The sequence below is a fragment of the Solanum lycopersicum genome, chromosome 12 (assembly GCF_036512215.1).
Source record: "Solanum lycopersicum chromosome 12, SLM_r2.1".
In the NCBI taxonomy this organism is placed as follows: domain Eukaryota; kingdom Viridiplantae; phylum Streptophyta; class Magnoliopsida; order Solanales; family Solanaceae; genus Solanum; species Solanum lycopersicum.
In genome coordinates, this window is record NC_090811.1 from 5,325,333 (window position 1) to 5,447,673 (window position 122,341).

General features: G+C 32.7%; 11 protein-coding genes across 15 annotated transcripts; 5 read left to right on the forward strand and 6 right to left on the reverse strand.

The window, feature by feature from the left end:
* Positions 1–7,558: 7,558 nt before the first annotated feature.
* On the forward strand, positions 7,559–10,989 carry LOC109119168 (transcriptional corepressor LEUNIG-like). Its single transcript, XM_019211480.3, has 9 exons — positions 7,559–7,815; positions 7,904–8,056; positions 8,429–8,495; positions 8,623–8,732; positions 8,833–8,979; positions 9,251–9,406; positions 10,026–10,142; positions 10,224–10,421; positions 10,555–10,989. Exons 1-9 carry the CDS (start codon positions 7,690–7,692, stop codon positions 10,702–10,704), a joined length of 1,224 nt encoding a protein of 407 aa, XP_019067025.2. The 5' UTR covers positions 7,559–7,689; the 3' UTR covers positions 10,705–10,989.
* A 1,106-nt stretch (positions 10,990–12,095) lies between these two features.
* LOC101252958 (sec1 family domain-containing protein MIP3) lies at positions 12,096–21,516 on the reverse strand. Its single transcript, XM_004251820.5, has 7 exons — positions 21,168–21,516; positions 18,946–19,089; positions 18,117–18,266; positions 15,818–16,324; positions 13,213–14,751; positions 13,070–13,138; positions 12,096–12,403 (listed from the first exon to the last, which is right to left on the reverse strand). The coding sequence occupies exons 1-7, from the start codon at positions 21,213–21,215 to the stop codon at positions 12,275–12,277; spliced, it is 2,586 nt and encodes an 861-aa protein (XP_004251868.2). The 5' UTR covers positions 21,216–21,516; the 3' UTR covers positions 12,096–12,274.
* Positions 21,517–22,282: 766 nt separating this feature from the next.
* LOC101253258 (uncharacterized) lies at positions 22,283–27,061 on the reverse strand. Its single transcript, XM_004251821.5, has 4 exons — positions 26,775–27,061; positions 24,088–25,117; positions 23,122–23,960; positions 22,283–22,613 (listed from the first exon to the last, which is right to left on the reverse strand). The coding sequence occupies exons 2-3, from the start codon at positions 25,090–25,092 to the stop codon at positions 23,133–23,135; spliced, it is 1,833 nt and encodes a 610-aa protein (XP_004251869.1). The 5' UTR covers positions 25,093–25,117; positions 26,775–27,061; the 3' UTR covers positions 22,283–22,613; positions 23,122–23,132.
* An 11,819-nt stretch (positions 27,062–38,880) lies between these two features.
* On the forward strand, positions 38,881–60,970 carry LOC101263087 (serine/threonine-protein kinase EDR1). Its single transcript, XM_010315599.4, has 17 exons — positions 38,881–39,040; positions 41,795–42,183; positions 44,934–45,137; positions 46,763–46,954; positions 47,116–47,372; positions 47,636–47,755; positions 47,894–47,983; positions 49,225–49,320; positions 54,490–54,567; positions 55,325–55,444; positions 56,877–57,100; positions 58,659–58,782; positions 58,868–58,887; positions 59,016–59,172; positions 59,252–59,540; positions 59,650–59,722; positions 60,705–60,970. The coding sequence occupies exons 2-17, from the start codon at positions 42,058–42,060 to the stop codon at positions 60,785–60,787; spliced, it is 2,253 nt and encodes a 750-aa protein (XP_010313901.1). The 5' UTR covers positions 38,881–39,040; positions 41,795–42,057; the 3' UTR covers positions 60,788–60,970.
* A 1,131-nt stretch (positions 60,971–62,101) lies between these two features.
* LOC101253561 (uncharacterized) lies at positions 62,102–72,359 on the forward strand. The gene is made up of 10 exons (XM_004251822.5): positions 62,102–62,822; positions 64,929–65,006; positions 65,684–65,725; positions 65,812–65,917; positions 68,525–68,589; positions 70,083–70,121; positions 70,199–70,303; positions 70,408–70,495; positions 70,769–70,815; positions 71,998–72,359. The coding sequence occupies exons 1-10, from the start codon at positions 62,274–62,276 to the stop codon at positions 72,073–72,075; spliced, it is 1,197 nt and encodes a 398-aa protein (XP_004251870.1). The 5' UTR covers positions 62,102–62,273; the 3' UTR covers positions 72,076–72,359.
* Positions 72,360–76,618: 4,259 nt separating this feature from the next.
* On the forward strand, positions 76,619–79,301 carry LOC101263382 (putative pentatricopeptide repeat-containing protein At3g15200). The gene is made up of 2 exons (XM_019211703.3): positions 76,619–78,371; positions 78,787–79,301. The coding sequence occupies exon 1, from the start codon at positions 76,800–76,802 to the stop codon at positions 78,264–78,266; it is 1,467 nt and encodes a 488-aa protein (XP_019067248.1). The 5' UTR covers positions 76,619–76,799; the 3' UTR covers positions 78,267–78,371; positions 78,787–79,301.
* Positions 79,302–81,083: 1,782 nt separating this feature from the next.
* On the reverse strand, positions 81,084–88,495 carry LOC101254168 (uncharacterized). Of its 5 annotated transcripts, none has more exons than XR_002026461.3 (4): positions 88,283–88,495; positions 86,588–87,047; positions 84,405–84,510; positions 81,084–81,621 (listed from the first exon to the last, which is right to left on the reverse strand). XR_002026461.3 is itself a non-coding variant. In XM_019211643.3 (3 exons), the coding sequence occupies exon 2, from the start codon at positions 87,022–87,024 to the stop codon at positions 86,614–86,616; it is 411 nt and encodes a 136-aa protein (XP_019067188.1). In that variant the 5' UTR covers positions 87,025–87,047; positions 88,283–88,495; the 3' UTR covers positions 81,084–81,621; positions 86,588–86,613. The 5 variants fall into 5 exon arrangements, 2 of the variants coding, with proteins under 2 accessions (XP_019067188.1, XP_019067189.1); XR_002026462.3 differs by having other exon boundaries at positions 84,405–84,538; XR_002026460.3 differs by having other exon boundaries at positions 84,405–84,578.
* On the forward strand, positions 81,339–84,203 carry LOC101253864 (UDP-glucose flavonoid 3-O-glucosyltransferase 6). The gene is made up of 3 exons (XM_004251823.3): positions 81,339–81,681; positions 82,340–83,031; positions 83,524–84,203. The coding sequence occupies exons 1-3, from the start codon at positions 81,339–81,341 to the stop codon at positions 83,938–83,940; spliced, it is 1,452 nt and encodes a 483-aa protein (XP_004251871.1). The 3' UTR covers positions 83,941–84,203.
* A 2,073-nt stretch (positions 88,496–90,568) lies between the features above and the next one.
* On the reverse strand, positions 90,569–92,464 carry LOC101254764 (uncharacterized). The gene has a single exon (XM_004251826.2). The coding sequence runs from the start codon at positions 92,462–92,464 to the stop codon at positions 90,569–90,571; it is 1,896 nt and encodes a 631-aa protein (XP_004251874.1).
* A 3,658-nt stretch (positions 92,465–96,122) lies between these two features.
* On the reverse strand, positions 96,123–103,074 carry LOC101255066 (uncharacterized). Its single transcript, XM_004251827.5, has 7 exons — positions 102,671–103,074; positions 101,015–101,242; positions 100,625–100,698; positions 98,950–99,109; positions 98,683–98,802; positions 98,464–98,572; positions 96,123–96,745 (listed from the first exon to the last, which is right to left on the reverse strand). Exons 1-7 carry the CDS (start codon positions 102,986–102,988, stop codon positions 96,564–96,566), a joined length of 1,191 nt encoding a protein of 396 aa, XP_004251875.1. The 5' UTR covers positions 102,989–103,074; the 3' UTR covers positions 96,123–96,563.
* A 2,435-nt stretch (positions 103,075–105,509) lies between these two features.
* Positions 105,510–110,669, reverse strand: LOC101255368 (uncharacterized). Its single transcript, XM_004251828.5, has 9 exons — positions 110,391–110,669; positions 110,241–110,313; positions 110,093–110,171; positions 108,696–108,780; positions 108,111–108,219; positions 106,813–106,901; positions 106,675–106,739; positions 106,481–106,559; positions 105,510–106,233 (listed from the first exon to the last, which is right to left on the reverse strand). The coding sequence occupies exons 1-9, from the start codon at positions 110,457–110,459 to the stop codon at positions 106,081–106,083; spliced, it is 801 nt and encodes a 266-aa protein (XP_004251876.1). The 5' UTR covers positions 110,460–110,669; the 3' UTR covers positions 105,510–106,080.
* Between the last annotated feature and the right edge of the window lie 11,672 nt (positions 110,670–122,341).

Here is a 122,341-nt window from a genome sequence, read left to right on the forward strand (position 1 = left end):
ACCCCATTTTGTTGAGGTGAATACACACAAGAACTCTGATGTATAACTCCACATTCCTTGAACAGACTAGATACTTGAGAGTTAACAAACTCAGTTCCATTATCTGTCCTAACATACTTAACATTGACTCCAAATTGTGTTTTCACCATACTTAAGAAATCTTTCAGAACTATAAGACCATCAGACTTAGTATGTAACAAAGAAATCCAAGTATATCTAGATTTATCATCCACCAATGTAAGAAAATATCTCTTGCCATCATGATTAGAAACTCTGTAAGGACCCCAAACATCTCCATGTACAATATCAAATGAAGAAGCAGAAGTAGTAACACTAACAGGAATGGAAGTCTAGATTGTTTTGCAAGAGGACATACAGTACAAGGATGATCTTCCAAAGATACAGAAGGTAAACATTTTATTCTACTGAGTACTTTAAGAGGAGCATGACCAAGTCTCTTATGCCAAAGATCACACAGAGAATTACAACTAGCAGTAGTCACCTTAGATTTGTCTACATTAGGAACTTCAGTAGTAGAATTATGAGCCTGAAAACCACCAACGTCAGTTGAAGTACACAATCCAGTCTGAAGCAGATATAAACCTTGATCTTCTCTACCAATCCCCAAGACCTTCCCATTTGAGAGATCCTGAAAGACACAGAAGTCAGGAAAAAATATCACAGCACACTTCAGTTGCTTGGTTAACTGAGATACAGATAGTAGATTGTATTTGAATTCCGGAATAAACAACACATCATTTACAGTCTTATCTGTAAATACTAAGGATTCACAAATATGACTAATAGATACTTGACTTCCTGTAGGAAGATTAACATGCATATTACTCTTATATTAACCGAAACGGCAAAATCGATGGAACAACAGCGATTTCCTCAACTGGACATATCGCTACCTAGACAGCGATTTTCAATTTTTTTAATCTTTTTTTAGAAAATAGCAGCCTAGGCCACGATTTCCATTTTTTTAAAAAAAAATTAAAGAAAATCGCTGCCTAGGTAGCGATTTTCAAATAAAAAATTAAAATCTCTGTCTAGGCACTGATTTTCTAAAAGATTTTTTAAAAAAAATGATTTTCCATTTTTTTTACATCAATTTTCATTTTTAAAAAAATTAAGAAAATCGTAGGAAAAACAAGTTTCATTGATTTTCAAATATTTTTTTAAAATTCAAATATATAGCTTATAAGAAAATATGCATTGTTTTAAAAAAATTAAGAATAAGTAAGGTAACAAAAATATTTTCTTTCTAAAAAAAGATATTATATTGAATATAAATTTAAATAATGTTTGAGTTGAAATAGAATTCTAACTTTTTAACCTCTTTTATTTATACTTCCACAATGTCATATAATGTTAATCTTCATATTTTTTCATCACCGATCATTAGCTTCATTGGTGAGTTTACTACCTTCTTCATATTCTTTATTTTATTATAAATTTTCTTTAAATTTTTCTAATTTTTTTTTTAAAAAATTGAAAATTGCTGCCTAGGTAGCGATTTGAATTTTTTTACAAAGAAAATCACATTTTGTAAAATCGCTGCAGTAGCACCGATTTTGCTTTTTCCGGTGGAAGAAATCGCTGTTGTTCCAGCGATTTTGCCGTTTTGGTTAATATAAAATTTTATATATCGTTTTGAATTTTTTGTTAATATTTTATACCCTTTAGGCTCCGAACTCTCATATACGTGGTGGGATAAGTTATTTGTAGCCAATTGAACATCCTTCCTTGGGGAAAAAATAGCATATATACAAGTAGTTTGATTAAATAACATATTCTGGACATTCTTAACATAACAAGTTGATATTTCTAAACACCTTTTAAGAAATATCTGGCTCCGACACTATCTCAGGACAGCTAATCTCATGTGATAACTTGTCCCAACTAAACAATGAGTCTTTTTAAGTATTAGGATCTTCTTTTGTGTTGTATATACAGGAACTATTGAACAAACATTTGAACAACAATGGCCACCTAATGTAACAATGCATACTCAAGAGGAACAATTGACTTTACCTATGGAAGCAATTGATTATTACTATGGTAATGAGCTCACACATGCTCTTAGAGATTTCGTTCCTGGTTACATCGAAGGTGGAACCGATGCATCAGTAAGTTGAATATAATACTCATTTTTTTTAAGTATATAAAGTGACAAATTATAACATATGTTTATTTTTGTTCTATTTTTGGATATAGGTGTTTGTTGATACAAATCAAATAAATTCATGGAATGTATTAGGAGAACAACAAACAATGGATTCTCCTGAAAGAAGTTTGAGAAGACAAGGAAAACAACCTATGGTGGAGACTGGAAGAAAGAGCAAATCTCCATTGAGTTCTCTTGGATTAGTAAGATTTTAGAAAAATATTTTCTAGAGAAATATTTTTTTTAATTTTTGGTTAATTTTAATTTTTTAAAAAATATTTTTTGAAAAAAACCTACTTTATTCTAATTTAAGAAATATGACTTCTATACAGTTTGAAAAAAAATATTTAAAACTTTTCTTAAATTAGAAAAATATTTTCCAGAGAAATGTATTTTTAAACTTTTTTTTTGGTTAATTTTAATTTTTTAAAAAATATTTTTCAAATAAACCTACTTCTTCTAATTTAAGAAATATGACTGACTTCTGTAACGTATGGAAAAAAATATTTGAACTTTTCTTAAATACGAAAAATATTTTCTAGAGAAACATAGGAATATTATCTTCATACCAAACACACATAAACGAAGAAAAGAAATAAGAAGAATTAATTTTGTATGAGTGGATAATATGGATATGTATTGGATTTAACCATATATAATATGAGTTAAAATTAGATATTTCATTCATTTTCACGCGATACATTATCAATCTGATCCTTATATATCTGAATCGATTTATTATATGCATCATATTTTTTAAGAATGGACTTTCCTTTCTTATTTTTTCTTGTCTTTCTATATAATAATCTTCAAATACTTTATTCTTTGTGTAGGTTGGGAAAGAAATTGGAGGTCAAAGTAATCCAATGGTTGTATCGACGCAAAAAGATAAACCAAAAGGTATGTAAAAAAAAAATAAAAAATATATATATATATATATATATATATATATATATATATTACATAATTTTGTTATGGTCAATATTCACCTAGATATGTTGTTTATTTATGTTGAGGAAATAAATTTATGATGAGAATCATCATTAATGGAGATTTGAGAAGAGAAAGAAAAACTTTCATTCATCGTGTGTGACTTTACATTCAAGATATGTACATATATATACAAGTAAAGAAGTTGTAACTAGAAGATTCTTCCTAACTGAATTCTAACTAACTTCTACAACTAACTAACTAACTTTTATTTACTCATCACTCCCCCTCAAGCTTAGAATAGGAAAATATATTTTTCATTCCAAGCTTGTGAATAAAAGCTTCATGCTGAGGTTTACATAGTCCTTTTGTGAGTAAGTCTGTTGGCTGATCTTTAGTGTTTATGTAGTGTGTTTGTATTAGTCCTTCCACAATCTTTTCTCTAACAAAGTCACAATCTATATCGAAATGTTTAGTTCTCTCATGAAAAATAGGATGAGCTGCTATCTGAATTGCAGCTTTGCTGTCACAAAACAACCTTATAGGCAGCTTGATTTCTGTTTCCAATTCCTTGAATAAGCCTTTCAGCCAAACTATTTCTACAACTGTAGTAGCCATACTCCTGAATTTTGCCTCTGCAGAGCTTCTGGATACAGTGTTTTGCTTCTTAGCTTTCCATGATATTGCAGCATTCCCAAACTTCACTACATATCCAGTTACAGACCTTCTAGACTCCACACATGCAGCCCAATCTGAGTCACAATATGTTGTTAATTCTAAACTTTTACTACTTGGCATAAACAAACCAACTCCTGCTGTTCCTTTGATATATTTCACTACTCGAATAACAGCTTCCATGTGAGATGTTTTAGGTGAATGTATAAACTGACTTAACACTTGAACCACAAAGGCTATATCTGGCCTGGTCATAGTTAAATATAACAACCTCCCTATAAGCCTTTGATATTTTCCAAAGTCATCTAACAATGTATCTTCTGTATTACTAACTTTGCTTGTACATTCATCAAATTCAGTAGAAGTTAACTTGTGGTTGGATTCTAGAGGAGTAGAAGCAGGTCTGCACCCTGTTAGTCCTAGTTCATATACAAGTCCTAAAGCATATTTTCTCTGATTCATGAGAATACCATCATTAGTTCTAGAGAACTCAATTCCAAGAAAGTATTTTAGCTCACCAAGATCTTCATCTTGAACCTGTGTTGTAGATCTTTCCTGACTTGCTGTATATGCTGCAAATTACTGCTAGTTACTAATAGATCATCAACATATACCAGAATTACAAGCAACTCCTTTCCTACCTTCTTTGTAAACAAGGAATAATCATAATGAGACTGTGTAAATCCCATATTACTCAATGCTTGAGTTAGTTTTAGATTCCACTGCATTGGTGCTTGCTTCAAGCCATACAAAGATTTATGTAATTTGCAAACCATAGACTTCTCCCCCTGGGTTGCAAAACCATCTGGAACCTGCATATACACCTCTTCCAGAAGATCCCCTTGAAGAAAGGCATTATGAACATCCATTTGAAATACAAACCAACCATTAGAAGCAACTAAGGCCACAACTGACCTCACAGTTACCATCTTAGCTACTGGTGAGAAGGTCTCAGTGTAATCTAGACCTTCTTGCTGACTATACCCTTTGGCCACTAGCCTGGCCTTATATCTTTCAACAGCCCCTGATGCATGGTATTTCACTTTATACACCCACTTGCAACCAATAGAAGTCTTATCATGTGGAAGAGGAACAATAGTCCAAGTACAATTATCTTCTAGAGCAGTAATTTCATTTAGCATGGCTTTAACCCAATGAGGATCCAAACATGCTTCTTTATATGTCTTAGGTTCAACAATTGTAGAATAAGCAGCAAGAGAAGCTCTATAAGAAGGAGACAGTCTAGAATAAGAAACATAATTGGAAAGTGGATATAGACAAACACTTTTAGTACTAGGAGTAACATAGTTATCCAACCAACTAGGAGGTTTTGAGAGTCTGGTAGATTTTCTAAGAGAAGGTTGATTTTCAGTAGATACAACTATCTCAGAAAGTGAATGAGAATCAACTAGAGATGATGTAGAGACTGAGGTATCACTTGAAGTATCTGAAGTAGTAACAGACTCAGGAAGACTAGAAGAGTCATCAAAAAAATGTAGAACAGGAAATACAGGAGAAGGAGAAGAGTGAAGATCTTTAAAAGGAAATATACCTTCTTTAAACACTGTATCTCTGCTAACAAAAAAGGAGTGAGAGCTCAGATCATATAATATATACCCCTTTTTAGATGAAGAGTAACCTAAATGTATTGCAGGAATAGCTCTGGGAGAAAATTTATCTAAATGTTTAGGAGTAGTAGCATAGCATAAGGAACCAAAGACTCTCATATGTTGAAGAGAAGGAATTTTACAAAACAATACTTCAAAAGGAACTTATTTTGTAGTACTACAGAGGGCAGTTTGTTCAGAATATATACTGCTGTAGAAACACAACAACCCCATTACTTCAAAGGAACACTTGTTTGAAACCTTAATGCCTTGGCCATATTAAGAATAGATCTATGTTTTCTCTCAACAACCCCATTTTGTTGAGGTGAATACACACAAGAACTCTGATATATAACTCCACATTCCTTGAACAGACTAGATACTTGAGAGTTAACAAACTCAGTTCCATTATCTGTCCTAACATACTTAACATTGACTCCAAATTGTGTTTTCACCATACTTAAGAAATCTTTCAGAACTATAAGACAATCAGACTTAGTATGTAACAAAGAAATCCAAGTATATCTAGATTTATCATCCACCAATGTAAGAAAATATCTCTTGCCATCATGATTAGAAACTTTGTAAGGACCCCAAACATCTCCATGTACAATATCAAATGAAGAAGCAGAAGTAGTAACACTAACAGGAAATGGAAGTCTAGATTGTTTTGCAAGAGGACATACAGTACAATGATGATCTTCCAAAGATACAGAAGATAAACATTTTATTCTACTGAGTACTTTAAGAGGAGCATGACCAAGTCTCTTATGCCAAAGATCACACAGAGAATTACAACTAGCAGTAGTCACCTTAGATTTGTCTACATTAGGAACTTCAGTAGTAGAAATATGAGCCTGAAAATCACCAATGTCAGTTGAAGTACACAATCCAGTCTGAAGCAGATATAAACCTTGATCTTCTCTACCAATCCCCAAGACCTTCCCATTTGAGAGATCCTGAAAGACACAGAAGTCAGGAAAAAATATCATAGCACACTTCAGTTGCTTGGTTAACTGAGATACAGATAGTAGATTGTATTTGAATTCCGAAATAAACAACACATCATTTACAGTCTTATCTGTAAATACTAAGGATTCACCAATATGACTAATAGATGCTTGACTTCCTGTAGGAAGATTAACATGCATATTACTCTTATATTAACCGAAACGGCAAAATCGATGGAACAACAGCGATTTCCTCCACTGGACATATAGCTACCTAGGCAGCGGTTTTCAATTTTTTTAATTTTTTTTTAGAAAATAGCTGCCTAGGCAGCGATTTTCATTTTTTAAAAAAAAAATTTTAAAGAAAATTGCTGCCTAGGTAGCGATTTTTAAATAAAAAATTAAAATCTCTTCCTAGGCACTGATTTTCTAAAAGATTTTTTAAAAAAAAATGATTTTCCATTTTTTTCTACATCAATTTTTATTTTTTTAAAAATTAAGAAAATCGTAGGAAAAACAAGTTTCATTGATTTTCAAATATTTTTTTAAAATTCAAATATATAGCTTATAAGAAAATATGCATTGTTTTAAAAAAATTAAGAATAAGTAAGGTAACAAAAATATTTTCTTTCTAAAAAAAGATATTATATTGAATGTAAATTTAAATGATGTTTGAGTTGAAATAGAATTCTAACTTTTTAACCTCTTTTATTTATACTTCCACAATGTCATATAATGTTAATCTTCATATTTTTTCATCACCGATCATTAGCTTCATTGGTGAGTTTACTACCTTCTTCATATTCTTTATTTTTATTATAAATTTTCTTTAAATTTTTTTTTCTTAGAAAATCACTACCTAGGCAGCGATTTGAATTTTTTTACAAAGAAAATCACATTTTGTAAAATCGCTGCAGTAGCACCGATTTTGCTTTTTCCGGTGGAAGAAATTGATGTTGTTCCAGCGATTTTGCCGTTTTGGTTAATATAAAATTTTATATATCGTTTTGAATTTTTTGTTAATATTTTATACCCTTTAGGCTCCGGACTCTCATATACGTGGTGGGATAAGTTATTTGTAGCCAATTGAACATCCTTCCTTGGAAAAAAAATAGCATATATACAAGTAGTTTGATTAAATAACATATTCTGGACATTCTTAACATAACAAGTTGATATTTCTAAACACCTTTTAAGAAATATCTGGCTCCGACACTGTCTCAGGATAGCTAATCTCATGTGATAACTTGTCCCAACTAAACAATGAGTCTTTTTAAGTATTAGGGTCTTCTTTTGTGTTGTATATACAGGAACTATTGAACAAACATTTGAACAACAATGGCCACCTAATGTAACAATGCATACTCAAGAGGAACAATTGACTTTACCTATGGAAGCAATTGATTATTACTATGGTAATGAGCTCACACATGCTCTTAGAGATTTCGTTCCTGGTTACATTGAAGGTGGAACCGATGCATCAGTAAGTTGAATATAATACTCATTTTTTTTAAGTATATAAAGTGACAAATTATAATATATGTTTATTTTTGTTCTATTTTTGGATATAGGTGTTTGTTGATACAAATCAAATAAATTCATGGAATGTATTAGGAGAACAACAAACAATGAATTCTCCTGAAAGAAGTTTGAGAAGACAAGGAAAACAACCTATGGTGGAGACTGGAAGAAAGAGCAAATCTCCATTGAGTTCTCTTGGATTAGTAAGATTAAGAAAAATATTTTCTAAGAAATATATTTTTTTCATTTTTTGTTAATTTTAAATTTCTGAAAAATATTTTTTGAAAAGTATTTTTTGAAAAAAACCTACTTTATTCTAATTTAAGAAATATGACTTCTATACAGTACGAAAATTTTTTTTAAAACTTTTCTTAACTTAGAAAAATAATTTCTAGAGAATATGAGTTAAAATTAGATATTTTATTTATTTTCACGTGACACATTTTCAATCTGATCCTTATATATCTGAGTCGATTTATTACATGCATCATATTTTTTGAGAATGGATTTTCCTTTCTTATTTTTTCTTGTCTCTCTATATAATAATCTTCAAACACTTTATATTCTTTGTGTAGGTTGGGAAAGAAATTGGAGGTCAAAGTAATCCAATGGTTGTATCGACGCAAAAAGATAAACCAAAAGGTATGTAACAAAAAAAATAATATGTATATATATACACACACATTATTCACCTAGATATGTTGTTTATTTATGTTGAGGAAATAAATTTATTGCCATAATATAATTGACTTCATATATTACTTTACAGGGATTTTTCTAAAAAATATTCATAACTATCATGCTACAAATATTGAGCTCTTATGTTGTCACTTTAATACACAAGGGGAGTTTTTGGCTATTGGTGGACATGACAATAGGGTTTGTTTTATTTAGTTTTATCAAAATGAGAAAACATATTCTTTAATCTCTAACTTTTTTTCGTTAATGAATTTGTAATTATTTTCTTTAATGTTTTTAGGTTATGATTATGGATTTGGGAAATAACAATTTTAGTACTGGAGAAGGTCATTTTCAGAATATTACAGATATTCGTTTTAGACCAAACTCAACGATTTTTGCTACGTCTTCTCTTGACAAAACTGTAAAAATATGGGATGCAGCTGAGGTAAAATCTCTATTTCCATAATAAAATTTTGTAATCTCTCTTGAATTAATTTTTTAAGGAGATTGAATGTGTAACTAGATACGATTTTAAATTGTGACTTTATATGGTATAGTTCGTCTTTATACGTGATTATGCTTTCGGACTAGTAAAACAAATTTCATGATTCTATAACTATGTGTTTTATTAGATTCTTCAATTTTTGTAAAAAATTTTTTTGTGTATATTACAAGCATGATATTGTACATATGTCAATCATATTATCATTATTCAGCCAACAAAGACTTATGGAAGCCTTGAAGGACATTATGGGCATGTGATGTCAGTTGATTATCATCCAACAATGGTGAATATTCTCACTTCTTGTGATCACAACAATGAGATTAGACTGTGGAATGTCAATTGGGGTGGTTCCTTGCTCACTCTTAAGGTTGGTGTCTCTATTTTCTTCCTTTTTATTTTTATCTTAGTTGTTCGTAAAATGTAAGAGATTGATATTAGGGAGTATATAAGTAAGTAGGTCTTATTAACTAGTGATGTGTTTTAAAATTGTACGAACCTAAGCTCAAAATGGAGAATATCACTAGGGGAATAAATTATTTTTGACATGTAGAGACTTCATAATTTGATAGTTAGCTGCTTTTGTTTGTTTCTATATTTGAATTTAGAGAGTTCTTAATAGACTGATTTGAAATCATTGTTGAAATTGTATCCATAAATTCTTGTATTTAATTGTAGGAAATAATTCTCTTACCATTCTTTCTTATTCATTCCAAGATTTAAAACATTAATAGTGGATTATTATGTGAAATGTACATGCAAAAAGATGTTTTAGAAAATAAAATGATTTGATAACATTCTTATTTGACTAAACAACATCTATACTATACGATTTTTGAAATACAGTAGTTTGTAAAGAATTAACTATAATCATCTGTCTCAATTTATATGATGTACTTTACTTTTTCGTCTGTCCCAATAATATCAACACATTTCTATTCATAAATTCCGTGTCAAGTTGTATTGATTCTCTCTTGGTATAAATGCAGGGAGGGAGTAAACAAGTTAGATTTCAACCTCAACTTGGGAACCTTTTGGCAAGTTCTACCCAAAATATCATAAATATTTTTGATATTGAGACTCAAACCCTTCAGAAAACATTACAAGTAAAATACTTAAATATTCTTCATTATTATTGTAACTCAAATTCATTGTATAACTTTGGTTTCATTTTCTATGATTTATAGGGACATGATGGTAACATTCTTTCAATGTGTTGGGACACAACTGGATATTACATGGCATCTGTGAGCGAAGATCGCGCACGAATTTGGTCTGTTCGTGAAGGAATTTGTGTATTTGAATTGCTTTCTGGTGTCAATAAGTTTCAATCCTGCGTTTATCATCCTGGCCATATTCTAGCGTTGGTGATTGGTACTAATAAGGTATGTTTAGTATACTTTGCATTGTTAAGTAACCAAATACAAATTTTGATACACTACAATAAATTTGAGATTGTTAGATTTCCAAATTAAGTAATTATTGTATAGTTGTTGATTTTTATTTTTATTTTTGCAGTTTTTGGAGTTGTGGAATCCAATGTGTAATAAAAACATAACTTCATCATTTTGTGCACATGAAGGTGTAATTTCTTCCTTAGCAGATTCACGAGCTAAAGGTACTATAGCTTCAGTGAGTCATGATGGATGGATGAAGATATGGTCGTAAAGAAATTCAATTTGGAGTAAAATCGATGGATCGTGTATCTGAAATTTTGAGGTTTTTTGTTTTTTCTGTCAAAATGAATTGCGTAAAAAGTCACTCTTTCGAGAAATAACTTTGGATCAAGTTGGATTGTGTATCTGATAGCCCGAGGTTCTTTTATTTTTCTGTTAAAATAAATTGCTTCAAAGTCACTCTTTGAAGAAATAACTTTGAATCGGATTGTATTGTATATCTGATAACCCGAGGTTTTTTATTTTTCTATCAAAATAATTAATTACTTCAAAGTCAGTCTTTGAAGAAATAACTTTGGATCAGATTGAATCGGTCCATAGGAGTGACTTACGATTTGTAGTATCTTTGTTTTCTTATCAAAACTATATGAATAACTTGCTCCTTTTTTGGAGGGTTGCTATGCATTGTGAAATGTGTTGTCAGTTTGAAATACAATGCTTGTTTTGATTGTTACTCATATTATATTATATCGTATTATTTAAATATATCGTTAGATAATATTGAAAAGACTCATTTTATGTAACAATCAATTTTGTCTGATTGTATCATTACCTTAACATTTTCTTTATCATGTTTGATTGGGTTAAATGTTTTGAAAAATATTTTTCAAATCAACACATTTTTCTCAAATTTAAAAAAGTATTTTCAACTTCATAATTTCATTTTTTCACCCTAATCTGGAATCCCCACCTCCAAAAAAATATAAGTTTGTTTTTAAAAAATATTTATAACTTCAAATTTTTATTTTCTCACCCCTGCCCTTGACTCCCCCGCTAGCCCCCTTACCAGCCCCTCCACCCCAAAAAAATAATTTAAGTTTGTTTTTAAAAAATATTTTAAACCTCAAATTTTTATTCATAAATCAAACAATAAAAAATCTTTTCCGAGAAATAACAACCAAACATGAGAAAACAAGTCAAAATTCTACTTGTTTTCCAAGAAAATGTTAACATTTTCATTCGCACCATATGTCTTTATTTATTAGTCAATCATTATATTTCATCTTTTAGTCTACCTTTTCTTTATAACTCTACCCCGTATTCTATTTCTTTTCGTAGATGTATCATTCGAGTTATAAATATGTAACGTCATATAATAATAAAGAACGATACAATCTAATTAAACATTATTTTCATCAAAATAATATGACACGTACCAATGAGGTTGTATTTCATATAAAGGAAGGTGACCTTATATATCTTTTTCCATTTTTTTCTCGTATTTGTTCTTCTCTCGTTTTTCCATGACTAATATTTTGTTACTGAAATTTTATATTGAGTTTTACCTAGATTTTTTTTTTAACATTGTACCTCTGATAAATGTATCTCTTCATCTTTGAAGTTATATAGGATGCAAAAGAGATAATAAAACATATTGACTCCTTTGTTGACAACCATTGTATTTCTTTTTTATTAGGAAGTATACGAAAAATATATTGAAAATCATATAAGTTCCAATGCTGTTTACATTAAGGAAAAGTTTTGTATTCTCTAAATATCAGACATTAGACAGAACTTGTCATCTTAAACTTTACATAACAAAACTAGAAAGCTACACAGCCTTACACACAACAATAATCGCCCAGCAGTAGTTCAAACATATCTTTAGGTGTAAGAAAAGTTGTTCCACCTAAAATTAATTCGACTTCAGGCCTGCTGCTCTCAGATAATGCCTCCTGAGCTTCTCGAACCTATTGATAGAACAAGCACGGACTGTTATTTCACGTAGCACCAACGAGCATACTTCAATTGAAAGAGAAAGGATTACAGTGTTTTATAGTGATGGAACAGGGAGGGACTGTTATTTCAAATAGCATCGATGTCAGGTAACTCTGTCCACCAATGCTTGGACAGATGGGAAGATCGCCTAAGTGTTTTTTTTGCCTCCGATGAGTTTAGAACCTAAGACCTCAGGGTTCTAAAACCACTTCATTGACAACTAGGTCACACTCTTGGTTTCCCATCAACGAGCTTACTAGCAGTGTTTTATAGTCTTTTTGCTTTATTAACTAATATCTTAACCCTTCGGGGTGGCCCATGGTTTAGGCTTGGGATCTCCATGTTGGAGGTCTCAAGTTCGAAACCCCTTGCCAGCGAAAGCAAGGGGTTTGCCTCTAGGTCGAGCTCGTCGCATCAGGCTTGCCTAGTGCGGGTTACCACTCCTATGTGGTTTGCGAGCTATTGCATAGGAGCGAGGGTTTTGCCCCGTGCGCACCCAAAGGGTAGCGGCTGCCAGTTTCCCTTGTCATTCAAAAAAAAAACTAATATCTTCACCGTTGTTGCATGTGTTGCAAATTCGTTAAAACAATATGAAAGCAGAAACATGAAAATTCACTAAGAGTTCAAGGAAAACAAACCTCTACACCATTTATGCCTCCCACAACAAACACGAGAATAACATCGTGATCTGCCAGACTTGGTTTTGCCTGTGCAAAAATTCCAGAATCAAATCAGCAACTTAGGCTAGCAATGAAAATATTGATATCTAATTGAATCATACCTGCCCAAGACCAAATCTCCCAAACCCGCTTTTGAATAGGCGGCCAACAGTAGATGAATGATACTCTAAGCCAGGTACTTCATGCTTATCTAACACCCTTGATAGCACTTTATAAAGCAGTCCTTTGTTTGAGTAAGGATCATCATTGAACTTACTAAGAGCCTGTGACCACTCTCTGAATGAAACATTCTTTTTAAAGCTGGACAATTTGTGAAAAAATTTGAATAGATTATCCACCCTATCACGTAGTTCTAACTTCAATTGCATGTCATCATACACTTGCTCTTTTCTTTTATCTTTTCCAGAATCTTCATCACCCCAACTACCCCAATCGTCATCATCAAAATCAATGCTTTCAGTATTAGAAAGATCTTCCTTCTTCTCTTCTGATTTTCTGTTAAAGTTGGCTTCTAGATCCTGAGTTAAACCTTTCAGAAACTTTAATTTCGCAACTGTTGGGTTCTCAATAATCGCATCAACAATTGCTTCTTTCATAAAATGTTCCTCTTGCCAAGAGAAAGGACCAACAGTCCCAGAAGATGGGAAATTCTCACCTGCCAATATATATCCAACAACTGTGAGTAGCAGAGCATCTTGTAGAGTAAGAAGCCCCCGTTGAGCATCCATTTTGTTATTACCCTGTGAACTAACTAACGCACTTTTATTTATGAGATCACTAATTTGAGCAGCAAGACTTTGGCTCGTGTCCCCAGCATTTACATTCAGTATCTTCTCAGCACTGCTAAATGCATCCCATTTAGCACTATGTGACTCATCTAGTGCAGATAGTGCTGCTGCAGCTAGCTGGATAATTCCTTTGTTTTTCGCCAGCAGTGACTGGCTTTTAGCTAATGCCTTAATCATAGTCTGCAGATCTGATTTTGAAGCATAACCAGGACGGATTTTTGCATTCAATGATACATTTTCTCGACGTAAACTTTCTTGCAGCCATTTCTTGATCAGCACGGCCCCATCTTTTGATCTTCGCTCTAGTATGGCTTCTAGGTACGGTGTTCCATGAAAATTTTCCGTAGAGACGAAAGAACCACAAAGAAGGTCACTCTGAAAATCTTGTGTGGACATTTCACCACTAGGTTTAGTGCTAAAATTCACCAACTCGTCCATCTGAGAAGTTGAGTCTCTTGAATTCCAACCACGGAGAAATGCTTCAACGCTTTCCACCAGCTGAAAGTTGTAAGAACTTGAAGTATCCTCTCTTAGGAAATTATTGAGTGGTATCTGTACGGTGAGGGGTGAACGCTGTAAGTAAGCAGGGCCTAGTTTAACCTGGCTTTGGGAGCTTTTAGCTTGACTTAAGGATGCCATCCGTTCTCTGTGAGGCAATGATGAAAACATTTGATCCACAAGTGAATCCCCATGACAGCATGGAGTAAGAAGGTCAAGAGTGCGGTCAATGAGTAATAGCCCTGCAGATCTCTTACGTCGACCAACATCATAAAGACTTGACATGTCTGTTAGAAGCTTTCCAACAGTTTTTGAAACATCACCCAGGGAAAATATCTCAAGTTTCAGGTCCATCTACAAATTGAATATATTAGCTTTCAAAATACAGGCTGAATGAGGCAAAATCTGAAAAAAAAACCCATAGATGATACGATTGCAATTCAATATATCAGTTGTTCAAAATCCATATAAGATTATCGCGATACATTTTTACTTTCTAAATGAAAATGTCCCACTATTTACCTTATTTCCTCAGAGAGCTTAACATTGTGTTTATCCTCTCCTTTTTTTGAAGAAGAAAAGGTCCAAGCTTGATCCTATAAATACTACTAGAAATTGCTCAATTTTTCCCTCCACTAGACCTTTTGTCCATTCATACCCTTGCCATTACCAAATTGTCTCATACTTTCTCTTGCCATTAACAGAGCTCCAACATGAAATTGATAGCCTCCACGTGCCCAAATTTACCTCTGAATTGACTATGGTTTAACATTACCTTCAGATTGGAGCTCTGTAGAGTCAAGGGCAAAAAATGAGACTTTCCTGATGGCAAGGCCGCGGGGGTAAGATAAGACAAAATCCGATAAGACGGAAAAGTTGCTCAATGTCGCATAATACATGGTAAATTCTCCCTTTTTATCTCAAGAACATTACTTGTATCTTTCATCTGTTATTATTAATTTAATTAATCCTGTTTACTGAAACTACATATTCTGTAGAAAGCAGGTTATTCCTTAAGGAATTTTACCTTTTTTACAACTTTATAGCTAAATGACCGTTTATCCTTAAATCTAACTGCTGTTTTTTGTTTTTATAATGGAATCCAACAACTAGTGTCTGTTATATGTGTGTGTGTTTGTGTTTTGAGAAAGTTACCAATTATATAGTACTTTTGTATAATCCAAGTAGTATTCATTCAATACATATAAATGGCCCATGCATTGCAGAGGCTTATGCCAAGACCGAGATAGCCATCCTAAACACATTGTTAATGAGAAGGTCTAATGAAATTTCACTACCATTCTGGATAACAAGGATACCAATTGATGGACATCTTTTCTATTTTCAATACACGAATCACTACAGAAGAGAACACTCAAAATCTGTAACGAAATTTTCAGAAGAGTCAAATCATGATTACCTTTGCCGCCAGATGATAAAGAAATTGAGCGGTAAGAGTTGCCCCAGGAGGGACATCCTCACCATCAGCAGTTGTCCCAGTACTTATTGAAGGTAACCCAAAGCTTATAGAGTTATCATGTTCAGCGGATAGGTACGCTTCGGCAACTGATCCTTCTGAAGGCAAGACAAAGAATCTAGGTGAAAAAGGACACAAGACCAGAGGGAAATGATGCACAGAAACTTTCAACTTTTTCCGTACATCTGTCCGGTCAATTACACTGTCTTCATATGAATTTTGTGCACTTGCAACAGAACTGAAATTAAAAGGCCCCTCTTCGCTGGTGGTTAATTGTGACCATCCTTCATCTTCAGCGGACATACTTTCCTTTACTATGCTTTCTCCGGTATGGCTAGAGTTCATCAGAAACTTTCTGGCAAGCTCCTCATAATCTTGGACAAGCAAAGATTCATATTCATGATATGCATCCGGTCCTAAAGGTGATTCAGGATATGCTGAGTGACCTGTCTGAAATAAGTGAATTTGGGCACACACTTAAAATGAGGTAAGACATTGCAGATTGATCATACAAGAAGCTATTAAGAGACAATTTCCTAAGTATGTTGGGTGGAAATGACAATGACATATTTAAGACCTAACATATACCAGTAAAATAGACAACCTCGAAGTCATTGCAGTTGGACATTAGTCCAAAAGCAATAGACTAAATTTCTTATAACAGATAAAAGTACTTTCAGTTCACAGTGCAGCCTTCTTTGATTGAGATATTAATGTTGGTGAACAGAGAGTACTTGATATGACAAGCAACTCCAGTGCCAATATTGAACTTATTTGATACATTAGCTTCATCAGGGTTTATTAACGACCTATGTACGCAACTAATAGAAAAGCGACACAGTGATTACAAAGAGACGGACCATCAATAACATGAAATAAGGTCAGAAAAAAGAGACGTTATCCTGGCTAGAAGTAATTTTCCATTATATCTGTAACTAACTTGAACACGTGTCCTTACAAATAATTTAACACTAAGTTCAGTGAAACTAAACAAATTAAGGTATAGCTGTGGTGGCCAGCAAATCTCATCTAGAATGGTGAAGCCACTCGTGGGTGAAAGAAAATAATTTCCATTGGAACTTTGCTATCCATCCAGTATTCTCAGCCGAACCCCCTAAGTGAAGGTAGTATGCTCAGTACCTTCACTTAGCAGTGCTCAGAAGCTTTCTTTTATCTTACTAAGACCAAGAGGACGAGTTAACCTTGACCACAGCACACTTCAATAACAATATGACTATCCTTTCATTCACAATCAGAGTACATAATGACAAATATATTTTGAGATAACATCTAGTAATCTCGCCTTCAATTAATTAGAACGGCATTGTTGTGTTGAGTGGGGTGTTGGTCAATTGAGAATTATCACGTTCAGACGATTAAAGTGGTTGAATTGAGGATGCTGACATGGATGTCTGACAATACTAGGAAGGATCAGATAGAAATGAAGCTATCCAGGACAAGGCGAGAGTGGCTTCAATAGAAGACAAAATGCGAGAGGCCACACTGAGATGGTTTGGGCATGTGAAGAGGAGGTGTACGGATGTCCCAATGTGAGAGGTTGGTCATGGGACATGGATGATTTCAGAAGAGGTGGATGTAGACTGAAGAAGTAATGGGGAAGGTAATTAGACAGGACATGACCCAGCTTACCGTGGATATGACGTTAGATCGGATATGAAGGACATGGATTAGGTAGAATGTTAGTGTGTAGTCCAGTGTTGTGTAGCTTATCGTATCATACGGGTAATAGTACTCTTATTCTATTACTTCTTGTACTTTCATTAATTCTTCTTCTTAACTGCTTTGGGCTGTTCCTGCTACTATTTTCTTTTTCCTTGAGTCACGGGTCAATTAGAAACAGTCTATCTACCTTGCTTGAGGTAGAGATAAGGTCTGCGTACACTCTACCCTCCCTATACCACTTTGTGAGACTTCACTGGGTATGTTGTCAGTTTTTCTTGTCAAGGAACAGGAATGAGAATCTGCAGGAAATTCCGGACGAGTTATTCTATCTTCGTAGAGTACCAACCAAGAAAGATCTGCATGCCTCTCATTTTTCCGAAAGCTTAAAATTAATTCAGATGTAATGGATGGATATATGTATATTTTCTTTTAATAAAGAATAATGTGGTTTATGTAAGCAAAACAACAGGTAATAACAACCAATATATATCAGGTATAATTATCAAATTCAATGGGTACAAAATCTCAGAGAACAATTTATCCACGGGCACAAAAGTACCTCTGAAATGCATGTAAATATAGCACAGCTGCGCAGAGTCTGAAATGCACTCAGACAACGTAAAATGTATCTATGTGCATCACTTAGAAGACGTGACGTGATAACAACAATTTTCTTTGCAGGCCCAGAAGTCGAATTCCAATCAACCACCTACAAGGAAGACATTGACGACTGGTTCAAACAAAAGGTAGATCAGAAACTGGAAAGAATCAATACAAGAGGCTCCCTTTTTGTGGGTGTGTATATATATAGAAGTTATCTTCTCTTCGTAATAAGAATTTTATGAACACTTTAACATTCTGTCCAATAATCTACTGCAGATGCTTACATGCTAGCCATGTGCATGACTCGCAGTAAGTGATATGTTCTCAATAACTATTTTCAAGGAGATATTTTTTATTAATACAAAATCAATAAATGTTTTCCCTCTTCTTTTTTTTATGCGGGGAGGGGAGGGGGGGTGAGGAGAGAATAGCGCCTACAGATTTATTTATTTTCAACTCTTAATGAGGACTTCCTTGGTTTTTTTTCAAAAGCAATTCTTAATGAGAGTTAGGAATTCTTCATGACAATTTAAACTAAATATTTACAATCATATTACATTTAAGATACATAACAATAACATGCAGTTTTCAAACACAAACTACTTCTCCTAAAGCGGAAGCATATAATGTTTCCTTTCCCAATGTGAAGTGAAGCTACTAACTACTACTTATGGAGTATGGTGCGCATCTGTGATTATGCAACTTAAACTATATCATGATATTAAATAAAAGATAATTCAAGCAACAAATTCTACCTCAACTAAGATAAGTAAAAATATTGTTACCTTATCAAGAGGAGACATTTTCTCCAAGCTGCAAATGGCATGTGCACCAAGCTCCAAAAACAGAGAGAATGCGCCAACATATTCAAAGCTTTCGGTACACCCTGCATCCAGATAAACTATGGCTTCTCTAATTTCATCTGATATCTGCAAAAAAATATAGAAAAACTTTGAAGTTGACTTATTGCTCCCAAAATTCAGGGAAAAAATCAAGTTAAAATCATTCACCATGCTGCCTTCAAAGAGAAGTTCCAGTAACTACACAAGTACAGAAGTGCCTTTCGCTTATTATATAGATTGGTACAGATGAAGGCTCGCTCACTTGGTGAGCTCCCTGCCTTGCACAGTTGAGGTGGAGAGTTCAAACCCCAACAGTAGTGATAGCATTCCCTTCCCCTTTCCTCCCCTCCCCCTCCCCCCGTGCAATAGAATAATTTTAGAAAAAAAGTACATAGGTGAGGAAAAACAGAAGAGAAATAACATAAATAATATTAAACTATTTTGCCTTCTATAAAAGTAGAGTTGACCTAGTTCTCTAACTTTCTGGATATTTTATTAGAAGAGAAGGTAACGAGACTAGATTAAATTTTCATCATAGACCAAGCTCCTTCTAGAATCTATCATTATAACAACTACGAGCTTCAACCCAAAACAAATAGGGATTGGCTATATAAATCCTCGTTGTCCATGTTGCTCCATTTAAGTTTATTGAAGTATGATGTTACATAAAAATTAGAATAAAAATAAATTAAGAAGCACTATTAATAATATTTCTTCTATAGATGACCAGACTAAGACTCCTCAAAAACATTGGACCTAAAGTAAATAGACTAGCCAGCCTAAAGTGTAACAACAGTTATACCAACTAATTGGTATCACCTATACAGATAATGTTCTTCCATATTAGTCCTATTTTTCACTAGGTCTGCATGGACCCCAAGAGATTGTGAATCTTTTGACACAATTTCCTTCCATGTAATTTAGCTCTACCTTGTTCTCACCATAATTTCACACTTATAGACCTGTGTATCCAGAGGCCAATGTAGAACATGACTAAACCACCTCAAGTGATCTATGTGTATTACTTGCACCTTCTGACAAATGTTGTCAACTTTAATCTTTTTTTATCTTGTATGATCAACCATTAATCTTATCATTTGAATCTATCTAACACTCATTATAAGGATATGTTTCTTTTCTAAATTCTATCAGAGAAGAAATGGCATTAAATGAATATGACCTTTTTGCCTTAGCTTTAAGTATACGTGACCTGGAGTTTCCTCGGAAATCAGAAAGGGAAAAAATAGGGTATCAACGTTGTTCCTTCTTAAACATAAGAAGACAATAATAATAAAATTGGAGAAAAGATTTTTTGAGTTTAGCTATTTCTACCAATATAATCTACCATCACACATTAACACGAAATTATCCTTCTTCCTCCCTTCCATTTTATTCATCACATAGTCAACCGACCAATAGAAAACCTCACAAGCATTACATAAAGTAGAAAATGTAAAATCTACATGTCATGAATTCAAAGTTCTCCCTCAATCTATTCTCCAAAGTATTATAAAATTTTCAGGCACTATTAACATCCATTTGTGTGGCTTCACAGTTGATAAGACTGGAATGAGGATCACAAAAAGAACATGGTCATAATCCCAACAAAACCAGAAATTAGGTGATTTTTCTGCATGTAAATTACCTTGTTGGTATTAGTGGGAGGATCAGGTTACCCAATTGGATAGTCGAGTGACTAAATATCAATCAATAAAACAAAATATATATTTCAAAAAAAAAGATTTTGGTGCATCATATCTGCCTATGAGAAAAGCATAAGAACTATCAGTCCGAGTACTAATGTAAAAGTTATGATGAATCTCAGAATCCTTGGGCCTAAGACAGAGCAGAATGGATATAGAAGAATCATGTAGCCAATACAATTTAGTTTGGGAGTTGAGGCAAAGCTGATATAACCAAAATATTCATAAAACAAAGAAATTTGTGATCTCTTGGTTAGACACTAGCCTGAACTCCTTAGCTACTTAGCTATCAATTCCTAAAAATCATTTCCTCCCTAAATTCTAGCGATGCGGTTCAACCTTCAAAGCAGATAAATTTTCAAATGTACAATTTGATCAGTAGTAGAACTGAGTAAACAATTTTAATACATCGAACAATGTCTGATTAACGGAAAAATACTCCGGGATTGAGAGAACACTCACTTGTCTAATGGAATCCATACAGCACTTGATCACATCAACCGTAGCCATAATTCCTCTCACGCGATGTGGCCGTGGCCAGTGCCGGAGCAAGATATATTTCCGGCGACGGAATCCCGGCGAATTTCACTTCAATCACACTGCGATGACCCGGGTCAACTGGATTGTGAAGGCAGCATAATCACGGACCCGCTGGGCTTCTAGTGGGCTCTCTCTTGTGATGTGGAAAAAAATGCTCTATTTAATAAATAGCCAAATTTAATAAAGTTTTAAAGTTTAGTCACATCAAAAATTTAATTGGTCTAAAGTTTTAAACTTTGAATATACAAGCTCGAAGTTGGATATAGTAACGGAAAATTAGACGAAAGTTCGACTTTAAAAATTGACGTATCAAACTTGAATCATTTCGTATGAATAATATATTAAAAGACTCAAAATATTAAGAGGAGATCATATCTAAATTTTGGAACTGTTTAGAGGATATTTGAACTAGTTGGGAATTGAAAAAAAAATCGAACAATGTATACTTTATTGTATCAACATTATTAGACATATATATATATATATACACACACATGTTAGAAACATATTATACATCATTTGTATACACGATTATACACTTTTTATGCAATGATACGTTATATATATATATATATCAAGAGCTTTGTTCTTGCGGGTTGTGTCATGAGATGTTTTGATGTTCAGTTAATCTGACGCGAAATCCGTGCTTGATGTTTTCTTTGGAATTTGAAAAAAAACCTGCAATGTTCGTGATCAAGTATTTTCAGTAAGATTTCCAACGAATTTATATTCCGTTTCACAAATAATCTTAGTTTATTAGACTATAGCAAGGCAGAAGAGTTTTTAGTTCACATATTCTTACAGAACTATGTATCTCAATACTTTTGCATTAAAGATAACTAAATTGCTTATAAAACATTGATAACTACACAAATGATGACACTATTAGTAATATCTTGTCTGTATAAAAAGAAAACTATGAACATGCTCAATTTATACTCAAAATGTAGATCCACATTATGATGTATCATTTGGCAATCCTTCACAAAGTAGGAGCAAGGTTACGTCCCTCTATCTTTCTCCACTTAAAGTTCGAGTTTTCGTTCAAATATCAATACATTTACCTTTCTCAGAAACAAGAAATCCCAACATGTAAGGGATTAAAGTTTTACATTGAATTTCAGGATCATCTGTACAGTAAACTCTTATTCCATCATGTAATTACAGGATATGAGTTTGCAGTTATAAAGCCATTACAACTGAAGAAAGTATAGAGTCTATACAGCAAACAATATATTATTGGACACCTTCGCGCCAATCTTACTTTTCGATATGCACAAGAAAGTATGAGAAATAAACCAGAGGAGTTCAGAAAAGCCTTTACATCTTCTGCTGAGCTTCTCCTAAATATGTCAAAGCCCCGAGTTCCTGACAGAATGGTGAAATTCTAAGCAGAGAAACTAACAAACCGGAAAAATTAAGGAACACTTACAGAATAGGCATCGAGTTCAAGAAATAAATGAAGACTGTTGAGGCTTGTGAACATAAACATGTCATGATATTTGTGTGGCTATAAAAACTTCTCATCAAGGATAAAACAGAAGTTCGACTTAAATTGTTTCTAAGTTCAGAAAGTTATTATTGGAACAGACTAAAAAAAAGTGTTGCCACATAAACTGGAATTGGGGGTGGGGGATCAGACAATCAGCATACATTCATAACTCATTCCCTTCACTCTCGTAAGAAAATGGATCTTGGACCTAACTCAATCGCAAAAAGCTAGCTCAAAAGGTGAGGATTTCCCAAATCAAATTAAAGAGACCACTCATTCCTTAAAGGGCCGCGATGTGGGACTCTTTCAGAACTCGAAAAAACGAAGGATGCGGGGAGGAGACAAATAAATAAACTTGTACATTGAAAGAAATGAAGAATTTACCTCAAAGAGTTTCACAGATGCTGTTGCTTCTTTGTCATTTTAACAATTGTTCCCCACTTGGAATCACTGGGTAGTGGCTTAGAAGACTGGTTATTAGGATTCAGTCCTGTCCCGATATAAGCCCGTGAAGATGCATTCTTTGTGGATAAAGAAGGCAAAGTGCGGCAAAGCCATGAATCTGATGGAGATTTCGGTAAAGGTGGTGGAGCAAGAAACTCTGGGTGCACTTTGCATGAGTCCTCTAACTTTTCTCTTCTCGGAATTGGCTTTCTATTTTTTTCTACACCATCACTGTCAGACTTTGCTAAGGTCGTTGTATCTTGGTAACAATCTCGAGCTTGACCCGTAGATGTCCATGCTTTCGTCTCTCTTTCATTGTTCAGTCTTTCCGCTGAACGTGGTGGATTGCAGTCAGCTTTCCTTTGAACATATGGCTTTAATGAAGTCTCAGACGAATAAAGTGAAGAATCTAAAAATGGTTTTTGTTTTATCATCTGTTCAAGTATCTCAACGTCCTTGTGTTGTAACTTGGATGGTTTTTTATCTAGAGAACATGATATCTTAACTGATGAATCCGTTTTATGCACAATATCTATGTACAGAGTTTTCTCTACAAAAGGAGTTAAAACATCTACTTCCCTGATATTGTTCTGATCAGACAAGCACTTGAGCTCAGGATTATTTTCTTTCGCGTTCGTGCTAAGCATTGTCATATTATTGTAAGGGTCATTGGCATAAGTTGAATAGGTCCTGCCCTTAACATCGTTCTTATCCTCATGTAGTTGAGTTGTTATGGATCCAACGACAGACTTTTGCTCACTTACATCAGATGTTGACCGCTGTAAAAGATAACAAGAATTATAATTATAGTTTAGTCAAAGTAAATCTAGGCAAGAGAGTTTAGCACAACGTGAGTGGATCAAGCAAAGAAATGAGTGCCAGGTAAAAAAGAATGGAAGTTCATACCTCATTTTCTGTTCCTCTAAAAGAAGTAGTAGAAAAGGATCCAGTTTGTGTTCTACTGACTGGAGAGACGGGTATTCGAGGTCTAGCACTCATTGCAGGTACAGGATTTAGAAGACGAAAAGAACTTCTCAAGCAAAAATGAGGCAACAATCCACAAATATTAGTAGATAAATTTCCACTTTCATAACAGCCATCATCACTTTCTTCCTCTTCTTCTTTATAATCATGAGCTTGGGAATGATAAAGCGTAAAACTAGGTCCGTAGCGCAACTGAGGCTGTCTGTCCCCATTTCTTATATTGTTCGTCTGTCTTCGTTGATCCACGATAGGTGTTTGCTTCTTGCGGACATAGTAAGGTGTTTCTGAAGTCTTGTCTGAAGTCATTGCCTTAGCTGCTGGCAGAAATCGACCCATCATAAAATCCTTAGTCTGCGGATTCGCTGAAGAAGTTCGAGATTGTTTTGCATTCGGCTCATCAAATTCACTTAAGCCACTTACACTACAATTTAGAAAGGATGATTCAGTTCTTGAAAGTGCATCCAAGGCATCCAAATAGGTTTCATCATCATTCTCCGATTTGATCTTTTCCTTATCGTGCATAACCTCTTTTGAGCTGTCAAAACTCTCAATCTTCTTTACATTTTCATCTGAAGAAGTGCAACTCAGCATGGCAGTTTGATATTTTCCTGTTTGATTGTAATCCTGGTTATCTCTTAACTTCCGCCCAGGTGGAAGCTTTGGTGCGGTAAGAGGTTTCTCCGTGAAATGAGTTTGTGGTCTACTCTCATCCTTTGGCCTTCCGGGGGTCTGTTCCCAGAGGAAAGGAACAGCTCCTGGCTTTACGACTAATCCTGAGTTCAGTTCTGATTTGTAATGAGGAGGATGTGTCATAGTGGGAAAGGAATTGTCGAATTTCTTTTTCTCATCTCTCTGGGAAATCATTGCTGGAGAGATTCGTCTTACTGACAGAAGAGGTTGATTAAACTTCAATTGCTTGCCCTCCATGATATGATTTGACACCGCCTTATTTCTGCACATTCAACAATCAAATTGTGAAAATCTCTTCAATGTATTACAACAACAAAACGATAATGTAACAGGGGCCAGCTGACCGATGATGTTACACCAGTGCCTTCATTTTTAACTATATATGTCCTCATAGAAATGATGTTGCGTACACTCAAAGCTTAGATAAACTCTATGTAAATAGATACGAATCAAAAAATAACGAAACCACTTCCAAAATCTCGCCACCTCTCGGCCCCTACTTGCTTATTTGCAATTACTATCAACAAAAGTCAGAAACACTTTATTGGAGAACTCTGTGGGGAAACCTTGGCTAAATAGTTCAAAGGGAAACACACTTTAGATTGATACGAGTGTCTTCAATTATGTTGCTGACGACACTCTTCAAATACACCGGAAGTAGTTCATTTTTGGAGGATCTGATACAAGGTCTGGCAAAAGAGTCCAAGCAACATACGTCGATCTTCAGAACAACTCCACTGGCCAATGACAATAAGATTGAAGAGGAAAGCAGGTGAAGAGAAACATATATTTTACAAGCCTAACTATAAAATCTTGAGGACATCATTCATTCATCAATGCGATTATGACACTTCTCATATTCGTACTATCAAGATCGACTTGATGGCGTGAACCAAGTAGATAAATCTTTTATGGTAAACTCCACCTCAAGATCGACTTGATGGCGTGAACCAAGTAGATAAATCTTTTATGGTAAACTCCACCTCGCCAAACCCCCTACATGATAATTTTGACTCGGACTTCCAACCAAGGTACTCCCTGAAGCGGAGCTAGGATTTTGAGTTCATGGGTTCTAGATTCTTGAAAAGGCAACTTACTAGATTACATATAGAGTTCATAAGTACTGAGAATACAAAGGCCTAGCCAAAATCTACATGACTTTTGGTCCAAGTTCCGAGTTACTTAGAATCAAGTATATGATCCCATTCATGTCCAATTCATTTCAAAACAAGATACTTTTGGCATTTCTTTAACATTATCATACAACTACTTTGACATTACAAATCTTTAACCAGAAACAGACTACATAATTTTCATTTGCAATATCAAGATACTTGATTTGGATATCAATTTAGAATCTAAACTTTTAACAAAAAATAATTTTGAAGTGTTTGTTTCGACTGTTTTTTTATGGAGAAAAAAAAAGTTACTATCTTTTTCAAGATTTCACACTCAGGTTTTTAAGATATTTCAAAAAGAGGTAGTATTTTTTTTTTCTAAAAAAAAAAAAAAAACCAAAGTTCAAAGCAACAATTTATAGAAAAACCCAACAAATGTTTTTAAAAAACTTTGTTGTAACTTTTCCTTTAATAGCTTGATTATTCAGAAGATTGAAACTGGAAGAAAGAATTCTTGAAATTCAACTAAAAAATTACCTTATCATTTTTTTTATTTTTTTTTGTAAAATCTTTCAAAAAGAGGATGGTACTAACCTTTTTTTGCCAAAAAAAAAATTACAAAAACTTTGTTGGAAAAAATTGAATCTTGAAGAATTCTTGAAATTCAGCTAAATAAGCCTAGGGAAAAAAAATCAAATATCCAATGGAGCAGTAATAAACATATAAATCCAACAGAAAATTCAAAAAAAAACATACAAGAACATAAATAAAAATTAAAACTGATTAAAAAACACAGTGTACCTTTAGAAAATAGATGATCTTGACTTGAAACAGTTTTTTTTCCTTTGCTGGATGATTGAATTTAAGTGTTTAAAATAACTATAAAAAAAATCAGAAAAAAAAAATAAAAAATGAGATAAGAAAGAGAAGCAGAGAGATTATTAAAGAATAAAGTTTTTTTTGGATTCTCCAATTGAACAAGTTTTGAGCTTTGCTTCAATGGAAAAAAAAATCCAAATTTTTTTAATTTTAATAAATTAATGAAGTCTTGTAGTTAGTTAAGAAGAATCAATACGTTTCTTTTGACTAGCGTTTACTTTAGTTAATATGCATTTGTTATTTGCCTCGTGATTAATAGGCTTAAATCACGTGACAATATTTATTTGACAAATTTATTACTATAATAATAATAATAATAATAATATATTTATATTATTTAAGTAGAATATATTTAAGAAATAATTTTTTTAGGCTTTAAGTCATCGATAGCCACTTAAAGTTGTCCGCAAATTTCACTTAGACACCTCTTCTTAGGATTGTTCCAATTGAACACCTAGACAACAAAATTTTTTGTCTATTAAACCCTTTTTGCTGACATAACAAAGCGTTTGTAGTACACACAAAGAAAGGAGCGTGAAAGCATAACTTGTCAGTAAAAAAAAAAGGTTTTATATCTTCTTCTTTGAGAAAGCTCATCACCATTTTTCCATGGCAAGCTGCAACCATCACCGCTCATAATTCTGCAACCATCACCACTCATAATTCTTTCTCCTTCTTTTTCGATTTTCAGCATTCTCTTTCTCCAATACACCAGTTTATTAAATCGGTTGCTATCATCCACAAGTCTATCATTGTCAAACAACCTTAGCCTTTCAAACAACCAACTACACATTCAAATTACCCACCGTAAGTTTTTCAACCATAAAAAATGTTATCTCTGCTGCCATCAAAAGCATCTAACCTTGTTCATCTATTTTGTCAATTTAAACCCAAACATAAATTAAATAAAAATCTTAAAACAAAAGAAAAACAAAAAAAAGGAAGAAGATGAAACAGAGATTCCTTTCCTTTGAAATGGGATGTTAAGCAAATTTCATTAAATAGAGATTAAAAAAAATTAAAATAACGAGCAATTAGTGATAAATCATCTTTTTACTTTACTTTAGTGTTCATTATTTCCGGCAAACTCCATTTTTTGGGGCAAGAATAATATGAATTTGAAATTATTCTTTGAAATTGTTAATTTATTTAAATTTTAAAACACAAGAAGAAAAAAGAACATCAATAAATCTAAATGAAGTTTGAGGATAAGAGTAAGATTTAAAAATGGTAGTCTATGGTGTATTTGGGGAAGGTTATGGAGAAAGAGAAGAAGGGTAATGGTGATTTTCTTTTTTCTTTTATTTCTAAAAAAAATATATAATTTTTCCTTATTATTTTTTTAGTTATTCTAGGTCCAATACCACGTGTCTTTTTTTAATTAGTTACTATGTCACATCACCAGCAAGTGTATAACACACACTCTCTTATTTCAGCTGATTGTCTATAAAGTGTTTGATAGGTAAATCTTTTTATTAGTACGGAGGTTCAATTGGAACAAGCCTAAGAAGAGGTGTTTAAGTGAAATTTGCGGATAACTTTAAGTGGCTATCGATGACTTAAGCCATTTTTTTATTTGAAAAACAACATTTTTATTTTTATCACGTAAGAGCTAAGAATAAGCGAAGTATTTTTTCTAAATAATAAGTAAAAACTCGTGAGGAGAAAAATATTGACATTGACGTATTTCAAAATAGTACATTTTTTTGTTATTTGTTTATTTTTGTTAATTTCTACTCTTCTTAATTATCAAATTATCTCGTATTTGTTAGGTTGTGGAGCTTGATTTTGTTAGGCACTATTTATTCTTCATTTATTCTCTGTAACCAAAAATACTCTGATTTATTAATATATATACTTCACCGCCGTTAAAGTTAACTCACGGGATGTTAACACGAAATATTGGTTTCTCTCTTTCTCTCTCTAGATTTTCCATCTCTTTCTCTCTAAAGTTCTTGTATTATTTATTCATCAAGTGTGTGTGTCGATTCGATCTTAACAGTATTTATTTTTGTTATTAGTGAAATTTCACCATAAAACTAAAACTTTAATGAAGTGTCTTTCGATTGAGGGGAAAAATCAATCTATTTACCCCTTATCAATATTATGGACTTAATTATATAATAAAATTTTTTAGTGAAACGTTAAATTATAACTTTTTTAAAAAAATACAAAAAAAAAATCTTTTTTTTAATTTAAAGAGGGGGGGGGGATGGGAGGAGAAGGGCCCTCATACTCACAAAAGTCATCCTAGCTAGTCATATTTAAATTTTTGTGAGTCGCCAACTTGGTCCATTTAATCATTGATGTATTAGTAATTATTACTAATATTAATCATAAATGTGTTATTCTTAGAGTTTTTTGACACTTCATATCATTCTACATGGTTTTGTATAATAAGTACACTTTTTGCCAAATAAAAAGGTCAACTTTTAATTCATTCACAAACCTCTTTATAATCATTATTCGTTATAACGATATTATATTATAATAATTTGATTTTTTAAAAAAAAATTCTTATATTGTAGATTATGCTTTTTAATAATTTATTATTTTTAAAAATAAAATTTTATTTTTTATTTGTTACTCTTGATATATCAAGAAAATATTTTATTTAAATAATTACTTATATCTTAAATTATTATTTAAGATCTAACTAAATATCAATTAATAAAGATAATATTATTAAATAATTATATTAATTAATATATTTTTAATGAATGTGTCAAATCCAAATGAATACTACATCATCTACCTACATAGTTTTATGTAATAATTAACGAGACTAAATTTAAAATTATAAGTATAAAAAAGTAGGAATATTGTCGGTGATTAAGGCATATGATTAGCCTTAAAAAAAATTGGATTTTATTCAATCTTTTTGTTTTATGGTAGAAAATATGGTTTGAATATACGTTAAATAATTTTGCTCATATGTAATAGTTTACGAATCAAATAAAAGCTATAATTAGTCCATGTAAATTAATGTGATGACTCAACTTTAAAAATATAGAGAAAAAAAAGAACTGATAAGAATATCACATGTTATAACAATATCTCAACGACTCTTATAGATTACAAATAAGGTTTTTTTTTTGAAAATAAGTTACTAATTCTAATTTTAAAAAATATTAGAAATTATAATTTTACTGTAATATATTACAACCCACCTTCTAACATAAATAATTTAATGATTTTCTATAAATTTATTCTGATTCTAGCAAATATTCAAAAATCACAACCCAATGATTTAGCAAATTTCTGATTTTATACTAATATGCCCCTTTGTTTTTAAATTACTCAGAAATCGCTTCTTTCTCGAAAGGACGAGGCTTAATCACTACGACAAAAATAACTTTTAGCGGCAATAGATAAACACATTAATAAAAAGTGTTAAAAAATTTACCAATATCAGTTAAGTGTCATTAGATTCAGTGTCTCTAAAGCCTTTAGGAATATATACAAAGAGTGTTAATTGTCGCTAAAAATACATATTTAGTGACAATTGCTAATTAATTACTGCTAAAATTCATATTTGATATAGCGAATAAAACATTTTAATTTTTTTAAATAGATATTTCAAATTAGAAAAGTACTTTTAACTTTTCTCAAAAGATCAAACATGCTAAATGATTTTAATAGCTTTGGTTTCAAATTTTAACTTTGATCTCAAACTTTCATAATGCATAAACAAGCATTTTAACTATCCAACTTTTATAAACACATGAGTCCTACATGACACAATACACGTAGGACAAAAATGACATGTAGGACATGTGTGTCTATTTGTTCAATTTTATACAAGTTTAAGCATCTACTTATGCACACCCAAAATTGAAGAGCATAAATGTAATTCGAAGTCAAGTTAAAGAGCATATTTATGTATTATGCCTATTAAATTATTAGGACCTCAAAAAAGGTATGAACACTAAATGAAAAATTAGAAAAAATGAATAATTTTATAAAATATGATAGCTTTCGAAAGTAATACATTAATTAATGTTTTGAAAGTTTTTTTTCAATGTCATTTTAATGAAAACGAAAAGGATCAGAAGTCACCAAAGAATTGACAGGTCAAGAAAATAGAAGAAAATGACTTGTGGGATAAAAAAGACATGGAACTGTATTGCCTTATAATCACACTAAATTAATACTCAATAAATAGATAATTTCATTAAGATAATATTTTTTTCGATCTCAATTTAGACTAACAGAAAAAATTATTCTACTTGATTTGATAAAAGAATAAGATAATATATTTTCAGAAGACTCCTATATAAATTATGGCATCGTTAATATTATATATTAAATAATGTTATACAAGTACAAAGATATTTAAGACAAGTTAGTGAAAGTGTGATTATTGTGTCTTGTATTTTGTTAAACTCTAAATCTAGTTGAAGTTCATTTCTAAGTTTTTTTTTATTTCATTCAAAAGTTTTAGTGTTGTCTTCATAAGTGTTTCCTTACGTGTAATTAGTTCCAAATGTATTGAATTATCTTCAACTTTATCATTAGTATTTTTTTGAATGATATCCATAATTTATTCTAAGCTCTTAATCGCTGAATATGTAACACTTTCGCGAAGGTAATCTAATAGGCCGTTGACGTCCATTTTATTGAGGCAACCGAGATTATTAATCATGATCTCAAGTTCGCGAATGATATTTTCACGAGTGGGTTAATTCAAATTATGAGATTTCATCCTCTAAACAAATTTTGTAGTGTCGAAATAGTTTGCTATCATCTTTTGCTGAACATTTGTCGTCTGAGTCGGAATCGCAAACTCGATAACATTCAAAAAATTTAATACAGGGAGCCCGAATTTTCAATAAAGGGGTTCAAAATTTGTAGAAATAGGCATATGAAATAGCCGAAATGGGTTCAACATCTACTATATACATATAAAATTATTTTAATTATGTATAAATAATATAATTTTCCGCCAAAGAAGATTCGAATGAACCCCTTTCATAGAAGGTAGTTTTGCCCCTGCTTTAAATACCTTACGATAAAATTTCTTACAATATTACATATTGTAAACTCTTATTATCCTAGTATTATAAGATTGAATCTCAAAACACTTTTTAAATTAATAAATATTAACTTATAGATTAAACAATATCCTTAAAAATAATAGTATTGTATAGTCTCAACTATATTAATCTATTGAAGTTTTACTGTATTACTAAAATAATAGTCATTTTCTTTTAATTAATGTGTATAAACTTCATTTTTGAAATAACAATAACATATGAAATTTCATAATAAATCTAAAAAAATATAATATATGCAGATCTTATTTTTGTCTAGATACGTGATACAAAAGTTGGGATAGACCCTCTGTATGACATGCAAGAACTTCTTCATGATATCTTTTGTCTCTACAAATACATTATGAGTGTATATGATTGGTACAAATGATAATATTATTCGTTATATAGTTAAATGATTATTTGTTATTGATATTCTCATTATTGTAGGTTGCACACATTTGTCATCTCTGTCTATCATGACAAAAGAATATTAGCTGATATTACTAACGATAATTTCACACCATTGTTAGACATTGATACTAGGCAATACAAAAGCAACACACCCTTATTGTTGTTATCCAAACTTTTTATATTTAATCAATATAATATGATAAGAAAGTGATTCCAATAACATTACTTTAAGATCATCAAATCGAGGGTAATAACCTTAATTAGAGATTTAGCTCTCCATCTGACTTTACTTACTTTCTTATTTACTTTTATTAATTTGTTTAACAAATCTATACTAATTATTAAAAATATAACGAATTAAATTAATACACATTTTCCTGAATTCAATTTAAATATTCAACCTACTGTTTTCCTATTAAACAAAATTGTATGCATTTTTGGACTATTATTTTCAGTGCACTTAACTTAATTAATTAGTTAGCAAAATTGAATTGTGTGGATTGTCCTTTAGATATACTCAACACTTAATTGTATTCATGTATACATATTTTCAAGGTGATAAGAATCATTTGTATAGCTATGTATCTACTAATTGGGCATTTATCATGGTGGCCTTTGGGGTGATATCTCAACTCTATAAATAGAGATATCTTTCACCTTTTGTAGAACATACTTGAATAAAAAAAGTTTTCTCCTACATCTACTTCTCTTATCTTCTTCCTTTATACTTATTCTATTATGAGTTTGATTTTATAACACCTTATCAAACACGAGTATGCTCTAAAGGTTGTAGCACTTCGCGAAAATGTTATAGTTGAAACACCTGTGAGCAGGAACATATTGGTTTGTTTTACTTTAACAATTTTATACATTGGTTTATGATTATACTAACAGTTCTTCGTTTCAGAGAAGAACCGAAGGATAGAGAAGTAAATTTTCATGTTGATTGAACTTATTAATATTTATAATGCTAGAGGTGAGAAATTCTCAACCTTATTTTGACTAAATTTGCTTTTATAATTCTTGATTTCATTTAAAGGCTCATGATTGAGTTCTATTGGTATTGACTTATATGACATTGATTGAAGGGTAAGACGATGGATTCAAGTCCCTTCGCACCAAAAAGGTAAGACATCTGGTTAAAATCCGGATGCACATACTGAAAAAATATTTAAAGATAAGACGATAGATTCAAGTTCTATCGCACCAAGGGGGTAAGACATCAATATGAGTTCTGATGCACCATGATGATAAGGATTGGGTTCAAGTCCCATAGAATTTGGCCTAACACGCCTTATATGGATAAGACATTGAGTTTGAGTCAATGCACCATATTGATGATATAATGATGACTAAGACTTTGATGAAAAGCCTTGAAATTCGTCCTATTGAATTTGTTCCATTCCTTGAAAAGAATATGATAGCAACATATGATAACTTTGAAATTCGATGTTGACTTGCTCCATTCTATCGTATGAATGTGGTAGCAGTAAATAATTAGTCTGAAAGATGACAAATGATTAAGATATAAAAAAGAGCATGAAATGACGACATTATAATAGTCATCATTGTGATAATTATAAAAGAAATAACATTATGGGTTCTTCAAATAATCCTTCAAAATGTGAAGACAATTTTTATTATCAAAATGGTATTAAATGTTATTGGACTTGTGAATATTGTCAACCCAAAAATTGACAAGTTTATAAATCCTCCATCAAAAGACAATAAGATAAAGTGATGGTACACTTGATCTTTCAAAGTGATATTAACGTGTGTCATGGAATATGACAAATTTTAAAACCATGAAAATGTACTTAATAATACAAATTTATGAAGTACATATAAATGATTAGTCCATTCCTTGAAGAGAATGTGACGTATGACGAATAACGTGAATGCTTGACCATTCTATAAGAGAATGGGTCAAGATGTGATAAATCATTATGGGTTGAATATATGCCACAATTCACTTTATGGGAGGTTTGAAAAAAAATATATATATGCCACAACTCACCTCTACGGGAGGTTTGAGAAAAATAAATAATTTTTAGTTGATAGGAATGACCAATGGTCATGTATGTTTATACGTCATAAATATTGTGGTATGTTTATTGTGAACTACCGAAAAAGTTAAAAAAAGAAATAATTCTTATCTATAAAAGTTGTGGCCATTATTGTATGACAATACAACTTTGTCATTGATTGTGTACCTATGGTACAACAAAAGTAAAGCAAGAAACATGTCTTGCCCGTAATGTTTTGACCATGACAATAATAGTATAATTTCCTCCTTTAAGGAGATGCTCGCCATAGGGATGATGTCATGTAATATGTAATAGTACACAAATTTAATAGCAAACTTTAACGAGTTGTGTTATTATTAGAGGAATAATATTGAGGTTGTAGTAAGTCTCAAAAGTAACTTTTTAAGTTTTGGATGAATTGAAAAGAAATATTGAGACTATAAATTATGAAAAGATTTAATATCTTTAAATTAATACAACTGAAGCGGGTTATAAATATTACCCATTTTTCCCTCTTCTTTGTTGCACACAAACATGGGCATGCGGATGGAATCACATACAAAAGTAAACTATAAGTGTACTAATATAAAGATTAGTTGGCATGATCGGTTGACCATTCTGATTAAAATGTGATGCAAATGTAATTGAGATTTCAGGTGACTTATATGATGAAGAAATAAAAGATTCTTCAAGAATTCTCTTGTGTTGCTTGTTCTCTTCATAAAATGATCATTGTACCAGCTAAGGTTGGGATTGTAATTCCCTGAAGTTTTTGGAAAATATAAAAAGGTGAATATGGGCTCATTTCACCTGCCATGTGGAACATTTGAAACTATATGATTGATGCATCTATGCGATGGTCACATGTGTTTTGTTGTCAACTTACAAATTGATTTTTGTAAGGTTGTTTGCTCGAAATGTTAAAATTAAGAACACAGTTCTAAACTATGAAATGATATTGATAATGCTGGTTGATTTAGCAGAAATTATATGCCTCCAATTATAGCTAAATCATGGTTATGAGAATAAAACTCCCAAATGAGATTGGGTATGAGATATTTATTTAACATGTAGCAACACATGTATGCATCAAGCCAACAAGGTTTCCCCATTAAAATTGGTTCAGGGTTAGGAACCATATAATTTTCATCTCAAATGTTGAATTTGCGATTATGATCTAATTGCTCCACCGCACACAAAGATGAATTTCCAAATAAGGTTGGGTATTTGGGATGAATGTTAGTTTTGCTAACATTAGGGGCAGGAGATGATTGACAACTGAAAATTATATATGAGGTTAATTATGAATTATCTAGATTCTCGTTAAATATATATGTGAACTGAAAGTTCAAGGGATAGTTCATTTGCATAATATTGCAAATCAATTGACAGATAAATGTACTAACCCTATGATATAATTCAGCTACAAATGCTTCAATGTGAAGTCCTTGAAGGACAGAGTTTATGATACGCCGAAGCGTAATATACCAATCGGTTTCAAATATAAAATTTCTTAAAGAAGGAGAAGAACAAATGATCAATATGGTCATGATAATGAGGCAAGTGCTATAAAAGAGCACATTGACATAACACTTTATAAAACTTCGAAAAAGGTTCAGGTACCTGAAAAATGAAAAGATCTCGATAAGTTATGCCTTGTTGGAATCGATATCAAATAAACGTAAACGTTATCTTTGATATGAGGTAGCGCTCAATGATATAAATTATGACGAGGATCTTGAATTCAAATCTATCATAGAGTGGGTTAGATAAGTGATTGACCAAGTAAAATGCATAATTCAAGTATATTTTGTTTCACTTAGAAAAGTGACGTTTTGGACTAGTAGTCCATAAATCAAGGTTTAATGTTAGTGGGGTACAACTAAATTATTGTGCGATAGTATAATCGTAAGATATCAAATACGGTTAGTGCCTTGGGACATAAAGATTTGTCGCAAAAATGCTGACATTATTGGAGATGTTTTCTCCTATGATGGATGCAATGAGGTTTGTTTTGATCTGGCAACATATGAAAAACTTGAATACATATAATGAATAATTGTCATGTCTAGCTAGACAATGAAGGTTATATGAAAATTCTTGAAGCAATCGAGGTGTTGGAAGCATATAAGAGTTTGAAAGAAACTTTTTCAATATATAAAGCTTTAAGAATTCTTATATGGATTGAAATAGTCAAAGAAGAAAAGGGTACAAAAGAATGACCCTAATTGTCCTTGTATTTTATGAAAAGGTATTGGTAAGACAAAATTTTATTTTGACCTACAGATTGATAATTTGACAAATGAAATATTTGTCTATTAGTGTATATACACAAATATGTTTTGATGCGTTTTTATATGGATAAATCACATTTATTGAGTACTCCAATGATTATGAGATCGCTTGAAATAAATTATGATTCACTTTGATCTCAAGAGAAGGATGAAGAGTTTCTTGGTGATGAAACTCCATATCTTAGTGCAATCAGGGTACTAATGCATTTTGCTTTAACAATACTCGACCAGATACTTGTTTTGCAGTAAATTTACTGGTAACATTCGATTCCTCCCAACAAAAGGACATTGAAATGGTGTTATGTATATACTTGAATATCTTTGAAGGACCATAGACATGAGTTCATTCTATTTCGAAGAATTCAAATCAAGAGCTGATTGTTACGCAGATGCATAACATTTATCTGATCCGCATAAAACACGACCTCAAACACGCTATTTATTTGCATATGGAGGTACAATAATATCCTGACGATCAATGAAGCAAATGTTGCTGTGCTGAAATAAAAGCCCTCCATGAAGCAAGTCGAGAGTGTGTCTGGTTGAGATAAACGACACACCATATTCAGAAAATGTGTGATTTTTCTTTGAAAAAAAAATATACCAACCACAATGTACGAAGATTGGAGACATCATTGCAAGAAATTAAGTGATGTTTTAATCAGGGGAGTATAATACGTGTTGCACTCTTTTTTCCTTGACCGAGGTTTTTTCCCATTGGGTTTTCCTGGTAAGATTTTTCATGAGGTAACAATAATGCGTATCAAAAGATGTATACTCTTTTTCCTTCACTAGAATTTTTTACCACTAAGTTTTTTCTAGTAAAATTTTAGCGAGACACATTATCTACGGACATCCAAGGGGAGTATTATAAATCTATTGAATTGTGTGAATTGTCCTTTAGATATACTCAAGACTTAATTGTATTCATGTATACATGTTTCCAAGGTGATAAGAATCATTTGGGTAACTATGTATCTACTAATTGAGCATTTATAATGATAGCTTTTGGGGTGATATCTCAACTCTATAAATAGAGATATCATTCACCTTTTGTAGAACATACTTGAATAAGAAATTCTTCTCCTATCTTCTTATTTTATACTTATTATGTTATGATGCATTTTTGCAGTATAATTATCAACCACTTAATTTAATTAATTTTGAAAAAACGGATAAGGGCCTAAAATACCCTCAAAGTATTCAAAATGGTACAAAATTACCTTCCATCCACCTATTGGCTCCAAAATACCCTTTCCACCCACGTATTGGGTCCAAAATACCCTTGTCATTCACCTTTTGGTTCAAAATTGACCACTTATTTAACGGTTTTATATTTAAACTATTTAAATATTTTTTAAAATATGTGGTGCTTAACTATTTGTTATAATTAAACTTATTAGTATAATTTATATGTCTATCTATTACCCATCCATTACTAATTAAATTCCTCTTAATAAACCCGTCACATTATTAATGCAAGCTACTGCCAATTGAGTGTTTTTTAAAATTATTGAAGTAAATTATCATACATTCAAGTGGCTAAATAAAAATCACCGATAAACTTAAAAGTCTGACTATGTTCATCTTAATTATTCTTAAGTCTCAATTATGTGATGTTACTTCATAGGTAACCTTTTTTTTCAAATTAATATATTAAAAGTTTTAAAACAAAGCATAATGTTTATAAAATTATATTTTTAAAAAATGCATGAATTAATTCGGGATGTATTACTTGTTTACCTTTAATCATAAATTTCTAATTCAATTTTGAAAGAAAGTGTCCTCCTAAATAAGCGGCTCAACCTAAATTAAATTGGGGTTTCGATCCAGACTCGAATAATTTTGGATGTCATTTTCAGGAATCTATAATTTCATTGTGTTTTAGTAGTGTTTATGACGATTTTGATATTATAATTAGATCATTAATTGAGTGAGGTTTAGTTAGTAATGAGTGGGTAGTGGGTTGATTTATAAATTATACTAATAAATTAAAATTATAATCAATAGTTGAACGCCAAGTATTTTAAAAAATATTTAAAGAGTTTAATTTTAAAACAATTAAAAAAGTGGTCAATTTTGAACCCAAAGGTGGATGACAAGGGTATTTTGAAGCCAGGTGGATGAAAAGGGCATTTTTGAGCCAATAAATGAATGGAGGGTAATTTTGTACTATTTTCAATACTCTAAGAATTTTTTAGGCGCTTTTCCGTTGAAAAAATCTAAATTAAATAATTAGTGATAGTACAAAAATACAAAAATACTATTCGGACTACTGTATTTACTTTCTCCGTCTTCCTTGGGCGTTTCAGTTCGCCTGGTTTGCATCACTCTATTTCTCTCTCTTCACGCTTCACTATTTGGCCATTGCTACTCTATTACCTTCACATTTTCACTTCCTTTAGATCTGCTGGGTTCCGGTAAACTCTCCGAGCACAGTTTTGTTAATTGTCTTTACTTACTTCGATTTTTTCGTAAATAGTTACATTATATGGACGCATTTCTGCATATTGTAGCTCAATTCTTCTTCAATTTTATACTCTAATCAAATTCTGGTGCTAAATGTTACTCCGTCCTCACTGATACGGTATTTGCTTCAGAGGGAGTAATATTTCCCCAATGTGATGCGGGCTAAATGCCACTCCCCTGCGCCGTACTAATTTATGTGATACTTTGTGCTTTTTTGATAGTTGAACGATAAAATTTATCTTATTTGACATTAGAAAAATTGCAACTTATAGTAGTTGGAGTATAAGTTTTGAATATCTAAATTTTAAGTTGATATAATTTAATTCAGCTTCAATTATTAGTCAAATTACTTTTAAGAAGTGAAAAATGCCACATAAATTGGATGGGAGGGAGTAATATTTGGTTTTTTTTTGTAGCTGGTTAGAATTATGCATGTATTAGTTAAGAGCATATTAGCTATGTTGGTATTAGCTGTTCCATCTTCTACCTTGCATAAGATAATACACCAATTCCCTCATAACTTATACAACTAATAGTTATGCAGATATTTAAATTGCATCAAACGTCGTATTAATTTTATACATGAATAATTTATTTCCTAATTAGCTCCTAAACTTATGCAAAAATTAGTACATGAATAAGTTGCTTCTTTACTAGCTACCGAATGGGGTCGTTTGGTTGTTGGTTAGAGTTATGCATATATTAGTAATGTAGATCTTATTTATGAGAGAATTTCTGCATTATTTTATGTAGATATTAGTTATGCGGAGTTTAACCATTTATATATTCCTTATTTTATTCTATCGTGCATAAAATAATATATAGAGTCCCTCATAACTCATATATGTATTAGTTATGCGGATTTCTAAATTGCAAACCAAGCACTGTATCAATTTTATGTATGAATAACTTACCTGTTAACCAACAATCAAACGTAGTAGTACTTATGAAGGATTTAATACCAGCATAATTCACCTACAACCAGTTACCAAATGACCCCTTAGTCTATATAATCAGTGTCTGGATTACAGCTGTATTTGTGCTGAAATTTACTGTATTGTGGAAAATGAATTGGTGTCAAGCGTTATCTTGTGAGCAGCACTTGAAGTTAGAACCTAGATGATCTTAAGTTTGGTGATGGAGGGAAATTTTGAATCAGGAAATTGATGTTCTTGCTAGGGTCCTGGAAATTGTAAAAAGCAGTGTAAAAGTAATCAAATGGGATAAAACAGTTGAGCACTGTAGTAATCTGGATGTGCCTAGCTAGAAACACGCTGGCCTGAGGGTATAGTTGATTGTTTGAGTCATTTGTTTTGGTATGGCGATTTTAAGACATTTTCTTAGTTAGGAGGGATATATTCTCATTGGTTGTGAATTTTGGTTTATAAAACTCTAAGCATGAGGGTGTTTTGTGTAGTTTCAACGTGTAAACTGGTTCGTTTGCCAATTGTTTGATCAAGTTGGTGTAGGCAATAGTACTAACTGTTAGGAGTAGCAGATAGTGAGAGTTAATCTAGGTGCATTTCACAGTTCAGTGTACATGAGATGCAATTATAGATGTCTTTTGGAAGTTGGAAGTTGATTTTTCACGGTTTTTTGGGAATTATATTCTTGAAGCACTTGAATGCAGATGCAACAGTTTAGATTGTCAAATAGAAATGATAATATAAATCCACAGTGTAATATTTTTTTTTGACTTGTCTTTTGTATATATCTAATATGAATTACTTTTTTCTCCAACACCCACAAAAGAACCTTTCTTGATACATATTATATACTTTCTCCAATTTAATGAACAGAATGTGTCAATCTTTCTTTTTCTCACGATAAATTTCCATTATCTTCTTGGCAAGAATAGATATACCTAGGTTAGATTCAAACAGATTCTTTTTCACTCTTTTAGTGTCCCTACATTTATGTTTTATCGCCACACAAAGTTTCATCGTGTGGCTCAAAGTTTTATGCCGTGATAATTCGTGCAACTTTAAACGACTTCTTTGTTCTTATAAAATAGAATCAGGGTATCTCTCTCCACTTGTCGGCTATGTTGCTCGACTCTTCAAATACAATAGTGGGTGTTTGTTACATTCTCCAAAAGCTGCCATTTTTGAAGGATCCGACACGGGTGTGGCTGCATTTTTGGAGATGACCATACCCTTCCTCATCCTCATCTCTATGACCCTCTCCCAAACTTTCATAGTGTGCTTTAGTAGCTTTATACCCCTATAGTGGTTGCAATTTTGGATATCACCTTGTTCTTGTACAACGGGATCATTATACTCCACCTCCATTCTTCCAACACTCTAGTCGTCCTGAAAATCACATTAAAAGTATAAGGTTATGGGTTTTTAATTGCTTTCTCATAGTACTGGTTAGGAAAAAGCGTGTTGAATTATGCACGTTTTGAGCTTTTGATTGCTGGAGAGCTGACAATTTAATTCTTGTAAGGACCTACTCTTCACAAGTAGTAGAGCGTCTGTTTTAGTAATCTGATACTTGAAATAGTGATTAATTCTCTTCTTTTGTTATGGCCCCTGATTTCTCTCTTATTTTTCCTATTTTCTATTTTTATTTTGGAGGGGAAGGGTGTGTCCAAGGCTTTAGTGAGTTCTTCTGCCGCGTTCCTGACTACAATAAAAGGAATTATAAATTGTCTTTCGCTGAAGAAACACATCAATTTGAGTCAACCAATTCTTACTTCGCAGGTCCATGGCATCAGCTTTGCACAGATCAAGTAGAAGAAGCTGTTAGATCATGATATTTTGTCTTAAACCATATGTGAAATTTATAAGCTCCTCTATGGGGTAGGAGCGGTACGAGATGATATTCAAATTCAATTATCTATGGACATGGAAGAGATACCAGATAAGTTGGGCTTGTAGAGCATAGATACTCCAATACTGCATGGTGGCATGCAGAATTTGCTGAAAAGTTTGGATCCGTTTCACTTGATGGCAAAGAAGAAATTATGAGGAATCAAGAATTAGCTGAAAGAGAATATAATACGTTGTCCTCTCAGACTGCTTCCCAGATTTTCTGGAAAACTGGAACACTTTCTGAACCAATACCAAATGGTTTCTACTCTGTTGTTCCTGTGAGTGCTGAAACTAATGATTTCTTTGTGTTGTTGCTTATATTGCGATATTCATTCTATTAAAAACTACTTTTGCTATCTAAGATCTGAATGAATTGAATATTAACCGCATACAGCTGATGCACTTCTAATAATAGATGTACTAATGATATGGGTTTTCTTAGAATCAGTACTTACATGCCATGAAGGATAGGATGAGAGAGAGAGAAATATTGCATTCGCAGATTTCACAGTTCTTCCACATCTATATTATTTTGTCCATTGATAAAAGGTATATTCATCTCAACCATTTTCCTGTTTTAGTTTTTAGATTTGCTTGAGGTGTAGGAAATCTTCAAATTATCTACCTCATATTTTGAGTAGCTGAGTAGGTTCTTTTATCAAGTACTTCTAGGTTATTTATTATTGTTGGATAAATCACACTGATAAAGGAAGCTTGAAGGGGTTATAAAGAGCTTGCAGTCTGACAAAATAGTTAGAACATATCATGCCATAATCCTACTCTTATAATTTTTTTTGGTAATGTTTAAGAGCTTTATATCATTTAAATTATGGTCAAATCCCAGTATCGAGAAAAAAACAACTTAGATTTTAGATTGTAGGATTTTCTTCTTAATTGGAAAAGAAATTGTCTTCATTGATTGTGAAAAGTGTTAAGTAGCTGTCATGTGTATCCATTCTGGTGATTTCATCCTTGTTTTGATTGCTGTTTACTGCCTTACTTCCTAAATCGGCAGAAATGAAAGCAAAGGAAAATCAAACTTTGAGCTCATTGGGTATTTTATCGTCACAGATGTAGTTATATAAAGGAACTCATGAATTTATAGTAATATGATTGAAGTGACAATTCCAAAACAAGCGCGTCGACACCTCCGTAGTTTCCTACAAAATGCGTTTAAACTGTTTGTTTCTATGCTGTTTCTTTGGTGACATCTGATGAACTTCAAATAGGAGTTGTTAGTTCCTGTGCTCCATTTCTCCAGTTTTTCATGTTATAGAAGGTTTGAGATGAATGATGAGATTAAAATTTCTCATGTGTTCTACTTCATAAATAGATTACTGAACTTCTCTGTAGTCTGAGAAATGGAACATGGTCCTTGTAATAAATGGATATTAACGTTTTTGTGCGTGGTGTTTGATCCATATTTTACAAATTCTAAATACCTTTGGAGGTTAATTAGAGTAGGTAAGGAGTTCAGGAAGGCTCTTAGAAAGTCAGGTTTTAGATTAAGGGTGAGATGAAATGATCATATTTTTTTTATGGAAAAGGTTCAATTACCCAGGAAGTGGATAAATATCCTCAAATACAAGGAAATGTGTGAAAGTAAGCTAAATAGATCCTGCTGTCTTTTAGAACTTTTAGGAGGAAGTTCCAATTAACATGATCGTGAGCCTTCTCGATGTCAAGTTTTCAAAATACCAAGAGTCTGCTATTTGATTCTAGAATCCACACACTCATTGGCTGTCAATGCTACATCCATGATTGTCTACCTTTAATAAAAGCCATTTGATGTCTATCCACCAGTTTATCAATCACTCTCTTGAGCCCTTCAGTGAGGAGCTTAGAGATAATTTTATACACACTCTTAGTCAGACTTATAGGGGTCTGAAATCTCACAGACTCTTAGCACCATTTTTCAAGGGAATCAAGGCAACATTCGTTGCATCGGAACTCTTTTCATAATTATCACTCCTGTGAAAGTTTCTGATAGTGTCCATCACATCCTTTTTCACAATTTCCCAGCAGTATTGGAAAAATCCCATAGAATATCCATCTGGGCGTGGAGTTTTGTCAGCAGCACACAACTTTAAGCATTCCAACACCTCTTATTTTTCAAATTCTCTATGCGACCAATCATTATCATCTTCACTGATTATCGAGCCTTCTTGAAAGTTGAATAAAGGTCTCCAGTGTACTTCTCAGAGTATAAATTCTTATAGAAATCCACAATCTCTTCCTTGATTCTATCTGGATCAGTGATGGTCTCTCCATGAGCTTCTTTGATGTCAATGTGATTAAATCTTTAACTTGATCAAAAGAACTCTTACGCTACTACTTCTATTATATTAACTTATGTTTCCTCTTTTGAGGGAAGCTGCTGCACTGGCTAGTTGCATGAATGAAAAATATTAGTTAACTTCACTATTGTAATTACTAATCTAGAGTATATATTTCTGTATGTAGTCTTCTCAAGGTCCATCAATTGCCTCAATTATAACTTGTTTGAATAATCTGGCCCTTTATATTTCCCAAGGAATATACCTAATGTCGACCTTTACATTTCTGTCAAGGACACATTTCTATGGGAGTTATCTTTCCAGTGCTCTTCCTACTTTTTAGATCTTCTAATGTGGGTGCTGCTACAAAATTATGATTTTTTTTGAGAAAGGTCTGCTATAAAATTATGATAGTGTCCCAGCCTGCATTTGGTGGACTATTCGGCTGGAAAGGAATCAAAGATGTTTTGAGAACAAGATCAGCTCTTTGGAGAAGCTGAAGCTGAATTGTTTAGCTCTTTTCTATTTTTGGTGTAAACATGAATATCCTCGTGAAGATGATGATATCCCTAGTATCTTAGAATTCTTAATGGGATCATAGGAAAACAACAACACTTTGTATTTTTGATTGTAAGCATTACTGGAATACGTCCTGAGTATTCATTTGTTTATAATACAAGTTACCTTTTCTCAAAAAACATTATAGGAAATTGCATTGCTAAAATTTTAATGTGTGCACGATTTTGGCTCAGGAGAAAAGGCTAAAGGAACGTTTTGAAGACATTCCTACATTGGATGAGCTTCATGCTTTAGAGCTTGAGGGTTTTGGAGCAGATGTTATACTTGTGGATTCCAAGAAAGACAAAAAGCTTACAATGCTAAAGCAACTGATTGTTACACTGGTGAAAGGTTTGAATGCAAGTCTTGCAGCAATGATAAAAAAGATAGCTGGATTGGTGGGTGACTATTATCCTCCCCCCCCTCCCCCCACCAAAGCCCCAACCCCCAACCCCAACATGCATATCACTTGTTCCTGGAGTCCATACTTGTTTGCCCTAGTTCTTGATAAGTTAATTAATGGTATAAGGATGACATTTAGCCCATATAAGAAGAAAAGATAAAGTGAGATTAGACAGGATTATGGGGCCTAAAATACAGTCAATTCAGATATCCAGTCTTAGTCTTTCAGAAGAATGGGTACGACTCCGCCCCTTCCGTTCAACCGTCAAAATAGGCCATTACACTAAAGTCTTTACAGTTGGAAATGATAAGACTGTGGAGCAATGTGGATACAATAATGTAACGTAGCTTATCCCAACTTATTTGGAAGTGACTCGTAGTGACATACATATTGACCTTCTCTTTTCCTGATGTGTTTGTAGCAATTGGTTTCTCTTGTAACTATTTCTTGTTTGTTTCATCTTTTACATATTGATTGGTGGCTCTATGAATTGATCTCTGATTTTGGGATATTGCATTATTGGTAGCTCTTTGAATTGATCTCCGGTTTTGGGATTTTGCATAGAGATTAGTTCTGTTTAGTTTTCCCCTTGTTTTCTTGTCATTGCAGTTCATCCCAAATTTTGTTCTTTCCTTTGAGTTCAACTATGTTATGTTTATGCTTCATGTGTTTTTGTGTTTCCTATAAAATTACAGTTACCTTTCCCTCTGATTTAACTTAGTCACCAAACCTCCTTTCTGATTCCTAAAGTTGTGTTATTTATTAAAAAGAGAAGTTCCTGATACTGTGTTGACATTCATAATATTTTATCAAAATATGTTTTGCTTTGCAAAATTCTCTTGCAACTTGCATGTTATTCTGCTGACTCCCTCAATTTTTTTGGGACAATGGTACCAGTTTTTGTATTCATTATAAACCAAAACAGTGCATAGGTTGCACTGAAACCATATTTACTAGAGAATTCGATGACTACTGTCCTGTGACTAAAGAGAATCTAAAACATCAATATCGAGGCAGTATCATTGGGATACAACTGGTTACACCAAAACATAAGGTCAAGGCACAATTCGATTTGACTTTCTCCATACTATTCAGTTTACTTTCATAGCATCTAAGATTCCTCTCCTTCCAAATTGTCCATCAGATACTAGTTGGGACAATTCTCCATCTAATCCTCCTTTGCCTGTGTACCTGCTTATTCCCAGCTCAGGAGAGCTTCTACGACTCCCTGGCATAGTCCATACTCCATGAGATGGCTAACATCCTCAAATCCTTTTTGTCTGTGATGCTGAATTTCCATCCAAAGGATCTTCAAAAATCAGTAAAGAGGAAATTATTCAAATTTTTGAGAGATAATTCCTCGTATGGTCACTCAACTAACTGAATTACCTAATTAATGTGGCAATGTAAGCAATTAAACTGAACTGTTTTTGGTGCCAAATTACTGGAGTAATTTTTATTTTTTTATATATATATTTTTTTTAAAAAATAAAATTTTGTGGAGCATATGATGTCTGTACTTTCACCCTTGAACTGTACAGTTATAAAGGGAAAAAAGGTTGAAGTTTAATCTATGGACATTTGTGATTTCTCCCGTTGCTTGCATGCCTTCCTATACAGGTGTCAGATGTTTACAAGCGTCCAAATTCAGAAACAAGTCATGCTAAGGCTGCACTTGAGGAAGCCTCTCAGATTTCTGACAACCAAGGTATCCAGATGTTGGGTCAAATAAGACATAGCTCATCGCGTTCTCGAGCAATATTATTCAAATTGCTTGCAGATACTGTAGGTCTTGAAAGCCGGCTGGTTGTGGTGAGCTTGACGCTTATTTTTGCTTGGACATTTCTGTTTATCTCTAAAATTAGGCCTAATCATTGTCTTGCTACTTGTTACTATGAATTATTGCTACCATTTCTTTCATTTCCATATATACTTATATTTTACTTATTATAAATTTATGGTTCTCAAATCAGGGTTTGCCCGCTGAAGGGGCGTCCGAGTGTGCAGAATCTTATAAGCACATGTCTGTACTTGTTGTGCTAAATTCTGTGGAGCTACTTGTTGACCTTCTGCATTTTCCTGGTCAACTTATTCCACGAACAACCAAGGCGATTCTCCTCACCCACATCGCTGCTGGGGAGAGTGATTCTGCAGAAAATGATTCCTGTGATTCGCCTTTGGAGCCTAACAGCCCCCTCTATGGGTTTTCAGAGAGAAATGATACTGATAGGTTAGAAGAAAATATTATTTATTTTTAATAAATTCAACTTCAATTTAGTTTCTGTACTCTTCTTCTGTTTTGTGACGAGTATTTTCCATTCGGGTTCTATACTCTTCTTCTGGATATTAAAGAAAACACTCTTCTTCTGTTGTGTGATGAGAAATCTTCATAGACATATTATATCTCCCCCTAGAAATTTCTTTTTTTCTTTGGTGTAGAAACAGTTAGTTGCCTACTTAATATTTGTTTTAACTAATCTTCCATTTCTACAGCTCTGAGAAAGATGACATCCTCCAGTATCAGAGGAGATTTGAAGCATCTTCAAATGCTGCAGGACCTTCATTGAGGAATACAATGTTGCGCTCTAACACTTCAATAAACAGAGAATTGGGGTATTATTTTGCTCATCCTGAAAGCCATGATTTAACTTTTGAAAGATAGTTAAAGACCATCTTTGAGTGTAAGACATTGCAGATTACTTTGAAAATTAAGTTTTTTTGCTTGCTTTTATTAAGTTATTTCTGTACCAGTTTCTCGCATAGTGCACCTAATACTGCTACAACGGTTTGGAGAAGAGGTCGCAGCAAAGTTATAACAGAACCGAGGACTGCAAGTTCAAGGTTTTTTTCTGATGTCAGACTCCTATTCTGATGTTTTCTTTGACATATTTTTCGTTTTGTTTACAAGTTCTTCAGTTGTTTGGACTTCTAATAATGCACTTATCAAAGTCCTGTGATGTTAGGGTCTATTCATGCTAGCACATGTCTCAGTATGTTACATGAATTTGGGTGTGAGTAATAGAAATGGTTAAGGAACAGACACATGTATACGTATTCAGTTTGTAAGGTTTTCTGGTTTCATCGTTTCTCAACATTAATGAAACTCAATGTTACCAAACTTTATTCTCGTGAACATATCCTTGTTTGGATAATCAGAACAATGCTGCCAAGCAGGCCATGTAGGGCATAAGATGAACACAAATTTATCATGTTGGGTAGCTTGAGTGCAAAAGGCAAAATGCTTTTGAAACAGAATGTTTGAGGTCTGTGTTCTGAGATTAAGGTATTTCTGTATTGCACATTGCATAATTTTGGGGTTTTCAGATACGATTATTCGGCTTTATCTGGATTAGTTCCATTTTAATATTAGACAGTATTATACTATTGTCTTTTACTCTATACGATAAATAACTTGGCACAAGATGAGGATGATCCTGCAAAGTTGTGATGCTTGGTGCTGTTGCTAAGTTTTTATTCTGACTTGAGAAAACAGAATCTTATTTGGTGACTCATTTTCTGGTTTCTCTGGAATTGTTCTGAATTTGGACAAGCATACCTGAAAGTATAATAATTGTACCTTTATGTGAAAGTGCTCAGCTAAAAACACTTAACCCCTGAGTTAGTTTAAAAGAAGACTCCGGGATAGGAATTTCCAGGCTTTGTTTGGATAAATGATGGTTACAAGTTACAATACATTAAGTCGCTACTTGTTTTGACATGCTCATGGTGGAGCTTACATTCGGGGTACCTCCTGAATGACTAGTGTCTACCTCAACTTCTCACATATTTCTACTTTAACTTCACATGTGAGATTTAGATATAACTTATTGATCCATAGATGGAAATAAGTATGTATATATTTTGAGTGCTTGTCATGGTTTTTGTTTTCAACTACTGGCAATTATTTGGAGAATCTCTTTTTACGCATGTAATAAATTAATTGGGACTTAGATGCTTAATCTGTGTTCAGCAAGCATCAAACTGACTCTTTTATCTACATTTACTTGAAATGAGCTGTTCAATATCTTAATACGTTGCTGTGTTATTTTTTCTCATTTTTCAATTGCTTTATATCCTTTCAGTCCTGAGCATCCTTCATTTAGAGCACATGGACGGTCCATGCTTAGTGGTGATAATCGAACTTTCAGAGGTTATTCAGATGATGTTTCTACTTCAAGGTATCTTATGTAGTCCTGTTTTCTGTTTCCTCTGAGAGTATAACTCCTAATGATTTACATATGTGAATCAATGATATTATTACTTTTGGTTTTCCCATGATTTCATCTTTATCAGGTATGTTTTTCATTCATGTTTAGTGGCTCCCTGTTTACACCCTTAGGCTAAATGTTTGCTAAAAGTTATAAAAGAGGTCAATGATGTTTACATAAAAAGTTCTGAATCTTAGTAGGCATTTGTCCGTAGATTCCAAATATTTTCACTTTTTTAAGGAATTTATGGAGCTGGAATTGTTTTTGGTTATACTTTTTGCAATGAATATTTGGAATAAAATTCATGCTTGAATGTACTTGAATACAACTTCAAAATTGAAAAGTGAGCCAGAACTGGTGAGTTGATAATCTCCTTTTTGATGCATCATTCTTATAGCTTATAGCGGAGCTCTTGTCCAGCAGCCAAAGGTAACAAAGATTTGTATTTGATCAAGTAACATATTCATCTTGAACTAGTGATCTCCTTTGTGCATGAGCGGTGACCCGTGACCCTCACAATATTGAAGAATCTTTCAAGAGTTCAGTTGCAGATGGAGTGTATTGGTGTTGAACAACTGCAACTCATAGAAAGAGCAGTTATTATTAAGAATCCTGGCATGGAGGCAGTAGAGTGTGCCTAAATTTGGGAATATCTTGCTGAAAAGCTTGATTGGGAAATTATAGAAGTTACTATGTATACAATTTGGTAAGTGTGTAATTACAAAATAAAATCCTAATTAGATTCCTGATTAATGCAAACCATATAATACACTCTCCCTCAAGCTGGACTTACATATCATAATGTTCGAGCTTGTAAAAAATGTACTTGACCTGAGGTCCTTTGAGAGATTAAGTTAGAACATCTTTTAACTTATCATTTAAGATAACAAAGCTGGTGGAGATTAGAGATGGTAATTCTGAACCGAACCGCCCAACCCAGTAACAATTAGACGGGTCAAAGAGTAATAAGTAGATGGGTCAAAATGTGTATACCCATTTTGACCCGTGGAAAGAGTGGGTTAGGATGGGTTAGAGATGTAACTCAACGGGTTAGTAGACAACCCAAGCCACTGGGTTGAAATTGTTCATAAAGCAAATGAATAATATCTGGCACAGAGTTCGAGGACCCAAAGCTTAGTGAAAAAGCATTTGACAATTCATAATAAGTCATTGGATGATACACGAAATCTCCTTATTTATCTGATACTATTAATATAGAAATTTGGAGGAGATTTATTAAAATACTTCTTTAAGTTTTAATTTTCTTTCGCAATTATCAATAATATTAAATTATTAGAAAATAATGAATCAGCAACGTAAGTTTTGTCTAGCTAATGATATTAGTATCTAAGTTGCCTGGGTACAGGAGTGTATTGGTATTGAACAACTGCAGCTCATAGAAAGAGCAGTTATTATTAAGAATCCTGGCATGGAGGCAGTAGAGTGTGCCTAAATTTGGAATACCTTGCTGAAAAGCTTGATTGGGAATTTATAGCAGTTACAATGTATACAATTTGGTAAGTGTATGATTACAAAATAAAATCCTAATTGGATTCCTGATTAATGCAAACCATCTAATACACTCTCCCCCAAGCTGGACTTACATATCATAATGTTCGAGCTTGTAACAAATGTACTTGACCCGAGGTACTTTGAGAGATTTAGTTAGGACATCTTCTAGCTGATCATTTAAGAATTAAGATAACAAAAGCTGGTGGAGATTAGAGATGGTAATTCTAAACCCAACCGCCCAACCCAGTAAAGATTAGACGGTTCAAGGAGTAGTAATAAGCAGATGGGTCAAAATGTATATAACCCATTTTGATCTGTGGAAAGAGTGGGTAGGAGGGTTAGAGAGATGTAACTCAATGGATTAGTAGAAAACCTAAACCATTGGGTTGAAATTGTTCATAAAGTAATGAATAATATCTGGCACAGAGTTCGAGGATCCAAAGCTTAGTTACAAAGCATTTGACAATTCATAATAAGTCATTTGGATGATTCACGAAGTCTCCTTATTTATCTGATACTATTAATTATAGCAATTTGGAGAAGGAGATTTGTTAAAATACTTCTTCAAGTTTTAAGCTTCTTTCACAATTATCAATAATATTAAATTATTAGAAAATAATGAATCAGCAACGCAGGTTTTGTTTAGCTAATGATATTAGTATCTAAGTTGCCTGGACATAGGTGTCCCATACAAGTGCGGAAATAGAGGTCGGATCCTTCATGATCAAATTTTAAGATTCAGGTATATGCATCCAGGTATAGATACGGGTGCGGGAATTCGGCTAAAAATAGTTCAAATATCTACAAATTGAGTTATGAAATCTAAATTATGAGATCTTATGTGGACAACTCGAGGAGAAATATTGATCAAAAGGAGAATCCTTGGAGGAGATAAAGGAAAAGGAGTGGCATAGAAATTTCTATCTACAAGGCACCTGCTTTTGTTTTGATTACAGAAGTCATTGAATTTGTCGGGAATTTCTCCGTCGATTTTGATCGAAGTAACCAAAATCAGTTGACCAGAAGGGGTACGGATCTTGCTGCCACATCGTGTTGACACGGGTGCCACATCGAACGCAAAGAGTCCAAGCAACTTAGATTAGTATCATTCAATTGATCTTTTTGTCAGTTTTTGGTTTTTGACAACTCATGAGAGAAGTTCATTTATTATGTCAAAGAGAAGCACACATAAGTCACCATATGTTAAGCATAATAAGACCTAAAATGGCTACAGTTCAACTAATCTTCACAAAAAATACGGAGTAGATGTATAACTAAAATAGAAAATTGAAAGTATTTCCTATTCTGAGTTAATAATAAAATCTGATTGATGGTCTTTTATATCACAATGAAGGATGCATCTATGTTATAAACTTAAAATCCAAAAAAACGAGGTGGAGGATAAGTAATTGTAACATTGGGGAGAATTGGGTGGGTTAGGTTATAACCCATTGCTGAACCCATCTTGAACTTGGTAGCCTTTGGGTGGGTTGGTTCACGACCATTTGTTGTACCAATCCATTCTAACCAGCCCATATTTAACCCAACCCGCCCATTTGACACCCCTAATAGCGATGCTTCTAGACTCAGTGTTCTGTCTAATGAAATGACAATCCACCTATATATGTTTTCTCATGAAAAACAAGATTTGAGGCAATGTCAAGATAAGCTTGATTGTCACATATTAGTTTTATTTGCTTGACTCTACACACCTTCACTCTTGGAGAAGTTGTTTAACCAGATGAGTTCACAGGTTGCAAGAGCCATATCTCAAAATTCTGCTTCTGATGTTCAGTCTTGAACAAGCGAGGTTGAGTTCCACAGATGTTACACTAGCATTCTTAACTACGCGGTCATCACGACCTTGGTCAATAAACCATAGTTCAATTGAAGCGGACAATAACATGTAGTTTACTACGGTGTTCCAATTTCACTGAGGTAATAGTGGAAGAATTTGAAATGGATGAAAAGAGGTCTGATATCACCTATGTTTGAAGGATTTATTCGCCTTTCTCTGTCATATTTGATATTTCTGTATGATTCTATGACAGGAAGAGGTAATACTAGAACCCAAAAATAAAAAAAACAACTTGCAACAGTAACCTGAGACCTAGATGGCTTACTGACTTGATGGTAGCCTACTTGTACCAGATATGGGTGGAAAGGAACCCGGATCCGTAGGTTCAACTGGTTGACAGTAAAGGAGTTGGATTCTGAAGGTGAAAGGAAGTGATTCGGATAATGTTATATTCTGGGCTTGAGTGTCCTTTCTCTGGCAATCTGTAGGTAAAAGATTCAATGGAAAAGGTCACTGGAAAATGTGGTATGTGGGGACGTGTGGGTCAGGTAGCGAGATGGGTCATCATATAGGAGTTAATGGCTGGTCTTCTGGCAGTAGATTTTTCCGGAAAGGATCGCCAGGAGCCTGTGAATCTTTCTAGGTGGAAGGTGAGACTTGAAGTCCTATTAAGGAGAAATCCAACTCCAGCAGTGAAGAGATTCCTGGCAACACTAGCTTTTTACAGACTCCCAGAAATTTTAGCAGGGGTTCTCCTTATATCATGAAAAAATTGGAGTATACATTACTTAAAAGCTTGGTTGGAAATTTATAGAGATTTATGCATTTCAGCAAATTGTATGCTTGCAAAATAAACCCCTAATTATATCTCTAATCAGATCCCTGGCTAATGCAAATCATGTAATATCTTAACAGGAAAAGTTTATTTGTTAGATAGTCTGGAGCTAAATCAAGCCAATTAAATTCATATTGGGCACACAATGAGTTGTAAGCTTTTAAAATTTTCCCATCTATGCATGCCTTTCACGATTAACTAAATAACATTGCAACATGCTGCTAAAATTCAGGGTTATATACTTTTAATAGCAAAGGAGAACAATATAAGGGAAAATAACATGAGACAGTTGCTGCTGTCAACATGAAACAGCAGGTTGTATTCTTGCAATGAGATGTTCCACTAATTCGGTTTATTTACCCCTTTTTGCTGAGCATTTCAGAATAAAATTTAACCTGTCTTTGAAATGGAAAAAAATATGTGCAGTTTGTTCATCTTTGGTGTTATGAACGCAACTGCATTGCTCTTCCATATATTTTTTTTTGATGAAGTAAAGTTGTATTCCTCAGCAATGAGGGTATGCTAGCAACCATCAAAAAGATTTACATCAGTGACCCAAAAAAAAACCAACTCAAGAAATTGCTACTAAACTTATAAAGAAGAAAAAAAGTTTAAAATCTGTCCAGAATCCTCTATACCCTTCTCATTACACCAAAAATAGGTCTTCATACAACACCATTTGATCTTTTTTACTGATTCTGCAGTATTTTCCATAAACCTCTTGTTTCTTTCTCTCCAAATAGTCCACCATACAAGAGGGTATCATGTTCCACCATTTCTTCTGGCTCTTACTCCCCCCCTTCCATATTTTTATGTAGATAGGTAATAGCATAAATGTTGGCATGCATCTAAGTTAAAATATGTGCAGGTTCTTAAATTCTATACTTCTTAAGATGTACTCTGTTTTCTGTTAATAACTGAACTAGCTTCTCAAAATTTTCAAATATAAATAAAATTCGTGCAAATGTTTGCTGACTTTCCTATTGTTTCACAGGTCAGAAGGTGCACCGACATCAGAAACACAGAGAATACGAAGAAGAAAAACTCCAGAAATTGGTGATGATGTCGTAAGGTCAATATTTTTACTACAATAATCATATCAACAGCCTTACTACAGCATTACTATACATTGGCTCATATTTTCCTGTATTTGCTTGATTATATCTATTATCCTGACAGATTTCAAGAATTTTATCTGCTGCGTTTGTTTGATAAAGTTTTTTGTTTTCTCACACAAAGTTAATTGGTATAGAAGTAAGGAAAAAGTGTTTTTCTTTTTCCAAAAAAACCAAGATGTCATTGATGTCACTTGATCCTTATGTCTGAAATTTAAAGAAATTATATTTTTTTCTTTCCTCCCGTTCATTTCACTGTAATTTTTGCAATAATTCTTCATCTTATTCTATTAGTACTTGTCTTCAATATTTTGCTTAAAGTTTCCTAAAGTTTTCTCTATCTTTATGTTTCTTGTTGAGCTTAGTAACTTTTTCAATACTCTTTTCCTTTTTTTTTAAATGTTGCTAGTTTTTAACTCATTTGTCTAATACATATTGTTTTATTGAAAAATGTTATTACATTTAGATAATGGTGGTGAAAATAATAATATGGGTGGTATGGTAAAAATAAAACAAACTTATGAAGAACAACAAACATTTATAGAGAACTATCCAAACATCACTTAAGGTCACTTACAGCTAAAAAACATCTTACCTAGAAAGGGTTCCTGGAAGTTCTTTTTCATAATATGGTGTTGACCTGAAGATTGTTAAAAGACTTCTTATGTGCCACTTTCTTCTACTTATTTCATCTTTGGGTCATAACCATACCAGGGCTGTTATAGCTATGAATGAAGCACTCAAGCAGAACCGACTCTTGAAAGAGCAAGAAGAAAATAGTTCATATCATCATGCCTCGACCAACAGAGATGGTGCTTCAGATCTGAAAAAGATGTACGTTACCTTTTGTCTCTAGTTTGAGGACCATTATTAGTTTTGATATCTTTTGCTCTGGTAACAGTTAAGTTTTATGCGTGATACCAGTGGTCAGTAAAATTATGTTTTCCAGTTTTCACCTTTTTAGAATGGAAAGGAATACTCCCTCCGTTTCAATTTGTTTGTCTGGTTCGACTTGACACGGAGTTTAAGAAGGTAAATAAGACTTTTCAATCTTGTGGTCTTAACATGGTTTTCTCCAATTCCACAAGGAAGAAAGTTGTTTCCCATAGCATTTTCACCAACCTAACGTGGGGGAAATTGAAAGTTTCCTGCATACAAACCCCTAGTGTGACCATCGATAGGAGACTATCTTTTCGTAAGTCTAATAAAAGCTTGGATCTCAAACATCAATAATTGGTTCTACTTTGTTAGTTCTAAGTTCATATATCACTTTGATGTTGATAAAGTTGATCATTTTAAGTTGTATAGAGTAAGAAACATGCACCATCGGTCCATCCGTGCATGCATATTGTGGACGATTTGGCTGGAGTGGAAAAATAAGATAGTTTGAAGGCTTACCAAACCCCTGTACATAAAATTTGATACAGATTCGTGTATTTCGGCTTTCTGGTGTAAGATAACAGATGTATATGAGTTCCTCAGACCTGAGATGTTTGAAATAGGGAAGTTCTAAATTTTTGCCATGTACAAATTACCTGCTAGGTGCCATCTCTGAAATAAAGTTACTTTTACTTGTAAAGCAAAACAATATATTTTATCAAATTGTTGGAGGGACTAAGTTACAACACTTCTAATCCAGTTGTATATATTTGCACACATGATATTCATACTTGCATAGTATTCTATTTTCTTTCAGCCTTTTTTGTGAGGATGTCGGGGTTGGTGGTGGTCTGGTGAACTTGACGGAAGAGAACTGTTGCAAATGTGTTGAAGGAGGATGGATATTTGAACTGTTACCTTACCTGGTACCTGCTGCTGGTGGGAGGTGGCAGGTATCCTGTGGAATTAGGCGAGGTGCGCGAAAGCTGTCCGGACCCCACGGTCATAAAAAATACATATTTAGTCTCTGTTAAAATAGTTGCTGTGTTAAGAACTCAGACTTTTTCCCTATGTAACCCTATTGAGGTTTGAATGTAGTTGAAATTTCTTCTTAACTCTGATTTTGTGGGGCCTCTAGTTGTGGAAATTAAATGAAAAGGCATTATCTTTTCGTTTTCCAATTCAGGTTTAAATCAGGAGGTTGTCATATTGTCATCCAAAATAAGTTTTGAACCCAGAACTCATCAATTCGTGAAAGTTAATATCTTGTTTGAATCTCTACTTGTTTCAGTCATTACTAACTAGAGTCCCTTTTTGGTCCCTTGTTTCACCATGATGACCATGATGAAATGTCGGATCTGCATTCTAACTGTTTTGCTTTTTCAAGGGAGCAGATAAGTTCACAGAGATCAATGTCATTACCCTCATCTCCCCACGAGTTGAGGAGACAGGTTCCAGAAAGAAGTGGGCCAGACAGGATGAATGATGAATTGGTCTCAACCTGGAACAGGATTCTAGAATCACATATGTATCTGAATAAGCCTCTTCTACCTTATGAAGAATGGAACATAGACTTCTCAGAGTTGACTGTTGGCACTCGAGTTGGGATAGGTAAGCATTGTTCTTAAACATTGTTGTAGTAATACTGATGTATTTCAGCTTCTTTTCTTTCTTTCTTTCTTTTTTTTTGTTAAGTGTCTCAATTAGATATTTCTTTAGTGGCATTTATAGGGCTGCAATGAGCTAGATGAGTCTGCTCCCTTTGCTCCTTGGTCTCATGCTTTGTAAACTAGAATGTTATTGCTGGTGGATCATGCTTTGCCAACTTTATTGTAGGAGCAACTCAGGCAGCCAGGCTCATCCTTTTCGTCATCATAGTTCATGAAATCTTGATTATTGTTCTTTAATTATGATATTAAGTTGTCATCAAAATTATGATTTTAAATTAAAACTTGGATTTATTAGCTTCACTTCAGACCGTGGAGGATTCTACAGAGAGGGATGTTTACCTGGGTATCGTTATCAAGTAAAACTAGGCAAGTGAAGGTTCATATGTGTTATGTGAGAGAGGGAGGGTCCAGAGGGAAGGAGATACATCTAAATTACCATTTAGCCTAAGTATATATATTAAGTTTAGAACATCTTTTGAAAAGTTGAAGACAAGAAAGTGGACCATATTGAAGATTACCCTACACAGTGACAGCCGATGTGTCCTGTTGGGTTTTATTACACTGATCAGAGATTCTCCAATCCAATATGCTTTTGCACCTCTTTGTGAAAGTTGAGTTTAGTATTGACCCCGAGATGTCTCAGTTAATTTTTTTCCTCCCGAATCTCGTGTACAAAAGGACAACATTTTGCAGCTTCTATGGCAGAAAAGAACTCAAGTGTGTGGACATTGGGTGAAATAGGTTCTTCCGTTGGTTCTGACATACTAAAAATGGCACCAAAAATGGTCATGCGGTTATTTGTTTTTTTTAACTTCTGTCCCCTATGACTATCAGCTCTAATTTCCCGTTTCCATTAAGATTTTCAAAAAAAAGTATTCAGTCGTTTCAACTTCAAAATGGATTTATAACAAACATAATCTCGTGATTCCTATCTAAATCTACATCCCTAATATTATTTTTTGTCTTTCCATACATGGACCTTTGCTATGAGCTTATTGCTACTGACCTGATAATCCCCATGGCATGGACAGCAAAATTTTGTTGGGAAAGGGATGGAAACTAAAATCTATGAAACTTGGATGTGGATCTTGCAGATTGAGTGTTCACCAGATGTCATGTCCTTTACAGTCCTCTTGTACTAGAAAGAGATCCTTACAGTGTTTAACACCCTACCCAGATAAAAGCAAATTGCGTCATGTCACTGAAGTGGAAAGATACACTAGATATGGATACAGATAGATGCCAGAAGGATTTGTATTGGACATATAGGAAATTTTTGTACATTACCTCTTCAATGATCAAAGACCAGATATGTATTTATTTTTTCACATTTTGCTAGCTCACTTCTGTATTATAAGAAATGATTGTACAGTGACCTGTAGAATCAATGTGAATTTTAGAATATGACGTGACTTCTAGTTTTCTAATGAAAGATCTGGTTCCACTATCCCATGCTATATGAAAATTTGAGTTCTCAAACACTCTGGTTGTATTTCTAGGGTTCTTTGGAGAAGTTTTTCGTGGCAAGTGGAATGGAACTGAGGTTGCTATTAAAGTTTTTCTGGAGCAAGATCTTACTGCTGAAAATATGGAGGACTTCTGCAATGAGATCTCTATCCTTAGGTGTTGTATCTGCTTTATGGGTTTTGTTAGTTTGAGCTTTATTCAGTTCTAACTTGAAGTATTCTTTTCTTGTCACTTTTCCCAGCCGACTTCGACATCCAAATGGTACATCTCTCTTCTTGTTTGTTTCAAGTGTTGGTTTTTAGTTTTACTCCCAATATTGCCTAGAAGTGTATGATATTTCTAATTAGGATTTAGGCTAGTGTGATCTAACTAAATGCTATTCCTCACAGTTATATTGTTCCTGGGTGCCTGTGCAAACCCCCCACATTTATCAATGGTTACTGAATACATGGAGATGGGATCTCTATATCATTTGATCCATGTGAGTGGTCAAAAGAACAGGCTTAGCTGGAAGAAGAAGCTCAATATGCTCCGGGATATATGCAGGTTCGTTCACCAAATGTTCTTAAACTAGTACAGCTGCCATGTTAATATTAACTGATTCATGTTTATGTTGGATCTAAAGAGGGCTCATGTGCTTACATCGAATGAAGATTGTCCATCGTGATTTAAAAAGTGCAAACTGCCTTGTGAATAAGCGCTGGACTGTCAAAATTTGTGATTTTGGCCTCTCAAGAATAATGACAGATGCATCTATAAGAGACTCAACGTCTGCTGGCACTCCAGAATGGATGGCTCCAGAACTCATTCGTAATGAACCTTTCACAGAAAAATGTGACATTTTTAGCTTTGGTGTGATAATGTGGGAGCTTTGTACCCTAAACAGACCATGGGAGGGTATACCACCTGATCGGGTATGTTAATTTGACCTTGTAACTTGATACAAGTTAATTAGCTCTAGAAAATTGACATCCGTATATTTCTACGTTGCTGCATCTAGTAATGCATTATGCTTAATTTTAGGTCGTTTATGCTGTTGCCAATGAAGGATCAAGGTTAGAGATACCTGAAGGACCCCTCGGCAAACTAATAGCAGGTAATCGCAGTTGGATATAAGTTACATACACACTAGAGATTTTTTACACTATCAATATATTTTAGCTCATAACAAGTTAGTTACCACTTTTACCAGGTTATCACTTAATGTTTATCATAGAGATTACTTATTATCTGTATTGCTCGGATTCTCCAAAGATGTTACTGCACCCGTTTCTGATCCTCTAAAAATACCCTACTTTTGGAGGACCCGACATGCACTGCTAACATTTTTTGAAGAGCCTAAACATCACAGCTTATAATTACCTTATAAGTGACTTGATTACAACAATAGAATACCCAGTGTATTCCAATAAGCGGGGTCTGGCGAGAATGGTGTGTACACAACCCTACCTTGTGAATATAAAGGTTGTTTCCGATAGTCCCTTGGCTCAGATAATGGAGATAATCCTACAAGTGAGATTTGGGGAGGGTGGTGTATACATAGACTTCACATCTACCTTGTGAAGGTAGAGCGGTGGTTTTCGATAGACCCTCGGCACAAGTAATGAAGAAGAGAACAACAGCAACAACAAATTATGCAATAACCCTAGCAAAAGAACCATGTAATAATAAAAATCGATAATATGATGATATAATTCTGACTACTGCAGGTTCTTTTTCTAAACAAATTTGAATTCCATTTCATTTTTTATTTTAAGTTGAGTGAGTAGTAAGTAGCTAAGTGGATTTTAGCACATGCTTCTATGAGAATCTCCAAAGAAATTAGGAGAGTAATTATAATAAGACTGATTAGAGAAATTAGACAAAGTTCAACTACCCACTAACCTTGTACCCTAATCCTCGATCACCATATCCTTCTATCCTGTATGATATCCTTGGTATGTTGTAGGTGTGTCATGTTTGATCTAATCATCTCTCTCCAATACGTATTCAGTTTACGTATGCCTAAGTGATGTGATTGCATAAATATTTTACACTTCATTTTTATGATGAGTTTGGCCATGAACTTATTTTTGCAGATTGCTGGGCAGAGCCAAACGAAAGACCTAATTGTGAGGAAATTTTCACTCGACTTCTTGACTGTGAATACTCACTGTGCTAAGTGAATTCACTTTTTCTTTGTGTAGTGGAATACATTGTAGAGGCTTTAATTGATGTGCTGCTGAAGTTTTTACTTTCATATGTTTTTCCAGTTTAGGCCTGCACTCAAAATATAGAAATATTCCTGTTTTTGTAATACCAGCATGCAATGATAAGAGGTGATGATCTCTTTGTCACATTAAAAGGATGTGGAGTGGATGTGGTTGTTCCTCTCTTAATCAGAGATTTTGGTTTCGAGTGTTGATGTGAAAAAAAAATCCTTGGTAATGGATTCTATGTCTTGCAAATCTGGACTAGTTAGGCTTCAATGCAGATACCCAATGAAAAATAAATAAAAAATGGAGACCTATTTTGTGAGGTTTGTGCAATGTGTATCATTTGAAGGATTGAAACATGAGTTTTCTTGAGCTCGAGGGTCTATCAAAAACACCGTAATTGGGGAGCTGTTCACACCTTCATCTAGTGGTGTGGATTTGAATCCCATTGTAACCCCCCTCCTCACAAATATAATTTCAAACTTCCTATCCGGTTAAATAAGTTCACATAAATTAAAACAGAAGTAGTTAATTATGGATAGGATTGTGGATATTAATGTTCCAAATTAGAGCAGGCTAAAAACCATGTACTGTATTTGCAATCTATTTCACTATGTATCTGTATGTATAAATTGATTTGATAGAGAAAAACAGTTGGCTAGTAGTTTAGTTGTTTTCAATAGTCCTAACTTATTATTTTGACTCAAAAGAAAGTATATAATTTTACAACAATCGAAAAAGTTCATATAAACTACAAAACAAAAAGAAATTATAGAGAAAATATGTCAAGGTGACCTTGACCGTAATCGATAAATATACTTTAAATTTGTGTTTTAAACATATGACATGAACTCCTAATTTCAAGTAAGCATTTTGACATGCGATTTTAAATTTTTATTTCAAATCCCAAATTCTCTAAATAAAAAATAGGATTTAGAAACTCAAAAATATAATACTTATCCAAAGACAGGACAAGTTGAAAGAGCTTCGGTAGTTACACTTCCGGTCTCGCGTAAGAAAGAGAGTTTAGAGTGCCATCATGATTTTAATTTTTTTTATTATAAATATAAAATTTGAATCATAAATTTATATTTTGCAAGAAGAAATCATGAGTTTAAATTTTACAAAAAAGAAAAACACTCATTGCTAGCACGAAGAAACTTTTTCCTATCATGTGAAAAAATAATATAAAAGAATAACTAGTTACTATTATTATTGACTAGTAATTTTATATAAAATTAAATTTATTGTTTAATAAGATTGTATTAGGATTAATTTTGTTTTGTTTTTGATAATTTTCACAACATGAACTTTAAAAAATTCAAATGACATATAAGTTTTGAGAAAAATATTTGCTAAAACCCTCATGTCTCTTCTCTCTTCCCTAAACCCTCATTACATCTTGCAAACAGAACTACTATCAGTCCACCTTTCACCATTGTAAGAGCTCCAATGGCAGCCTTCAAACTACTCTACCAAGCTCGTCGTCACTGTTCATACAGAAGCCCATCTCACTTTTCTCCTACTTTCCGTTCTCATTTGCACAGATTTCTCTCTTCCTCATCATCATCAGAAAACCCGAATTCGAATAACCCAAGTTCAATTCAACCCGTTTCCTACACCCCTAAGAACCCGCCAGAGAGTAGTAGCCGACCCGAATCAAATAACCCAGATGGGGTTAAAGCGGATGGTGGGTTGTGGACCCGGGAGGATCTGCGGTACTTGAAGGATACCCCGAAAATAGCTCCGATTTCTTATCCGACAAGGGTAGCGCCGTTACCGGAGGATTTGCCGGAAGAGGAGAAAGGGAAAATGGAAGGTATGGGTGATGAGATGGAGAGAGAGAGGAGAAGAATCGAGGCGCAAAAACGGGCGGCAATGAGGAGAGTTATGAATGCTGAAGAGGAAATGATTTCGTTTCCAACATTGATTAATGTGAAGAGTGATGAAAAGAAGAAAAAAGCTGTTTATGATCTTAAAGAGGCCATTCGGCTTGTAAAGGTCAGATTTTTTTGTTTCAATCAACTGTGTATTGTTTTGTTGGAGTTTCTGTTCTGTTATTAGCTGCTGCTTTTTGTACTTCTGGTAATTATATCGCTAGACTGCTTTGGACTGTTTTTCTTGAGCTGAGTGTCTGTATGAAACAACCTCTCTGAGGTAAGAGTTACTTATGTGAGGTAGGAGTAGTAAGGTTATATGAATTCTTTTTAGCATTTGTTGTTTCTTATACAAAATTTTGACTCCTTGTAAAGTTAAAAGGCAGTAGTAATTGGATAATATATTGAAAAAAAGAAGAAAAAAACAATAACAGGATGCCTATTATTAGTTTAAATGAAAAAGAAGAGGAGAAAACAATTAAAGGATTCCCATTAAAGGGGCCATTTGGCTTGTAAAGGTTACATTTTTTGTTTCAATCAACTGTGTGTAGAGATCCCAAATTAGTTGAGGTTGTTTATATGAATTCTTTTTTAGCATTTGCTGTTTCTTGTACGAAATTTTGACTCGTTATAAAGTTGTAAATAATAGTAATAATATAAGAAAACAATCACAGGATGTGTTTCTGCTGGATTTCTAAATGTAGTAAAGAATATCTGGAATATTATTATTTCATCGTCATACTTGCATGTCTGATAATTTTGTTTCAAGTGGACAGTGAAATTTCAAGGTAGCCCTAAAATAGGGAGTTGAGGAAAGAATAAAAGTAAGAACTGAAGAAAAACACTTCTAGCAGTTTACTTAGGTTTCATATGGATAACCTTCTCGTAAGTTACATTGTATCCTTCAAGGTCAAAAAAAGATCATACTTGAATAACCTTGTTGTGATACTCACTATTTGCTTACATTACTAATTTGGAGTCGATATGGTATCCTAGTGAACATCGATGATTGGGTGCCCGCCATAGTTTATCATGTTTTGATGTAAAAATCTGTCTTTTGGTCTAGAGTCTGTAAATGTGGTTTTCTTCAGCATATTGATGAAAAATTAACTTCATAGAATGCATTATTGCATTGTTAATTATTTGGAGCACCTTGTTGGTATGTCCTACATCCTCAATTGGATATCAATGATTTACTATAGGAATGGTCCAATATATTCTCTAGGTTGAAGACTATTTTTTAATAATGAGAATACTTGTATAACCTCCTTCCATAAGGAGCTGCTGTCACATGCTAAAGTAAAGTGCATCTAAGGATATTTTGGATAGCTTCCATATATCTCTAGATAAGTTAATGGTCAAGGTATTTCTAGACACTCTTTTTTGATAATAATGATGGCGGAGCCTGTTTGCCTGCGCCTCAACTGTTCCACCATGTAGCTGCATCCTTTCACTAATACAAGTACCATATAACTCCATTATTCATTAAGGTATTTCATCAACATTTCAGCAGATAGAAAGGAATCATCTTGTTTTTTGACAATGCTACATTCAGACAGTTGTCTTCCATTAATTACTAGGCCACCCTCTAGCGTCGTATTTCTAGATAATTTTTTGTTTTTTTTTGGCTTTGCTTTCTTTAGGATAGTTATGGTGTCAGAACCTGCTAATCCGTCGTTACCTATTACTTTTCATTAGTATTGGGTAACTCTATCCACCAACACTTAGGCTAGTGTAAAAATCCACGTGATGTTGTCTCTTGGTTCCCAAGGTTGTCACTTCATCTCTTCAACTGTTAGGCTTTTTCCTTGAGAAGTCGCAAGTGTTTATAGATAATATCATAGTGAAAGAGACAAGTTCAACTTTTCCATCAATTAGGGGTAGTCATATGCATGGCTCAAAAATTCAACTCTTATTTTTCCTCAGAATCTCATTATATTTTTTTATTCATCTATTCAAGTTGAAAATAGTGATTATGGATCAAAGTCCATATTATGTAATCTGAGTGACGCTTAAGCATAGCTTGCCTGAGATAGTTTGCTTGTCTGCTTTTTGCATGGTGCTTTGTCATTCTATCTATAGTATATAATTAAGTGACTCTTAGCTGTAGCTCGCCATTAATTGGTTTTCTTGTGTGCTTCTCATGGGGCTTTGTCTTTCTTTCTACTCGTGTTTTCTTCAGAGGTTACAGACTGAGCCATGATTCATTGTATTTTTAGTGATTATGCAGGCTAATGCCAAGAAGAAATTTGATGAAACTCTGGAAGCTCATGTTGTTTTGACTCCTGATATGCGTCGAAGTGATCTGGTGCGTGCTTTCGTCCTCTTTCTGGCCCACATTAAGTTTACTATCTGAGCTTGTCGTCACTCGTCACGTGATACTTGAACAGAAAGACTTCTTGTTACCACTTCTGTTGTTATTGGTTTATATGTCTAAGTTTATTCATCAGATGGTGAATGGATATCAAATAATTGTGCTTAGAAATAGCTCATAAATCACGAGAGCATCGAGGGGCTTAAACCTTTCAAACCTAAATCTCAATTCTTGAACATTTGGAAGCACTCAGAATTTGCTCTGCATGTAGTCTTGTAGATTTTGCAATTGACAGAAAATTCATTTATATTTAAAACAAATCTCCAACATTCTAGATATACTTATCATGGTTTGGTTAGGGGTTTGCTGATTCCACATCCTTTTGTTGTTCGTGAGTGTATGGAGCAGATTTTATGGTAGAATCATGCTCCTAATGCCACCTAATTAAGAGTGAATTTTCCTTTCCTTTGCTGGAATATTGTTCGTGCAAGCCTCTAGAAATATAAATTCTCTTGTACAGGTGGTATAAGCAGAGTGAGATTACAAACATGTTTCATTACCAATTCTTCCGTTTTGATTGACCTCTTCTAGTGTAGCTAATTTGACCCTAGTATAAAGCAATCTCATTCGTTTGCTAGTGCTAGCTCATAGTTCTTTCTTTTGTACTGCAGAAACTTGAAGGTACAGTGGCTGTTCCTCATGGGTTTGGAAAGGTATTAGTGCATTCTTCATAAAGTTTAAGGTTAGATAATCATATGCTGTTGTAGATATACTGTTTGACTAAATATTTTCCTTTCAGGTATATCGGATTGCTGTTTTTGCTGAAGGAGCTGCTGCTGATGAAGCCCGAGAAGCAGGGGCTGATGTTGTTGGTGGTTTGGAGCTCATAGAGAACATCAAGAGTGGTATGCCACTAAATTCCTTATTTAAGTTTGCAATTATTTAGAACTGTCATGGTTCTTCTTATGTCCACTTACATTCTGTTGTAAATGGTGCAAGTTATGAGGTCAGTTTACTCCTTCCAGTCTGTAAACTCTCTATGGTTTACATTCATAATCACTTTGGAGGCCTACATTCATAGCCTCCTTCAACATATGGAGTGAAGTGAAACTGACAAATTTTTTTCCAAGCTGACTTTTCTTATTGAGAAGCCAATTTTCCTTTTAACTTAATTCTTAGGCTAGATGTTTGATTAGTCTTTTTAGCTGGATCAACCACTCCTCTGGAATTACTGTTGAATATATCCTAGAATTTATCAGCTGCATAGATCTATGTTGATAGTTGTGATAGCTTTTTTTTGCCTTCCTAGGAGCTGATAATCTCTTTCTAATGCTTGCATCTTCTTGATGCTTTTTGTTAATTATCATTCTTATTTCATCAAAAACTTAATTCTTAGAATTAGAAAAAGTTTACTTTATATTTTGGAGGTGGATGCGCATGTAGGATACTGAGAAGAATGGACCAAACCGTGGATATTAGAAGACCCAGGTTCAAAGGCACACTAAAGTTGAAAATCTGATCTTTTTTGATGTTAAATTCAAAAGTAATGGCGATAGATCTAATGGGAAGGGGAGTCTTAAATCTGTTGAATGAGGTTCAAATTAATATCATGGAATGTTAGGGGGTTAAATGAATTGTGAGCCAAAAAAAAGACCTTATACTTTACTTTCACCCCAGAGGTATACTTTCGCCCCAGAAGTATAACGTGCACTCGTGCAGTATACTTCCTATTATTATGGGCTTTTCCTAGAATGGTGGTGGAAACACTGGTGAGTTGGTGAGCTAGTGAGAGGAATCCAGAATGAGAGGAATATGTATGAAAGTCCTCGTAGTATGCTCTGGATGATTTTAGGGAAAGGTATAGTAAACATCTCGATTAATTGTGAATGCTTTGTTGAGAGTTGAATGCTCTTTGTTTCACATATATATTTTTAGAGTAAAAGAATATCCCTCTTTGAAGATAGCAGGTATATTTACTTACAAAATAAGGGAAGATATTCGGTTAGACTTCTGGGAGGCTGGATGAATAGTCTAATACATTGTGTACTTCTTGTAAAACTTGCACTGTCTTGGCATGATAGCATTGGAAGAATTTTGACCTAGTTTTTTTCAAAATCAGGGGCCAAAGATGGGGACTAGCTTTAGGCAATTGTTGGAGGGAAAAACTTACTCCCTCTGCTCGCTTTTACTTGCCGACTTTGGTTTTTGTATTTCCCTAAGAAACAATGATTAATATGAGTATTTTACCACCATACTCATATTAATTGATGTATAGTCTTCGGTATTGAGAAATAAGTAATTAGTATTGTCAGTAAAAGATAAAAATAACTGTCTTGATATGTTAAAAGTAACAAGTAAAAGTGAATCTATTTTTGAAATTTTGGAAAGGAAAAGTGAACAGCGGGAGTATTCAACTATAGCGAGTTCTTCACCAAAGTCACTTATGTTTATTTTGTATGAAAAAAGTCTTTCTAATTTTGCTAGTTTATTGACCAAGGCATTATAGCTAAAACACTACTCCCTCGGTTCATTTTATATGTCCAGTATTTCAAAAATAGATTTTAAGTTGTCATTTTTAACATATCAAGAGAAGTATTATTTTTTCCTGTTGTACCTCCACATAATTACTTATTCTCCAAATCATTGTCCAAGATCTTAGACTATACATCAATTAATATGAGTATTATGGTAAAATACTCATATTAATTATTGTTTCTTAAGGGGCGTGCAAAGTCCAAAGTGGACAAGTAAAAGTGAATGTAGGGAGTAGAAGGATAATTACATAAACCTCCCCTCAAGTTTGATTTTATAACACTTACTTCCTTTATGGTTATGCTTGCTCTTATTATATTTTTAACCTAATTATTATTATAAGAAAATTATAATAATTAGGTTTAAAAAATAAATAAAAGGGCCAAACAAAACCACAAAGCCAAACTTGAGGGACATTCATGTAATTTTCCCTTTAGTTCTGTTGGCTATTATAACTTTGTAGATAAACTAGCATAACTTGAGTGACTTTGTTGATACAAAGTAAACATAAGTGGCTCGAACAATAAGTTTAAAAAAATTAAACATGATGGGCAAGCATAACCACAAAGGAAGTAAGTGTTACAAAGTGAAACTTGAGGGGATGTTTATGTAATTATCCTTTAGTGTTTTGGCTATAATGACTTTGTAGATAAATTAGCATAACTTGAGTGACTTTTTTGATACAAAATAAATACAAGTGACTCAAGTGAATAACTTGTTATAGTTGAATGACCACTTAAGTTATTCCCTTGCAAATGCTGATTAAGTCTGGTTTTAGAGGACTTCATTCCAAAACAAAAAGATCAGCAATTTCATCCACACATTTGGGGACGATGATGAGACCATTCTTTTCTTTTGAACTTGTATATTCTAACCCTTCAGGAAGATATGTTGTTTCAATGTTATTCCTTTGAGCTTGATTTTTTCTAATGCCATTGATTATCATGTCCTAAACATTTTTAATGTAATTATACATGCAGGAAATGTGAAGATTGATTTTGACAAATGTTTTTCCACTCATGCAATGATGCCGAACTTGAGACAGGTTTCTTAAATTGGCTATCCATACTTCTCATTGACATCTCTTTCGCGAGTACACTGTAAATTTGGGGGTCATTTGATTTGCTACTAGCGTTAAGGTGGATTACAAAGATTTTTTTTGTTTGGTTCCCACCTGGTGTCTAGTACCTGCATTGGAGCCCCACTAGTCCTTTAAGATTTAAAACTTCCAAATTATATATGATCTTGAAGAGATTAACTATGATCTTGAAGAGATTAACATGGAAAAGAGTGCAATATAGCGCCCTTTAAGTGGTTTAGTGCTGGCATTTGGCTCACAAAGTTATGTACATTTCTACCTTTCAATTCTAAAAAGAATATCAATATATCTATTCTATTGAAATTTAAAAAAATAGTAGTAGTGACTATGTGAGTTCTTATACTTTTCAGGGCAAAAAGAGATGGGTTTAATTAATAAAAAAGAGGGTAAGAAATAAATAAGAAGTTTCATGCGAACGTAGTAGTCAGTTTCAAGTGAAATTTAAATAAAATTTCTTACTTCATTAAATAAAGAAGTAGTCATTTTCATGGAAGCAGATATATATTTTTAAAGAGAACGAAAAACTGATGATATAGCTGATATCAAATAAGACGGGTTCCTCTTTTTAAAAATTCTCTCAGGCACAGTCCCTTGATTTTTCTCTCTCCTACTTAAGAGGGGAGAATATCCTTTCCGGCTTGCTGCCGGACACATCATTTCTTTGCTATGCTTTTGCTTCCTTTTTGCAAGCTAACACCTTTGTGGAAGCAGAACAAAGCGACGGAAGAAAGTGAAAATTAGAGGAAAAACAGAGACTTTTTTCTCCTTGTAAAAAAAACGAGTGACTAGTTTTTCTCTTCAATAGTTTTTAAACAGACATATGAATAGAAGTTGATGAATTGGAGATTCTATGTTTGAAACTACAAAAACTAGTCATATGGAAAGATTTCTGAAATAAAAGTAAAAGAACACTTGGGGACACCAATTTATATGCTACGATTGTTATGTGGACATACAAGGGTAATTAGGATGTCTGGTTGTATCTGGTCTTCCCATATTTTGTATTTAGTCAAGAAATATGGTTTTGTATTTGGTCAAGAAATACGGGAAAAGGATTGACAGCTGTTATTAATGTTTACATCAAGAATAGTTTTTTCCTAGTGATTGCATTCTCTTTATCCTAGGATAATTTTAGTTATGAAGTGTTATTGAAGAAGCTGTGTGGAAGTATTATGTAAAAATAATTATACATGAATTGATCTTTTTAGTTAAATATGGCTGGGAAGGGATTAGAGAAGGAAGGGATGGAGGGTTGAATTAGTTAAGCATTGTAACAAGGTGGCTATTGAAGTCCTTTAATTTCAATTTTAATACCTGTATAGGTTGATGCTAATATGAGCCCTATAGGATGACTGGTAAAACTTGTACTTTTTAAGGCGGGGAGGAAACATAAGTGTGCTTTAGTGCTTCTCAGTCACTAACATCACATGATTTTGCAGATTGCGAAGTACTTGAGGCAGTTGATGCCAGATACTAAGGTAAGTAATCCATCGTTCGGCTCTTAATTAACGCTATTCTTTAGGAATTAGTGCTTATTTCCTCATAATGCATGCAGAAAGGTACTGTTACCAAAGATATAACAAAAGCAGTGAAAGAAGCTAAGCGAGGTGTACCGTTCAAAAAAGATAAAACTGCAATTGTGCATGTAGGAATTGGGAAGGTACACTTGCATCTCTATTCATGCAGAGATTCTTAAGCTTCATTGGATATAAACTACTGGAATGCACCTATTGACGTTTTCTTCCTGAAAACACTGTTCTGCAGGTAAGTTTTCAAGAAGAGGCATTGTGTGAAAACATTGGTGCATTTGTACATGAACTTTTGCGTCAGAAGCCTGCTGGTCTAAAAAAGAGTAAGCAACTCTTAGTTATATCCTTATTGATTTGTTTGGAACATCAGCAATAGATCCTGCTTATTTTCTGTTCTCCCCCACTTAGGATTCATGTAGTTTTCAGAAAATTATGCAAAACTATAGTTTCCCAGGACTTTCTGGTTGTCCAAAAGTCTTTTTTCCCCTGTATATGGAAAACTACACTTAACTATACACATGAGTGTCATCTAACTTTGTGGCAGCAACTTTTTGTCATCTACACTTGTCGGTAACAAATTTTTTTCTGTGATACAGGCTCAAAATATGCTGGTTATGTGAATACAGTCCATCTCTGCAGTACGGTGAGCTCCCTGACCGACGTTCTTCATAAATCTGATGCCTCGCAGGAACATTTTGAAGTACATTTATAAACTAAAAATAGAAATCTGAGGGATTCCCTTTGTCGCTCTCCCATTTGAGGGATTCCCTACATAGACTAAAATTAAATATCTTGGTGTTAGTGTTCAAGCTGCTTATGCCTACATTACTTGCGAAAAGTATGGCTTATGAAGGTCCCTCATTAAATTCCTAAAAAAACTTCTATAAAAAGAAACCTCAAAATTTATGGTCATGTAGTACTACAGCTTGGTTCAAGATGTAGGAATTTTCAATGCTTAATTTTAGGTAGCATGATCTGCTTCATAGTTCCATCGACATATTATGTAGTGTGTCTTTATGGGTACGTAACCATCGAATTGGCCAGTTTGCAGTTTATTAGCCATTTGAAACTGCATAATCATCAGAACCGACTGCAGCTTCATTTACTCTTTACCTATCTAGGCTCCTGTTGCTGGCTGTAACCGTGGTAAGGTGGGGAATCATAAAAGAGACATGTGGAATTCTCTTGTTCTTACTTTTAGTTGACTGATTTTACCTCATATAGCATGCTTTGACAATGATCTGCTGTTCCCAAAACTTCATAGCTACATTCCATTTTTGGATGACACTAGAAGTGTAATGTAGATCTGTCCTTCACATTTGATTATTTGGATTGATGGTGGATGAGGCATGTTATGGTCTTTCAGTGGCCTGAATCGCATTATTACCTTGAGCCTGAGGGACGGAAAGATCTGTCATTTTGGGTGCATCAGAGCTCCAAATCTCGTCCTAACTGTACATTGTACTTGTTCTTTCTCGAGACCTAGTAGTAGTGAACTGAAACTTTTTCTCGAAAAAACAATTTGAATCTTAAAATCTCTTGTTCACCATTCTTGAGCTGAGAGTCTATCGGAAACAACTTCTCTACCTTTGAGGCAGGGATAATGACTGCATAATCTCTACCCTCCCTAGACTCCACTTTGTGGGGACTACGTTGTGTATATGTTGTTGTAATCTCTTGTTCACCATTTTGGTACCCATATGCCCTTTTCACATCTGGGGGATGCATTGCAATGTTGATATGCTTGAATATGTTCGTCCTTTTGGTACATGGTATTCTTTCGTGTTCAAGATTCTAATTGGATGATGATTCTTGAAATTTGCAGATGGGTCCATCATTTCCTGTTACAATACAGTCGTTATCGATTGCAGCAGACCGCCATGCAAGGAAGTATGTTCAATGATAGTATTTGAATAGAAGATCCAATTTTAACTTGATACCCTCTCTTAATAGATCCAATTTTAACTTGGTACTATGTTGTACTCATTTGTTTAAATTTCTTGATTTTCCCACATTAGAAAAAAGGTGTTTCCTAGTTATTTTTGTTTCTTCCCCTTTACTGTAATGATCTATGCCCAGCCCTCTGCTTGAAACCCCTTTTTAACTCAAAATTCACTACTGTTGCTTCACATTTTTATTGTTCTGTCAGAGAAAATAAGTATGTTTTCTGTTCTGTGATTACAAGAACTTTCTTTTCTAGAGAGTTCAAATAGTTGAACGCATATTGCTAGAGATAATGGAAGTCGGATTTAAGTTCTGTTGAACTCGTAACTTGCAATTTGTTGGTAAAGGCTTTGCCTCTACCGTGGAATTGCTTAGATGGCTGATTTGAGGCTTGTTGTTTAAGGTTTAGTTGAAGTTTATAATTCTTTGTTGTTTAGCTATTTTAAATCGAACTTAAGATTTTCTTCTTTTAAAGCTTTGAAGAATTTCAAGACACAAGGTCATGAAGTTAGCCTTGCCATAACCAATAAAGTTGTTGTCAATGTGATCTTCATGAATTCAAGTCGTAAAAATAAACCTCTTGCAAAAATGTAGGTAAGGTTGGTTGATTGAGGTAGAACTAAAATAAGGTGTTTAGCTGTTCCGCGCTCGTATAACCTTCAAAATGGGTCGTTTTGGCAGTCAAAGTCAAGTTGGCTCCCCAGATAATGTCTTAATGGATGATCACAAAAAAATTGGGCAAAAAAGACGTCGGAATTTTGGATCACCAAAAATTTATGGACTATATACGAAGTTGACAAAATGGGGTTTACCTGCTTCAGAACTCATTTGAACTTGAAAATGGGTTGTTTTGGTCGTCAGGACCAACTGACTCCAAAGTTAACCTCTTAACGGACGTCTTGAGCATAAAAGATGTTGGAATTTTGGATCACTGAAAATCCATGGACATAGCACACGAAAGTCGACAAAATGGGGGGTTTACCTGTTCTGGTGTTTGTTTAACCTCAAAATGGTCCGTTTTGGCAGGGCCAACTGGCTCTATAGCTAACGTCTTAACGAATGTCACAAAAAGTTTGGATAAAAAAGATGTTGGAATTTGAGATCACCAAAAAAGATCGTGAATACACGAAAATTGTCAAAATGAGGGGTTTACTTGCTACGGGGCTCGTTTGAATGCCTAATGCGTGAAATGGAGTGAAAATGATGAGGTTTATGTTGATATGCATTATGACGCTTGAATTGTATATTTTGCCTAGATTATGCTTAAATGAAGTAAGTATATATGTTGAGCATGTTAAAGTGTGTAATGTGATGAATGAAGGTCTAAGCATGTATAGAATTGAATGTAAATGAAATAATGCTTATGTGCAAGGTGTGTTCACATGTATACACACACTCACACTTGAATGAATGAATGAAGCTAAGTTAAGTCAAAAGAGAAGTTTTGGGGTGAACACTCTTCGTAAATTGAGATGAAGTATTTAGTAGCAACCTCACTACATCCTAAGAGCTTTCTAAGATAGGTCGGAGGATGAATGCCCTTCGTGAGTTGAGATGTGGTGTTCACTAGTTATCCTTAATCTATAGTATATAATGTTTAGAATTCGTGGGAGTTATTCCTAGCACCGAAAGGATATGAAGAAGGGATGGTTACACTTTGTGAGTTGAGATGTTGTATTCAAATGTGCCTCTTGAGATGACTACTCCTTGTTAGTAGAGAATGAGTTACTTAATAGCAATCTCCTTATCCCTTAACTATGCGCCCGCATAGGTGTAGCTACTGGGAAAGCCATGTAAAAGCTAAGAGAATGACCTTACTCTAGGCAAGTAAGGATCCCTTATTTGATAGGGTTAATATCAGAATTTCATGTCTAGCTCTCATGGTCTATGTCAGTTAAGATAACCCCCACAAAAGTAATGAAAGAGCTAAGTCTTCTAAAATAGTGTACTACTTATAGTAGGTAGTGGAATGGGACACTATTTATCCATTGCACTAGGTAGGCATTCTGAAAGGAGAGTTTTGATGATCCTTATATGAATTGAATGAACTAAGTCTCCTAAAAGAACGTACTACTTAAGGTAAGTGGTGGTATGCGACGCTATCTATCCATTGCACTAAGTAGACCTTCCGAAAGGGGAGTCTTGGTACTAAGCCTTCTAAAAAAGTGTACTACTTAGGGTAGGTGGTGGAATGGGACGCCATCTACTCATTACACTAAGTACGCATTCCGAAAGGGAAGTCTTTGGTGTGTTGCTTGAGTGTTCTTCTAATGTCTTATCATTGAGTGGGGGTTTGTTCTCCCGAGGTGAGTAAGCCTAAAAGAGAGGATCGCTTTGGTGTATATTGAAGGAGGTGTATGTGCATTTCCTTCATGGCTTACCTTGGTAAGTCTTAGGATAACCTTTGCTAGGAAAACTCCTAAGGAAATGAGTTCACTTTCTCTTTGCTTGACCTTGGAAGTTCACTGTTTTGAAATAAGGGTAGTTCACTGTTAAGTCAAAGAGTTCACTGTAACATTTTAGAAAGCTTACTGTAAATTGCTTCTTTTTGTTAAAATTATGAAAATTCTTTTCTAAGTGTTAAATGATGATTTTTATGTTGTTTTACTTATATATTCTTGAATGTTTTACTTAATTAGCATGAAAATGTATTTATACTAAAATGTTTCTATTTGCATGTTTTTGCATATGCCATACTTAATACATTATTTGTACTAACCCCATACTTTTTTTTTACTTTATAAGTATATGTTTGGAAGCAAGAATAGTTTAGAAGGCGAAGCTTGGAAAAAATACTCTCTCAAGATTTGGTATGTCCTCAATCGAGGACATAGTCTATGTTTCTTAGTTTTATTATTAAGACTTATTATGTATTTCTTTTAATGTAAAGGGTCGTGCCCCTAAGATATTATGTCGTGTCTATAAGATTGGCTTGTGACGAGGAGACTTCCTTAGCATTTTATGAAAAATGTTCCTTTATTAAATTATTCATGAAAAAATTTAATTCCGCACTATTTTTCATGTCTGATGTAATGAACGATAGTTAAAGGGCTTGTACAAGACCCCGAAGGGTCAAGTACGCCTTGTCCCGATCCAAGAATCTCCCTAGCTTCTAGGGGATACTTGCGGGGTTGTGACAGTTTACATGCTCCGGGGCTTGTTTGACCTTCAAAATGGAACATTTTGGTCGTCAGGACCAATCGCATCCATAGATAGCATCTTAACTGAAGTCCACAAAAAATTGGGTAAGAAAGACATCAAAAATTTTGAATCACCAAAAATTCATGGACTATATAGTACATGAAAATCGGCAAAATGGATTTTTCCTGCTTCATGGCTCTTTTGACCTTTAAAATGGGTTGTTTTGATCGTCAAGGACAAATGGCTCCGTAAATAAAGTCTTAACGAATGTCCACGAAAAAATTTGAGCAAAAAAAACGTCAAAAAAATTTTCACCAAAAATTTAGGGACTATAGCTCATGAAATAGGCTAATGGAGGTTTACTTGCGCAAGGGCTCATTTGACCTTCAAAATGGGTCATTTTGTTCGTCAGTGCTAACTGGATCCATAGCTAACGTCTTAACGGACTTCCACAAAATAATTGGGGAAAAAGACGTTGAAATTCTGGGACACAAAAAAATTGTGAACTATACCACATGAAAATCGTCAAAATTAGTGATTTACCTGCTCCGATGCTTGTTTGACCTTTAAAATGGCTCGTTTTGGTAATCAGGGCCAATTTATATCCACAAATAATGTCTTAACGGACGTCTACAAAAAATTTGGGCAAAAAGACATCGTAATTACGAAGCACCAAAAATTCATGGACTATGGCAAAAAGGCTCGTTTGACCTTGAAATTGAATCGTTTTGGTTGTCAGGACCAACTAGCTCCATAGAAAACGTCTACAAAAAATTTTAGCAAAAAAGACGTCGAAATTTTGGATCTCCAAAAATCTATGGACCATAGCACACGAAAATTGATAAAATTGGGGGAGGGAGGGTTTACTTGCTTTGTGGCTCGTTTAACCTTCAAAATGGGTCGTATTGGTTGTCAAGGCCTACTGAATCCATAGATAACATCTTCGACGGACGTCCACAAAAAATTTGATTAAAAAAGACGTCAAATTCTGAATCATCAAAAAGGATCGAGGTATGTGCACACGAAAATCGTCAAAATGTGGAATTTAGCTGCTCCGGGGCTTGTTTGACCTTCACAATGGGCCGTTTTGACTGTCAGAGTCAATTGTCTCCATATATAACGTCTTAACGAACGTCTACAAAATATTTGAACAAAAAGACATCAAAATTTCAGATCACCAAAAATTTATGGACTGTAATAAACGAAAATTGATAAAATGAAATTTACCTACTTCAAAACTCGTTTATATAGTTTTAATTATCACAATAATTTAATCCTACAACTTATTTTTCGTGACAAGTTTAGGAGAATTTATGATTTTTCCTTTATCAGAACTATACGCATCGAATAATTAACATCTATATTGATATTGATATGCTTTATGAAAGTTGCTCCTTTTTAAAAAAAAAAAAAAACTATTTTTTAAGTTAAAAATAAAATAATAAAACTAAAGTCAAAATTATAAGTTAATTATGACTTGCTCTTGCTAATCCATTCCAATAAAAGCTATTTTTCCGGCGTTCCACCGGAAAATTCATCGGGATGTCAACTAAAGAACTCTACCGGAGAATTCAGCGTTTCTACAGTTTTTCCAAAATGACGAGTGGCTTTCATCGCCTAATGCACACAATATCCGACGAAGAAAACTGCGCGTTGGAAGTGCAGACGTTTCTCAAGAATAAAGCAGATAAATCGGTGAGTGACATTTTTCAATCTCTAAGTGATTGCAATTTCACATTATCTGAAGATTTCATTCTAAACGTGCTTAAACGGCACCGTTCTGATTGGAAACCAGCTTTTATCTTCTTCAAATGGATATTAGCAGGTGAAAATCCATGTAGGTATTCACCAAATACTGAATCCTTCAATGAAATTCTCGATATTCTTGGTCGTATGAGACGTTTTGATGAACTCAACCAAGTGCTCGACGAAATGTCTAAGAGAGGAAATTTGGTTAATGAAAAAACTTATGGTATTGTGATTAATAGATATGCTGCAGCTCATAGAGTTGAAGATGCAAAAGCGTTTTTCTATAAGAGGAAAAATTTTGGTTTGGAACTTGATCTTATTGCTTTTCAAACTCTTCTTGTGTGTTTATGCCGATACAAACATGTTGAAGATGCTGAATTCTTGTTCTATAATAAGATAATTGAGTTTAAGGATAACATTAAAACTCGGAATATTATTTTGAATGGATGGTGTGTTTTGGGGAATTCACGAGAAGCGAAGAGGTTTTGGAATGATATTGTGACTTCAAAATGTAAGCCGGACAAATTTACATATGGGATATTCATCAATTCATTATGTAAATCCGGGAAAATAAGCAGGGCGGTAGAGTTGTTCCAGACAATGTGGGAAAAAGGGTGTAAGCCAGATGTTGCAATTTGTAATTGTATTATTGATGGATTGTGTTTCAAGAAGAGAATCCCCGAAGCCCTTGAGATTTTTCGTGAAATGAATGAGAGAGATTGTTTACCTGACGTTGTCACTTATAATTCTTTGATTAAGAATTTATGCAAGATTAGAAGGATTGAGAAAGTTTATGAGCTTTTAGACGAGATGGAAACGAAGGGAGAGAGTTGTTTGCCAAATGCTAGAACTTATGGTTACTTGTTGAATTCTGCCAAGACGCCTGAGGAAGCTATTGGGATTTTGGAAAGGATGAATGGAAACCAGTGTAAGATGACTGGAGATATTTACAATTTGTTGTTAAGGTTGTTTATGAGCTGGGATGATCAAGATAAAGTAAAGAGTACGTGGGATGAGATGGAGAGGAGTGGACTAGGACCTGATCAACGATCTTATACAATTATGATTCACGGTCTGTATGAAGGGGGAAGATTAGAGGATGCTTTGTCTTATTTTAATGAAATGATATCAAAGAGTATGGTGCCCGAGCCACAGACAAACAAGTTGGTGGATGTCATGAACACGTTAAAGGAGAAAGGAAAGGAATCGAAGAAGATGGAAATAACGAAAAAGGGGAGGAAGGCCAAGAATACTGGTTAATACATGCTCAGTTTATTATTTTTCTCTTGGCATGCTATTTGTTTACATTAGAACTGAGAAATACAAGCACTTGGAGGGGGTTCTCCGGAATGCAAGCTAGCCAAGGTCAGGAATTTTTTTGTTATGTGCCTCACACGACTAGTGTAGTCATGTGAGGCTTTTGTCTCAGAAAAAAGTGTACCAAAAAGTTTAAGATTCCGGTCCACGTTTTTATGAGATAAAAAGAAGCCTCACACAGCTAGTGTCAATCGTGTGAGGTACATAATAAAGTTTCTCCAAGGTTTTTCTTGGGCTCGGGATTTAATTAGTCTAAGCTAATAGGATCATCTTACGATAAAATATCTCATGGAATGGCCATGAGGAATTTGGAGTGTGACTTTGGCTTGTAACTAGTTTCGTGTGTTCTTAAGCTGATATAGGTTGAACAAACTTCGAGACACGAAAACTTGATAGCATTCCCTCTTATCATGTCATTTCTTAAAGCAATGCACTTGTACATATTGGGTTTCTTACTTTGCAGGGTATATTTATTGCCCAATATAACCCCACGTTGGAGAATGGCGATGTTTAGTTCTGGCCTCGAGTAGCATGATGATTACATATATTGAGTTGCAGAGCTGGTAATTTCGATTTTGGGGGTTGTCACAGCCTCACAGGTTCGTCCATTCTAATCCTTGATGTGGTCGAAACCAGAAAAACTAACTTGTTTTATTGTCCGTGACTCGTGTTTATGATGAGTTCACCCTAATATAAGACTTGGGTGATAGATTGTATCAGTTCAATGACGCCAGAATCAAGGACAAAATCTAGGTGAAGGTTGTAAAAATTAGTTGAAGAATGAAAGTAGTTCTGGATACCAGAGACCAAGAAGTGGTGTTGTGTTGCAGGTGTATAGTTTTAAGGAATACTTTTTCTTGACGGCACAGGCTATCAATGTCCCATAAGTATAACTTAGGAAATCTGTCATTCATTTATGATAATTCGGAATATATTTGTTATTTTTTCCTTGAATAAATTAAATTGTTGTTCGTCAAAGCCTTTTTTCTTTGTTTTTTGATTTTTCGATTTCAAGGCCAGCCCAGGACAATTCTATTACCTGCCTCATATTTTTCTTTTTTTTTTCCTCAATTGAGATGAAATGTACTTTCACCCACTCTTGAATATTTAGAGATAAAGCTTACCAACAAATCATCAAATTGCTATACCTAATTGACAATATTGTTTGAAAAAGAATTCTCAGTTCCCTACAGGTTAGGGGTCGTTTGATCGGGAAACTAGTTATTTCAGAATAAATTTATCCTGAGGTTAGTTATTGTGGGATAACTTATCGCATCAATATGCTATAAATGGTGGGATAAGTTATCATAAACATGTCAACCAAATAAAATATCTTAATTTTATCTCAGGACTATTTTTTATCTCGAAGCTATTTATGTCTATCCCTCACACCAAATGAGTCCACTTTAAGAAGATTTAGGTTATAATGGAAGGTCTATATGTACATGGACAATGGAAGATAAGTTATATTGACGATCATGATAAATTTATATAAAAACTAACATAATATTACTCTAATCTCAAATTTAATCATGATATATCTTACTTTATCCTATCCGATTTGAAAATATTTTATCCTACCATCCAAATAGAAAAAATACAATCTCAAAATTATAATTATGAGATAATTGTCTGTATAATAGACGATAGGTATAGGACAAGTTATAACCTTTGGGAAGTGTGTATACGTACATACATCCGCATTTTAATTATAAAATTTAAAATAATTTTCTACTTGAGCTTCAATTTTGGAGAGAGACAGTAAAAAAATTATTTATATTTAACATAATCAATTTTTATCAACGTTATCTGGTAAAGTATTCTACACGTTACAACAATATTTCTCATATAATGATAATGACATATCAATTAATTTTATCAACAGCCAAAATCCTCTTTTCTTGGGAAGTAAAATAATAAACACGAAATACATAAATATGCTTTTAAAATTGTCTTCGAATTATATTTATGCTTTTAACTTCGAGTGTGCACAGTAGACACTTAAACTTGTATTAAGTTGAACAAATAGACACACATATTCTATATGTCATCCTACATGTCAATTTTTGTCCTAAGTGATGTCCTACATATATTTCGTCATGTAGAACTCGTATGTTTATTTATTTAAAAGTTGGATAATTAAAGTATTTGTTTGTGCATTATAAAAGTTAGAGGTCAGTTAAAATTTGAAACCAAATTTAAGATTCAATATATGTATTATGCCCAAAATTTTTATTCGATAATAAATTTTAAAAGATAATATCAAAAATATTGTTTATTCGTGAAATTTGACTTTTTTCTAAAAAAAAAAAAGAAAAAAGAAGTTTCAGAAACATTTCTCTTCTTCATATTTCAATTAAATCTATGACCAAACACTTAAAAAAAAAAAAAAGGACCAATTTTTTTTTTTAAATTACAAAAATATTATGAATTTTTTAAATTTTTAGTCAAAAAAAACACAAAATGTGTCATATTCAGCAAAGCCATGACATCATTTAATGTTGATCACCACGACAAAACCACCTTCTAGATTCTTATAGTATACGATAATTTCTTCCACATATGCCATGACATCATTATCAGTTAACGGAATTAATTTTTACGTATTTCAACTAATTTTACGAAATATAACATCAAATTTACATCATTCTTTTTGGAATTCATAATGGTAACAATTCCAATCAACTTACTTATATGTTTGAACATCATCCACCAAAACTTAAGCAAGTCTAAAATTAATTCTTTTTCATCTCTATCGAATTAAAAAAATCGTCTACGTTATTTATATTTTCTTTATTGACCATTAAGCTTACACTTTGAATGCACCAAAGAATGACCAAGGCAACTCACTCTTTGTCCCCACATACTTGTTACATATCTTGGTCCTATATATAGCCAATCACAAGGGTCATCATCATACCAAGATTACACTCCAATCCACAAAATCTACCTTCCTTCTTTTAAGTTGCAAAAATATCAAAAGTACAAGTTTGTACCAAAAAAAGAAGAAAAAAAATGACAAGTGGCAAGAAAATAGAGTTGCTCTTCATTCCTTCTCCAGGAATTGGTCACTTAGTATCCACAGTAGAAATGGCAAAACTTCTCATAACTAGAGAAAAGAACATGTCCATTACAGTTCTTATTATCCAATCACCTCATGACAACAAGCTCCCTTCTTATATTCAATCATTAACCAATTTCAGCTCAAGTTTGAAATTCATTCACCTCCCTCAAGATGACACTGTTTTAAAGCTACTCAAAAGTAACCTTTTCACCTCCTATATTCCTGCTCATAAGCCTGCAGTTAGAGATGTTGTAGCTGAAATTGTCAAGACACAATCAAATGTTACACTAGCAGGTATGTATTTCAAATTAACTTTATGTGTCCAAGGCTTTGATACAGTAACAAGGTATGTTGCTTGGACTCTTTAAAAATGTTGATGGATATGTGTGTCGGATACTGCAAAAGTAGTGTACATAATTTTGGAGAGATTGAACATACAACTTGTGATTTATAGATTAGATGCATGTCATCATTGTCATGAATTTGGCTGCTACTACAAAAACAAAAAGATTGGTACTTCCTTCCCTCCCAACTTTATGATACTTTTAAGCATTTCGAGAGACAAATAGTTTTTCTCAAAGCATGATATGCCTTTTCAAGTATTAAAAATTATTAATTATTGTGACTTATAGTATGTTTCAAATATAAATTTTATTTACAAAAGCTTAAAGATTATATGCCCGAATTCATGGTCAAAATTTAAAAGTTTGGCTCTCGAAATCCAAATGATGTCGCATGACCGGGGGAGTATTTTAAGTTGAAAGGGGTGTTGCACTACTACACCAACCTTCTCAATTTAACGCGACTAGAAAATGTATTTCAATGACTTTATTGTTATTGTGGGTAGAGTAAAGGCTTATTTTTTTAATTTTTTATGCTACAATGATAGTTTTGAAATTTTAGTCTTATGATGGATAAAGTTCAGTAATTATACGTGAAAATTCACGTGCAGGTATCGTCATCGACTTATTTTGCACCTCCATGATAGAGGTGGCCAATGAATTCGAGCTACCAGCCTATGTTTTCTACACCTGTGGAGCAGCTCCTCTTGGACTTCAGTTCCATATACAGAGCCTTACTGATGACTTTGGAAGAGATATTACTAATTACAAAGATGAACCTGAAGCAGAACTTTCTATACCAACATATTTCAATCCATTTCCTGCAAAATGTTTGCCCTCTGTCGCGTTAGACAAGGAAGGAGGTTCCGCCATGTTTCTTGACCTTACAAGAAGGTTTAGAGAAACCAAAGGTATAATGATTAATACCTTTCTTGAACTGGATTCTCACGCGATAAACTTCCTCTCACAAGACAAGAATATACCACCGGTTTACCCTGTGGGACCTGTATTGAACCTTAATAATGTTCAAGGTGACAACTTGAGTTTATCAGACCAGAATATGATGAAATGGTTAGATGATCAACCCACTTCATCTGTAGTGTTCCTCTGTTTTGGTAGCGGAGGAAGTTTTACGATAGAGCAAGTTAAGGAAATATCATATGCTCTCGAGAATAGTGGGTGTCGGTTTTTGTGGACATTGAGACAACCACCACAGAAAGATGCAACACTTCCAGGTGACTATGAAAATTTTGAAGAAGTATTGCCAGAAGGGTTCTTGCAGAGAACACAAGGGATTGGAAAGGTATTGTTGTTATTTTTCTTTCTTTTCTTTTTCTCACATGGAGTCAGGTCCTGATCCATATTCAAAGCTCGAACCTGAAACTCTTGATTAAGAGTGGAGGAGCGTTCATTTTATTTTGAATGATTTAGAACTAGCATACTAAAAAATACATTTTATTTATAAAAAAAAAAAAAAGCAATATCCAATTTTTCATAATTCTATCTTTTGGCTCCTCATTTCTCACCCTCTTCAAGAATCCTGTTTCTTTTTTTTTCGCTCCAAAATCCTATATAAAGAGTTGAGAGATTTAAGAGTATTCCGAACTTCTATTCGAATATACATTACAAATTTTCTGGATGATGCATTGTATTTTGGGAGTACGTTGTCACTTGTTATCTAGATATAAAATCTACTCTGAAGACAACGACTTTCATAGTGTACCATTAACTTCATTTTATCTTGTATTACTAATTATTACATCTTATTATTTCCATCTCTACTATTTTTCAACAGGTGATAGGATGGGCACCTCAATTGGCCATTTTATCTCACAAAGCAGTGGGTGGCTTTGTGTCGCACTGTGGATGGAATTCGACTTTGGAAAGCACCTATTTTGGAGTGCCAATGGCTACTTGGCCAATGTACGCAGAGCAGCAAGCAAATGCATTTCAGTTGGTTAAGGATTTGGAAATGGCAGTCGAGCTAAAGATGGATTACAGGAAGGAACCAACAGGGAAGATGGGCCAAAAAGTTATAGTGAAAGCAGAGGAGATTGAGAAAGCAATAAGAGAACTTATGGACCCTGAAAATAAAATTCGGATGAAAGTGAAGGAGATGAAAGAGAAGAGCAGAGCAGCAACCACGGAAGGAGGCTCTTCTTACACTTCTATTGGAAGTTTCATCCAGAGTATCATGGAGAATACTCCATGATTAGCTGCTTTGATATGTTTTTCCTTGAACCTAGGGTCTATCAGAAACAACCTCTCTACCTCTAGAAGGTAGAAGTAAGGTTTGCATACAGTTTACTCTCCCCTGACCCACTTGTGGATTACGTGGAGTATGTTGTTGTTGTTGTTGTAATTTGATCGATATAGTTGGTTATGTACCCTCGTTTCTAAGTTACTAGCAAAGGTTGCCCGTGCTGAGCACGACCAAGATTGTATTAGTTGTTATAATATCTTTTTTTAGCTGAATTTGTTTCTCAGTAGTTTTTAGTTCACACGTCCAAGCACATATAGATCAGCATTCAGCATTCCCACTCAAAATGAAAAATTAAGCCAAAAAAGAAAAAGAGGAAGAAGAACCCACTTAAAAGAGTGTTACAGAAAATAAAAGGAAAAAAATATTTAAGAGAAAAAGAGTGAACAAGAATGAAAGAGAGGAGAAGAACCCACCAGAGAAAGAGTAAAATTTCTTTGTAAGACATGCTAAGCTGTAATTGTCACGGAATCAGCTCATCAAAGTAAAAGCAGCAACTCAACCGATGTTCCAGCCTGCTTTCTGTTGAAGAGTAGTTAATACCTACTCTCTGTAGTTATAATCAAGCTGACATTACTTCCAAGTCTTAGCTGAAACAAATTTAGTGCATTAAAAATTGTTGTGTATAACTTTTAATTGCTTGATCTTGATGTTTATGTCGTACCTATATATATGGTCTTCTCAAGCCTTCCATATTTCAATTAAGAATTATTTGCAAAGGCATGCAACTCAGTAAACAACTTAATTTACAAGTTAATGGATGGGTCTGGTTAAGCCATATGAATGATTTAATGTGTCATTGCTTTCAGTTTCTACGGACATACAAAAAAAAGATAGAGATGAGGTAGAATTCTTACTACATTTTTCAATTTCAAGATCTTATATAAAATCCAATAACTATACCTATGTCCGGCTATACTAAAGAATTATTGCATAGTATTAGTTTAAAGAGCCAAGTCTAATGGTTAAAAAAAGAAGCTATTTTCTAAGTTGCTCTACTTTTGATCTCTTACCAACTATATAGCAGAAGCTTAAGTTGTATAATTTTCTGGTTTTCCTTGAGTATTTACAGCTTGATATTGTTTCTATAACATTTACATGAAAATACAAATGTTCCTTTCATATTTTGATTCTTCATCATACCCCTTTCCACTTAAGTTCATCTAATTGTTTCTAAACATCGGATCTATGCAGAGGTTTTATCTGACAGTTACTGCCAAGGATTCTACTATCTAATCATTCTTCATAGTGCATGTTTCATATGAGCTTTCCATTTGTCAGCTGAAGCATGTTAAATTATATTAGTTTAGGCTTTCCGATAGGTCAAAAAAGTAAACAAAAGTTACCAATTACCATTAATGATCAACAATGGAAATCATGAGTTAATGGCATATTTTGTGCTTACTTAAGCTGGTTAAAGATGGCTAGCTAGAAGTGCTAATAGGAGAATTGCATCTTCCAATCGGAACAGGTAAATGTGTTCCATTCCATGTGAGCTTTCAATATCATCTTTTGGTCCTTTATAAGTGGTTCCATTTCTATTCGATATTTCCAAGAATATACTTAGGGTTCTTTAGGGTGTTGAACCTTGCTATTTTATTCGAGGATACACTTTTGTAAGCACTTATGGGTCACTCTATCATATGGGAGTAGTACGTCATCATTTTCAAGAGGGAGAAGAGTTCCTTTGTTCCATAAGAGGGACAGATGTGCCACGAATGTCATCTCATAAATGGATGCAACTATTGCAAGGTCATATCTGAAAAAACATTGACAAAAACCTTCCTTTCATTTTATTGCAGAACTTTTTAAGAGGTTTTTTTTCCTTTCCAGATCTGTTATTTGTGCTTTCATTGTTCATTAGTTTACAAATATATTCATCTTAGCAACCATACAAAAAAAGCTGAGGGACAGTAGTCTCATTAGTGCGTTTAAACACTTGAGAACAAAAGGGAAAAATTGGTTTGAATACATTTGATAGAAACAAAGGGTAAAATTGGTTGTAAACCACGATCGTAGAGTTAGCTTACAAAGTCGAGAGTGGTGTATGAAGAGGAGAAACTGCAAAAAGAAGCCTTAGCTACAAGCTTACAGTAATTGACTTGTGAAAAGAACAAAGTTTCAACTGCTTAAACATACTTCCCAGTGCCGAATCTTCTTTGTACAGAAATATTAGGCACACGGGTACGAGCCATCTAGTAAATGTTACTAGAGTGATCAGCCTAACCTTCCATTGCCTTAACAAAGTTTCAGTTCCCACTCCTTATGTATTTATTTTCCCTCACCCATACTTTTATACCTTTTTCTTGATCAAGGTAGGAAAACTTTACCTAAATATAAGGTTTTGTTTCTCATCTGTTTGCACATTGAAGCAGAGAAGTTGATAATAATCAAACAACCACACACAAGATGAGTTTCAGGTCAATCCAACTAGAGAAATAGAGCCATCACTTTCTACAAACCACAGGAACCAATCCCCACAATCATCAGTATACTGCATCATAAGACCCTTCAAAGAATCTGAACTGAATAGATTAACATAAACTCGATCGAGTCATATTCAAGCAACCATCATGGAAGAGAGTTTAAAGGAAAGTACCAGTCAGATATAAGTTTGCCCAATACTCAATGTGTTGATGAAATGTAAGAAGTAAAATCCACTGGCAAATATATCTTAGGATTCTTCGGATCAGGGACCCAATGTATCTCACTCATGTTTGGTTTCTCCACATAGGCCATGGTAAACTCTCCCACTTTTTCTGCCTTGCCTCGCTTACCTGCCCGTAGTACATGGTTATTGCGGTTATTGCGAATATAAGAAAAGATGCCATTTTCTAACCGGATGATATCCCCAGGTTCAAAAACATCACATTCATCACCCCACATTTGAAAGTGAACCGCAGCTGTCTCATCTGCAACTAGTGCCAAACATGTCTTGTGTTGCCCTTCTAAATCTATCCTCCCTTTGTCCAAAACAATAAACTTTGTGTTTATATTGTTCAATGCAGCAGGTACGATGTCTTTTAGAAACTGCATCCTTTGACAATATGATACAATATCTGCAACCAAAAATTTCCAAACTGTCTTAATTACCTCAGGCAAACAAAAAATTTAACTTTTCCGCACTCTTTTTCCAATCAAAAATTTAATGATTATTTTCACAACGTATTGGTCATATTTACTATATTCTCCTGATTACATAATATGTAATTGCTTTAAAGGTAAATTTTGTTTATAAAATTTGTTTGCATTTCACCAAATTTTCTTAAAGAAGATAACACAACCATCATATTTTACTATTACCGGCATAATTCTACCCTGCTACCAAAGGAACCCTTAGTGACAAACTATTTTTCCTGGGGCATTTTAACAAACACAAGGAGTGCATAGCTCTCTATTAGAAAGAAAGAAGAAAACAACATACTTTATTGTTGAGACTATTACCCCAATAGTAGGTTACTGTTTGAAGCATATAGAAGTAATTAGTATTTAAATATGGTTGAAGGCGTCAATTGATCAGAAATAGTATGTTATTTTCAACTATAATATCACAACTTCCAATTTCAAATGCGAACTACTGAAAAACAGAAACCCAATATAGAAAATCCAAGAACCAATTCAAAACCATCAATGTAAGCTCAAAAACCAACTTATAGGCACAAACATCATGAAACAAGATTTACCATTGCATGGCATAAGCAGTCATCCATATTCTACGATTTTTTAGTATAATATCAGACAGCTCCCCTCAATGTTCAAATTCCAACTAATAAGGAAGAGAACTACGGTCAATATAAGAAATCCAAAAACATCAACGGAAGCTCAAAACTAACTAAAAGACACAAACTTTATGTAACAAAGATTTACCGTTGCATAGCATAAGCCGTAATACAAACTCTAAGAATTCCCCAGTATAATATTACACAATTCATCAATGTTTATACACTTATTCTACCAAGAAACAGAAAGCCTATTCACGAAAAGTCAGAAAGGATCCAAATCATCAATTTAAACTCCAAAACCAACTAAAAGACACGAACTTTCTGAAACAAGATTTACCATTGTATGGACTGAGCCGTTATACACACAATTACAACTGGCATAACAACGACACTAGACGAAAAAAAATAAAAAATAAAAAAGAAACTAATTGACAAAGATACACACTGGTTTAATCAAAAAAATGCCTTCATTGTAAGGCGGTTAACTCTTTCGAATAATTTTTTCAACAAATTAGTTAACGACTGCAATTGAAGTCTCTGGATTCAACAAATTAGTTAACTACTTTCATTACCTTTGAGATCGCAGGATGGATGTGCGGCACTGCTGCTGCTGCTGCTGCGACGGCGACGTGCGGCACTGTTGCTTCTGCGACGGCCACGGCAACGGCGACGAATTGCGAGCAGCGTGAAGACAGAGACTCGAGAGGGACGGGTTTCACCTTTTTGAGGGGAAGGGGAAAATAATTGTCAGCCAACAATTAAAGTACAGGAAAAATGACAAATATATTTGAAAATTATATATCATGTATTATTATAAATAGGAAACTCTTAATCTCAAAGTTGATTTATTATTTTACCCTTCATTTAAATATTTTTCTTTATTTTTTTAAATATAAAAAATATTTTTAATAAATAAGTAGATAATAAACTTTAAAGTAATAATGAAAGATAAATAGTCATTCAAACAAATGAAGTCCAAACATTTCAAAACATCTCTTATTTAATTTGAAGTTAAAGAATTTGAAGAGTTCCATTGATAAAATTATATACATGATTTTTCCAACAAAATACATTATTTTGATGTTTTCTCGTGACAATAGCATGTGAGTTGATTTACCTCACAAAATTCTTCTTCAAAATTTTCATGTTTCTTTTGATCAATAAATTTTAGACACATATGTATATAGATAGAACTAATATTACATGTTTTGTTTTATTCTTTTCATAGAAAATTTATATTTTTATCGCAACATGTGATAAATAATTCTAAAGAGTTTTTCATTTGGACAAAAAGTCTGCTCAACATTCATAAGGTAAAATAAATCTACTTGTGTGAGAAAGAATATGTATGTTGTTTCGTTAATTTATTGACGGTAAATTCTTGGAGAATATAGATATCTGAATTAGAATTTAATCATTTCAGTGCATTCGATGCATTCTTCAAGAAGGTTAAAGGCGTCATGACATTTATTTGTTGTTTGGTAAGTATTATTTTTCATTTCAATGTTGCATAATTTTACTTGGTTCATTGTTTGTTACATTCATTTTTTCGGTTGAAATAATGTAAATTTACGAATATTTATACTAAGTAGCGTGCAATACAAATATATTTTTTATTCTGAAATTCAATTTTTTTAAGTATGCATACATTTTGTAGTAATTACAAGGGACAAATATTCAACGCACGTTATTAGAAACTAGTATATATATATATATATATATATATATATATATATATATATATATATATATATATATATATATATATATATTTAACATACCAACCTAATTATCAATTAAAACTATTAAATGCCCTTAATAAATATCGACATTGAGAAATCGATACTCTTTAAATAATAATCTAAGTTTATCGACCTTTTGAAATCGATATTTATTAACTTATTTTAATATATCGACCTCTTGAGGTCAATTTTATTAATTAATTAATATATATATAGAGAGAGAGAGAGAGGGGGGGGGGGTTATCAATATAAAATTTAATACATAAATCTTCAAATATAGTAAGAGACATTGATTACCTCATAATATCAACGTTTTAATAGTCAAATTAATCGATATTTCTTTTATTAATATTGTATTTTAAAACTTGATTTGTTCAAACTATTCAATAAGTATATATAATCTCCTATAATCAACGTATTTAATACATTTTTGATAAATTATCATTTTACCTGTTACTTATAACTATCACAATATGAAAAAATTTATTTTAATTCCGAATTTACAAAACTCTATACAATTTGATATTATAGTCATGTTTAAATCTATAGTTCCCAAAGATACAAAGACACATTTTTCATCTTTTACTTGTATTAATTTCCAATTCTAGATCTGTTTTTAGTTGGGAATCGTCTGTGTCACATGATACTAATAAACAAACCACTGGTTAGCATACAAAACCAGGCTGTCCCTTTAGATATGTCTATAATACGTATCTATAACTATAGATTAATGTATTAATTACATTTTAAAATAATACAATTATTAGTGCTTAGTTTAGATATGGTCAAGTTTTCTAGTCAAGTCCATTTCTTAGCTACATGCTACACTAACGCTTTTTTTGAATTTGAGTATTAAGTGAGTTTTTTTTTAAGATAATGCGTCTAACTGAAAAAAATTTAAATACCTACGATAATTATATGAACAAAAAATAATTTGTTAGAACTGATAAAATTACAAGCAAAAATAAAATTAAGAGAAAACTGAAAAAGGATTACTTCTTCTACAAAAACTAAAAATACATTCCTGATAAAGGTTTAAAATAAAATGTACAACCTGAGTAAATGAGCAAAAGTACAACTGATCACAGCGTAAATTCTTGAACAATTCGGGTCAGCTCAAAACCCGACTCCAGCCGCCCCGAATCCAAATGTAGCTCGTCGATGTGGCTCAATCTTCATATTCTTCCAGAAACAAGTCTCCGGTACAAGCTTAGCCGTCCCCCCCGCCACCGTCCTCATCGGCTCCGACTTGCACCTTGTCAACACTAACGGCTCGTAAGCCACTGCGTTTACCAGTTTCTGCTCTATCATCGTTGCCATGGATATCGCCGGCGAAACTCCGGTCGCCGGGAAAGAACACGATGACCTTGGTGGTTGGAGGAGGAGATGTTGTTGTTTACTCTTGTCAATGCTTCGCCTTCTCTTTGGATCCTCGGGAATTTCATTCTTCTTCTTCTTTGTCGTCACTGTTTTAGCTTGTTTTACTTCGGTGCTGCTGTATACCCATGTTTCCTTAGAAACCTCCATGGATAGCTTGGGCTCACACATCATTAGAAGCAAGCAATCTGGAAGAATTGATTCGTTCTGTTGTTTTCTCGATTCTTTTTCGTTTTCATTGTTTGAAAATACTGCATCAGATTTTGCTTCTTCTTCGTGTTTGTGTTCGTGTTGAATTTGTTTTGCATCTTCTCTATCAATGTGTTCTAACAAGAGTGTTTCTTCGATCACCTTCTTAATAATTGATTTGAACCTCTCTTCTTCTTCCAATGTTTCATCTTCTTCGTTTTCTGAGAAAGATGAAAAACTCTGAATGCTGCTGTCTTCTTCTTCTTCTTTTTTCTCTGATTCAAGGAGTTGATCAACAATGGAGTTTACTTCTACTGCAGCTACTGCTACAAGTCCCTTCATCTCACTGTCTTCTTCATCTTGTTCCTCTGTTTCTGGCGTTAATTCATCGCATTTGAGCTTTTCTTCATCCTTACTACTATCTGTGACTTCTACTGCTTCTTCATTTTCTACCAGATCTACAGAAACACTAGTTTCCTGTAGTACATTGCATTCAGTGTTTTCTGTATCTTCTACTTCTTTCACCTCCGCATTTTCTCCGATTTCTTTCTCATTAGTTTCTTCCCGAGCAGGTGATTCCCAGAATCGATTAGCAATATCCGCCATTTTCATAGGATCAGATCGACATCTCATAAGAAGCAAAGCATTTTTAGGTGGAATGCAAATGCTAACTCTACCTTTCTCTTCCTTCATTTCAACACTCTCATCGTCATGATCCTTGAACTCAATACCTTCAAACACATGCCTTCTTGAGCTTCTCATACTACTTTGCATTTTCTCTCCTTCTTCATCGTCGTTTTCTTTCAAGTTATTCGTCACCATCAACTCAATCCCTCTGGTTTTTTCTTCTGTTTCACTATCTTGTAATGCAACTAGCCATCTAGCAACAACATCCTCACATCTCCTCTGCCCATTATTATTATCAACATCTCTAGATCCATTAACTTTATCTTGTTGTTTTCCTTTCTCATTCGAAAAACACGAAGACCGACATGGAAACAAACAGCTAAACTCTCTCAAAGCTTCATATATCGTTACTGGCAAATGTACCCATCTCTGATTTCTATGCGCCACCGCACATTGATCTTGCGCCTGCAAATGCACACTAGAACTCCTCTGATTCTGAATCAAAACTCCCCTTTTTTCTTCTTCCAACTTCCTGAAACTTATATCACTCCTTCTATTAGACAAATTCCGTGTTTGCCTAACTTTCTTCTTCGTCTTCATTTTCACCTGACCAATACAAGTCACCTTCGGAGACGAAGGTTCCGGGTTATCAAAACTCGACCCTCGTTTCTTTCCGGTGGTAGTAGGAAACGTAGCTGGGGATTGTCCGCCTTTAATACTGCCATTAGCTTTAAGCTTCCGACTGAGAGAAGTGGGAAGAGTAAGAGGTGGGTCATGCCGAGCATGGCTAGGACTAAGGATGGATTTGGTGAGTTTCATTTGAAGAAGAAAGTATACAAAAAAGAAGAGATGAAGGAGTTTTCAGTAATGTGATAATGGTTTCTTGGTATTGCTGTTGTAGGTAGCCATGGATTTGGGGGTCTGTAAGTGTAGAGAAGCTGTGTTTTTTTGTGGCAGAAGAAACAGAAAATGAAAGCCAAAGCTATGGGAGGAAAAAAATGAGAAGATAATTGAAATGTTGTTTTGTCTTTAGATGATTATTGGGTTAACGTACTCACTTAAGTCCACTTTTTTTATTAGTATAATATATATATTGGATTCAATACTTAGTTTCAAATTTTAACTTTAATTCAATAAATAAGCACGTAATTTTTGAAGCTAAAATGCCAAATGCTCCCATGTATATTAATGAGTCAATCAGTGGCTGCCAACTAATTAAACATTTTACATGTCATTTTGAAATTAAAAAAAAAATATTTTACATGTCATTTTGAAATAAAAAAAAATAAAATTAATTTTAATTAATAAAAAAGAGATTCATTAAGGGTAGAATTGTCATTTCAGTATTTTTTTACTTTTGTGGGCCTCGGAAATTACCCCTCACTCGCACAGAGAATGCGTGTATTTTATGCTTTTTCCAGGTAGAAATCGCGTGTTTATTTATTGAAAGATGGGATAGTTAAAGTGCTTATTTGTGCACTATGAAAGTTTGAAGTCTAGTTTAGGGTCCAATATATGTATTATGCCTTTTTTATTTGTCTATATTGTGCTTTTTGAAAATTAATTTTCAAAGTTAAATTAGATTACATAAATTTGATATTTTAAACAAGAAAAAAAATTAGATATTCAAAAATTATATTGCAAAATACTATAAATTGTAATTCTTCGCATAAAAATATGACGAAAAAATACATCTTAAAATGTTAGTCAAAGTTCTTATAATTTGACTCTAAAAATAGAAATCATGACAAAAAATATTAGAAGAAGAGAGTAATACTCATTCTGTTTTAATTTATACGTCTCATTTTGACATAAAATTTACGTATATTTTATGCTATTTAAATTCATTTATGAGATTTTATTAAATATGTTATTATAAATTAACCTGATACAAAATTTAAAAAAATAAATAAATTTATTGAATTTTTATGATATATCAAAATATCATATAATTTTGTGAAAGAAAGATATTGAAATGTTGTTTTGTCTTTTAAATGATTGCTGGGGTAGGGCTAATTGCCTAATAAAGAATATAATATTGCTAGATTCACAGTAATGACAAAAAGGGAACTCTATAATCAATTAAACAAAGCCCAAAACATTAGCCATAATTAAAGAGATTAAGTAAATAAACATCATGAGGTCTCTCAACGGTAAACTCGCCAACAACAACAGTGTAAATAAATTTTATTTTTATATTCTAGAGGCAGAGTACTGTTTTAGTAGAATCTATAATTTTAAGTGTCTCAAATTAAACTTGTAAACACAAATATTAACACCAACAAAATAATGTAATCATCGAAATATAATTAACAACATATAGTAACATATAACTAAAGTAAGAAATTATATAATAGATACGATGCTTCAGTCTATCGAAAAATCTAAACTCTATTAAAAAGTAAGAAAATATTTCGCTATTTACTAATTTTCTATTCTAATATGCGATCTCAATTTAATTTCTCTTATCATTCTCATCCCAAAATCAATATAAATTGTAATTTTTAAAAAACGAAACCAAAATTATTAATTTATGAATTATGAGTTGTGGATCGTAATTTAAGCCAAAATCTATTAACACACAAATAAAACCTCCTCTTTAGTCTAGCTTGCACAGCATGTGCTGCTTCTAAGTTAGGTTGTCATATTTCACAAGATAAGAAGATGGTCAACTTTGATTATAATAATAATAATAATTTCTCAGTTTTAATTTTGTATGAGTTAGTTCGATATGACATCATCTTCGAAAAAGAAAGATATTTAAAAAATTTAATGTAGAATAAATGATAAATATTTGTGTGAGTGTACAAGCTATTTCATCGAAAGAAACAAATATTTAGAAATTAAATTGTTACTTAAAATATATATATATATATCATTCTTATCTATACAGACTAAAGAAAAGAGTAAATCATATAACTTAGACAAAGGAAATAATAAATAAAAGTCATGTATATATATATATATATAACAATTTGTCGTATGATGATAAGAGTGAGTTATTCGGACGATAAATAGTGGCAGTGGTATAATCGTAATTAAGCAGTATTTTTGGGGGTGAATTTGAAGGAAGCTCACATGGAAAAAGAAGGAAGTAAAAACAAAAGAAAATCCAAGAGTGCACGTGACTTTTGTGACTCCTCTCTAAAAGAAGCATAACTCTGTCTCACGCTTCATCTATGACCGTGCATTACAATCGCCGGCTACATCTACGCGATTCACTTTTACTCTATTAAAGATCAAAAGGTATTTATCACTAAGTTTTTAATTTATCCTAATTAATAACTACAATCAATTTTCAAACTATTAAATTTAATATATGATATATTTTGTTTGTTAAATTTAAAAAATATATCAATTTAATATCGAACCAGAAAATAAGAATAAGCATGTTCTCAAATGCTCCTATTTTTCATTAAAACAAGTACACCTCGTTGGCTGAATTGTTAGCTGAGCTAGATGCTTCTTTGCACAACATAACATAAAAAGATGTGCATTTGACCGCGCGTGAATTATGATTAGCCGTTGTAGATTTTATTCACCTCTAGGGAGAGATCGAGAGTGGTAGATCACGTGAACTTAATAGCTTTAGCATGTTTTTTATATACGTATAGAGGGGTAATTTATAAGAATAATTTTGGAGTTAAACCATCTTAAAATTTTGAGAGATGTATTGAAAATATTTTTGAATTTGACATAAATTATTAATTTTAATTTCGAAATATGGACAACCTTAAAAATATTATTTTACTTGATTAACTAAATTTGGATACATCCACAATCACCCATGATATGTCATATGATATATAACCAGTGATCTTAAACTCTTACAGGATCGTAAAACTCTTAATAAAAAAATGAAAAAAGTGTTAAAAAACACCCATAACTTCTCAAAAAAGATGGAATACATTTTATTCATATTGCAGATTTAACTTCAATTAATCAAGTATGTCTTTTAATCTTTAAATAAAAAATAGTTGCCTTATAGGTATACAAGAGTTAATTTAATAGGAATATAATATTTCGTGCATAAGGAGAAAGTGGGGGTAATGAGAGTGCTTTTGGCCTTACCAAGAGTGAGTTTGTTGAAGAAAAGGACTTTGACCAACATTTACTTCAGAAAAGGACAAATGCACCATTGATTGATGATAGGATAATAAAGCAAAAAAAGAGATATTTCACTTTATTTCACGTAAAAAAAGGCAATACTTTTGCCTTTAGAAGGAAAATGAAATAGTGAAATGCTTATTTATCTCTAGAGAAAAGCCAAGTAAATATTTTATTAGTAAAAAAATGACAGCTTGAAACATTTGTTGTATTATCAATTATAAAAAGCACATGGAAAAGGGATCTTCTATTTAGAGCAAGTTGGAAAGGACATCTTGTAATTGCACAACAGATATATATATAATTTACTTTTGTTAAATTTAGATCTAATCAATTTTAGAAATAGACAAATTATACACATACTTGGATATTTAGCAATCACCCTTAATTCACCAGTAAGTAAATTTGAAAATTGCAACCAAATTCAGAACATAATTATCTATTTCTTTTTTTTCTAAAAAATAACAGACATCTCCCCTGTGACATAGTACGACCATTCGCAATGCATTTTCCTGTCACGAGCACGATAAATGGCTCACTTAAATGTTTAACGCAACATAGAAACAATGACGGATACTTGGAAGAAAAGAAAAAAGATTGAGAATGTCCTGAGAATTTACAGGTTGCACAGTTTTCTTCTGAATCCTATAGATGCCAACAGAGTGTAAGTTGGGTCTGGTTATTCTGCAAAGAGATGATATCGTATACGAGGCAATAGGCATCAAGGATTCAGTGTAATACCAGATTGCATGAGATATTATAGACTTGTGCACTGAATCCACGTACTGTTGGTTAAGATCGTCCAGTTAAATCAGTCAATTTCTAGCACCACTTTGCCAGGAATTTGTCGTCTATCCTTGGCCTCGTGAGCCTCTCTCACCTGTGAAATTGGGAAAGTTTTATCTACTGGGAGTTGAAGCTTCCCAGCCTCAGATAACCGGCGTATCTCATGTAAACCCTCAGCATCAGCCCTCATATAATTCCACCAATATTCTGTATCATGCAAACACAAGAAATGCAATAGTTAAAGCACCTATAAGGCTCAATAGCACAGCTTTTGACACTTCAGTCTCAAGCTATTAACAATAATAAATACCAAATAATAGACAAGCCACAAAATTTAACTCAAAATGTCAGATGAATGACCCCAAAAAAACATTTCTCTCTCTCTCTCCAACTGAAACATCAGATGAGTAGTAGGATGCTCTCATGGTGATCGACTACAGCCACACTCTTCCAAGCACTCTAAACACGTCACATGCTTTTTTTTTTTATAAAAAAAAAGGCGGTCACACGCTACAAAAGAATGAAGTTTCTGCACTTTGAAACCTGAAGTGAGAGTTACCCTGGGCATACTTTATCGTTATTAGCCTATCATAATAAAGAGATCAATATCTCTAAAATAAATGAAAATGTGAAAAGATGATCAAGGTCAATCCAAACTGATTCGGACCACCCAGCGGTTCATTTGAATGGAATCTAGATTAGATATTGGTCAAAGCTAGACTATCTCCTCCAGAGAACAATATATTAGAAAATTATCAATCATAGTGATTCGGTCCACTCAGCAGGTCTGTTTCCCAATATATCAATAAAATTAATTGCTTTTATCAACAATAGAAATCGAGAACTATCAAATAGGATTTAGGAACAAAATCACCTCAACAAATCTGCATACCTTATTTGTCCTGAACTACCCAAAGGTTATTCCTCGTAGAAAACCTTTGTGAATGAGGAGGAGGAGAAAGAGAGAGAGCCCAATTAACAAGAATGGAGGTCAGGCTTGTTATGTTATTCTCACTTACACCTTCTAAAATCTGTTATATGGTAAGGTCATAAAATATCAGAATGACTTCACCGTCTACTTTAAATAAAGTATATGATGTCACAAAATGGAAGAAAGTTTCTTCATCTTATCCACTTTAATGAAGATCAGTGATCTCTATGTCATTCTCACTGAAAAGCCCTTCTAAAACCTGTTAATACGCATGAAATATGCTAATATCTATACCATTCCAAAAAATAAGGTCATTGCCATATCGGAATGACTATAGTATACACTTGAAAAGAGCATCACAATTTTTTAAATAGATGAAGAAGGTATCATCCCCTGGTTTACCTCTTGCCTTAAAAGATGTGTTAACATCACAACCCAGGTCAATCTAAAACAGCTCTCTGGTTGCTTTAGCTACTATTATTCAGACAATAACCTCTGCTGACCTCTTCAACCAATAGTTTGGATTGGCTTTTCATTTTTGACTTGTACACCAAAAGCCATAAGCTAGAAATTTTAGCTTAAAACTAAGTGCTTATAAGCACTTTTTTAACTTACCAAACACTCTAAAAGTGCTTAAAAGCACCTAAAATAAGCCAACCCAAACAGTCTCTAAATCAGAATCTGATTGGAGTTGCACCTAATAATGAGATGGTACCTACAACTTCACCAATCTATTTTTCCTGCTATGCTATCTACTTTGTTTTGAAATTCACTGCCATATAGGAAGAACATATCTATTTTTATGAGAGAGAAGAAACACAAAATTAAAAAAAAAATTAAAAAAATATCATATTGTTAGGGATGAATTAAACTTTCATGTTCGCTTTTTTCGCTTCCTGTTTTTGGATAAAGGGTGTTCTAAAATTTTCATAATTACCCAGGAAAAACCCATTTCTGCCAAACAGTTCAAAGAAACTACAGGAGATCTCAATACCTATTCCATGAGAATATCGATATTGGATTTGCTTCTTCAGCAAGATGGCTGCTGCCATAGGAAGACCAATAGCTAGTCCATGCCTATCAGTCACCGATGCAGCCTCCCCCTATGCGCAAAGAACAGGAAATCTTGCTTAAGACTGTGTGGCAATTTTTCGGCATTTATAAGAAAAAATAGTGGAAGATTCACGGTTACAAAGGTAAGATAGCTCCTAACCTGTAACGTCATGTAGTGTCCACCTTTCTTTAAAAGGCTAATGCCCATTCTCTCTGTATCTGGCACACCAATTGTATCCAAGACAGCATCAAAATGCCCCTTAAGTGCTACTTCAGCATCCTGTAAACAAGCAAACATGTCAACCCTAGCTAAAGGACAGAGAGCAGAATACACCAATAATGCCATTTAAAAAACCAATCAACTATATCATGTTGAAATAAAATAACATGATGGAATCAAACACGTGAACTACTACTGCAAGGTCACCTCACTGGTATAGTCAATGGCCTGCTCAGCACCGGCTGCTAAAATGCGACTTATACTCTCTCCTCCACACGTAGTAGAAACATGGCAGCCTGCAGCCACAGCAAGCTGAATTGCAGAGAAACCTACTGCTCCTCCTCCACCTATGACCAATACCCTATGCCTGAAGTAATTTGATTGAGAAATAATGATATCAGTATAAACAAAACACATATATCATTTTGAGGCATCATATTGTCTCTATCCATCAACATATATTCACTATCATGAGCTCAATATGAAGTAAAAGGATACCAACTCTTTTTTCCATTTTGTTTTCTTCATTTTTTATTCTTCTTAGCATGAATATCCTCCTTCAGAATCCTCAAGGTATCTATAGACCTGAAGGTATATAATTCTACGGATGACAAGATATGGTTCTAATTGTATTCCAGTTGCCAGTATCAAATGACAGGCACGATAACTGTGTTCTCAATTTTTTCCTGTCAAAACTCCTATTATAGTGCAATTTCTACATACATCTAGACAGTTAAATCAGTACTAGTGCATAGATTAGGTCGATGATGAAGAAAGGGAGATCAAAAACAAAAATATCATACACATAGTTGATATTAGCAAAAAGTAGCTTCAGCATCTCTTCTTCCAGCTTCGTGAAATTTAAAGAAAGAGCAAATAAGGATGTTTTATTTCTCATTCACACTGGAAGAGCTGTTTTAGAAACACCAAACTGAACTAATTCAGTTTGGTGTGTAGTGAACACTTATCCAGAACCTAAGAACTGAACAGCTACCCCCAATAAATAGGTAAGCTGCTATATTATTTTATATACATAAGCAATAAATAGCAAGTATTATATGCTAAGGTTTTCAATCCATATGAATCCACATCCTGTTTCTCAAAGAAAAAGGAAAAGCCATCCTTTTGACCAATTTCGTCTGCTGAACAAGATAGTCTTGTTCAGCAGCATTAGAGCAACTCCACGTTTTCCCGTTATGCCCGACATAAATGTTTTTTGAACTTAATTCTTTATGCAATTCCAAGTTACAAAAGTTTATATACACTCCAACGTAAGAATCATTATTACATAATTACATTCGAAAGAATATAATGTTGGTCATAGACCTCCCAGTAAATAACTTTATCTATTGATCACTTCAGTGTTTCGCCAAAACTAAGTGGGAAAAGTAATTTGATGAAGAAAAACACAAAATAGTCGTAAAGTTTCAATCCCTTAAAATACTTTGACTCACATGCCATGCTTAAAAAGTTCAATGATCATAATTTCCTAGAAGCTGTTAACCTCTTTATAAGTGGAAACTGTCTGCTGCCAAACCCAGGAAAACAGAAATTCAGAATTTAAATGCACAACAATTTTAGAAAATGCTTATGACTCAGCAATATAATTGCAGAGGAAAACCTTCCTAAATTACTACTTTTCATGGCATGGTAATACTTGCATAGGCCATAGATTTTACTTCCTTTTTCTCAGAGGTAATTATTCAAGTCTAACTGATGATGTCAGATTCATACATTGTGCGTATAAATCACATCTCCAGTACTGGATGTAGAAGTACAGACTACTTTCATCCTGCATCTCCTTCACAAAGGGTGATAAGAGATGGAGAAAAGAGAATTATTTCACTGATGAAAAAATTTAACCTATCTGATAAAAACATACCCCTCTCTTATTCTGGCAGTACTTTTTAGCGCACGCCAAGCAGTTAGAGCAGCAAAAGGGATAGCACTGGCTTCCTGCGGAACAACATATAGAACCTTAGCATGCTAAAGTAGTAAAAAAAACAAGATATGTGATGTGACAGGATGCAGATAACAAGAGTGAAAATTGACAGGGATATTAATCCAACAACAATGAATTTCAGAAATTGATAACTTAATCAGCAGGCTGAGGGGTGGAGAGGGCATCCAATAAAAGTAACAGTATAAGGAGTAGGAAACAAGATAGACACTGATTTTATAACTGATCGCAAATAGCCAGAAAAATTATTTAGAGCAGAAAAGTATTCATAGGAAGTTGGTCTGACTAAATGTAACCAAACAGAAAACATACCACATGTGAAAGTGATCCCGGCTTTGGAGCAAGTTCATCTTCCGCAAGAATAGCATAGTCAGTATAAGTACCCCTCACAGCGGTTGGATGCAGAGCACCAAATACATCCTGCCCAACTGTAAGTGACTTGACAGAATTTCCAACAGCTGCAACTTCACCACTTATATCTCGGCCCAAAATCAATGGTAGAAGTGGTTCAAAAATTGAACGTCCATAGCCTGATCGCATCTGAAACATATTAAAGCATCTACTAAATGCTCAACGCAAAATAATGTGAAGATGAATTTGTGATCACAATTTCTATGGCATAGCTTCCCAGGAACAAATAAGTTCAAAGTATTGAGAGGAAACCTTTGCACAAGCTTTATAACTATTACCAGCTCTTAATAGTAGAATTAAAAAATTCGGAATGGTATCCGCCAAACTAATATCGTTCCACATTGAATTGACGCATGTACAGAATCATTGTAGACGAGAAAAATATAAGACATTTTATTTTAGATGTTATCTGCATTGCACTCCCTTCATACTGTATTCATCTGGAAGCATGGTTTCTGTGAAACAAGTTCTTATACCTTTATTTTTTATTATAAATGAACGATCAGAAAAATCTTTGTTCATAATCAACTTTAAGAAGTGGTTTACTTATTCAACAACTGCCTTGTGGTGCATAAACAAAGAAAATTAAGGGATCAATTACATAGATCAAAGATGCTCCACTATGTTTAAGAGATCATTACTTCAAGAATTCTCTAAAATGGAAGTCTATGCTTTCTCAGAGAAAAACAAAAGGAAGAAAGAAATGAAAACCATAGATCGCTAGGTCTTAAATGCACAAAAATTTTCCCCAACTTAAACAATTTTTTCACATGTCCCCTTTCCCTCTATTCACCTTCAACCTCAAGCACATTGTATGGACCCGCCTGAATTTTCTGAGATTGTCAGACAACTCCAACTATTTAAGTTTGTTAAAAGTATAGTTGGTCCTACACAAAATAAAGCAGAAATGACAGCCAGCACAAAACATAGTCTAAATAAGAGATGATTCATATAATCATCCTAACCAGACAGAAATTGAGGTATAACGGATTAAACATATCTACTGAAAAACACACTGAGTTTCAATTACCAACAAAAAATTGTACTATAGGTCAATTAGGTAACGTTCCTAATCAGAAGGATCAAAATTTTGACTTTTTGAGTTTCATACCTGAACTATCCGGCATGTGAGTTCCCTACTTTAACTATTACCAAATGTTTATTATAACACACCTCAACTATCAGTTGTTAACTTTTCCTATCCGAACGAAGGCGATATTTCAAATAGAAAAAGTGAACAACGGATAACTGAGGTGTGTTTAAAAAAACATTTGGTGATAGTCATGAAAGTCAAAAAACTGAATATTTTAGGTGTGCTTTTCACCATTCACTCATTGAACTAACTATAGGTTAAGGCAAATGACAGCCAACATAAAAATAGTCTAAATCATATAGAATTCATATAATTATCCCAACAAGACAAATCGATTTCTCAGCTGAAAAACACATAAGTTCCAAATACCAACATGAAATTATACTACAGGTAAATTTCACTCTACATTTTCAATCAATCATAATAAACAAATGAAATTGGAAAATAAAAATAATTGAACTAACTCTGGTATCAAGCGGATTGATTGAAACAGCACGAGCACGAACAAGCACTTGATTAGGTTTTAGATCAGGAACAGATACATTGTCACGAAACTCAAGCATCTCCGGTCCACCAAATCGCGGCAACAACACAGCTCTACAGCTTGTAACAATACCTCTTTTGCCAAAACCTAAATTCGAAATTCCTCCATCACCAGTACCAATCTCAATCCTCCGATATCTCAATCGGATCATTGTTTTGCAAAGAAATTGAGCAGCAAATTCAGTGATTTGGGGAAAATGGATGCATATTGTTGAATGGTTCAGTGAAAGAGTGTACATGCAAAAAAGGGGAGAGTGAAGAGGACGTGTCTGCTATTTTATCCGCACAGACAAATATTGGCACCGTGGCTGCTTCTCAAAAGTGCAAGTATTGCAACCTAGGGGCTTATTTGTCTTTTTCTTTCGATTTCTTTTTTATTAGAAATAAAACGCTTCCTAAAATCGATCATCGTTAGAATTTAAAATTTCTAATTAAAAATAGAGTAACTTTCACATATAGCGAGTATAAAATTTATATGTGTATGATATAACTATAGTTTGCATAATTGTGTTTCGTAGCAAATATAAATATGTATATTTCATTAACATATACAAAGAAAACAGTTGTATAATTCGCTATACATATATAAAAAAAGCATTTGTATAATTCACTATACATATACAAAAGAAAGCAGTTGTATAATCTATTTTGGTATACCAATTGTATAATCTATTTTGGTATACATATACAAAAGATCAATTGTATAATTTGTGTTTGTAAAAAGCGAGAAAGACAAGAGAAAACTGGGTAGGGATAAATTGTACTTGTATAATCATAAGTATATAGGACGAACATATATGTATTTTGCATTTGTATATACAATTTTCTCTCGCTTTATACAAGCACAAACACAATGTATGTATTTGTGTTTATATAAAGTGAAAGTGGCGAATGAGATTTGAGAGAATGGCAGGCGAGATCGGGGAGAGCGGAGAGGGAAAAGAAAATATATGTATATATACAATTTTCTCTTGCTTTATATAAACACAAACATATTTTATACATTTATGTTTGTATAATAGCGAGAGAGACGAGCAACATTGTCACCAAAACAAGATTGACAACAAGATTCCACCTGGGAGAGGCGAAAATAGCAATAATTTAATATAGAGTACAATTAAATCAAACTATGTCTATAATTATTAATTTAAATTAATACTTTGCTATCATATATAATTTTCTCTTAAAAATGGGATGGTTGAAAATGCTTTATGGCTTAAGACTTTAATTTGTTTACTAACTTAAAGAGTTATATTTCAATTTTATATGAATAATAAGCCTTCTAATTTTTTCTTAATCTTTGTCAATTTATATGAATTATTCTCTTTATGTGTTTTACTACTCCGTCAACCGCATACGACCTCCAAGAATAATAAAAGGAATAAAAGTCGAACAATAACTACTTAGATTTTTAAATAATTTAACATACATTAGTTCATAATAATAACACTTATGTTCAAATTATGTCAAATACTGTTATAATAACCAAAAGAAATCAAATAAGGCATTTAATGGTGTATTTGGTAGGCAGGAAAATAAAAAATGTTTTTGTTTAATTGGTCAATTTTCTTTAAAAAATATTTATTTATAGTAGAAAAACATATTTTTTTAACGATCGTGGTGTTCAAATCAACTTTCATGTAGATCGATTAATTTTATGGGATATCTATTACCTTCCATCAATAACAAGTATATGGTAACCATGATTACCAGGTCTAGGACAGATGAGAAGAATCACCTAACATTTTTTGTTTACGGTCAACACATATTCCGTAAAAATGATAAAAATGACTAACAGAACATACTCCCCCACCCTCCATAGCCCTCCTCCCCACATGTTCCAAAATCCAATCAATATTTTCTACTTACTCACGAAACATAAATAAAAATCACATTTTTTGAAGAAAAACGTATTCTTAGGTCTCAAAGAAATGGTCATGTATGACAAACAAATTCAAAAAATCACATTTTTTGAAGAAAAACATATTCTTAGAGTAGATAGTCTAAAAAAATGGTCATATATGACAAATAATTATTTTTTTTAAGAAAAAAAAGGAAAAATAATGATACATTATAGATCCAATCAAACTACACCAACAAAATTTTTTCTTAGTTTATATATAATATTTACAAAAATAATCAATTCTTGATCAAAGATGGGATTTCTTTTACTCTTCATAATCTTTAATTCTTTATTTTCAACAATGGCCACTAATTTGGAAACTTACATTGTTCAAGTTGAATCTCCAAATAATCAAATTTCTACTCGTAGTACATTATCAACAATGAAATTTAGATAGTTGGTACCATTCATTTTTGCCAACAACTATAGCCAAGATACATCGTATGGTTTACGCGTACTATAATGTGATTAAAGGTTTTGCAGTTGGATGGAGAATTGAAAGAAATGGAGATGAAAAAAAGGATTCATTTCAGCGCGACCTCAAAGGGTGTTGTCTTTGCACACTACTCAAACATTGGATTTTGGAGAGATTCTAACGTTTACTCAAATAGTCAATCGATCATCAGGCACTGTTGAGGTTGAAGGATTCTTGAAATGGAAATCTACCAAGTACTCTGTTAGGAGTCCAATTGCAGCTTTGTTGACTCGAATCTTTTAGAGAAAAAAAATTGATTCCTTTGACAAGACAGAAGGAAACCTATTCAATATGTAATTATGACCACATACTTCTTAAATAATTGTCTGATGATTTTTTTGGTATAGCAAGCATAAGATCAACTATAGGACAGAAGTAGAGATATAACAATGATCTGCAATTTCATTAAGTAGACTATCACCACTTTTCAACTACAATCACAGTAACTCCTTGGTCCAATATTTTTTCACATGATACAAGCTCTTCTGTAGCTAGAACTTCAATCAAAATCAAATAAAAGCCCTACTGAGGAACGAATGTTGTGAGCAAAAAAAATCCAGAATTGTAATCACAACTCTAGAAAAGCGCCAACAGGAAGGCTTAGGATATATGAATCTAGTACAAAAGCTTGGCAGTTTTGCAGTGAAAAGCCACAAAAGAGATGATGTGTTCCTCCTTTCACTAGCAGAACCAGTCTTGGTTGGATCCATGTCATGATTCTTGAAACTGAATAATAAGGTCTGGCGAGCACAAAGTTCTGGCACGCCATGATAGTGTGTGTGTGAGAGAGAGAGAGAGGATCTAATTATAATTCTTCCTTTGAGCATTTCACATCCACAACAATCATTTATCATGTTTAGTCAGTTCTCTGTCTGCTCCAACCCTAATCAGTAAATTGTTACATGTCCCGAGCAACGAGATAAGCTGGAGTGATCATCTCTCATTAGGAAGCATTATTCAGACGCAGGTCTTCTCAAACTCCTCTTTTTTTTCTTTGGTTTACGCTTTTTCTGTTTCTCCTTCAGTCTTGCAAAGTCCTTGATGCTCTTTTCCCATTCTTTTCTGTGCTTTAGGTAAAGCATCATAGCAGCACGGGCATCCTCTATCTGCAAAATATGCAGATGTGATACATGTTAGAATTCATTAGGATATAATCAACTGTCATGCTGCTACAAGATTGAATTCTTTTTTAGATTCAGCCTGTAAAGCCAAATTCAAACACAAGATAATACTTGGAGGTCCATAACAGTATACTACAGCACATACAGTAAGGATTCCACTGTTTAGAAGGAGAAACTACTAGAAACGAAAGGAAAAGAGCACAATGAAGTCATTAAAAAGCATAGAACTAACTGGGCAATGCTCTCCATTTTGTATCTCCACTCCAAGGACTTCAGTAGCAAGGTTCCGTAGTGCACGACTGCGTCCTTCCCTAATTTATCAGCCCAATGTCAGCAATGTATTGCAGCCAAAATACAAGCTAGAAGTTGAAAGTTGCAAGTAATCAAGAATTTCTTTTTTGGTGGGGAGGTGGGTGCGAAGGTTACCTTAGAAAATGCTTATATTCAGAAGTGTCACGAATATCCTGCTTTTGATGGCCTAATAACAAGGCCTGTACAGGAAACATTTCCAATTTAGTCATAGAAAGTACTCTAGATGCAAAGTCTGAGAAGGTGCGCAGATACCTTAAAATCATTTCGCAGAGCATGGCCAACAAGAATCCGTCCCTTTATTAGTTCTGCCACCTCCTTCTGAACAACGCGGAAATCTTTTGCTGCAGATGACATCAGAAGAGCACATTACTTGGGCAAACCACAAACCAAACAAAATGTTTTTGATATTGGTTTGAGCATATAACTTGCAGAAAGTATCAAAAAAATGGAATTACACTGTCCATAAATACTTGTCCAGATCGAAGTCAAACTAACACCTAGTCAAACTTCAAACTGACTGCTAAAAACAATTAATCCAAATTGAAAATATAAACCTACAGATTAGAAATAAACTGACAGTCTATTCAACTTTGAACCATTAACTAGTGATGTTGTCCAACAAAGATTGCAATATAATTTTCTTATATACAAATCTTCTAATCAAAAAGAAATGGAAACAAACTTATCCTTTAGTTAGAGATTGATGGACATTGGACACAGCCCCTACTTATTTTAAACTTATATTGAATCCCTCAGGGCATTTAGCCAAACTTCCTCTCATGCATTCTGGACAAACCTCTGTAGCTTGAATGTGCACGAGCCATTGAACTCTCTTTCAGGAAAATGAGATGGACTCAAAATCTTTAATAACAATTAGTTAAAATTCCAGAACATCAAATTCTAAGGCATTTGGCCATGAAATTATTATACTTTTTTCCACTACAAACAACAATTTCGCTTTTTTAACTCCCAATTACTCGCAAAAATTCAAAACAACTCTAAATTATTTTAAAAAAAACACAACTCTAATGTCTTTTTTCTTTTATGAAGTTAAAGTAACACAACTCTAATTTCTAAATATCGTTTTTCATTTTGAAAACAAAAACTACTTTTTTTCATTCACAAAGAAACATGGACAAACACCTACTAAAATATGTTGATGATCTGTGAGCACTGTGATGGCCGATGGGAATTTCTCATGTCAACATTCTTAAAAGAGCTTAAATTTCCATTCTGACTACACGTGATAGTACATTCATTTCGCCGTCCAAATGGAAAACCATTAAGCATCAAAATTAGAAGAATAGGAGCGAGAAAATTCCACAATGCTTCTAAAACAGCTGCAACTTAACGTGCTAAATTAACACCACGCTGCTTCTCAGATGACCCAACTTAACATGCTAAAGTATAATAAAAGAAATGTTTTTCAATTTTCTGCTTCTTTAGCAAGAATAGTTTTTTTTGTAGTCATTATTCTTTCAAGAGACCAGACTAAAAACTTTTCCTTCTGTTGGTATCTTTTCAAATGTAAGGGGTGAAGTGAAACCAACCTTTCTTTAAGTGCTGAGGTCTAATACCACTGATTTTGGTGCGGAAGTCAACAACACGTTCAACTGGACGAACATATTCGTCATATATCACATTTCCCCATTGGTTGACCTGCAATTAACTGGTTTCCATTTAACTGTTCATGTATAAGACGAACAAACAAGCTTACAAGAAAATTGTAGGTTCAAATACACAGAAGAACTAATGGAATGTACCCGAATAATCAAAATAAGGCAAATTATGTTTTATAGGTAAACAAGATGAAGCTTTAATATAGCGACATCAATAATTAGTGTACTATAAGTTCACAAGCACCCATAAAAACAAACAATTATTTATAATTCTGTGTGTGGCATATGCTCAGAAGGCAAAAAAACAGCAAGAAGAGAATTTATTATAGGATATAAACAGCTTAGTTATGAAAATCATAGTGCAATAGAAGCTTGTAACTAATAATCAAAAGCATCAAGTTAAACTGGGGAAGCAACTGAAACAATTGTTAGTAAAACCATTTGTCAAATGTAGTGAAGTAACATATGTTTTAAAATCACCAGTATTTAAGTAAATGAGAAAGTAAGACTGAATACCAGTGTGACTCGCCCAAGAGCACTTCTGTTTCCCACAGAGCTTACGCCAACCATTTCACAATCCATCCCTATCACATCTGTAACACTGTCATGGAGCTAACGATTAAATTATTGAACAGTAATAAAATAATTATCCAATTAATAATAAAAAAAAATACTCAATCAGACTTGAACTCGAGGAGGCTTAAATAAGAATAGAAAAGTGAGATTTCGACTGTATTTTAATGTTGTGACCAGTTAAAAATAAAATCTTTCTAATTTCCTGCAAATGTTAAAATAACATAGAAATTTAGGTATAGTTATCATTTCATAACTTATTGAAAATAAGCTTTTCCAGAGTCTTGTGTGACTAAAATATGCCACCAAGAAATTTAAGGCAAGTTCTACTAAGTGGTAGTTAGACTGACTGTGTTGCAAGGAGCAAATGTTGCCTACTTTTGTAAACTACACCATGGTCCTCCAATTTCATGTTTTCAAGCATTTGATCCACAACGAGACACTTCAAGCGCGACAAATATTTATTGGCTATGTACAAATGATGGGCTCTTTTACTCGTATGATCAGATTACTTACAACGATGGACCTAAATGGGAACTGAAAGATGACTGTGCATCCTATAAAAATTAAGTTGTATTTTTTGCTATAAGCACACTAGAATGTATTTTATTAAAAAATAAAAAGAAAGTAAACAACCCTCACGTTCAGAAGATGGAAATTGCAAAAATGGATACGCAGGCATACAAGGAGAATTAAGATTAGAAATGAAGATATCCACGACAAGGTGGGAGCGGCCTTGGTGGAGGGGTGGAGGACAAGATATAGGAGGCAAATTTAAGATGGTTCGGACATATTTAGAGAAGATGCACGGATGTCTCAATGCGAAGGTGTGAGAGATTGGCTTTATAGATGGTTTCAGGAGAGGTAGTGGTCGGTGCTATGCCAAAAAGTATTGAGGAAAAGGTTATTAAATAGGACATGGTGCAGCTTTAGCTTACCGAGGACATAACCTCATACAGAATATAGAAGATTATGGAGGACGCAGACTAGAACTCACTCAAAGTTAGGCAGACTCTTCACTTTGATGTTGCACCCGCGTCGACTTCTGCCAAAAATACACTACTTTGGAGAATCCAACACGCAGCCACTAACATTTTTAAAGAGTTCGAGCATCATAGGTTTCACTTATCGTTCCGTAGTACTAATTGTAGCATTGCTGTTGTACGTTCTTATTCCTTCAATTTCAGTCACTATCTATTGTAACTTGATTTAGATCACACATACTCAGGTGTTGTAGATAAAAATCCTAACTAAACGAGTTTCTTATTATCTTTTATAAAAGGTGTATCTAAGCAAATAATGTACGCTGACCCAAAAAAAAAGACCTTTTTAATACTCACCTTGAATCCGATGAAGTTGGAGTAAGAGGATTAGGCGTAGCATCTCCGGAATCATCACTGGGCCTGCTTTTGCGCTTTCCTACAATAGCAACCAAAAAAACTCAACTCAGAACCAAAAAAAAAGAAAATTATAAAAATGGAGATATACCTAATATGGAATTAGGATTTTCTGTTTCTGAAGGATTTGACAGTTGTTTTTGGAAGCCATTGCTGTTGAGTTGCTGCAGAACAAAGAAATTGAGTGCTTAATCACAAATAAATTACAAAATAAACTTGGTTAGAAACAGAGAGAGAATACTTGACGGAGCTGAGCCCAGTTGGGATTTAGCTGAAACTGTTTCTTAGGGTTTTTCAATTGATCCGCCATTTTTGTCTTCCTCTCCGCGTGGTGGCTCAATTACTTTAACATCCGCTTTAAGCTCCCAACATGTGAAGGGTTGAAGGACCTAAAATGCCCCTGCTATAATATTACTCTCCGTCCACTTTTTAACTCGTTAATATTTTGGCTAAAAAAAATTTTATTTTCAATTGTATATATCTCATAAATGTTGACAGTAGAATAATATTGTACCAAATCTCATAGTTTAAGGTTATTTCAGGCTCTTATATATTAAAATAAGAAAAAGAAAAAAATTGCATATAACCGCACATAAATAACTTAATAGATATAGTTTGCTAATTACAATTTCTAACTACAAAAATATGCACATCAATAGCATTATAAAACAAGTCTTAAGTGATTATTCAAACTCGATCTTTCATAATCCATATCACTCCCTGCTCAAAAATTTATTTTGATTTTGTGTATAGATGTCAAACGAGCGATTTTTATTAATTTTTTGGATTTGATATCTTTAAAAACATAAAGACAGCGATTGTAGTGGCGGTAGGACAAAGGAAATGAAAAGAGAGCTTGTTCTGGTAGTCCATACTGATCATTAGCATCATTTAGTATTAAGTAATACGGTACACATAATTATTGATGTTTAATACTTGAGATCAGAATAATAATCTCAAAAATTGAATAGAATTTGAAATTAACTTTATTTCATGTTTGGTTACAAACATTAATTACTTCCAACATTATTTTATCCCACCAATTGTACAAAAATAGTGGGATAGTAATTCCATAAAGAAGACCCAATAAAATAAGGGATAATTGTATAGAAAAACAGATTAATAATATAAAATAAATATAGTAGCTACCGTTTGATTTATTTGTGATAACAAACTGTTTGTCAGTCCCTCTCTCCCTCGTATTCTCGCTCGCCACTTTCCCTCTCTCGCTAGCTTCCTTCGCTCGCCTCTCTCGCGTTATACAATAGAATTATATAAATTGTGTTTCTAATTGTATAAAGCGAGAGAAAATTATATATACACATGCAAATACATATATCTCCATCTTATACACTTATAATATATAATAAAAGTATTTCCCTGCCCAAGTCTCTTTTGTCTATCTATCTTTATCGTTTTATACAAATTCAAATTATATATAATTTCTCTCTTTCTTATTTTATACAATTCGATTCAATTGTATATTCCCTGTCCAAGTCTCTTTTGCCTTTCTCCCTTTCTCGTTTTGTACAAATTCAAATTGTATATAATCGTTCTATACACTTATAATTATACATCATTTTATATGTTTCGTTTTAAACAATTCTCTGCCTAAGTCTCTTTCTCTTTCTTGTTTTATACACTTCGTTTTATACAATTCGCTTCAATTGTATATGTATAGCGGATCATACATATATGTGTTTGCTATGGAGCGCAATTATGCAAACTTTGTTTTAGCATATAAATATGAGTTTTATGTTTGCTATATGTGAAAGTTGTCCATAAAATAATAATAATAATAATAATAAAGAAAAATTAGTAAAGTAGTCATAATTCCTAACTTAATTAGTAAAAACATCTACAGTTTAAAATATTTAGTCAAAATGTCAATATTTTAAAAATAATTTGTAATACTATTATTTATCTTTCCTTTTATTTCTCAAAACAGTCCAACATTATATATTCACTATACATTTAGACTTCTTCTAGACTTTAATACCATTATATTTATTTCCATCTTTAAGATTTTTTTTAAAAAAAATCTCTTTTACCATTTTCATCATTATTCTCTCATTGTTGAAGAAGAACTAATTATTCAAATTCATATCAATTTGTTCAGAATTATCGATTAATTCAAGAAATCTCTCAATAAATAAATGTATTTTCGTAATCATCTTTTATTTTGCAAGATTTCATAAGATTTTGTTTTCGAAATAAAAATTATGTTGAATTTGGATTGTATGTATTACAATTTTTTCGTCATTTTTTCGATTTTTATATGAGCTTGTTAACATACTCATCAAATATTTATGCATTTCAGAATTTTAGTATTTGAAACACTATTTTTATGATTTTATTTTCATATTTGAGATTTAGTAGATTGTAATTTGTAGTAAGCCACATAAGCATTCATACATAATATATTGTTTGATTTTTTTTATATATATATTCATATTTAATAATTTCAAATTTTGCTTATAGTGTTATTAATTCACAAATAAACACAGATTCAGATTTGAATTTGGTGAAAAGATTTGGAAAAAAGAAACATAGCAGACGAAGAAGAAAGAGAGAGTCAAAGAAGAAAGTTGCGAAATTGTATTCATATCAGAATAATATTCATATTAATTTTTATTTGTCAATTGTTTTTCTTTTACTCATCATTTGTATTTTTATTAAGAATATTGTATTTCTTTTTTATTTGTAGTCATTCAAATACGTATCTTATATGAATTTGTATTTCTTAAACATAGATGTATTTTTTAACAGTCAATTTATATTTTTTTTAGAATATTGTATTATGATTATATCATTTTCACTATGTATGTTATCTCATATGAATTTGTATTTCTTAAACATATATGTATCCTGTTTTTTAACAGTTAATTTGTATTTTTTTTAGAATATTGTATATTGATTATATTATTTTACTATGCATGCTATATGTTTTCCAGAATCTTGTATTCTTGTTTCTTTCATAGTCAATTTGTATTTATTTTTTTAGAATATTATATCCTTCCTCAACAAATTTATTATTTCCACCAAGTATGCTATTTTCCCCTAAAAATCTTGTACCCTTTCATAAATTATATTCATACATATTGAGATACGTGTATATATATATGATAATCAAGTAATATAATTTTGATCACCGGAATACAATTTATAGTTTAAAAGAAAAAAATTAATTTGAATTTGAATGATAAAGTGAGCACATAGAATGTAAAAAATATTGGTTTGCAATTAAAATGAAAACATAACAAAGGAAAGTTGATCTAATAGAACGAAAAAGGAGTTTTTTTATTTTTGAAATTGTTAATGATGAGAATTTTAAGTGATATGTTCCTTCTCTAAAAACTATTATCTCACTTTTTCATTATACTGCTTTTTTGTATTTTATATATTATTATACAATATTCTAAATAAAAACTATAATAAATAGAAATACGAACAAAATACATATAGAAATAAATACGAAATACAAAATTTTGAAGAAACAAATAAATACACATGAAAAAAATATATAAATACAAATATGTTTCTTAAATAACTATAAATTCATTTTACATACCTATTGGAATGACTAATAAAAAAAAGATTAAAATTATGGAGAAAAAGAAAGGAACAAAGTTTGAGTTTTATTTGAAAATATAACTGATGAGAAAATTAAATATTTTTACCTTTATTCTCTCCCTTGATTTTCTCCCTTTTGCTATTAAATAATTTTATTCTTTAAATAAAAACAAATAATAAAAATGTAAATAAGATACATAATAAATTAAATTTTTGATATTTTTACTAAATATTAAAAATAGGGATAATTGTATATAATAGCAAACTAGTAACCTAAAATAAATGGAGTAGCTATGGTTTGATTTAATTGTGCTCCATAGCAAACGTTAGTCAAAGTTTGCCAGTCGCTTCTCTCCCAAAAATCTCGCTCGCCACTCTCCCATTCTCGCTCGCTACTCTCCCTCTACTCGCCTCTCTCGCTTTATACACAGAAGTGTATAAATTGTATTTCTGTTTTGTATAAAGCGAGAAAAAATTGTATATACACATGCAAAAACATATATCTCCGTGCTATACATTTAATTATACAATTTAGAAACATTTTACTTCAATTCAATTGTAGACAAATGCAAATTTTATACAAATATTGCAGCGAAAAAGGCCAACGAATTATACAATTGCGAATTATACAATTGCAGTGAAATACAATTTTCTCTTGCTTTATACAACAGAAGTGTATATATCGTGTTCCTGTTATTGTATAAAGCAAGAGAAAAACATATATATTCTTCCTATACACTTATAATTATGCAATATACATACATTTTACTTCGATTCAATTATATGCAAAACAAATTTTATACAAATATTGCAGCGAAATAGACAGCGAATTTATACAATTGCAGTGAAATAGGATAGTGAATTATACAATTGCAGCGAAATAGACCAAAGAATTATACAATTTAGGCCAGCGAATTATACAATGTATACGTATAGCGAATTATACAGTTTTATGTTTGCTATGGAGCACAATTATGCAAACTTTGCTATAGCATACAAATATGAATTTTTTGTTTGATATATGTGAAAGTTGCCCTTAAAAATATTGCTAATAAATCCTCTTAAATGTTAAAATATTAACATTTTGAAAAAATTTCCTAATAATATTTTTAGGGAAAATTGTATATAATAGCAAACTAATAACCTAAATTAAATGGAATAGCTAGGGTTTGATTTAATTGTGCTCCATACCAAACGTTAGAAAAATTTGCCAGCGTCTCTCTCCCAAAAATCTCGCTCGCCACTCTCCATTCTCGCTCGCCTCTCTCGCTTTATACACAGAAGTGTATAATTCTGTTTCTGTTTTGTATAAAGCGAGAGAAAATTGTATATACACATGCAAAAATGTATATCTTCATGTTATACACTTAATTATACAATTTACAAACATTTTACTTCAAATATTGCAGAGAAAAAGGCCAACTAATTATACAATTGCGAATTATACAATTGCAGTGAAATACAATTTTATCTAGCTTTATACAACAGAAGTGTATATAATGTGTTTCTGTTTTTGTATAAAGCGAGAAAAACATATATCTTCTTGCTATACACTTATAATTATGCAATATACATACATTTTAATTTGATTCAACTGTATGCAAAACAAATTATACAATTGCAGCGAAATTGGCCAGCGAATTATATAATTGTATATGTATAGCGAATTATACAGTTTTATGTTTGCTATGGAGCGCAATTACGTAAACTTTGCTATAGCATACAACTATAAATTTTTTGTTTGCTATATGTAAAAGTTGCCCTAATCTTTTAAGTATATTATTGTCATAGTGAATTAGGCCATTGCCCATAAAGTGACATAGTCCCAATCAGTAAGAAGCCCATATATCAAAACTATAGACTAAAATCAACAATCTAGTATGCGATAGATTATAGTTAAATTAATGAAAATATAGGAGAAATATACCAATCAAGATCAATTAAATATTAATACTCCACAATTGACTTGTTTAACGCTATGACTATTAAGTGTAAATTGAATGAATTTTCAATTAGATTATATATCGATGACAACTTAATTAATAAATTAAAATATTGAATTTAAGATATCTTTATTTTCATAATATATATATATATATATACACACACATAGATACTTACATAAATCTAATTGAAGAAAAGTTGATCAACAAGAAATTACAATTTAACTAGTAGCAAGGACCAAAATTTTCACTAAAAAAAATTACAATACAAAGAATTACGGAAAAAAATTCAATACCTATCATATATGCACAAAAATAATTTTAATTAATATAAAAAGAAATTTACCAAAGAGAATTTAAATGAATTCGATCATCTTTTTCTAACGTTACTCTAATATCAAATCTAAAATAGTTAATTAAAATTATAATAAATTACAATCGTACTAATATATAACTCGTATCGATAAAAACTTAGTTAGAGACGGTGGTGTGTACATATTGGTTTCTGACGCACAAAAGTAGGGCCGATGTCTTGCGCTACTGCCCAACGGCTCATGTGATTTCAAGGAATATACTTATTTTGAACCATTAGAAAAGAAAAGGTATCTTTCAAAAAAAAATAAAATTAGAAATTAAAAGACAAGACAATATTAGTGCGAGAATAATTAAAAATGATTCTATAGAATATTTGTTATTCCCTTAGTTCACTTTTATTAAATTATCATCTATTTATATTTATATATTTATCATATACTTTACTAGTTAGTGTTTAAAAGTAGGTATTTATTCATTGATATGTTGTACTATTAACAAATCGTATTTTTATAAACTCAATATTTTTTTATTTTTAATTGGTTTATTTTTTTTTAATCTACCATATATTTATCACAAAGTTATATAATAAAAAATATAACTTTACTTAATTTAATAGAAAAGTAAAATTGAACATGAGTGATAATGTTTTATATTTAATTTAGAATTCATATTATGTGATATTTCATCACTCATTTAGTTTATCTAAAAAATAATAATGTATATATAAAATAGTAAATTACAAAATTTAAACTAGTAAAATCAATTTTTGTATTTGAAAATGTTAAATCATGATATGAAATTCCAAATCAAGCTTTTTCGAAAATTTAAATTTTCAAAAATTGTCTGTCCAGATATTGATTTCATCTCAAAATTTTAAATAATGAGAAGAAAGTGAATTCCAAACGCCTACCAAGATTATACAAATATTTGATGATAAATTACTTCTTTTTTTAAAAAATATTTCAAGATTTATAATAAAATAAAATAAGTGAACTTTCAAATTTGAACACTATCATGTAAATTAGAAAAATAAAGTAGTAGTAGACATTTTTTTGGTAATAATTAGTACTATAATATTTGTAACTTTTTTATAATTTAAGTTGGTTATGGACTTTAACAAATAATCTTTCACTGAAATTGATTAGGATTCTTATATTATTATTAAATTTTTTTATTGTCTCATAATAATAATAGTTTCAATTTGATCAAAGTCTCGTGTAGTCTAATATTTTCTTCTATTTTCTAGTGTTTTTCGTAATTGAATTTCTGTAATGGTTTGTGTTATTCATGTATCTAATTGCTAACTTAATTCTTATTTATTATGATACATATATATATATATATACTTTATTTCAGCTTACCTACACCATTTTTCACAACCTTATTTTATTAGATGTATTACATTATGTGGGAAAAAAAGTATATTTCCAACTTGAAATCTTTCATAGTTACATATTTATTTTTAGGTTAATCTATTAGTGACCACCTAAATTTAACAGCAATTTTTAGGATTTGTTCATTTTAGACACCTCATATCATGTTTAACTGTGTCGTTTAAATATTTTTTTGATAATCTGTCAAATTTGTAAGGTGTGTGTAACAAATTCCCTGATGATGTGTCTAACTGACGAATTAAATGACGACAGGTGACATATGTAGAAAAAATATATATGAAATGATGATTTTTAGTAGGAAAAAAACTACCAATGACTCATTGACATGTGACATTTATTTAACTAAATAATTTTCTTAAAAAAAATTAACCACTTTTAATTCCAAAGTTCTTAGTTACTCCGATTGGATGGATCCTAGTGAGGGAATAGTTAAGTCATAATTCATTGGTTGATTGTATCATTAACCATTTCTTTATTTGGTACCAGAAACTTATCATGAATCCACTGATTTCTGCCGCTCTCGTTATTGCTGTTGGATTGGCCGTAGGGCTTGCTTCCATTGGAGCTGGAGTTGGTCAAGGGACTCGCGGGTCAAACTGTAGAGGGTATCGCGAGACAGCTGAGGCAGAGGGCAAGATACGAGGTAGACTATTGTTTAGTCTAGCTTTTATGAAAGCTTTACCAATTTATGGACTGGTTCTAGCATTAACACTTTTATTTGCAAAACCTTTTGTTTAATCTTAGCTTAGAAATAAGAAAAATATTTTTTTTCATATTTTATTTCCTTCGACTTGTCGTTTGCTTTTTCAAATTATATCAAGATTTCTCTCCTCCCATTCTTTTTTCTAAAGTATTCTCACTTCTCCACCCCAAATTGTCTTCTCCATTATCCTACCCACACCTCAAACCCCAACCCCTCTCTCTCACCAAGATTGTCTTCTCCACCCACCACCATTTCCGACCCTCCCCCACCCACATGAGTCAAAACAAGAAGTTTTTTTTGTTTGTCTTTGTCACTTTGTGAATGTCGTGAGATAAGAATGTTTTCTCGTGGTAGATTGATATTTGAATGTTTGATTTGGTGAATGTGGTAATGCATTTGTTTGACCTTTTTCGGAATTTTTTCTGGCTGAATTTCTTAATCAATGCAAATAAAAAATTGCTACTTTAGTATATAAATATGAAGTTTCAATACTTTTTTCGTGATTATGATATGAGAACGTATGCAAATAGATTAGAGAGCTAAAATTATTTATTGTGAACGTAGAATTCGATAATTGAAAATATAATTTCTTGTCATTAGTGAGTTTTTTTCTTCTTAAAATTTATCTTGATTTTTTTCAAATTATTTTGAGGAAGAAGAAGAAGAACAAAATAAGTGAGTATTAAAACTTAAAATTTCTGGACGCAAGAATTTACTTTTTGTTTGTGGCATCGTCAAATTTATTTCAGTATGGAAAAAGTTTAAGCTTGAAAAATGGTAGCCAAAAATTGGGGAAGAAGAAGAAGAAAAAAAAATTGATCTCTCACGCGTATTTGATATGTCATCTCAGCAAAAAGTGTAAAATTGACATAGCGAGACATGACATGAGGTTTCTAAAATGAACAAAACTCAGTTAAGGTGTCTAACTGAAAATTAGTGCCAACTTTAGGTGATCACGAATGGATTTGACCTTTATTTTTCAAGGCAAACAATGTAACTTCTCTCAGAATCATAGGCATATAAAGATACCTGAGATGCAACAATCTATTAACATTAAAAAAAATAGTGATACATTCTATAAGACATCATTTGTATGTCTCAATCACAAACAAATAATCAGACAGCTAACTTTTACTTAATATCAGATATAAAATATAAATATTATTTTTATTTTTATTATCCAAGTTAAGGACCACCAAGGGTAAATTTGTCAATTCATAAAGATTCTAGAGTATTTTTTTCTATGTTATGATATCAAGAAAGTTGTAATAGATTTGTAATGACAAAACAACCAAATATATTTTTCTAAATGTCATGTGTATCCTAATGATGTGTCATTCAATATGAACCCACATTATCCACATTTTCAATCATACTTTTTTCATAATATAGACTAATTTTAATAAGATAGTGCACTTCATATATATTTATTTTTTATACAGTGTGTACAATTTTCATCAAATCAAAGTATCTATTAAATAAATGTAGGATAAATTTTTATTTTACAACATACTAATGATTTTTATAGGTCTAAAGGTAATTCTAAATTAGTGATTTGTTAAGACCGAAAAAATTAATTTATGTGATGTTTATCTTAAAAAATCATATGATATATTTTTCTATTCTATTATACAGAAGAGTCAAGTTAAGGACGACCAAGGGAAAATTTGTCAATTCATAAAGATTATAGAATGTTTCTTTCTATGTTACGATTTCAAGAAAGTTGTAATAGATTTTTAATGACAAAACAACCAAATATATTTTCCTAAATGTCATGTGTATCCTAATGATGTGACATTTAATATGAATCCACATTTTCGATATACTTTTTTTCATAATATAGACTAATTTTAATTAGTATATTTAATGAGATAGTAAAAATACATATGTATTCATTTTTTGTACAGTGTAAAATTTTCATCGAATCAAAAATATCTATTGAATAAATGTACGATAAATTTTTATTTTTACAACGTACTAATGCATTTTATAGGTCTAAAGGTAAATTCTATATTAATGATTTGTTAAGACCTAAAAAATTAATTTACGTGATGTTTGTCTAAATAAATCATATTATTATATTTTTTTATTCTATATTTATATTTCTATTATATTTGGAAGAGTGAAGTGGGAGGACGACCAAGGGCAAAAATGTACTTTCACGCTAACAAAAATTTATGAATAAAGATAATAAATAATTCTAGAATTATCTTTGTGAATAATGAATAAGGGCAAAAATATAATTTCACGCTAACAAAAATCTACCAAGAATGATAAAAAAAATTAAATAGTTCTAAAAACATCTTAAGTTATTGTTATTACCATTAACTTATTTTGTTATTACTTCACTTTTTTTTTTTTCCTTTTGTGAGTTATTGTGATATCTATTTTATTACTCTATTTGTAGCTTCATGCAAGCAAAAATCTACAAAGAATAATAACAAGAAAAATAAATAGTTCTAGAAACCATCTTTAATTATTGTTATTAATATTTCTATTATATAGAAGAGTGAAGTGGGAGGACGACCAAGGGCAAAAATGTACTTTCACGCTAACAAAAATTTATGAATAAAGATAATAAATAATTCTAGAATTATCTTTGTGAATAATGAATAATGGCAAAAATATAATTTCACGGTAACAAAAATCTACCAAAAATGATAAAAAAATTAAATAGTTCTAAAAACATCTTAAATTATTGTTATTACCATTAACTTATTTTGTTATTATTTCACTTTTTTTTTTCCTTTTGTGAGTTATTGTGATATCTATTTTATTACTCTATTTGTAGCTTCATGCAAGCAAAAATCTACAAAGAATAATAACAAGAAAAATAAATAGTTCTAGAAACCATCTTTAATTATTGTTATTAATATTACCTCATATTTGTTATTTCTTCAATTTTTTATGAGTTATTGTGATATCTATTTATTATGTGAAAGTAAATAAGTAATGATTACGCTTAGCTCTTAATAATTATATATCAAGAATAATATTAGGTGGAACCAATCAAAATTAAAATTAAAATTTATATGTATATTAAATTTTGTGTATTGAAATATTTTTTAATTTTGTGATCTTAAATATGCTATATAAAAAAATTAAAATTCAGATTTTTTTTTGAAATGAAATAAAAAAAATTCATATAAATCAAAAAGGAGGGAGTCATATAATAAAAACGAAATATATATATGTTATTATTGAAATGAGCTTTCATATATTATTATTTTTTTAGAAATTGTTTGGCTTCCTTCTATTAATTTGTGCATATATGTGGAGTTTAAAGATTTGAACATTTTAATATAGAAATATAATGATTTGAAAACTTTAATCTTTCGTTTTAATTTCTAATTTCTTACATATTTGAAAATTACATACAAAAAAGAAGCTTAAAACGCAATGTAACAATTTAAGATATTTTTAGAAAAACATAGTTAAAAAACATAATGAAATTTGGTTTACTCCCTTATTTTTATTGAAACAAAAAAAAGTTGCATATATTGTTTGAAAATAACGTAAGAACTAAAAAGTACTGTGAATCACAATAAAATGACAATTAAAAATATGTGAGAATCATATAAGAAATTTCGTTTACATTTCTAAGATCACTTGTATCACATAAAATAAAACAGATGGAGTAATATATATTATTCGAAAATAACATAAAAGGTACATAAATTAACAATTTTAATTTTTTTTTTTGGAGAACACATCAAAATTTAAGTTCACTTTTCAAATTTCATTTGTGTCACATAAATTAAAAGAAAAAAAATTTAACATACTTTGGATCTGCGCTGGAACATGAACATAATACTACTAATCTAATACATACATCACCTTTGAACATTTCAATGCTCATACTACAAATTGAATGTATAATGTATCATTTATAAAATATAGTATTTAATGTATCATGCTAGACAATTGGTGATGATACGATAGTTTAAAAAATCGTTGATCCTGTAAAAACAAATGTGTTATCATTTCATCAATAATTTTTTATTAGGAACTTTAAATTTGAATTAACATTATAAAAAACATAATATTACATTTATTAAAAAGTATTTTATTTTAATTAAATGTGTTTCAATCAGATTAATGATCTAAAATCAAATATTATTTTCTAAAACTTGAAGTATATATGCCTAAAAAAGAATAGTATTGTTTCTTTTTTCTTTTTCATAACCGTGACTTTTAGTTTAGTTTTAATATTTCGAATAATATTCTTATTTATAACAGTGAAGAGTTATTTAGACTAATAACA

Bases quoted from the DNA above. Each gene is read 5' to 3' on its own strand.
- LOC109119168 (XM_019211480.3), top strand. From the start codon at position 7,690: ATGCATACTCAAGAGGAACAATTGACTTTACCTATGGAAGCAATTGAT. The intron at 7,816-7,903 runs GTAAGTTGAATA...TTTTGGATATAG, and splicing joins AAGGTGGAACCGATGCATCA to GTGTTTGTTGATACAAATCA. The intron at 8,733-8,832 runs GTTTGTTTTATT...TAATGTTTTTAG, and splicing joins TTGGTGGACATGACAATAGG to GTTATGATTATGGATTTGGG.
- LOC101252958 (XM_004251820.5), bottom strand. From the start codon at position 21,215: ATGGCTACGGTTGATGTGATCAAGTGCTGTATGGATTCCATTAGACAA. The intron at 19,090-21,167 runs GTGAGTGTTCTC...ATTTTTTTGCAG, and splicing joins GTATGGATTCCATTAGACAA to ATATCAGATGAAATTAGAGA. The intron at 18,267-18,945 runs GTAACAATATTT...TCTTCCTTGTAG, and splicing joins AAATGTCTCCTCTTGATAAG to GTGGTTGATTGGAATTCGAC.
- LOC101253258 (XM_004251821.5), bottom strand. From the start codon at position 25,092: ATGGAGGGCAAGCAATTGAAGTTTAATCAACCTCTTCTGTCAGTAAGA. The intron at 23,961-24,087 runs GTATGAACTTCC...TATCTTTTACAG, and splicing joins TTAGAGGAACAGAAAATGAG to CGGTCAACATCTGATGTAAG.
- LOC101263087 (XM_010315599.4), top strand. From the start codon at position 42,058: ATGAGGAATCAAGAATTAGCTGAAAGAGAATATAATACGTTGTCCTCT. The intron at 45,138-46,762 runs GTGGGTGACTAT...CTTCCTATACAG, and splicing joins TAAAAAAGATAGCTGGATTG to GTGTCAGATGTTTACAAGCG. The intron at 55,445-56,876 runs GTACGTTACCTT...TGCTTTTTCAAG, and splicing joins GCTTCAGATCTGAAAAAGAT to GGAGCAGATAAGTTCACAGA.
- LOC101253561 (XM_004251822.5), top strand. From the start codon at position 62,274: ATGGCAGCCTTCAAACTACTCTACCAAGCTCGTCGTCACTGTTCATAC. The intron at 65,007-65,683 runs GTGCGTGCTTTC...TTTGTACTGCAG, and splicing joins ATATGCGTCGAAGTGATCTG to AAACTTGAAGGTACAGTGGC. The intron at 70,816-71,997 runs GTGAGCTCCCTG...TGAAATTTGCAG, and splicing joins CAGTCCATCTCTGCAGTACG to ATGGGTCCATCATTTCCTGT.
- LOC101263382 (XM_019211703.3), top strand. From the start codon at position 76,800: ATGTCAACTAAAGAACTCTACCGGAGAATTCAGCGTTTCTACAGTTTT.
- LOC101253864 (XM_004251823.3), top strand. From the start codon at position 81,339: ATGACAAGTGGCAAGAAAATAGAGTTGCTCTTCATTCCTTCTCCAGGA. The intron at 81,682-82,339 runs GTATGTATTTCA...ATTCACGTGCAG, and splicing joins ATCAAATGTTACACTAGCAG to GTATCGTCATCGACTTATTT. The intron at 83,032-83,523 runs GTATTGTTGTTA...ATTTTTCAACAG, and splicing joins GAACACAAGGGATTGGAAAG to GTGATAGGATGGGCACCTCA.
- LOC101254168 (XM_019211643.3), bottom strand. From the start codon at position 87,024: ATGCAGTTTCTAAAAGACATCGTACCTGCTGCATTGAACAATATAAAC.
- LOC101254764 (XM_004251826.2), bottom strand. From the start codon at position 92,464: ATGAAACTCACCAAATCCATCCTTAGTCCTAGCCATGCTCGGCATGAC.
- LOC101255066 (XM_004251827.5), bottom strand. From the start codon at position 102,988: ATGTACACTCTTTCACTGAACCATTCAACAATATGCATCCATTTTCCC. The intron at 101,243-102,670 runs GTTAGTTCAATT...AATATGTTTCAG, and splicing joins TCAATCCGCTTGATACCAGA to ATGCGATCAGGCTATGGACG. The intron at 98,803-98,949 runs GTGACCTTGCAG...GCTTGTTTACAG, and splicing joins CCATTGACTATACCAGTGAG to GATGCTGAAGTAGCACTTAA.
- LOC101255368 (XM_004251828.5), bottom strand. From the start codon at position 110,459: ATGGCGGATCAATTGAAAAACCCTAAGAAACAGTTTCAGCTAAATCCC. The intron at 108,220-108,695 runs GTATTCAGTCTT...AGTTAATTGCAG, and splicing joins CTCTTGGGCGAGTCACACTG to GTCAACCAATGGGGAAATGT. The intron at 106,902-108,110 runs GTTGGTTTCACT...TGTCATCTGCAG, and splicing joins ACCTCAGCACTTAAAGAAAG to CAAAAGATTTCCGCGTTGTT.